Source organism: Oreochromis aureus, linkage group 10 (assembly GCF_013358895.1).
Source record: "Oreochromis aureus strain Israel breed Guangdong linkage group 10, ZZ_aureus, whole genome shotgun sequence".
NCBI classification, from domain to species: domain Eukaryota; kingdom Metazoa; phylum Chordata; class Actinopteri; order Cichliformes; family Cichlidae; genus Oreochromis; species Oreochromis aureus.
The window spans coordinates 22,700,475-22,844,653 of record NC_052951.1 but is presented as its reverse complement, the minus strand read 5'-3'; the positions used below and the strand labels follow the sequence as shown (position 1 = coordinate 22,844,653).

The 144,179-nt window shown below is 37.3% G+C and overlaps 2 protein-coding genes across 2 annotated transcripts; one reads left to right on the top strand and one right to left on the bottom strand.

The window, feature by feature from the left end:
- Positions 1 to 39,400: 39,400 nt before the first annotated feature.
- LOC116309365 (gamma-aminobutyric acid receptor subunit beta-2) lies at positions 39,401 to 100,303 on the bottom strand. Its single transcript, XM_039617936.1, has 10 exons — positions 100,039 to 100,303; positions 99,804 to 99,901; positions 99,195 to 99,262; positions 69,883 to 70,103; positions 58,463 to 58,545; positions 48,823 to 48,960; positions 47,351 to 47,503; positions 45,172 to 45,416; positions 43,841 to 43,981; positions 39,401 to 43,712 (listed from the first exon to the last, which is right to left on the bottom strand). The coding sequence occupies exons 1-10, from the start codon at positions 100,119 to 100,121 to the stop codon at positions 43,365 to 43,367; spliced, it is 1,578 nt and encodes a 525-aa protein (XP_039473870.1). The 5' UTR covers positions 100,122 to 100,303; the 3' UTR covers positions 39,401 to 43,364.
- A 12,746-nt stretch (positions 100,304 to 113,049) lies between these two features.
- gabra6b (gamma-aminobutyric acid type A receptor subunit alpha6b) lies at positions 113,050 to 143,726 on the top strand. The gene is made up of 10 exons (XM_031725958.2): positions 113,050 to 113,181; positions 113,333 to 113,457; positions 113,850 to 113,917; positions 114,910 to 115,130; positions 116,591 to 116,673; positions 116,871 to 117,014; positions 117,318 to 117,470; positions 121,995 to 122,272; positions 129,586 to 129,842; positions 139,214 to 143,726. The coding sequence occupies exons 1-10, from the start codon at positions 113,096 to 113,098 to the stop codon at positions 139,224 to 139,226; spliced, it is 1,428 nt and encodes a 475-aa protein (XP_031581818.2). The 5' UTR covers positions 113,050 to 113,095; the 3' UTR covers positions 139,227 to 143,726.
- Positions 143,727 to 144,179: the final 453 nt, after the last annotated feature.

Genomic DNA, 144,179 nt, shown 5'->3' with positions numbered 1-144,179 from the left:
AACTAGTATATCTGGAGAAAGATGAATATGCTACCAATTAAAAGGTTGTATGCTCCGTTAGCCAAGAAGCTAAGATATGCTAAGCCAGTTGGGAAAACAGCATTAGAGAGATAAGAGCTGGTGTCTGACCTGACTTTTCAACAGCAGTAGTTCTCTAGGTCATTGTGGCTGCAGGCGCTGTGACAGTACTGTTCCCCAATGCCTTGCTGTAGGATCATCTCCATCTGGTCCTTAAAAGTGAGCTCTGCAACCTCATTTACACCCCCCCCCCGTGCTGATGCTGCCCTGTCTGGAAACCTGATGGGGCAGTTCAGGGCAAAAGTCATCATGCTGGTTTAAATATAGCACACACAAAGCTTGAAGGGATTGAATAGAGGCCAGGGTCAGGGGATAAACCCCTCTAAAATATGGTAGTCTGAAGTGTTCCTTAGTTCATGGTAATGTGGGTTTTAGAGAGAATTTAAGCTTAAGTGTAATGTCATGCTGTAAGTGTTAAGTGGGCTTCTGCAGCCTGTCTCATGCAGCACAGCATCATCAGTTCCTGGGGATGTAGTGAAAACTCTTTTTCCTCACAGGCAAGAGAAAGGGGAACACCCGGTAAGAGTCATACAGGTGCTGTGAGACAATTGCCATGCCATACTAGGATTACGACACACTTATATTCAAGACAGGTAATTGGACACATAAAATGCTATCCAAAAGTCTTAAAACACCCAACATTTTTAACAAAAATATTTTGCTAAGAAAACTGGAAATCGATGCTTTGATTTATTGAAGCTTGCAAACATAAATGGAAAATACAGTAAATAAGGCAACATCAAAGTTGTGCAATTCTAACAAGTTTGGAAGCCTGAACTCTCTTTACCAAGCTTTCGTGTCTTTCTTCAGGAATAGTTCTTCAGGCTTCTTAAAGGAAATTCAAAGCTCCTCTTTGGCTGCCTTCTCTTCTCTTCTCTGTCAAGATGATCCCACAATGCTTCAATAATGTGGAGGTCTGGGCTCTCAAGAGGGCAATTCGTGACTGATAGGGTCCCATTGGGTGTTTTTTGATCCAGGTATGCTTTTACTATACTGGCACTGTGTTTGGGACCACTGCCAATCAAACACTTTGCAGATTGTAGTGGATCAGAATCTGACTGTACTTTTCTGTGTTCATAATTCCATCGATTTTGATCCCTAAAACCACTGGTTGAAATGCAGCTTCAAACCATGACAGTCTCACCCTGTTTTACAAATTGTTGTAGACTGTTGTTGCTCTCTCCTGAACTCCTCCAAATACACTCATGATGATTTGAACCCTAAATTTTAAACTTGTATTCATCACCCAATAACACCTGTTGCCACTGTTTGCCTCCCTTAAATACAGCTTCTTAACAGCTACCCTTCCACTTTGACCATTTCTGACCAAGATAACTGTAACTGATATTACATGGTAAGGTTGATGCTGGGAGTACAAGTATTATTTTATGGGCTGTTTTTTCTTTCTTTCTTGGGCCCTGTTGTTAGCAAATTTTAACACCTTTTTAAAGGTTAAAAGAAAGTATGGTTAGATATATTGAAGAGAACACCAATCAACCAAAATATAAAAGTCAGTAATACCAGTAATCAATTTATCACTTTGACAAATTGAATGATTATCAGTGTATCTATGGGATGTAATGGGATAGTTCTAATATACCCAGACCTCACTCTGTAATCCATAATCCATGAGACCTAAAGGCAGTGTCACTTTCAGTGTCTTGGTAACAGACACAGCTCAACTCACCCAGAGGTCCTGTGTCCAAGCTCCAAAGTACAAGACCTGTTGGTTTTAATGTTGTGGCTGACGGATTTTTATAGGCTCAAGGTAATCCTATAAATAACTCTTGATCTAATAATGACTGATGTAACTATGAGAGATTAGGATAGAGGCGATGCAAATACCTACAGGAGGTGAGTTTTATGTCTGACCTAGACACTGAAACACTCCATTAACATGCGATTATAGACAGTACCTATGGGCACATGAAATGAAGGTCAATTGCAGAATGGCTGCATGGTTTGAGGGCAGACTGCTACAGCTCAGGCAAAGATTCTTCATGCAGGTTTAGCTAATGGCATATAGTTTGATGGTTCCCTTGAGCTCTCATATTACTGGTGAAATCAACTGTTAGGTTACATGCTCAGGTATGAACATCTTGGTATGCCCATCTAAACCGTTCTGAGTTTAGGAAAAACAAACAAACAAACAAACAAAACAACAACAACAACAAAAACAAAACTGTATGCTGCTTATCAGCCTGTCAAGACATTGGCAAAGTAAGTAATGACAAGATGAAAATGATGAAATGACAGTCCAGCTTTTACCCCCTGGCTCTATAAATTGGATAACAATTTTCTTTTTTTTTCTTTTTTGTTTTTTTCACTCCTTGACTCAGTTATTTATGGGAATACGTTGAAGCAATATACACAAAGCCCACAAAGGCTTAACCTGCCTTACAGCATCCCTTCAGTGAAGGAAACAGAAGACAGTTTTTACTTTGCCACAGCATCCTTTTATTTGCGACATGCTTCTGTCCTCTGTTTTCCAATGATCTGTGGAATGATTTAGTAATATGAAAGATCAATATTTTCTTTACTATCCCCAAGCAATAATAGTATTACCTGAATCTTAAGCAATATTCAAAACACTGATGTCAATTAAGAAGATATAGTGTACATATTGTATGTGCTTCTTTTTAACCTCAGTGACTGCAACAGTAATAATTTTATTTTCATGTACACATAAAGATTTTACAGAAACTGGTGATTTACTGGGATTTTCTTGTTGATACCAGAGGTCAGTGGAGACTGGCCAGACTGCTGATTAAAAAGGCAACAGTAACTCAAATATAGCCACTTTTTTATAACCAAGGTATGCAAAAGAGCATCTCTGAATACAGAAAGCATGAAGCCTTGAAGCAGAGGGCTCCATGTGTATATCAGCAGATGACCACACCAGGTGCCACTACTCTCACCTGAGAACGGGAAACTGGGGCTACAATTTACACAGGCTCACCAAAATTAGACAATAGAAGATTGGAAAAAACTTTGATTATTTTAGCAAGTCTTGATTTCTCCTCAGGATTTGAGTGGTACAGGGTCAGGTTTGGCATAAACAACATCAAAGCATCCATCCTGTCTTGTATCAGTGGTTCAGGCTGCTGGTGATGGTGGTGGAACATTTTCTTGACACACTTTGGGGCACTTAGTACTAAAAGAGAATTATTTAAATTCCACAGGCTACCCGAATATTGTTGCTGACCATGTTGATCCCACTGAACCCATCTTCTGATGGCTGCTTCAAAGAGCATAACATGCAAATGAACATGAAAATGAGTTCACTATATTCAGTGGCCTCCATGGTCACCATATTTCAGTCCAATAGAGCACCATAGGATGTGGTGGAATTGCAATTTGCATCATTATTTTGCAATCTTGAAATCCGCAGAAACTGCAATGCTATCATATCAATATGAATAAAAATCTCAAAACGTTTCCAGCACCTTGTTCAAACTATGTGAACAAGAATTACAGCAGTTCTGAAGGCAAAATGGGGGTCCTGCCCAGCATCAGCAAGGTTTACCTAATAAAGTGGCTGCAGAGTGTATGTTCAGGATTTGTCATAGCTGGCAAGATATGTTGTAATGGCTGAATCAAACAGTACATTCAGATGCAATCAATGTCCAATGGTCAACGCTTGGGTCAAACACAGGTAGATAGTTCAGTAAGCAAACAGTTAACTAAAGGGACACAATCTGAAAACAATTTCAACAAGCAAAACTGACAGAGTGGTCAAAAAATGTCAGGGGTCACAAATGAGAGGCATGAAAATACTGGAAAACACGACAAACTCCTGAGATAATCTGACAGTAAATAAAGGGAAACATTCACTATCTATGCTGAGTGAATGATTTGCTGTTGGGAAACAGGTATGGCAGACCTGTGTCTGAAAAACAGAAACAAGTGGAGGGAGCAGAACTAGCAATTAAAAAACGGAGTGGGCTGTTACGGACATTATATTTATAGCTATGAATAACTTTGCTAAGGGCATTTTTGCAGTCATCGACTAGGTTCTATAGCAGTAATGCAAATTTGGCTCAGGGAGGCTGCCCTGAAGTGTTGGGATAATGAAACCCTCTTTGGAACCTCCATGTCAGTGTCAGCACATTCAGTAGCTAAAGTGGTAATAAACTGCTCTGGCATACAGGCTCCCAGCCTTCATGGGTACAGCTCACACAGTATTGGCTAATGATCAGGATCGTGTTTTTTATGTTTGGACTATGTATGTCCCTATAGACAGAAAATGTTTCCGAAGTCCTGAATAACTCTTTTTTATGTTATTTATGTATTTTGCATTGTATTCTCAATTTTATTGTTGAGACTAAGATGGATTAATCATCTGTAATGTGCAATTTCCTACAGCTTCTTTTGGAATGGTATGCCATACCATTATGACTTAAATATTGGCTGCACTGGCTCTTAGTTCATACAGGTTTATAGTCTATGACATTTTATTTCATCTAAGGGAAGCTTTTACTGCCTTTGCATTTGGAAGGCTGGATAGCATAAACGTTTAAAACCCACAAGAACATAAATGGGAAAGAAGGTCAAAGCACATTGAGTGTGCTATTAATAGGAGTTATTTTCTGGGATGATATTTAAAGCGCATTTCTAAACCTTTCTGAAGGTACACTGTTTTTATACCATCTTTCTTTTTGTCTTCTTTTCTATATTTTGTTTTCCTTTTAACCCAACAAATGAATTCTCTTTGAACTTGTAAGGACTTTTGATGCTCAATAAATGAAACTGAACTCATTTGGAATGTAGCGAATACTTCTGTGAGTTAGAACTTTATGTCCACACTGAAAATGTAAGCGGTTTAAAACTTAGCACTCAAAGTGAGGTTTTATAGTTTTATTCTGTTACAGTAATTATTGTAAAGACCCTATGCACAGAATATACATTCTGAATCATTTTAATATTGCTCTCAACATGACACAAAGGGCATTTCAGTTTCATTAGCTGTAGTCACTCATTTTATATGAGCCACTTAAAGCTCTGTTGTCAGTCTGCATCTTGTGAATTCTCGAGTTAGTAAAACTGAGACAATATTTTTCAAATGAAGACTGAAATAGACTTACTAATATACATGACATTTAGCAATTAGCTGACATTTGTCCAAAGCAATGAGTGAGCTAGCAGCAGGGATTCACTGATTTCCTCTTGATGATGGTGAAATTAGCTGCAGCTCAGATTGAGAGAGCCTCTGATTACAGAGTAATGACTTTGGGTTTATTCTGGTAATCTTAGTATCTGCTTTGTAAATGATACAGCCTGTAAGTTCTCGTTGTTATGTTAATACCAATCGTCTTCTCAAAAACCAAATGAATAAATTAATTAATATCAGGCGATGACTGTGTTGCTTGGTTTGGGAAGATGCAGGGAAATCTAGAAAGCTGTTCTCATTCAGCCCACAATCTTTATTTCATTATGAAGTGTTCAATGGCACTGCTGCAAAGTAATTTTGAATCCAAGTGGAAACCATGCAGCAATGCTCTATTCAGGAACAACAATGTTTTTTTTTTCTCTATCATGTGAGGTTTTTGTAAAGCTGCTCAAACACGAACAACCATTTAAACTCCCTCAACAGACTCAGACACTCCACACGTACACCTGCAAACAAATGTCAAAACCAATTGCACATCTACTGCAAAACCAAGTGGTACCTCCAAAAGAGACTGAAAATGGTTGCAGCTATGAATAATGCACAGGCCTGCAAATAGGTTAGGATTGATTTAAATGTATTACTTGTTGCAAAGTGATTTGATACCATCATTTATTCTCTGAATCGCTCAAATGCACAAGAGCACATGGGGCATGCAGGAAAGCCTCTGAATAATTATGTGGCATTAGATGGAAATGGAAACTGCAAGCAAAAAACGTAATTCACTAAAGGTGTATTGTCATGCATATATATGTAATGTAATTCTGTCCTTCTGAGTGCATTTTAATTGACCTGAAAAGGGAAATGAATCTTAAATATAATGTGTAGAAAAAGAACCCTCAAATACATATGATCTGTGAGCCTACTCAGTGCTAGTATGCCAAAGAACCTGCTTACCAGTTGATTTCAGCTCACTTTTGGAACAATACTAAACATAAGGCTTAGCTAATAACAGCGGACAACAAGTGAATGACCTCTACTTACAAAAGACAAAGATAGTTGCACCTTGTCCATAGCTACTGTATATTTAATTCTGACACCGCTTTTCTGTAGCCCAAACAGTCACAATGAGAGCTGAAGCACACACAGCTGATAGTCACATACCCACAGTCTGGATAAGGAGTTTCTTTTAACCATAACAATTCCATATGTTTAATGAAACAAATATCCTAACAGCTAGCAAACCATGGTTTTGTATTTTGCAATGATATTTATTTTAACTAGAACATATAAATTTACATGCAGTTATCAGTGTTTATAACATTTCACATCACATCTTTCATGCATTGTTCCTTTTGTTTCTATTAGCAAGTGAAGTACATTAAAGATAGACCTGTAGAAATCTACAAGGATAGAAGAAAACCGTATCTATATAAAAAAGATATTAATTTTGAAATTAATTAGATTAAATGAAGTTAAATTCATGTGAAGAGCAAAACATGCCATGTGAGGTGCCAGAGGGAAGTGGTAATAACACAGTCTTTTATTTAAGCAACTCTAGTTGAGGTACTCTAGTTTGATTCCCAAACAGTTACTACTGCTAAAGGCTGTAAAACCTGTGAAAATACAGTTAAAAGACCAAAATCTATGCCCTCCTTCATATAATTCCATTGAAGTCTTTGTCGGGCTGATTCTGACCCCCGGGCCTTATGTTTGACACTCCTGGTCCAGACCTCCACTACTTGCCTCTGCAGTTCCCTCCCACCAGACATCTGTGACACTGACACTCTCTCTCCACTTTCTTTTTAACCTGGCTGCTGACTTGATAGGTATTTTTTTTTATTCTTATTGCTTTTAACATTCTGTGTAATGTGACCTTGAGTGTTTTGAAATGTACCTAAAATAAAATGATCACTCATCATTTATTTTTGTTTTTGAAGTCATCTTCTGTCAGCAAAAAAACTACTTAACTACTTGCTAAAAACTCAGCATTAGCCTTTTCTTTATAAGTCTTTTCTCAGTTGTTTGTGTGAAGTCAGAGTTCTGAATACTTGATGATGTCACACAAGATTTTTTAGTTAGTTACCGAACATGTTTTATCAAACATGCTTAATGATGTGTTCTTCTTAGTTCATGTGATTAGCAGGTTAGAAGTTTATTTCTCCTAAAATATTTATTAACTTATTATAAGGTATTCTCATCGTTATCTGTACTTTGTGGATTTCAGCTTATTTAAAAAATATGACTGTAGGCAGAAACTAGATTTAGTAGAGCCCCCAACTCCCAAGTAAACTATAATAGACTAATCCTCATCTAGCATTATTATACCAGGTACTTTTGTATAATAGTTGACGTCTGTAAATGTAGTTTCACTCACAGCTTTGTGTTTCATGCTAATGTTTGAAGTGGGTAACACATGAGACCATAGTCCTGTTTAGCAGTCTTTTTAATTCTTCACCTTCCACTCTTTATATCGTCTTACTCTGGCTGCTATGTGCTTGCAACATGACTGGCTGGAACAATTAATTCCAGCAGTGTCCTGTCTGTTGTAATAAAAGTTCAGTTCAGTGATGTGCACGGTTTAAAATTTAATTATCCTTAGATGTAGTAAGATGTGAACAGAGCATGACTGTGCTTCTGTGTGTCTGTGTGTTTGCTTGAGAAAGAGAAAGAGGTCAGGAGGTGGGAGAAAAGAACTGGTAGCTTTCCCCCTGTCAGCATTCGGAGACACTTTGGATCTCAGTTTATGATACATTTAATAGAAGAAGATTTATAGTACACATGAACAGCCTGTAGATTTCCAGAGTACAGAATAATTTTAGACTTTAAAAAAAAAAACAGGGTTCATGAATTAAATTGTTTATGTATTGCAGAGCACTGAAGATTGCAATCTCAGATTCAAGTGTATTACAATCCTATACTGATACAAGGAGCATAAAGCTGTCTCTTAAAATCATTGTAGAGAGCCATAGTGGCAAACGGCAATGAGGTCGCTAGAGAAGCATAACATTGCCATGAACTGCTGTGTATGCTGGTGCATAAACCATGAAGTAAAAATCTATAAATCACTTGCAGAACTTGACAGAAGAATACCAGATGCAAAAAATGTTGTTTAAGCAAAGTGCTGTTGTAAATTCTTTTCAGTTTATCATCCATAGTATTTGTTATCATTTTTTTCAACATTTGTGGGCATCCCAGATGTATTAAATAAAGTAAAGGGAATTCAGGGTTATATTGTATCACTGCTCACAGTTGGATTATGTTACTTTACATTCATTTACAAGCAGTTAAAAGTTTGTACGTGTTGTTTTCATGTCTATTAAGCTGTAAACCCCATTAATCAATTTGTCTTTTTACGTCTCTGAGCCTGTGGCACAGGAACTTTGTTTCCAGTCACCGTAATTGTCATGAAATGGGACAACTTTAGTGGACTGGCATAGAGAAGGATAGACAGGAGAAGCCACTCTAGAAGTGTGAAGGAAGAACTAAACTCAGGACTAATCAGTACAAAGCTTGAACGTAAATAATTTCTTAAAGCAAAAGAAAAAAATCAGGAGTCTACAACAAAACTCTAAATGCTGGATTGAAGACCGAGGACCATGATAGAATGATCTGAGACCTGCCCAAAGTGTTAAAAAAATACAACAGTCTTTTATTGCAGAGTACACCTCATATGATATGATGTGTTAGTCATGCACTTTGACTGTGCTGAGAGTAGAAAAGTTGTTTTGCATGTCTGTCACATGAAAGATCATAGATATGAAAGAGTATGGCATCTTAATAAAATACTACTGTCATGGTGTGTGTGGGTGGGTGTGCGCATCTGTAAACATGCACATGTATCTGTGTGCTTGTAAGTGTGTATGTGTGTCTGTTTTCTTGAAAGAGACCAGCTGCTCACAGAAGCACCATTGCTGGCTGCAGGGATGTAATTCCTCATATCAGCAATTCTTATGGATGAGAAATACAAATGTAAAAAGGCAATGTATGATGCATATCATCACCCACATGTGTTGTATGAATGTATGCATAAGTCTTTTTCTTCTTCTATTTTATTCTTATATAATTTGGTCGCTCACAAACGTGCATGTGAGGAATAATCAAAGCTTGACAAAACTTGCTTTCCTCCACGTGTAAAATGCACACATCAAACAGTTTGGGTGTTTCATTTGGGTGACTCTGAACCTTTATGACACCAGGTGTACTTGTCGATGTTAGGAATGTTTAAACTTGTGCTCAGTCATTCTCCAATGCTATAGTATGACATGGGCATTAAATGTACAGCTTACTTCTTATATTTAAAGGCTACATAAATGTTCCAATGGTGCCACTTTGAGCAACCTGCTTGTAGAGTGTCAGTGCAGCTGACAGTGATATACGGAGGTAGACTACAGTGAAAATGAGCTAAAGAAAATTTGTTTGCAGTCACTTAAAAATGACTCCTAGAATTTTCGGCGTCTTTTAGAAGATGTCTGTTGATGTGCGCTGTCCTTTGCTTTTGGGGCTCAAAATTATAAGTGCAGTAACACAAAACAACAAAATTACTAGTAAGCAAAACAGCTGCCTTGCAACAATGGTAAGATTAAGTAAAATTATGCATCCTTTTAAATGATTTAAAATGACCTTATTTGTATTCTGCAGCTTCCAAAGATGATTCTTAGCATTAAAATGCATTAAAGACTTTCTGATCCATATCAACACTCACACAAATAACAATTACGCAAGGACAATTTAACTGATCATTTGGATCACACAGTTCATCACAATTATGATGATAAAAATTAAGTATAAACTATGGAAATTATCATCCACTGCATTATTCATGCACTGCCTAAAGCAGACAGAAAAGGAAAAAAACACTACTTTGTTAAGTCAGTTTTGCAATTTGAAAGGATTTAAGTAATTAATAGTATCTTTGTTATGTTTTACTCTGCTCCTTTACTACATACTGTACATAGAAGGAAGTCAGCACTAAACATACAGTTCAGGTCAGTAGGTCATGGTTATTACAAGGTAGTGGTCATTACAGTTTAATAATAACAGACCACTCCACTTTTTTTTTTTTTTTTTATAAAAAAGGGGTTGGTTTGGTGGGTAGAATTGTCTCAGCATTTCATAAAAGCTTTTTTTCTTAATTATTTTCATAGTGTGAAAACAATACTATTGACTAAATATTGTGAGTAAATATGAATCTTGTAGGCTCAGTTTTATCCATTCTCAGTGGAACCCTGTTTGATTCATTTAAAGCTGAAATGTGGATGTGATTTAACTCATATACAATGAGTTAGCATAAACAGGTACATCCTTTAGGGCATTAATACAAAGACCCAGAAGAGAATTTAACTAAAAGCAAGAGAAACAGGAGAGCAGTGATGGTAAAGCATTAAGTCTATATGACAGAGCAGGACATGTTTAGTCTTTGGCCCATTTTGTCATGTTGTTTTGATGTCATGTTAGACAATTTCACCTCTCATGCAGTACAACTGACAACCATTCAAAAAGGGCTAAAATGTGTGGGCATTTCCTTTCAGCTAGCCACAAAGTGAAAACTCCTGTGTCTAGAAAAGGAAACTGGGCATGACATTGACTGTGACACAATCAATCTGATTCAAGCGTGAGACTGTGCCATAGAGCAGCTTTTTCTAAAGACGATGGCTCAAAGTATCACTGCCACCTGTTTGACACAAACAGATGTCTTTTACTTATGCCTTGGCAGCTGAGAAAATAGGTTTTGAATTTCCGGTCCTATTTTGTGTAGCTGTGATGAAAACGGATCTTTTAGTACATCGAAGGGTTTCTCGAGTCGTTCATATTAATAACCTGCCAACCTTATGTGCGTGTACTGAAGGAACAAAACCACAAAAAGAGGATGACAATCAATGAAACTGGATTGTTATTGCCAGCCACATATAGATCAAAAAAGCAATTGGAATTCTGTTGCCCTGTGTATTTTAAAGTGCTTGAACAGTCAGCCCCATTTAAAAGCCAGTACAGCTGATTGCAGGGCCACCTGCACAAAGTGTGGGGACGACTACTTACCAACGTCAGGTTCTATTTGCTGCATTTGCAGCGTTGGTAGGTTACGAGGACAGCTGACCTCAATAGACAAATGCAGGGTGCAGTGAGAATGCCTGCTTGTTGGCTCCAGTTCAGATCACTACAAGTGTGGGTGAGCGCACACTGTTAGATAAACACACAGGAAGACGATTGCAGTCACAGATAAATGCACACAGAGAAGAGTGCACCAACAGCCCTGTTCGTGCAAATATTTGAAGGTGCCAACCGACGGCTGCTGCCGAATGTTAAAATGTGCAAAATCTTTTTTTCTTTTTTTGCCGCTCTCTTTTGCCAGTTTCATGTGTTACTCAGTTATAGAACAACACAAACACCACACAATCACACACAGAGCAATAACCAGGGCAAACATACAAAAGGTCTCCATTTCTTTGTCCTTGACAAATATACATATGCAAACACCAATATTTAATACAACATGTGGCCTAATGAGTGCTTGCTCAATTCAAGACTATGAAAATGATTCTGCCATATAAAGAGGCAATTACAGAAAACGGCTACATCCACCTACAACAAAGCTTTGAATAGGTTAGTGTCTCTCTAAATATGCAGTATCTATAACTATAACCAGAACTAAATTTCTAATCCTAAACTGGTGACTGAGCTTCACTGTTGGTGTCTCTTAGTTGTGTAACTCACAAGTTGGTTTTCAAGAACAATTTTTAAAAATTTGTCTGTGGCAGTAGTTTTTCTTTCTTAACCCACTTCGGAAGCTGAAAAGTTCATGGCCCAGACATCGCAATTTTTAATCAATGAGTAACAATAACAATGATTCAAGTTGGGGATGAGCTCATGGATGAACCTGAGTGCAAAAAGAAATGTATTATCTCTATTCAGTGGTAAAGTCCCACTTTTTCAGTGATACAATTTATCAAGCAGCAGAGCTGTGCAGCCCACAGGCATGAGGAAGTATGATTAATACTTACCAAAGGGACAAATAGTTCCCTTAGTCTTTTCAATAGTAATTACAGCAAGATAATAGGTCTCTGGAGACTCATAAAAATTGCTAGCCTGCACAGGCAGTTTTATCAAAGTAATCATCTACTATGTATTATTATTTATACCATTGCTAAACAAACTCCTGAAAGCCACATAGCATATAATTCAGAGAATTCTCACATAGCACAAAAATGAGTGGTGAAGTTTGAAGTAGATGATGTTGCACTGGAAGTAAGTCTTTTATTTTGAAAAAAAAAAAAGCAAAAATAAACCAACTGTTATAATTAATTGTATATCATATTTATACATGTATGCAAGTATGGAAATGGACTAATAGGCCTAATTATACTTGCTGATCAAACTAAGCCCAGTACAGCAATGTTGACTGGGGGGATCTTCATGGTCCATATGAACAATGAAAAAACCTGTCCGTTTCAAGTATAAAGTGGAAAATTCTCAAATATCTAATTTCTCAAACATCTAACTCAAACATTTAATTTCAAACCAATTAAACATGTATTCATTTGCCTGAGATGGATCTAAATGCATAAAGATCTGGGTATAATTGCTGAAAAGGCCTGACAAAGTGTTAAAGGAGTAGCTTCAGCTTGATGATTAACATGGTATAATGGATCCTTTTAACAAGGCTGTTCTGCATTAGGAACATTAGAAGTAATATATTTGGCATGATTTGGCAAAAAAAATCCATAGCAACCTTTCAGCGTACTGTAATTCAAGTATCCTGGGAGAAAACTAGACTTGGGCCTCCTTTTAACTTTGGTTTCATGATTTAGAAAACAGTTGATGACATATTCGATCACAGGTTCAGGCTGTGGAGATAAAGCCATATCAAGAGCAATAAATTCTCCAGTGAGAGTGAGATTTAGTGGCTTAATGGCGTAGGATCATGAATTTCAATCACATGAGTTTTCCTCCACTATGAAGCCACACATTTTATTTATTTATTTTTTGCCTAACTATTTCCCTCTATATATTCATGTATGAAGCAACTACTATAGCCACTGAGGCTATATTTTCAAATCTGGAATTTTTTTCCCCTTTTAAATGTAATTTGTAGTTATGCATCCTGTAAGTATAGTTCATAAAGCATTTACCCACATACAATGCAAGTTCTATCATGCATTACTGCTAAAGTAAATCACTTCAGCATACATTTGTATCAGAAAAAGAGATCAATAAATAAATTTCATTTATGTGTTGTTGCACTCACAAAAATGTAGGTCATGCAAGTATAGTAAACAGTTGCATTACTGACTGTTCCTCCAGGTGTTGTTGTTGGTGGGTGATGCACTTATTCAGATCTTTGAAGTAATCAATGATTTTGTAGCTTGCCATGAATTCTCTTTGTGCTATAATAGCAGTTCAAGATAAAAGTCACTGCGGCATCATGGCTCAGCTGCTTGTTGTTGCTATTGAAATTTTTATTGTCCCTTCCAGTATATTTCCTTCTGGCTGGTTAGTCTTTATGCTGCTGATTATATTTACACTTGCAAAAAGCATCATATTTATTTTCCTTTAGTTTTTTCCTGTGTCTTGGGCAGTTTATTGAGGCTTTTTATTGTCTTTTATCTAATTTTAGAGACTGAAGCCTTCTCATTGAACTATTAAAACAACATAATAATGTGTTTCCCCCAGTAATGCGTCATTTGGGGAAGTTCTGACTTTAATTGTTCATCCATTCATTTGTCCACTTTGCTTAAGCCTGAGAAAGGTAGTAAAAATGGCTCAGTATAAAAATGGCCGTTTTACTTTCTTACTTTGAGTACGTTTCACATTTCATTCCTGCAGTAATTTTTACTCGCCATCCACATACATCCATGTGCTCATACATCTCTCCCTTTCTTGTTTATCCTCCTGTCCTTCCTAACCTGGTGGGATTTGCTCCTCTTGGATAGGCTCAGAACCAGATGGTGCTCAAAGGCTTAAAGGTTCTGACTGGCACTGTTTCTGATTTATGTTTATCTGGCTGTGAGCTGCCTCGCGTGCTGCTGAAAACATCCGGGCCAGTGGTTCATGTCTGTTTATGCATAGTGCAGCTGACCTTTGGGATTTCAGTCTTACAGTTTTCTGGGGACAATCTGCCCAATGAAGCAAGGCACTTGATGCTTCATAAAACCTTGACACCACAGGCGTACACGTGTGTGGGTTTAAGTGTGTATCCATGTACTTGAGACATGCTGAAAAAAAAAAATAAAAACACAAATTTACGTAATTATCAGGTCCATGGTGGGCTTAACTTCAGAAATCACGTACACTGTCTCACAGAGTCACACAACTGTGAAAAACAGCAAACCACTGAAAAGGGCAATTTAATATCATGGTCTGAAACTCTGAACAGTATCTTTCCTTATCAGCCTTGTCATGCAAACAGCAGTTGGTGTTCATACTGCATGTGCTTCTGAAGAGGTGAGCGATAAGGAAAGGGAGGAGGACAACTTAAAAAAAATAAGGACGTGACTGAGATACTAAAATGAATCTGTTGGTCTGCTCCAAAAGACAAACACCATGGCAACCACATGATAACACCAAAAAGAAAAAAAAAGAAAAGATTTTCTAGGTCTCAAATTCTTGAAAAAAATTGAATTCAAAAATAACCCACATCCTGAGTTGATTGGTTCAAACATTCAAATGTGCAAATCTTGCATTCACAACCTTGTGAATCCAAGTAAGGATTAATGCATGATGGGATTTTCTATGACTGTTGTAGAAAAAAACACTAAAGTGTTTTATAAAACCTTTTTAGAAATACTGTTATTAAAACACACAAACTATCCTAATGACCATTATATTAACACCTATCCAAATTGTCAGAATTTGTTTATGACGAAATAGAAATGTCAAGGCTTTAATGTGACACTTCCACTATTTCCGGTTTATGATCCCGGGTCATAAATCTGGCTGCAAAGGCTTTAAAGATATATCTAATTTAACAGCTAAAATGACCAAAGTGAGTCAGTCCAGCAATGGGCATTGTCGTGTATCAATTACTCACCACGCACTGTTTTTAATAAATTGAGAGTAAACCACCAGGTGACACTGTTCTCTGTTTATAGATCTTTGACTTTAGAGTATGACTTGCAGGGTGTTTTGCCTCTAATATGTTCTCTGAATAGAAAGGCAATGACAGAGGAGCACAGTGACAAAGAGGGACGGAGTAACAAATAAAGAAAAGTGCGTGATTGATTCTGTTTAAGAAATATAACTCTTTACTAAGGACAATGCCAGCCAACTGACTGTAAAAATAAAGCCACGTTTGTATCTCTGAGAAAAGGTGTGTGTGTTTGTGTATATGTGTGTGCGTGCTTGCATATGTGTGTGTGCACTTTTGCCTGTGCTGCAGTTACCTAGATTTGATTTTGTCCTAGTTTGCTCAGGTCCGTAATGCTCGTGTACCAGCCATACTCAAAAACAATCGAAAATGATAAGCACAACCCATCTCCTCTGATTGGAGGATGAAAATTAGTCAACTTTACGTGCCCTTCAGAAACATGACTCATTAAATTGGTGGACATGTAATCAGAAATGGATTTGTGTTTCAAAGGGATGCAGAGAATAGTGCGTGTGTTCAATGAATGGTACTGACGCACGAGAGAGTCACATCTTGTTCTTTGTGTACTTGTGGAGAAAACAAACAAACATGTGATTGCTACCTAGAGAGGTTAGGCAGGATACAGAGTGCATTATGTATGCTTTTCCATTTAAATATAGGTGTAATTGTATTTTTTTTACATCCAGAAAGAAATGATAGGGTGGAAAGGGTTTTTTCTTGGGGACTGTTTATCATCATATTATCTCAGGCCTCAGGTGCCTTACTCTTATACCTTGAGCTCTCTCTCTCTCTCTCTCTCTCTCTCTCTCTCTCTCTCTCTCTCTCTCACACACACACACACACACACACACACACACACACACACACACACACACACACACACACACACACACACACACACACACACACACACACACTTTAGCTCCTCTGTGCCCTCATCATGGGCAACATTTTTCCCATTCCCTTTCCATTAGCAACTGAAGGTCATCTTAATGGGGCCACTGGCAGACCAGTGGAATTGCAATTTAAGACAAAGGCAATTAGACATTGATAGGACAGCCCACCCCCACCTCTGACACATCAAACCCACATGTCTATGTATGCACCCATACAAATCATTCAACTCCTCTCACAAATCCTTGGCTTCGTTGCCATCATTCTCCCACTCTCAGTCATTCCATCTGCCATTCTCTCACTCAGTCACTCCATCTGTCCCTTTCAAGTCTCATTGACCATTTTGCTCATTAGCTTCTTACTCACAGTTGCCCACACGTGGAGAATGCCAGTGCTTACAGCTTCAGAAAATTGCTTATTTGCAGCTGGAGAAAACTGATTCAAATATACAAAGAGAAACAATGAAAACTGTGTACACAGATGCTACATTTAAAGCATTTGACTCTATATATCATGTGCTAAATGGTAAAAGAAATGTTTCAATGAAATTCATCACACTGTGTCTGATTATCAGGCAACAAAAGCACTTTGGCTGCTTTGCAGAGTTGTATATAAACATAACATATACACAAATGTGTAACTTTTGACAGGCCAGCTGGATCACTGAAACAGGGCTGAGAAGGAAGGAGGTACCCAGCTATATATTTCATATATTTAAGCCATGGTTTTAAACCAAAGCCTATGAATATATAAATAATAAAAAAATATATATTAAAATTTGTCCACCAACCTGTTGACCTCAACTATGCAAACAAGTGTCTTATAGAGCAGTTCATTAGCACAGTGACCATAAATAAAGCTTAACATGCCAAAGCAACAAAAAGTGGTGCTTAACACAGGGTGGAGAGAAGCAAACAGGATGACTTCTGTCCGACCATGGTTACAAACATTATTATATGTTTGTACTGATCATTTTCCCCCACGCACCAGGTATAGTGGAATTGGCTCGGTTTGTCCCCAGTATACTTTTTTTGCTTTCTTCTGACCACTACTCATGCTAGGCCCTTCATCTGGGTCGCAATTTTCTCCAGGACCAGGTCAGATTGAATACATTTTCTTTTCAAATATTTATCTATTGCCATTAGGTGCTGCTGCTTCTCACAGCATGACTATTATGTAATTTCTTCTTCTCTTCCTCTTCTTCTGTTTTACTGGCAGTTGGCAACCCATTTAATTAGAGCAGGTAGTTGTACTGCCCTCTAGTGGAAGAGAATATAATTGTTCTGCCCGTTACGCCGGTGGCTTAGCGTACCAGTCAGGTGTAACCAAATCTTCCACGGCACACCTGATCATTTCTCGCTGCACAGTGGTTGGGAAACACTGGCTTATAACATAAGCTGAAATAATAGTGTCCATTCCCAAATGCTGCATTTGCTGTCTATGGTGCTGATCACAAACTAGAATGATGTTATTGATATGATTATTTATTTTTGCACTTTCAGTATGTGTGAGAGAGAGACAGACAGAGAGTGAGAGAATGTGAGACAGTATGTTTGCTCAGGTACAATGTGGCGGCAAGAATCTAAAAAAATGCCTGCCCAGGGGCCTGTCATAGAGATGACATACATAGCAGTCAGGGCTGCTGAACCATGTATTTTATTTTAACAACTGTATTGTGAAATTATTTTGACGGAAAGTGAGTGTAAAGAAATCATGATTGGTATTACAAGGAAAACTTTCAGGAGGACCTATAGTCAAAGATATCATAGCAGGATTGATTTGGTTGGTTAAATATTTTGCTTAAGATACATTGAAATGCCAGTTAAGTGTCTGTACTTGCCTAGTTTGTAAGGATGAGTAGCACTACAAGTAGGAATAGCCACAGTAAGGTTTTAAATATATCTCTTCCTCAGACTCATTTATGATAGCTACTGCATACTACAGATATAATACAATCTTACATGCCAGACAAACTTTAAGATAATAATAGTGATGATACTAATGATAATCACAATTCGTAAGTCTCTTTCAAATTTGAAAGATGGAAATGACTACACCTAAATAGATCATTTAGTCAGCAAGAGAATTCACTCTTATCCAAAACAATTGCTATTGCAGGGCTCATTTAACACAATTGTGACAGCGTCTTTTTTTATGTTTTGTTTTGTTTTTTGATGGAAACTGTACCGTACATACCATAATGATAAAATGGAAGCAATGGGGAAGGGAAGATAAATGCTGAGATATCTAAATAGATTATACCTTCTGTCTTCTATCTAGCCAGTAAGATAAATCCCCCTAGGGTATGACTCATCTCAGGAAGTCAAAGCAGTGGAATCTAGTGTTTTCCGGTAATGCATACAACAACAAGTCACGACTGCTTTAATTTGGAGGGCTGTCGTGTTGAGTCAAGGGAGGCTAGGAAGAACAGCACACTTAGATTTTGTACATGTTTGTACGTGTATGTGGGTGTGTGTGTGTGTGCGTGCGCATGGCTGGTTGCATGGGTGCACCTAACACAATCCCAGTTGATGAATAGTTTAGCTGAGTTTCATTCCATCTCATTAAAGGCGTTACATGTCTCTGTGGTTCTGGATTCTTTCTAATCTCATTAAAGCTGTCAAAAAAAGAAAACCGAACCAGCAGGCTGAGATAAAGTTGCTGTCATAGCCCTTTATTGGATAAAAAGGGTGACGGTGTTTGGTCAAGTTAAATTATATGTCCCTGTGTGCGTGCGTGTGTGTGTGTACATGTACGTTAGCGAGTGAGTGACAGAGATAAAGTGAGAGAGACAGACACAGAGACAGCGAAGAACATTTGTCTCTACACAACAATTTGCATAGGCTAGACTTACATCACAGATTGCCAGGAATGATAAATTGAATGGACAGGGAACAGTCTCACCATCATCAGACTATCACTTTCTCCTTCGCTCCATTAAGATATTACCTAGATGTGGCTTATTAAAGTAATTTAGATAGAACTTTCTTGATATCACAGGTAATGAAACAAGGTCTAAAAGGATTATGTCGGTTTTTTTTTTAAATAAACAGGATAGCTCATATGCTATCCTGTTTGACTCCTGAATGATGATAGGGTTATATTCAATAATAATGTCTCATAGGTACAAGTAATATCATACAGTACAGTGTGATTTCATGTGTTAAGCTACATAATAACTATCTTCACCACTAGGACATACATGAAAACCCCTACACACCAGTTATGCATTTAAAATCTATAAAGCTAGGCACAAACACGCAAATGAATGCATGCCTGTAGAGCATTATACTCCTCTATGGTTTAACTAATTCATGCATATAATAATTAAAGGTAAAAACAGTAATAAGCTTCGCATCTTTGTTAAGTCTGTAATCTTACAAAATCAACATTATACACAATGAAAACCAATATGGCAACAAAATATTTAAGACAACCTGCTATTACCGGAGCCAAGCGTGGCATGTAATTATAACTGTCAAATCATTAAAATCACTTTTCCAACTTCTTTTCTTCTTCAGAGAACATGCTAGGAAAACAGAATTATGCTGTGATTGCCTTGTAGTCCAGGCTAATGATTCACTTTCAAACAAATGAGTGATGAGTAAGTGATGAGTGACATTTTTTTTTGCACACACACAAACACACACACTGGTTTTGACTATCTTAACTACTATTCCACGTGTGTGTCAATATTCCTGCCAGAAGACAAGTTCACTTGACATTAATACATGTCAGTAAGTGAATGAGTCTCCACCAGTCCTGAGTTGAAACAGGTGCACCAGCTGGCAATGCTTGAGAGAAGCAAGTCCCATCTCTACTTCCAGCTGGTCCTCCAAACATACTCACCCATTCCATAAACAAATGTCCTCACAGCTTGCATCTTCACCACTTCCTTCTTCTAACTTTTTCCTTTAAAGCATTCCCTCTCATGTCTAACCTCTTTAATAATCCATGACTTCTTCACTTGCTAGATACATTTCCCTGTCTTTTTTATGCTTTTATTTTCCAGGTAGCGTTGTGATGGAAATACTAATTTTGCTCCAAGGGTACTTAACTCAACACCAAACTCTGCTTTAGTGTTTCTTTCAAGTGTAGCTGTGGTGGCATGAAAGAGCAGTGCATGTGTCTCAAACTCACTTACATACAGTATGCTGTTTAGGTTAGGTCAGAACAGTCAACAACAACTCCCGTACAGTTGTTTATTTGTATTAAGTATGTAAGTGTAAAGAAATGTAGTGATGCAAGTGCACACTAAACCACTAATACCTTCTCAAGTACCAGTAACTCAGTAAGTGAAAGGTTGACAATGAAGTGCAATGGCAGAGAATGTGAAGAGAGGAGGAGGTCCCAAATGCAGACATTTACAAGCGAGTGAAGTTGAACAGAAAGCGAGCTGTTGAGAGACTGAGACTTGACTAACTAAACTGGGCAACCTGAAGCTAAGCTAAAACATAAGGAAACCAGAACATGAGACATGAACGAGGGAACTGAACCATGATGCAAGAAACACAGAGAGCCAATCAAAGGACAGCGGAAAACAGTCACAATATAATTAGACAAGGGTAATTAGGGAAACTGGAAACACACGGGGAACACAACTGGAAGGAGTTGACCTAACAACACAGAGGAAGCAAAACTAAACACACTGAAGAGAGGATGCGACACTGTCAAAGTAAAACAGGAAACACTAAGACGCAAGAAAACAAGGATCATAAGACTAACTAAACTTAGAACCTAACCAAGACTAAACTCCATACCAACTGTAAACACTAGAACTTGAACATTTCCCCAAACAGCAAAAAGGAGTCAAAAATATGAAAGACATTCAAAATGCTGCATCAATGACCCAGCACCCTGACAGGTTTAGAGCAGCAAAGTACAGCGCCACGAAGAAGTTTGAACTTTTTATTCTAATTTCTCAGCTTTTTTATTTAATATTTAAGATCAACAAACAAATTAAAATTTTAGACAAAGATTGATGATTAAATAAAAAATTCAGTTTTAAATGATTATCTCATTTATTAAGGGAAATGAGATATCCAAACATCTTTCGCTTTATGTGAAAAATAACTTGTTGTACCACCCTTGGCATCATGAACAGCCATCAAGCTTTTGTTATAACTGTAATGAGTAATTTATTGTGGAGGAATGTTATTTACTTTTATTTATTTAAGGTTATACCAAAGCATTTTGGACACAGACTTTGACTAGGCAACTCTACAACTGTCATTTTGTTTTTCTTGAGCAATTCAGACAATGACTTGCCAGTGTGTTTCAGATCAAAGTTTAAATTGTTAAACAATCTTACTGCCTGTAACAAGTTCAAATATCATGGATATCATATTGCAGATCAAATGTAAGACAATGATGACATTTATAGCCAGTGTAGGATAACATATTTACAATTGAGTATCCTCTTATATAAATTAATTTTCAGGCTGAACACTTTGAGAAGGAGACAGATAAAAGGTTTAGGACCACAAGTTATCGGTTCATTGTGGAGACACTGGTGTTGTTATGTCTTTGTGGGAAGGTGATTTGGGTGTAGCTTTTATTTGCTTTTTTTTTTGTTTTGTTTTTTTGTTATGTGATTTGTTTTGTTTTGAATTGCGGACTTTAAGTCTGGAATAAATAAAGATTATTGCTGAATCATGAACACTAACTTTAACAGACAAGTAAGCCTTGCAGTTCTTTAGATTATCTGGGTTTTTTTATGGCCTTCTGAATAAGCTCTCAATCACTCTTGGAATAAAGTTGCCCACTCCTGGGAAGGTTCACCATACTTCCAGGTATCTTTTTTCCATCTGTGGATAATGGTTCTCATCTCATCCAAAAGCCTTAGAAATCATATTATGGCCCTTTCCAGACTGATAGATGTCAATAATTTTGTTTCTCAGCTGTTTCTTTAGATCATGTTTCATGTTTCTCTTTAGATTAGAGCATTATGTACTGGATTTTGAGGTATTTCAGCCTAATTCACTTTGTAAGACAGCCTCTATCAAGTGATGGAATCAATTTTTCACATAAGGCAAGGTAGGTTTGGAAAGCTTTTTTTCCCCCTTAATAGATGAAATAATCAAGAAAAAAAGTATTTTGTGTTTACTCAGGTTATCTTTGTCTGATATTATATTTGTGATGATTTGAAACATTTAAATGTGACAAATATGCAAATCAGGAAGGTTGGTTACATTTTAATGGGACTGATAGTGAGTTGTTGTTGGCATTCACCATCTGAAAGCAAATTTATTGTTTGGCTAGGGAGTGTTATTGATTACAGCCTCCTGGTAAAATGAACTAGTGTCATGACAGCTGGGAAAGAAGTAATTAAATGCTATTTAGGGACCACAGACGAGCAGTTTAAATGAGTCCTAATGTTTTGGGTTTTTTTTTTTTTCAAAATAAAGCACATTGTTAAAAAAACACATTTTTAAATATTCTGTATTTATGTATTTAATAATTACAAAATATAACATACTGTACACAAATTTATGTTTGTGTACACTTGCATGATAACATATATCAGTATTCTCAGTGGATGCATTAGATTATTTTTATTTATTTTTTTAAATTGGTGTTAATAAATACAGCATTGATCCTTGTTTCACTTCCATCACTATACTCAGTCTGGTGGAAATAAAAGATGAAATTTTAGACACTGTTTACTATTTTTAGAATGCCCAAGGTTCCACAGTATAGCATATTATTATGGTGGTTTATATTATTGAAAGCATCCCAATGCACCACAGCAGTTTGTTAGAGTGTGCATACTTCTAAGTAAAGTAGCAAACATTTCCCTATTGGAAAAGGCTAACAATCTAATTACTCTAAAAGGTAAAACCTCACTAATTAATCACAGTAACATGTTTGGGTTTCTGTAAGAGATTGATGAATTTCCCATCACATGTACCTTAATTAAACCGTGCCCAGGACATGTTTCCCACCCTCTTTTTTTTTTTCTTAAGGTTGCATTGTCTATTGGATATCCCTTCACCACTCAGCATAAAATAGTGGGTTACATGTTATAATTAGCTTCCAGACTAGCTTTTTACTCATTGGCTAATTTGTCCCCCGATGATGAATTCAAGCCTTGCCAGTCCATGATCCTTTGAAATATGTATACATAAAAATAAGTGGATTTATGTTATGGAACAACGTAAACACTTCAAGTTTTTGCTGGATAAGCACTAAAGAAAATAGATGAATGTGTTTTTATTTTTTATTTTGCTGTACTAACTAGTAATATATCATCACCCTCTCTTCAGCAAGATGGTTAAATCAAATTAAAAAAAACAAAAGGGCTACAAAGTCACACCAAGACATTCAGTGGCTTTAACAGCAGTACAATTGCTTATTAACAATGTGATTATCTCTCAAGAGAACAGTTGCAAAAAAGGCAAAATTCCATCTCAAATTGGATTTCTCAACTACAAGAAATCACATAAAACATGCCAATGAAGAGGAAGGACTGCAGGGCAAGTCTCATTAGGGCTAGAATATTTTAAAATCACCTTCTTTTGAGATGCAAGGACAACAACAGTGACTTTAATTTGTTTCAGATTACTTTGGTGACCTCTGTAACTCTACAAATAATTAAGGTTGCTCTGTATCTTATTGTCAGTCTTTTATTTGACTGAAAGGACTAAGCCTGTTTATCGGAATTGATGCTCCGTGGCCATCCAATGATCAGTTGGAGAAGTTTACACAATTAAAGTGTGAGGAGCTACGTGTCCTTTTTGTTTCATCAAGACTTCTGGCAATTAGGCCACAGAAAAGGCCTGAGGTTATTTAAATCTAAAGCCATTTCCTTCTCATTTATGTTGAGAAAGAATCACACAAAGTCCCATGAGTTAAATGGTTTTTTCACATTATAAAGAATTCATTTCAATGCTATTTTTTAGATGTTTTTGCTCATCTACTTTTTTTTCCTGAAGCAGGAAGGGTTACATCTAACTGTTGTAAAAGTCTTAACAGTAAAATAGATTTGTTTCATACAAAGGAACCAAAGAACCAAAAGCAGGAATTAGTCAATTACTTCACAAACGTTATGACATCTTATGCCTTTCTTTCAAAGTCAGTTCTTGAGAGGGTGAGAATAATAGCATCATGTAACTCTGAAAAAGCATTAAATGAACGTTGTATGAATGAAACAGATTGATACAATATAAAGGTGTGATGTCAAGGATGTTATTTTATTATCTGCTATTAACTGGAGTTAATAAGCTCTTATTAATCATAGTTATTATTTTTTTTAAATAAAAAAGCCTATTTTCATTGCTAAAACATCAACATCAAAGCATCATTCTTTTATATAAAAATACTGGAAGCTGGCAGTGCTACCCGTCAGGCTCCTAGTAGATGCACCTATGGTATTCGTTCAGGTCACCAGGATTTGAACTCAACCCAGAGTTTTAGTACATGCATCTATGGTATTAACTTGAAAATCTTATGTCGACTCATTTATTGTATTCACTTACACAACTCAATTATCCACGCTTCCCGCCCGGCCAATGGGGTAACGACAATGCCCCATCAGCGTTTTACAGCTTTGGAGTAAAACTGACATGGTACCATAAACAACAGATACTTACAGGAAGCACAGGAGTGAATAAGGCTGATATTGTTTACATACTATAGCCAATCTGGGATGTATGTTGACAGATCCCATTAAAACCCAAAGATCCCTTAAGTAGTTCTCTACCTCGGCCCTCTGACAACTGCAGCAATGTCCCTTTTGCATTTTAAATCCTACTAGAAATGCACAGCGCTTTAGAAATTTTTCAGTAATGCTAACACATCAATATGGGCTCTGATTCAATTTTCTGACAATCCACACAAGGGGTTTACTCCATGTAAGACTCCTTGTTGAAAGACTTTCTCCCGACTTCTCGTTTCAGATTCCCATGACACCCCAAGGAACAAATACAATATTGCCAATACAGTGTTACAATTCAAGCAAGACGCTAAAATTGGAGAATGAGTCAAGGACAGAGGGATTGTTTTTTTGTTTTTTTTTCATTATTCCTCATGTTTTGGGACACATGAAAGAATTCACGGTAGTTCTTCAATTTCCTTTATTGTTTATCCATCTGCATTTGTCACAGCACATGCTGTGTAAGCTTCTCTAGAAAATGTTAAGCTGCTATTGTGAATAAAGCAACAGCAGTCCTGTTACAGAGATTAAAGCTTTGAGTATTGATAATTTACAGCTCCTGCTGCTGTACTGTTTCGTAACATTTAAACAGGTCACTGACATCAGAAAATGCACAAAAAACAATACACTGATCTATAAATATTAGAATATAGACAGATTTGATTTCATGCCATGACTATGGGCAATTGTGACATTTCATGGTATTTTATGTTATTAATTTGTTACTATTACTACTTTTCTTTTGTTATTTCTTTCTACTATTGTTGCATTGCGATACACTAGTTATTGCTTGCAGCTGATGGTTTTTAAGTGGATTCCTCCCTCAATCTTTAATAATTTTTGTGTCTCATATCCTAAGGGAGAGGAGCATTTAATTTCTCTTAAGGACAGGTTTGGGTTTACTTCTTGTTGCAAACCAACTCTTTACTGAATTTTGCTGAAAATTGCTTTAATCTAATTGAGTTTCAAGGCTCTGCTGTCTCAAGACAATTTACCAATCTCTTGTTAGTCTCAAAAGAGTGAGACAACTTGAAAACTAAAAGGATTACTTTACTTACTTACAAAGTACTAGGAAACCATTGCTAGAATCATTGCTGTGAGAGCCTGATTTTGCTCTTTTGTTTCCTCTGAACAGAGCTTCACTGACAACTTTGTGTTTTAGTGTTTACTGTTTAACATATTTCTTGCAGGGCCTTTGAGGTATTAAAGTATGAAATTAGCTCCCTACCAAGTTGAAGTCATTAGTATATTTTAATGTTTTTTCCTTTTGCAAAAAGGAAAACTTGTCAACATTGTTCAATTTCAGATGGTACCTTTTCATTGTCTTCATCTTTGCATTTTGTTCATTGGGGTGTTGGTATTTTATAGCTTATTTACTTTGTGTACCTATCCAATGAATTCAGATGGAAATATGCTAGTGGCTAAAATTTGCTTTTATGAGAGCAGCGGGCTTCATTCATTTATATTCACCCATTAACTAGAAAATACATGTGCATGAAAAAATACCACTGGGTTCATGAACCACCGTATTTTATTCTTACTATTGTGCATATGTCAGTCAGAATCAATCTAACCCAACAGACTTGTACAATCTGTATACTATCTGCATACTGCCAGACCCCCATATCTCTATGTAAGGTGAAGTTGAAAAAGCATTTGTGTAGTAAGAGAGAATCCTGCATCGCTGGGGCAAAATAGCAGGAGAAAGTCCAACTGAAGAAACTGAAACAATATTGTCTGAAGAGCACTGAATGAGGACCAGAAATGGTTTGAAACTGAAACTGAAAATTATTGAAAACTGACACTTCCAAAGTAAAAACTGGTGTTTTTTTACTTACCCTTTATTTATACAGGTAGTATAAACAGGTATTTTAAACATTGAGACCCAATGTTTCATTTGCAAGAGAAACCTGTTCCAGACAAAAATATTAAAATGTCATATTAAAATTAAATAATTATTAATTTAAAAACAAAAAAAGCAAAACAAAAACTAATGTACATAGTCATATTAAAAACAAAAACAACTTCCCAGAGACGATTTCACAAAAACATTTGTATGTATTTTGAAGTCTGCAAGGGAAATCAATTGAAAGCTTCAAATCCTTCTGCAACATATTCCATGAAGATGGGGCAGAAAAGGAGAATGCCTTATTCCAAGCTCTGTACGAACTGATGGAATGATGAATGTAGGTGTTTGTGGACAATGGCGCTTAAGTGTTTACCAAGAAGCTCTAGAATTTACAGTTCTTAAGTCAGCCTCTTATTTTGCATGCTTTTTGTATTGTGTTGCAACTTACCTCTTGTTGTGCCCACCTACCCTTAGTCTCCAACTCTTTAGTTTACCACAAATGTCTTTTGTGAAGTAGACATTTTTAAGGTTTTAGGTTTAAAACCTTTTGTGTACACTTGGACCAAATGTGGGCCTCATCACAGTTTACATTTAGTTAATTTCTCTTCACAGCACCTATTCATGGTGGAAAACCTGAGATGGTATGTAGATATATACCTATATAGACATTTTTTTTTAAATAAACAAAATAATAACGTAAATATGCAAAGAAAATTATGTTTTATGGAATCTGTGGCTTCACAAAAAAGACTGTTTCTATTTGCCAAAAAATATGAGTTTTAATCATATCTTTGGTCTCTGTTCTTTTGCAGCCCTAATTATTTCCTCTGTGTTTTTCTATAACGCTGCAAATAGGGATAGCCTTATTAAATCAACTCTGGTGTGTTGCCATTTGTTAGCACATCAATTAACACAACAGGCCAGTGTCAGCACCCTACATCTACTTTTCAAAATTGATTTGGGGATTGTAATATTGACACAGGAGCAGAAAGCTTGATTGAAGCTACAGGGAAAAAAAACTCCCAGCAAAATTCATTAACACACTCCTTGTTAGCTTGTAAACAATAAACAAAACTAGTTGTGTGGTATTAGTTATAAGCTCTTGAGAAACATAATATTACCATAGTTTAATTAATAAATTAATTTATTTGACTTCGATGCAGGTACAAACACATGTTCACTGAATTTTGCAACCTCTCCAGCTGAGGCCCTTTTCTCCATATAGATAGGCAATAACCAATAATGCTTGGTTATTGCTTGCAGACATGCTGAGAATCAGCAAAGAAGCAATGCCAACATGAGACTGCTGCCAATAATGAGCTAAGAGCAGGTACTCACCAGGCACCGTCTGTGCTGTGGTGCCATTTCAGCACTGGGCAGTTTAAATGGCCACACATCTACTAACCAAATGGCCTTCAGGAGGAGCCAAGAGGGGCTGGCTAACTGAGCAAGTGAATGACTCATTGTGCACAGCCACATGGTTTCAGTAAAACAACACACAAAAATAAGGCTAGATGCTTTAGGTGAAGCACATTAGCATTCACATACAGTGGCTTGCAAAAGTATTCGGCCCCCTTGAACTTTTCCACATTTTGTCACATTACAGCCACAAACATGAATCAATTTTATTGGAATTCCACGTGAAAGACCAATACAAAGTGGTGTACACGTGAGAAGTGGAACGAAAATCATACATGATTCCAAACATTTTTTACAAATAAATAACTGAAAAGTGGGGTGTGCGTAATTATTCAGCCCCCTGCGTCAATACTTTGTAGAACCACCTTTTGCTGCAGTTACAGCTGCCAGTCTTTTAGGGTATGTCTCTACCAGCTTTGCACATCTAGAGACTGAAATTCTTGCCCATTCTTCTTTGCAAAACAGCTCCACAACTGCCCTGTGACGGCCTCAGAGGTTGTCTCAGAGAATATTGGGAGCAACAACACCATGAAGTCCAAAGAACACACCAGACAGGACAGGGATAAAGTTATTGAGAAATTTAAAGCAGGCTTAGGCTACAAAAAGATTTCCCAAGCCTTGAACATCCCACAGAGCAGTGTTCAAGCCATCATTCAGAAATGGAAGGAGTATGGCACAACTGTAAACCTACCAAGACAAGGCCGTCCACCTAAACTCACAGGCCGAACAAGGAGAGCGCTGATCAGAAATGCAGCCAAGAGGCCCATGGTGACTCTGGACAAGCTGCAGAGATCTACAGCTCAGGTGGGGGAATCTGTCCATAGGACAACTATTAGTTGTGCACTGCACAAAGTTGGCCTTTATTGAAGAGTGGCAAGAAGAAAGCCATTGTTAACAGAAAACCATAAGAAGTCCCGTTTGCAGTTTACCACAAGCCATGTGGGGGACACAGCAAACATGTGGAAGAAGGTGCTCTGGTCAGATGAGACCAAAATGGAAATTTTTGGCCAAAATGCAAAACGCTATGTGTGGCGGAAAACTAACACTGCACATCACTCTGAACACACCATCCCCACTGTCAAATATGGTGGTGGCAGCATCATGCTCTGGGGGTGCTTCTCTTCAGCAGGGACAGGGAAGCTGGTCAGAGTTGATGGGAAGATGGATGGAGCCAAATACAGGGCAACCTTGGAAGAAAACCTCTTGGAGTCGGTAAAAGACTTGAGACTGGGGTGGAGGTTCACCTTCCAGCAGGACAACGACCCTAAACATAAAGCCAGGGCAACAATGGGATGGTTTAAAACAAAACATATCCATGTGTTAGAATGGCCCAGTCAAAGTCCAGATCTAAATCCAATCGAGAATCTGTGGCAAGATCTGAAAACTGCTGTTCAAATGCTGTCCATCTAATCTGACTGAGCTGGAGCTGTTTTGCAAAGAAGAACGGGCAAGAATTTCAGTCTCTAGATGTGCAAAGCTGGTAGAGACATACCCTAAAAGACTGGCAGCTGTAACTGCAGCAAAAGGTGGTTCTACAAAGTATTGACTCAGGGGGCTGAATAATTACGCACACCCCACTTTTCAGTTATTTATTTGTAAAAAATGTTTGGAATCATGTATGATTTTTGTTCCACTTCTCAAGTGTACACCACTTTGTATTGGTCTTTCATGTGGAATTCCAATAAAATTGACTCATGTTTGTGGCTGTAATGTGACAAAATGTGGAAAAGTTCAAGGGGGCCGAATACTTTTGCAAGCCACTGTACAGTATCACATGCATTCAGACTCCTAGAACAGATACAACTTAACAATACTGAAGCTTGGTAACTGTATGAAAACTATAGTGTAAGAATTGGCAACATAGTTTTACAGTTTGGGGTCATCAGTAAAGGTTATGCTTTATTTTGAAATTGTTCAATTTTCCCACCTCCAATATATATGATTTATATGCAACACTTCAATTAATTACTTTTAAACTTCTATTTAGCAACAAAATGGGAACTTTTTAGGGGTACGTTGTATCAGCTGTTAGAAATCCATCCATCCTTCCATTCTCTTCCGCTTATCCTTTTCAGGGTCTTGGGGTGCTGGAGCCTATCCCAGCTACTATAGGGTGAGAGGCAGGGTACACTCTGGACAGGTAACTCAATTCCCCTTCTTTGCAAGCCAGTGTGGCAGAGAGCACATTAATGTTGGTGGTCTATTGAGTACGCATTATTCTTCAAATAAAAAACTGTGGTCTTATATTTTTATTATTTATTCATGAATTCAATTATGCTAACAAGTAGCATAGCTTCCAAATAATATTCTGCATGAAGTTTGAAAATCAAAATGCACTCAACTGCTCAATGTAGGCACTGAATGGGTTTGTTGAGAATAACTAAAATAGTCTAGTGCATTTTAATGCTAAGAAGATATTTAATCCCTTGTGCAAGTAACCCTATGGTAGCAGGGTAACATGTTTTTGAAACCAGAACTTCTATAATCCCTTAAATTCCTAATGTTAGCCACACTGTTCAGGTCACAATTTCAATTTCAAATGGTAAATGGCCTGTATTTGTATAGCGCTTTTCTGGTCCCTAAGGACCCCAAAGCGCTTTACACATCCAGTCATCCACCCATTCATGCACACATTCACACACTGGTGATGGCAAGCTACATGTAGCCACAGCCACCCTGGGGCGCACTGACAGAGGCGAGGCTGCCGAACACTGGCGCCACCGGGCCCTCTGGCCACCACCAGTAGGCAACGGGTGAAATGTCTTGCCCAAGGACACAACGACCGAGACTGTCCAAGCCGGGGCTCGAACCGGCAACCTTCCGATTACATTTCAAGATGCTAGCAAGGTCTTCACATTAGTCAAAGGTGCTTTTTGTAGCCTATATGCAGTAGATGTGTTTGAATATGTTAGTATGATAACACAATTGAGTTGGAATTGTCACATCAGGCACTAGGTGAGTGGACCTACAGGCAGATCTCACAAAGGCAGTTCAAAGTGTTTATTTATAGATAGACGATTCTCGTGAAACACACAGACTGGTGAGGGAACATTCAGGAAGGGGTAAGGGTCCAAGGGGGCTCGAGGTGATCCAGACAGGAGGGAATCCAACTCGTAAACCAAACCAGCAGCCACTCCACTCAATCCAACCTCACTCACTTGACTTGGGGGGTAAAACTCTCTCTCTCACTCTCCAGACACGATGACAAGGGGAAGCCACAACCTGCACACAGGGAAGACGAGGATCACTGCAGAGATGCCACAGAAAACACTTGAGGAGATGACAGAGATGTAGGAAACAGGATTTTGCTACCAAAGTAGATCAGCATTCCAGTGATGACTGGAAGTTTACCCACGCCTTAAGTAAGAGAGAGAGAAACAGGATCCACTGGAGAGTCCAGGTCCTGACAGGAATGGTGATTATGGATGGCTGAGTAATCAGTTTTTGTTACAGGATCCTAACTGAGTAAAGTGACCTGAATGTACTGAACTACCACTTAAAGAAATGGTTGTGTTCTCTAAATACCAAGGAAAAATGCATTAGTGGTTCATTCATGATCTTCTTAGTACATGCCAACCCAGTAGCAAAATGTATAATAGACACATCACACACCAGTTCACCATGTCTGTTTCACGCTTTGCCTCTCCAAAATGTGAAATGGACACATGCAGAAGTTGCCTTACTGGATGCAGAAGTTGCATTACGGGATGCAGAAGTTTCATTACCAGTAGGGGGGAGATACAGTAATATATTTAAAGCCACGAAGTCGGTAGTGAGCAAAAACATAAAAACAGTTCAGGGTCTTAATCACCAGAAACTATTAAGATTGGCGGCTAGTATGTATTTACATGTAAATGTGTTAACAATGCATGTTTAAGCATTTTCCTGTGATTATTTTCATGTTGGCTTGAAATAAAATAGCTCCCCGCTGCTGCTACTGCAACTTACTGCAGCATTTTGGAGAGCTAAAGTGTGAAATGGACACAGTGAACCTGTATGTCTGTCACACGCTCTGCCTTGATATTGGGTTGTACATGCGTACATGATATCCTGGATCATCTTTTTTGAAAGACAATTAGTTAGTTAATTAGACAATTAGTAGCATTACTGTATGCAGTGGTCTTAATTCTAAAGTCAGAACTCTATGTCGAGATGAACTTGTGTTCTGTTGATTCCTTTTCAATTAGAACCTGAGAAAAATTCAGAAAAATCTATATCCAGTTACTTTGGTTTGTTTACCTTTGTTTATTTGTTTATGTTTTTTTCACTAAGAAAACTGAGAGCTGAATTCTCAAATTTAAGTGTTAAAATGTTTAAACGTTGTGTTACGACTGCTGTTGTAATGTTGTGTAATATGCAAATCTCAGTGTGCAGGTGCCTTTCCGTGATTGGTGGCTCCAGAGGACGGCTCATACTGATTGGCTAGCTACCTGGAGACAGCTTATATGATAACACCGCCATGGATGGCCAGTCATTCATCCTCGGCTCATCCCAACCAGCAGATCTTTTGTTACTTGCCCATTGCTGTTCGCTGTATACAGGAGTAAGTAGGGGTGGACTGCCTTTTTGTTGATTATAGTTTTCTCATGTTTTTCTTAGTTAAGGAGGCAAGTTGCTGTCATTTGGTCTGTTTCTTTTGAGAAGGTAAATTTGTCAAATCCTCGAGATAGGCTCCTTTTGTTTGTTGTTTTGGCGTTAGTTCCTTTTGTGTTGAATAACCTAACGAATCAACATATTGTAAATAAACCACTATCAAACTTTACCAGTTGTGTGATGTGGCTGTTTGGGGTCTGGCGAGGATGGATCACCCTTATGTTGTGAACCAATACCAAACAAAATTAGTATATAGTGTGTTTACTGTAGTGTATAATTTTATCCAGTTCATTCTGTGGTAGCAGTTTATTGTTATTATTATTAGCAGTAGTATTAGTATGCAGGTAGTGTACAATTTATTTTATTACAATAAAACTGTGATGAAAGAGAGAGTGAAGCAGGGTAATGTAGTGCATTGCAAATTAAAATGACACATCTGTCAGTTTTAATTTCTCTAAACGTCCTACTCTAGTTCTTATTTGTTGTTTTCAGTTACACTTTTGTCCTTCACATTTTCTGACTTTTATTCTCTATATATCCCTTTTCTCCCATTATATAAATTAAGGTCATTGATGCAAACATGGATTATATGCAGCCCATCCTAATACAACTGATACTGGGATTTATCTTGTAACACAGGTTGGGTGGACAAATTGTTTATTCAGTGTTATGCAATTAATCTGCTTTGCCATTTAGAATTTCTTTATTGTTAAAAATACAATGGGTAAGCTCTATGTATTTGCATATGGATTAGTAGAATGGCGTCAAAATCCTTATGGAAATACACTTGGACATTTTTCAGTTCTAAGAAAACAGAAGTACCATTTTTTCAATTTTTCACCATCACATTAGTATAAATTCTGAGCTTATTCAGTACTTTGTCTATTGGAATAGATTTTTTTGGCTTCAGAAATTTTTCATAGACATAGCCAATAAAAATGAATGCAACACATGAAACTGGAAATTATATTGAAAATAATTTGCCCATGAAAGCAATATACTTTTTGTATTATGCTTTCACGTTTTTAATCCCTGCTAATGTAAAGAGATTGTGGGTCTGTTCTCCCACGCAACCATTTCTGTTCCATAGCTTTTTTATTCCTCTGGATCTTTTCACAATGAAATTAATTAAAGACACAGGGAATAACGTATTGAAATAATATTCCTGGCAGAGTAAAGTGATTTTATAAATACAATTGCCAGTCCTTTTAATAGCATCAAGTGCTTTGGAAGATTAGGGACAAACAAGGATTCATGCATTATGTCTTCATTTGCAGATTATCCTATTCAAGTGGATTTGTTCATTAAACTCGCTAACCACAAGGAATCAAAACATTCTTGTTCAAGGGTGGCGCAGAGAAACTTCTGTCTGAATTTTTATTTTTTCAATTTAAATGATGTTGCTAAACTGGCCTTATTTAATGCTACTAATGTTGTGTAACAGAAAGGATGTTAGTGCTTTTAAGTGGAAGTGGAGCTATTTCAGATATATTCAGCCATGTAATTTAGGGCTAATGTAGCATAATGTACCATTTGCTTGGCACTGACAGACAGCCCAGTCTTTAAGGTTCAGCTTCTTCCTCCACTCGTCTTTCCTATCCACATGGGCAAATTAACACATACCCACATTTCTGCACAGCTAGGGCACCCTGTGGGTTCCACCTGGTGTAAGCATCTCATGGTGTGGTATTCACAGAGCCTCTCTTCCTCTTCTCATGCTACTCCCAGGAAGTAGAGGCCATGTTCAAAGAAATTAAGTCATTTTCTAAGTGTTCACTAGGCTTTTATACTGTACACAAGTTATGACATCACTAATCTTGATTTTAGAAAATGGCAGGACAGGAATGGAGCGAGGAGAGTCTGGATAATATATCATTTTCAGTCTGGTCTATTTTTGGTCACCTTTGGATCTTTACCAAGAACCATTTCCTGGGGGCCATCATTGTCTAATTTACGTTGTCATATAGACCGTACATGATGTGCTGAATACCCCTGTAAAGAAATTTACAGGGCACGGAAACGTAAAATACATACACAAAAAGGAGATTGTGAAACACCTCAAAATATTTACAGTATTTGTGTTACTACAATATCCCATTTGTCTTACATATTGCTCGTACCCTTCTTACTTCCTGCTACCCCCTTTGCTATACCTCTGAGGGCAGCTGGTATTGTCAGAGGTAGAAGTAGCCAAGGGTATAAAGCCTGCTCTTTCGGTCCATTTTCTCTCCCTCTAGGGAGCTCCATCTTCCTCATGATTTTCTTGCTGTTAGTTTTTTCTTTTCTTGCAGCCTTATTCAATGCACATTTCAATCAGCCATCCATATACTCCATAGGTAAATTTCATCTGTAGGTTTTCAGGCATGCAGGTCATGGTAGACTTTGGAGCTTGAAAAAGAAGGTGACTAGACTTCTTTAAACTTAAGCAGCCCCAAAATTGACTTTCATCTCAGAGAGTTCATAACAACATTAAGGACAATGTTTAAAGAAGTCCAGTCGTCTTCTTTTTCAAGCACCCAGCAATTGCACATGTAGCAATACATTTGTAAGAGCCTTTGCTGTATCTTGATGCATGTTGATCAACCAAGAGACTAAATGAGACATTCAGTTTTTTAAAAGCATTAAAAATGTCTAACATCAAACAAAAGTGAGAACATAAATAATATTCATAACCAAATATGGATGACCAAGACAATAAAGAGTCATGTATATTTGGTTTGTAAATGTGTTTGTATGTGGATGCATATTTCTATGTACTGTATCTATCTAATCCTTCTGGGTCTTTGCTGGTATGTGATATTCATTTATAATAGAACATACTAAATGCCTACATTCATCATTTGGCCTCTCAGTTGGCTTTATATGACATTTGAATCAGGAAAATATACCAGATGAGAACTGATATTGATATTAAGGTGTAGAAAAAGCAGTTTTCCTCACTGGAGATTTTTCGGTGAGCGTGAAGTGAGAAGTGACGCTCTTAAAAAGCACAAGACGGTAGCTTTGCTATAAACTGAGGATTTCTAATGGCTTTGACAGCCACCTAGTGACAGTCAGTATGACCTTAACTCCATATCCTGAGCACAGTTAAAAAGAAACCGAACTGCAGTTGTTTGTGTCTATGCTATGTGAACATGTTGCCTCGTTAGAAGGTGTAAAATGATTACAGAATTTACACTGGGAATGTCTGAAAATTGTTTCTTGTTGAAAATCTTGAAAAACTGTGCACACTCGTATACAGCATATTTGCTTTTTGAATCTTGAGCTTTGTGACATCAACGTGACATTTTTATCTACACTCACCTTGTATTTTGCTCACTTAATGAATGCTGTATCAAGATTTCTTTAATTATCTATAGATTCCTGATGTAGATGCGTAGCAAAATTGCTTTTGCTATATATGTGTTTATCGAAACTATATTAAACATATTTCTAAATAGAGTGCACAAAAGAGAATAATTAATTAAAGAGCTTAATGTATTCATCTAAGAAAACAAAAGACATTACTACACAAAGTTGGAATATATGCATTTTGTTGATTAGCTGCCAGTACATTTTTTTAAATCACTGTGAAATGGAACGATAACTATAGCTAGAACATTTTGTTCAATTTGTGGGAAAATCTGTCTTTTAGCCCAGAATTTTAAAACAGTTTCTTCCAATAGATTATGCTCATTCTAAGATCAAAGCAATGCATTAAGAAAATGTGCTTTCTACTCCCAGACTAGAGAAATTATTGCAGTTCTAAATGTCCCACAAATGGACATCAGTGGTTGTAGCAGATCCATACATTTGTTTTTCTTCATCCAACAACCTGTTTGTACATAAGGAGAAAAGAGTGTGCTTTCATGATGATACCTAATGACACCACCTTATTATCTGATGTGTAATTCTTCTAATTCAACCATGTGTTTCTCACATTAGTACACATCAAAGTCTTCTAATGCATGCACTCTATCAATAAATGATTAAGATCAGACCTTTTTAGGTCACTGCTATCCCTTAATGTATTGCTAATATTTTTCTAGATTGTTTAGAGCATTTTTTGTCATTTCTACTTTAAAGTCCGTAAGTTTTTGCACAGTTGCATTTAAAAAAAATAATAATTTTGCCTCTGTTTCCAGCCACAGTGGACTTCAAATTAAAAAGATGTTCAGATTTAATTCAAGAGGTTTAGTAAAAATTTTGCATGAACTGTTTGAGAAGTAATGTTTTTTATGCCCACATTTTCAGAGGCTAAAAATCATTTGAATAAAATAACAATTTTAAATATAAGGATTGGTTTTAAGTCATTGCACTTAATGACTGTCTGAAGCGTAGAAGCCATGGACTTGACCAAATGATTTCTTTCCTTTAGGTCTGACAGGCCTGTACTGCAGCCACCTGTAATTGCTGCTTGTTTGCGGGCATGCGCGCCTTCAGTCTTGTTGCCAGTAACTGAAAAATATGTTCTGTTGAGTTAAGATCATATGGCTGACTTGGCCATTGAAATTTATCACACTTCTTTGTCTTGAGAAATTCTTGCTAATGCAGTATGGGTTGCTGACTAAACTAAAATTCTTCCACTAAATACCACTGGCTTTCTATGGTTTCTGGTCACAAGATTTCTGTGAACTGCTTGCTGTTTAGATAACTGATACTGATGACCTGTAGACAATGAAGTGAAAGTGGAAAAAATACCTGAAGTAAGTGCTTTTAAATACAGGTTTATTTCATATTTGATATTACTTTTTGGTCTCTTACCACACACACTTGACACACACACTAGTCCAATATCTTCCTGACTTAAATTTTGCCTGTTGTCTGCTGTCTGAGAGAAATAATCAAATGGGATATTTTCATGAAGAAGTCACCATAAGAGCTAAGAATTAGTTTCATTTTCTAACCATAGAAGAAGTGCATGTTAGAGTTGGGGTGATTTCCTCAACAAGTAAACCAGAGGCAAGTCACACATATAAGCACACATAATCACAAGGGCACACACAGTGGGACTGGCTGACAGTATCTTCAGTCTAATCAGAATCTTAATTAGTCTGCTAGCAGCGTCCCATTAACATATATTCCTCCTAATTAACTAGGGACACACACATACAGAAGAAGAGAAGCAGAGGCAGAGAAATTAAAGATGTTTCATGAAGTTACATAATATGAGAAAATAAATTAACAAAGTAGAATAACAAAAGTAAAGCTTGAATCCACCAACCTTATTCTGCCTTACTCATAGGAAAAGGTCATCTCAATAGATACGGTGGGAAAAGAGCTTTTCAAGCAAAGTCAACAAACACATTTAACCATTACTGTACTCTAGATAATGAAAAGGAAGGTGAAAATAATTGGTCGGTTATCTCACAGGTTAGTGTCAGACAACATCTGAATAAACACAGATTTAATACATAAAGTATATAAAAGGAAAGTTGAGTGGAAGAGAAAGATGTGTTAGGAACAGGGGTATGAGGAACACGGATGACCACAGGCTTCAGAAGGTTGTCAAGAATCATCATTTCAAGGGTAGGTACATCAAGTGCCACCATGCACAGATTTGTACAGGAAATGGGCTACAACTGTTGCATTCCTAATATCAAGAAATTCCTAAACCAATGTCAGAATAATCCTACCTGGGCTAAGCAGAAAAAGAACTGGAACAGATTCTGTAGATGATTGATAGAGTTGAGTCTTGGATTATCAAAAATCGAATCACATAAGCATTTGTATAAAAATGGAAGGTGGGCTTTTATATTAGAATACACTGAAACACACACACAAACACGCGCACATATACTTCCGGTGTCTATATTTATCCAGATGCTCTATCATAAAGCCATACTTTTATATTACAATTATCCTTCAACACTGAGTCACCATTTAAAAAAAAATGCTGGTATGATATATTGGCTGAACAGTCACTGCTTCCCTTTGTAAGTTTAATCTTAAACTGAAGACTGTGGGTGATGACCAAAAAAGGTGTTGTGGGTGAAAGATAAAAAGACACATTTCACACTCATTCTAATGTCTTTGTTGCGATGCCAAGCTTGCCTACCGCTCTGTGTCATGAGTCATGTACTCCTATTCAGAGCCACAAGAGCACTATTTCTACACCGCGGTGGCTCTGTTTCAAATCTCAGCATAACACTCTGCTTGTGTGGAATGGAAAAGGTTATGCATAGTTACATACAATTTTGTTGCTATCACATGCAAGTTCTTTTGATTTATCTGGCTTAGGCTGGACTACAGTCATGTTAAAACATAGGTGTGTGTGTTTCATTATAATGGGAAGAGTGTTTAGAGAAAACTCTGCTCCAGTGAAAATGGGCTCTTTCAATTTTTCATTCAACACAATTCTTCAGTGGGAAATGTACAGGTGCAGAATCATCTTCTTATGGCAGTTTTACTAATTTTACGGATTTGTGTACAATATTCCAAAGTTCATACACATGCGAATGACTCATTAACCTTCTGAAGTGTTGGTATGTGCTTTCCAGAAGATGAATCATAAAAAGATGCCATCATGTCAGAAAATGACTAGTTTTAGCTATTTTGTACTGCAAAAGCATTAACTGCATTATATGTTGCAGTCGGTCATAATTCAAGTACATTTGTCTACATTTTGTTAATTTTACACAACTGGGAATACTTGCCATGCATTGAGATCACTCTGCTTTTTTCCCTTATTTGAAATAAGTGCAAAACAGGCATTCTCTGAACTGTATATAATATTTATTATCAGGGAAATAATTTCACTTCCCAAGTAAAGACATAATTTTTACAGAGCTTGTCTTTCAAAAATGTGCAGCTATGTTCTTATGAATGACATATACAAGGGTTTTCCAAGGTGGAGGGTGTTGAGAGTAAGTAGGATTGATGCTGCTTGGAAAGAGGTCCAGGGCAGCAGGAGGCTAAGGCTTCTTCTGTGACTGTGTGCAGACATACTCAGCCAGAAAGATGTGTCATTTAGGCTTTTAAGATGTCATTCGTTCCAGATTCTCCTAAATAGAATCTAGAATTTTCAAAAACCTTAACTTTTCAGGAATTAAGAAAAAAAAACATTTTCAAACCATTTACAACCATGTATTTTATATGAATTAAATTTTAAACAAGGTATCTTGACAGGATTTCATTATCATACAAATCATTACATTTTCACTATCCCTAAGGGACAATGCAACCAATAAGCATTGTATAAATATGAAAAATGCTCAAACTTGTTTTACAAGGTTTAGAGAAAAATGGGTTTTGCCATTTTTACATTGGAATATAGAAGTATAAAAATATATGAAACAAAAAAGTGCTGTGAAGTACAAACACACATCCAAACTGTGCTTTGGAAATGCATTGCTATCTGGCCAACATGCACCCACTTCCCACACTCATACTCAGATACATCATGTGTTACAGCACTATTATTTAGATTTGTTTTTAAAATCTGAGTTATCTTTACACATGTCTACAGCTGATGTGGATAGAATAACTTTGTTTATTATTGTATTTTTTTTAATATTAGCCATGTCTAGATTGTGGTTATGGTCAAATACTGTACCATACTTTTAATATAGTTACTGTGTACTGTACTGTATCATGAGACTTATATTAAACAGGAGAAGAGAAATAAATTACAGGGAGAACAGATAAAACAAATGCACCAAGCCACTTTTTTTTTTTTAAGTACAAGTATATTGTAGTCTGTGTTGTTAATAGTGTGAACTGTGCTGACCTGAGATGTTTGACTTTTGGTCTGATACAAGGCATTATTAGCCTCTTAATCACATGACCTTTTGTATTTGTGTGTTTTTGTGTTAGTGGTGGTGTGGACTAAGCTGTGTTTAGCTAATTATTGGTACAAAAATCTCTTATACATTTGCTGAAACATTATAGCAAAAACACCCTGCAAAGGAACATCAACTACATTCATCAAGACATGTTTACATTTTGGCAAAAACAAATACTTATTCTCCGATTAATAGCATAAGATCAAAGTGATCAAGTGACATTGTTGAATAGATTATTTACATTACATCTGCTTTTGCATTCTCTCTTTCCATGTTACAATATAAATGCTATTGAAAATCTTTTTTTTTTTTTTACGTTGTGTAGAAAGTTCTTAAGTATTTATTAATATGTATTAATATGTTTCAATTTCTGATTAATAATATATATGTTTGCTATATACATATATAAATATGCTTTTGGAACATGTTCCCAAATTTTTTGTTGAACTCCTCAGAGATTTACACCAACAATCATGTTCTAGTAGATCTCTCTAAAAGTGACCCAAAAAGAGAGCAAGAGAGAGAGAGAGAGATAGAAAGATATATTAAAACAACACAGACGACAAATTTTGTGACATAATCACCATAACCATTGAACAAAAATACAATATTTCACTTACAATGCACAGTTTTCAATCTTAAGAAAGCAGTGTGAAATTGACTATTTTGATAATTAACATATAAATACCAGAGCTGAAAGCTCACTTGAATCTGCACTTTATTGATAATTAAAAGTGTGTCTAACTTGTTTGTGAGTTGTTGGAGAGTGACTATAATGGTTAAGTAAATTATTTCTAGAAAAGAAAATTGTATTTTTAATAACACCACAATTAAGTATTAAGACATTTTTTTAATAAATCTGTAAACATTATGTATATGTATTTGTGAAATGAATTAAACACAAAAACTGAGTGAACATTTGGGTAATTAGAACAAAAATCAAGGATTTACTTCTACACAGAGCATGCAGTGGGTCATAACTGTACTTGGCCACACTTTGATTAAACATTAACAGAATAAAGCTTAGAGTATTCACTCATGCCTTAAGACTCAAAATGAATATCACTTCAGAGGACTTCAATATGCGCAAGATTGTGTTTTAGGTAAATATCTGAAGTCAGCTTCCCCCCCTTCCACTATATTTAACAATGTTTATGTAGGTACAATTTCACATGTGAGGCTTTGCTACTGTTTTTTACCTTTAGTTTTGTTTTTGTTTTTTAACAGCGCAATTCAATGATCTAGATACTATAGAGCTACAGGAAAGGGACTTTGAAACTGGTGTATCTCTGCCCTAGGTTTGTTTTAAATTGAAATTGAAATATATAGTGTAAAAAGATCAATAAGGTTTCTCTTAAAACCACTCCCATGAGCACCAGATGTTAGAAGAACTATTGAGCCTCTATGGCTTATAACAACTTTTGTGCATAATCAGTTGTTCCACATAAATTCCACCTTCTGGACAGTACTGTTAGCAAGTATTTTGTCATTGTTCTAAATTCATTGTGTATTGACAGCTATATATTTTGTGATTGTCAACATTTTTCAATGTAAAACAATACATGATCATTTTACACCCATATATAGTATACAAGTCTGGCTTGGGATTAAGATGAATAAATAAACACATTTGAGTCAAACACGGAAAACAGAAAAGTCAAAATAAATATACAAATCGTGGTGTCAGTTGCTACTATAATGACATAATGCTTGTATATTTATGAATTCTATTCTCTTCATTGAACACAGGCACCCTTTTAATTTCACTGACTGTTTTTTTGTACAAAACAAGAAACAAAGAAACAATCATTATATCATCAAGCAATTTAAAGCAAACCCATGTATTAAGAATAACAATGATAAACAGATAAGAAACAAATTAAAGGAAAAACAATGAAATCATTGATCACTGAAGTGGGGAGAACCGGTGGCTTTGTTTTGCTGATAGTGGCATTTTGTGGGAAGGTGGTCCGAAAACCTACCAACCAATAAACCAAACAGAGATTTTGGTTATTAGATTAGAATACAACTAAGAGAATATGTTTTGGATTAATTGTCCATCTCTTCAGCAGAGTTCCACAAAATTGGGGAATGAATGTGAAAATGTACTGAATTGATTTTTGTGACACATGGTGGCCCAGCACCATCTTAATAGATTTTATGTTGGATTATCCTTTAATTTGTCATGCATCTGTTAAAATAAATCTCATTTATGTGAATAACAGGAATATTATTGTTTGTTCACTTAGCTGTCTGACACACTGGATAGCACCCAACAATCATAATAAACTCACTGTATTTCCTTTTAACATGCAAACTTACTCAATCAATCTGGAATGTTTTGGTAATTTCCCCATTTTAAAATGATTTTTCAAATAACAAAATCCTAAAAAAAACCCCAAATAATATGAATTTCAGGCCCGTGTGTCCCATATAAACATGACATTTTGATATAATTGAGACAGAAAGCCCTATTAACCTGAAACTTGCTTCAAGCACTTTGAATTAGTATTGGTAAAAGTAAATGGTCATTATAAAGTGTCAGCTTATCCATTCATATCTCATTTATATAACAGTTTGGCAATTACTGTTTAGTGTAAATCTAAAGTAATAAAAACATAAGAAATGCAAACATTTTAAATAACGGAAAGATGCACACATCCCATAATACATAAAATGTTAAACAAATACTCAGGAACAGGCACCTTATGTTTGTAATCTCTAGTGTAAGGTTTTCACGTGTAAGCCAGCAAATGTTCTATTCCCAGTTATGACAGATCCAGTCCGTAATTTACCGATTCAGTCTAGCAATTACAAGATCACATGAATAGAAAACAAACGAGATACAAAGACAAAATTAGCAACATATTTGCTGTTTGGTCTTGCCCTCATGAATGTCCTTTTGTTTAAACATTTGTTTTATCCTAATTAACGTAATAAAGCCAGTAAACAACATTAAAGAAAGAAAAAACAGTTGGAAAGATCATCCGTGACCATTTGTCAATAGAGTTTACATCAGACAAGTCAGGGATGGTGATTTTTAGCTGTGAAGCGCGCCTCCGTAGTCTGCTTTTCTTTTGAGTCATGTGACGCTCCAGTGCATTTCGGCCAAAATTGTGCCTGGCCAGCCCTGCTTTGCGATACTGTAGAGCTGAGCTGTCATATGTCAACATGGTATTCCGTGGGTCATTGAGACCCAGAGCCAGCTCTGAAACACCCATATCGTTCTTAATATCCAGGGTGCCCAAAAGGATGTTTTCATGTGGGTCCATCTGCCCAAGTAAAAGAGTAAAGTTTGTTAGATTCAGGTTTATGTAGTGTTGGGTTTATTTTTTGAGACATTGGCATTGACATTAGCACAAAACTCATTTGAAATCACCTGCACATCATTTTCAGATACCTTATTTTTTTGATCACCAAGTCCAATTGCTGCATCATCCACAAAGATTGGTTCCCACAATGACTCATGGCCATCCATATCACGTTGCTTCATTCTTGCATACAGCGTGTCATCTCTGCCAACTACATTCCCCACCAGCCACTGCAAGCACATTCAAACAAAACAATATTGCTGTGGTTCTGTTGATGGACTGGATTAAAAAAAATGTGTTATTGTTACATTTTACAATTTATGACATAATTATCTTCTAGTGTTTCCATTTCAAATTCCATGTCGACATAACCTAAATGGTTAACAGAACAGAATTCCTAAATTGCTATATAGACTGTGCACTCTTTGAAATAGGTCACAGGATATAAATGCAGTTATTTTTCTATTTGGTTTTCTTTGGCATTTTGCCTTGAGTATTTCAGCATTCCAGGTGCAGCCATGTTATGGTGACCATTTGCATTTTGTCAAGGCAAAGAGCCATCTGTCTCTGAGACCCTCTTTCTCTTTTTCACGAGTCATTTTGGCTTCCAAACACGGGCTACAACAATCCTACTAAGCTGCTTTAACAGTGAAGAGAGGGAACATTGGGTCAATTCTTTATTTGAAGAGTTTTTTTCTTTGTTAATTATTATTCTGAACTCTTTAGACAATCTGAATAATCCATTTTCACTGTAAATGTGATTTCATGCATTTTCATGCATGTAGAAGTAAAACATCAGCTGTGGTTTGCCTGTGTATTCAAATATATGTTTCTAGTTTTTAATTGTTTATGTAAACATTTTTCTGAAAACCATACTAATTCTGAAAGAGGGCCCCACTACACCTGTCCTCTTGTGGTGGCGGAGCAGCATTATACAACAAAGTTGACGTCAATTTGACACCAAGTTGCAATAGTTCTGTTGCAAGCCACCCTGTTGCCAATTGTGTAACCCGGGACATTGTAGTACTGCTGCCAATGCTGGGTTGAAGACACAAGGATATCATGCATCACATGGGTTCTTATCACCATTTTATTGATGAAGGCCAGAGATTCGCAGACTATACAAAGTGAGATGTTGCAGCAGTTTGAAAAGATGAGACTTTGTGGGAAAAAAAACCTTTTCGACTTCCAGTTGTGGTTTCTTATTATCTGAGTGCCAAGACCTATCGTTCAGGAGAATACTGCAGTGGGTACCTTACCTCAGGCGAGCATAAATGGATGTGGCTGTGTAAAGATGTCAACTATGTTGTGCAAAGTGACCAATGCGGTGAGTATACTGGACTCAACAAGTCCTTTCTAAATGCTGGTAGGCAGGTAGGTGACCAAACTACAGGGACAAGCTAAGCTATTAGATAGTTACCTTGTTTGGATCCATTCTCATCTTTTCATTGTTGGCCGTAGCAGTCTTCTCCGCTGCTTTTTTCTGACGCTGAGGGCCCCGGCCAAAGAAGATGTAGTTGACCAGGGCATACTCAAGCAAAGCCAGGAAAACAAAGACGAAGCAGCCCATGAGGTACATATCTATGGCCTTGACATATGGGATTTTGGGGAGGGTTTCTCTCAGGTGAGTGTTAATGGTAGTCATGGTCAGCACAGTGGTAATACCTTAACCACAGAAAAACACAAAAAAAGAAATTGAGAAATTCAATAGTGAGATTTAAAACTGCAAGTTTGTGCTTTCACCTCAAGATCAAGGTCAGAGGTCCAGTTTTCAGAAAACCTTGTCAATCTGATAACTCAAGAAAGAAGTCATACCATAGAGAAATCTACGACAAATCTTGGACAAGTTTGAATCCCGGTGACTGTGAGTCTAAGGTCAAGGTCAGAGGTCTACTTCTCTGAAAATTTTATCAATGCAATAACTCATGAATGTGGTGATGTAGGATTTTCAAATTGATACCATAGGTGCATCAACTAATAATCTCAATTGAGTTCAAATCTAAGTGACCTTGAACCTCAATGACAAAGTCAGAGGTCAAGTTTTCTAAAAACCTTGTGAGTAAAAAAACTCAAGAAGGAAGGAATAATAATAACGTTGTGAAAGTATCACATGCTTATAGTGAAGGCCTTACTGTATATTATTGGGAAGTGTAAAATTTTCTTAATAACAGTGACCAAATAAAAGGAAATAAAAATGAAAAAAGACTGAGATTGTGGAAAATAGATTTCTTTCAAATAGCAGAGCAAATCAATAATATGTACTAAAAAATGTCAGTAAGAGGGACAAATATAGAAATGTGTGAGAAAGCTTATGTTCTGACAGTTGTGTTCACCTGTCACAAAAAGGAAAGCTGTTGTAGAGTTTTATTGAGAAAACAAAGAATGATTTCCAGAAGTGTCCTTTGTTTCAGCAGGGTTGAATAAGTCCGTGGGAGAATGAGCACTGCTGGTTTTGTGTGGAATGGAGCTGGTGTGATGGGTTGTCCAAGACGGACAACGGTTTGTTCAGTGACTTGCTGTGCACCATTGGCTCAAATGCCTCCAAATGCTCGCTACTGATTCGATTGATTAGGTGACCTTGATCAGTGAAAGTAAAGGGTTTGCCCCATGATTTTAAAATTCAAAATGGGCAACATTATCAACTCATTTTACTTCTTTTTATATATTCAATTTGATTTTTATTGCATTTAAATTGTGCGAGTCATTGCATCCAGGCTTTAAGAAACATTTAAGAAACATTTTGCAGAGCATCCCAATAGAGTTGTAGTAAATTAATATAAATTAATACTGGTCAAAATAGGATTCAGACAATTTTCCTAAGCTGTTGTGATAAGAGCTTAACAATAACAACAAAGGATTTTTGCACATAGTGATTATGTGATATAGCCCTTACAAGTCCATTTTAATGCCTGAAAGGAGGTCAGGATAAAGTGGATCCTGAATCTAGTATGGCGAAGGAGGTGACCAAACATTTCCCGACTCTGACCTGCCTCTATTATAAAGCATTAACTTTTTTCATTAAATCCCATGCATGCCTTCCCCTGGACCACTAAATATAGCCCAGTCGTCAATCAGCAAAATTGCCTTGTTGACAAAAGGGAGGGGTTGGATAGAAATATAGATGAAGCTGAGTGAATGGAATTCGGTAAAAAGAAGACAGTGAACCACTGATAAACACAGAGTAGCTCGTTACAAATCTCCCAGGCAACATGGGATTTACATAATCAAGGATGACTGGAGGAAATTGCGGCTGCCCAAAAAAGAACAGACGGTTTCTGGTTTCAAAGTAGAAACAAATCAGCCTAGTCAACCATCATTATAGTTCTATGATTTAACCCTATACTTGATTAATATTTGACCCACTAACACCCACAATACTTGCAAAAGATACAGTAACAGTGTGGTTTATGTGTAGAGTTCAAAAAGTTCACAAAATGGAGGAAATAAGCAACTAGAGATAAAATGAGAAAAGACGAACAAGAGAATGTAACATGCATGCTCTTCATTTTTGTATTTAGTACAGCCAGCACACAGGTTGGGCAAGCTTCCAACCACATATTCCCCTTTTATCAGCATATTTATTGTTTTATTAACCTTACCTAGAGCCACTCTGGCAGCAGAGGCATCGTAGTTGATCCAGAAGGAGACCCAGGAAAGGATAGTGATGAGAATAGAAGGCATATATGTCTGTAGGATGAAGTAACCAATGTTTCTCTTCAGCTTAAAGCTCAGAGACAGACGCGGGTAAGAACCTTTGGATAAAGGAGAATAATAATAATAATTAAAAATATCCATTCGCTTCTGCTTATTTTTAATTAACTTAATAACTTAATTTTTAAAAAAGAGAAAAGATGTGAAATGCCGAAGATATCAGGTGTGTGGCAAAAAATATGAACACAATCATCAGTAATCAGGATCAGTTTGAACCAAGTAATTTAAATTTGTTCTTTCCAATATCACTGACTGATGAGCAACTGTTTTTTACTGCCTTCCTTAAAAAAGGTCATGGCAGACACTAAAAATAAAGCTTAAAAATCTGAAGGCTGAAACATGCGTCCTCTCATTAGGAAAACAGGGGTTTGTGACCATGTTGATCATGTGGTTCTGTCAATGACAGCGGTGTTCTGTCAGGCCAGATGGAAAATCTCTGCAACTCTTGCCTAAAATTTGTTTTGTGGTATCCAGAGGATAAAGTCTAACTTTCGTGATCTTGTGACTCTTGTTCTATGAAGATGAATGAGGACAAATCCAGGTTATTCCTGTATAGCCTGTTATTTGATATGTCAACATATATGTGATAGAAACAAATACAAATTTGGTATACAATAAAGTCTTACTACAATTGTCCAACTACAACACATTTCTTTGAGGGTTTTTTCAATTACTGAGTTTTTCAAATTAGCACTATAATTATGACAGCTTTATAACCAAGCTGTAGCCAGTGAATGTTTGACACCAGGGGAATTCCCCATTTCTGTAGGAGGTAATAAAATCCAGCACACTTCAGGTAGACACTTGGGTAAAGTTTCTTGCATACTAATAGTATACCAATACACAACAACACACATACATACACGCACAAGCAGTGTGTGCAGACAAAACAAGCTTTCATTGGTGCAGCTGCAACATTCATATTGAATTTACGTTATGCTCTCATTCAGCACAGCAGCTATCACTAATTATAAAAAAAAAAATCACTGTCCTGCTCACAAATGCTTGTTTGCATGACAAAATCATGAATATGAAAAACTTGAACATATGAATATTTCATTATATCAGGCAGTGTTCTTTTTTGTTTGTTGTTAAAATGTCATGGTATCATCTGCCTCCGAAGACAATGATTCATTTAAAGATCTGTATGCCTGTTTGTCTTCATGATGTTTAGGATTTCTGGAAATTATTTTTTCATATATATAAGTTGAAACAGTGAAAGAAGTCAGTACTGATAAAGTATGAAACATCCAAACTATTTTATGAATATACAGGGACATGGGGAGATATAATAATAAAGTAAGATTACTAGTAATAATAGTAACAATGATAATGAATCATGATTTTTATGATGCGTTACCTGTGGAGAAGACAACATTCTTGGAAATGAGCTTATGATCCACAATGGAGAACTGGGGAAGTTCGATCTTGTCTACTCCTGTCACAGCATTATCTCCTCCTCGCCAGTAGAATTCAATGTCATCTGTAGTGTAACCATCTGCGAGACAGTACAAGGAACAAGAATCACTGATTGACAATAAGGTCTACACACTATATCAGTTCACAATCTATCCCATGTCGTTCTTGTATATTTAATTAGTAATGATAATTTTTGCATTTGTTACCAGTTTACAGTCTTTTGACTTTAGATGCAGTCACTGGGCTTTGGTTTACTGATGAAAAATTCATGCCAGTCCGCAAGGAAAAACTCTTTTATTCATTTGAATGTTTTTTTTTGTAAAAGCATGTGCATTTTAAATATGCACATATTGTACATTTGCTTCCTTCTCCTCACAAGGCCTGCATAGTGTGTATATGCTTTGAAATGTTTTTAAGTTGTGGGTTTGTTTACCTGTTATTATTTTCTAATCAAAACAATCGACTTTTGTGCTCTTAGCACTCCTTGAGACACACATTTAACAGTTCGCCATACTGCAACCTTGGAAGAACGAATGCTGGTTATTAATTTTTGTGTAACTAACACATTCAATCTGTTAGTTACACAAGTAAAGCTCAGTAGTGCAATTACTGTGTGTTAAAATCTTATTCAAAGCCATTTCAACATGAAGATACCCTTAGAATTTAGATCTCTCACTACTATGCACTTCGCAATAACTGCAATGTGGTAAAAGCATGAAAGCATTAAATTATAGAAAGAAATGAAGCATATAACATCCACTAACATACATGAGTGAAACCCATATTTGGCTTAATATATTTGAGCTATATCATGTTTTGTCTCTTGAGCAACTATATGTTTAATAGCAAGAACAAACATAAAACCTGGCATCTATTCTATCATCAAATCTACTTTTGCCAAAAACATTTATATGTGAACTAACGGTGGTGAGTGTGAGAGGAGCTGACCTGAGAGATAGATAGGATCATAGCTAAAATGAAAATCTGGACCTTCTGTGGCCAATTACCAAGACTACGTGAAGTACCTTCTTAAGGTCTACTAGAAGATGGACAATCCCTACTGCGACACCACAGCAACAGTGATCACTGAGATGCTTGGCTACAAGATAAACAGCCACAAAGGGCAGTGCCCTCCATCAAGATAAAGGCAGCATGGAGGAAGATTAGCCAACTTTTGGTGCTGCTAAATGAACAAATGGATGCATAAGTACAGCAAGCCGCCCATACCTGAAGCCTTAGAAATTGTCAAGCAAAGACTCACAGCTATCGCCAGCTGCTTGAAGAGGTATACCTGAGAGACTGAAACCAGGTGGCAACAAAGAGAGGGAAAGTAGTCAGAACTGAGGGGATTGTACCACTAGAAGGCAACACTACAAACAACGAGGACAGCTATAAGTACCTGGGAATTCCACAGGCAAATGGGAACCATGAAGAGTCCGCTAAGAAATCTGCAATTATCAATTTCCTGCACAGAGTAAGGAAAATCCTGAGAAGAACAACATCTAGGCAATCAACACCTACATCCTGCTGGTTGATAATAAGCTGGCCAAAAGAGGAGATAGAAGCCACTGACAGCAAGAAAAGAAACTTCCCTATCATGCAGGGATGGTTTCACCCCAAATCCAGCACCTCGAGACTGTACACTAAGTGTAAGGAAGGTGGGCGAGGACTAGTGAGTGTCAGAACCAATATCAAGGATGGGACACCCAAAATCCAAGAAGATGGCCACAACTGACCGTGTGCTTAGTGAATACCTCAGGCAGCAGAAACCCAAGAAAGAAGAGGAGCAAGAGGAGGAAATATCATGGAAGGACAGGCCCCTGCACTGCATGCACCACTGGCAGGTAGAAGAAGTGGCTGATATTGAGAAAACCTACCAATGGCTAGATAAAGGTGGACTGAAAGAAAGCTCACAGGCACTAATGATGGCAGCACAGGAACAAGTTCTAAGCAGAAGATCGATGGAGGCTTCTCCGTCTGCTTTTTATTTTTATTTATTTATTTAATGTAATTTTTTTTGTTAATGTGTATGTGACTTTTGGTCATTCTTCTTTAAAAAAGTTTCCAAAGAAGGAATGTTAAAATGACCTCCTCAATACAGGTGCCAGAAAAGAAAAAAATAATTCCCCATGGAGTGAAGAGTACAAGGAAATTACATTAGTTGGGATGAATGAAATGAAGTCAGGACTGGTCAGGGGCAGACAGAAATAATTTAAGTTTGGATGCATCTTTTAAGTGACAAAAAAATCCAATTGAAAAACCTCTACTTAGGTTCGAATTATACAGTAAATCGATGAATCCATGAGTCCATGAATCCAGTTCCATTGGATCATCTGCAAAGACTTAGTGACTGAAAACATTATCATTTAATAGTGTTTCATGACATGACAGGAGACATGAAAATTATTCTTACTTTTAAGGATGTTTCTACTGGATGAGTAAAAGTATAGGTGGATATTACATTGTAGGCCTAATTACAACCAGTGTGTGTGTTTGTGTGGTTTTTTAATCAAACAATGATCACAGTTCAGAACTCTGTGTTCACAACAACACCCTGGCTTAAAACCCCAGTATTATTGTAAAGCCTCTGTGTTTTTCTTCCGTTTCAGCCTGTTGTTGATGTGGACAGTAACGAAATCCAATTACTTTTTTCAAGTAACGAGTAAAGTAAGGGATTACTATAGCAAAAAAGTAATTAGATTACTGTTACTTTCCCGTAAGCACGCTGCATTACTGCGTTACTAAACCGTGATTTTATTTGCGAGAGTGTCTCGTGATAATGATTTACGAGCGTGCGACGACCGTGGCAGCAACAGATTTGTGTAGATCAACATTGCATAATATGGATTGTGAAAGAGAGTACGACCGTGCAGCGTTTAAAGCTTGGATGTACTGACTTTACTTTGAGTTTGATTCTGTAAAAAGTGACATAAACATTAACGTCCGCTGTACACCGCATGGGAAGAAAACTTCTTTCTACAGCAAAAAATTAAACTTCAAATCTGAGCAAGCACCTAGCAAGCCGTCACGGGAATGTGAAATTCACAGAGAAACCCCCAGGTCCCCCCACTGACATGACCGCTGCGGCACTGGGGAAACCTCCACATGCACCACTCCTGCTAAACAGGTGAAAATAGATTTAAGAACGACAGGACTTAGTGCTGCTGAATCTTTGATTTTATTCATTTTTTGCTCTGTTTTACTTGCATATATTTGAAAGAGTGGGTGTAAACACAAAAAATAATTTTATTTTATATGCTGGAATATGCAGAAAATAGGTTTAAATGTTAAACAAGACTGTCGCATATCATTTAATTTTTGCTTGATGCATAAAGTTAAAAGATTAAAACTGATAAAACAAATTTTAAAACAAGACTTTTTCATTTGATTACAATTTATATGATGGATTATGCAGAAAAAATAGAATTGGGCTGAAAGGTCTATTGCTTTATTAAGTATTCAGGTTGTGTATCATGTTTTTAAAAAGTAACTAATTACTTTTGAAAAGAAGTAATCTGCAAAGTAACTGGATTACTTTCTTGGAGAAGTAATCAGTAATTATTAACTAATTACTATTTTCAAGTAACTTGACCAACACTGATGACAGCCAATGAGAGCGAAGGATATCTTTGACTTGTAGAAGACCTGGTAGTAAATACATGAGATTGTTGCCTAGACAACAAGAGTCTGTGCAGATACAACTTTCTGAGCCATGTGCATATGGTGAATTGACAGTATGAGGTTATAGCATTAATTATCAATCTGTGTTGTGGACACACTCAGGGGGGAACAGAGCTACTGCATGACTGAAGTGGATGACTGAATGGGGGCATGTTAGGAAAAACTGTCAACACACAAGGACTACACACATCTCTGTAATGTAATAGTATAGATGAGCAGAAGTTTGACCCAGTGCTCTTATGTCTTAGTTTTTAGTTACCTATTCAACTGGTTGTTGCTTTAACTCCTAGACTGACTTTGCAATTTTATTTTACTTTCATACTGAAGTTATTGTGTCAAAGTGTTTAGCACATTCAGATTGTCTTGATTCCCATCCTGTATGAAATTAACTGCAAGGAATATAGTAAGAGACACAAAATAAATAATTAGTTGAGAGTATATCTATTAATTACAAAATGGTGAAATAAGAAACTTAGCTTTGTAACTATTAACACGCACAAGATTACAGAACTTAGATAAAAACAACAATAAGTTTTAAATAATAAAAAAAAACACAGGGTGACGATATCTATTTTACACTAGCACAAAACCTTCTCTTATGGATTCCAATGTCAGAGCGCACCGCCAGACCAAAAATAAATGAAATTGTTCACGATAACATCAGAGGAGATAGCAATACAATACTAAAGCTATTTAACTGGGACTCTGGCATATCTCCCTGACCAAATCTGACTCCAGGCATTTTTATCAAGCTTATGAAATAATGTCTCAGTTGATTTGTTTTAATGGGCAAAGAAGGATTTTGGAAGGAGATAAAACGCTGGCTTTGATATTGCTATGGGCAGGACTTAATCAGGGATAATAAAAAAAAGTTTTTTTTAATTCTTTTATGTACTTATTATAAAAGAATACCAAGTTCTAATACATATAATAAATACCACTGGCATGCAAGGTCATGATAAAGCATTAAGAATCAAAACAATCATGTTATTCTTCACATCTATACTTTTTTTCTAAATATATTTTAAATAAAACTTGTATACACATTTGGCATTTGCAAACATTTGAAATAAGAATACTTTGAAAGATGCTGTGAATCCTTAAAATGTTGACTCTTATTGAAAATTATAAGACTTAAAGTCACCAAGCAAGTCCTTTGGAAGAAGCGTCCGGCATACCCTGCCAAATCTGCCAAGACCTTTTTGATGGGTTGAAAACACTGCATGGGGTTGGCTCAAGTCCCTCAACATAGTGTCCCAAGTGACAGCCAGATGTTTTTTGAGCCATCACATATGGAGAACCCAGCGAATAGCTTGAAGGCCTTTCCGAAACACTTCGCCAGGTCATGGCGACAGGTATGCTGGTTAGCCAGAGGTGCAGGGTTGAATGTTTGTGTCGTACACAATGTGTCACACTGCAGGTCATCTGGACCCGAAAGATTGTCAACAGGTGGCATCTCAAAATTAGTTGACCTCCGACATTCAAAGTGTCCACATACACATTCACAAACATCACCATCACTCTCACACAAAAATCGACACTTGAAATCCACCCCCCCTCGACAAATGCCTGCTTCACGCATAGCCCAGTGAAGCTGAGAAGGATACTCCACTCTAAATATGTCTGCAACTAACTTTGATTTTACAAAGTTCAAAGTGACTTTAATGTTATTCCTAGTAATTAAAAAATATCTTTAAAGTTTTGCAGTATACAGCAAGCTGCGGCTCACTGGATGCCTGGACAGGGGCGGAACATCTAAAGATAAGATAAATAAATAAGCCATGCAAGCCCACGTGTGGAAACCATTCACACCCAAGAGAATGTCTGCAGTTTCTAAAATGGGCTCTGATAAGCAGTGATGGCAACAGAGAGATAGAGTGGAAGTGGCTGTCCATATGATGGGGATCGCTGGTGCAGAAAATATAACTATAACCTGGCAGAGATGCTGTAATGAAATGATAGTTTCATTGTGAGCACACATCGAATGAAACATCAAATGTAATGTGCCTTTTACTTTCCCCTCAGTATATGTAAAAGTTATGTAATACATACATAGCTGTCTTAATTAGTTTGTTTCATTTTATGGCTTTTAAAACAGCTTCGCTAAAAAGACCAATTTTGTCGTCTTGTGTAGAGCCATACATTTTGTAAAGTCAAAGCTGCTTCACGAGGGCCAAAAAATGCTTTTTGGCTAGTGTTCAATGTTTAACGGCTGACTGATCCTAATCTTGGTATGATTTATTGAAAAGGTTCACAGCTACTGTTGTTATGAAGTCAGTGTTGTATCTTTTGATCAAATCAGTTTCCTTTTGAAGGTAGGGCTATACAGCAGCATATAGACTGTATATTACTGTAACAGCGACACTGAGCATTATAAATAATGTGGGAATGGCATTTTCAAATGCAAGAAAATCCTTCAATAATAGTCTATGTGTGAAATTTTGTATACTAATACAAACTTTTGTACCATAGGATCTGAGTTGATCTGAATTGAAGCATGATTAATACTTTGAGATTTGTGTGCACGGTAACAGATTAAGTAACTTTAGCAGTTTTACCTCTCGCTATACTGATAAAGTGTCCACTGTTCCAAAACCTTATTTACTTGTTATGGAACACTTTTGCCATAGCATGAATAAAAGCTGGTAAATCAGTGGTTTTACATTTGCCTCTAAGTCACACAAAGTTCGACTTGAAAATAGAATGGATAATGGAACGATACATACAGAATAAGAAAGAAACACTTGTGGTGGAACTTTGAGAAAGGAAAAAAACACTGATGAATTTATAAAGGAGATAGATGGATGGAAACCAGTAGTCTACCCTTTTATATTAGCACTGGGAGTCCTTTAAACCTTTCAAGTGTGCATGTGTGTGTGTTTTCAGAAGTTTTGTCTATTGGGTATTTTGGGCATGTTTTAGTGGCTATGATAATTACACATACACAACCATATCTATATGATGGATGCTCACAGCCACAGTTAGTAATATCCAGCTAGTTTCTTAAGAGAAAGAAAACACTCCAACCACATTAAAAGAGAAGGATGTGTGCTTGTGGTACTGATGACTAGACATATTGTGAGGTGAGCTCATATGTACACCACTAATGCTCCACTCCTCTCCATCTTCCTCTCAGTTGTTTACCATCATTCTCTGAACTCAGATAATTTGTTCAAGTGGACACTACAAAGCAGGGGCTTACATTTGCAGTAAAAGTATACACGATGTTCCCATTTAGATTTTATTATAGTATTTTTTCTTGTCTCTCCCTGTGGCATGACAAACTATATATAGATGATATGTGGCAGTTGTGTGCATTTGTGTATGCAAACAGCAACAAGGACCTGCCATGATCCACTTATATTCGAAGATCACATGAGTGACTAACAATACTCAGACTGGCTATACCCACAAAGGTCTAATTCGTATAAATACCAGTTAACAAACTGGTAGATAAACTTCTTCTCCATAACATGGAAGCTCCACACATATGAGTAAAGCTCAAAAGGGTATTGGAACAACAAAATGTCGAAGGACCAGGAACTGGCGGGTAAAGCAGCAAATAGATAATAGACAGTGAGACAATATACAATATGAAGCCTCTTAACAATATAGAGCACCTTGAAGCAACTGTTATTGTAATTTGGTGCTATATAAATAAAGCTCAATTGAATGAACAAGTGGTGATGAGCCCTTTCCATTGTAGGAATAAGACCCATATCATCAATGCTTTCAATGTCAAAATAGATATTGGCTTAAATAATAAAATGGCCACAAGGGTTGGTATGCCAGTAACATCAATACAAACAAACTTCTGAGGGCACTGATGGTTGCATCTAAAGTCCAGCACCATGAGACTCCACCAGCCATGAAAAGAAGGATGGCGAGGATTAGTGAGTGTCAGTGCCAAGATCCAGTTGCGAGAGCCAATACATCTTCCTGATGTATTCAGAACATTTCTGAATACATTAGGAAGATGGGTATTGGGGATGAACTACTATGAGAGTGCCTTAGGCAGCAGAAGATATATAGTAATGAAGAGGAGGAGTAAAATCTATGGGATGCAAGCCCCTCCATGCAATGTATGCATCATCAGCAGATAAAGGAAGTGACTGAGATCAAGAAATCCTATCATTGGCCACAGAAGGCAGTCCTGATGAACAGCTTGAGAGCAGGCCCTTAACATTAGATCCATAAAGGTAGGATTCTACCAGAGAAGAGATATGAAAAGGTGCCTTGGAGACTGTTAAGCATATAATAGCAGTGTTAAGGATGCAAGCTGGAAAAACATACACTGAAAGGCATAACAAAGTACTGAAGATATAGCACATGTCGTACATATATGTGCCACATATGAATTCAAAGTATTTATGGAAGAGCCTTCCAAAAGTTTTGAAACAACAGAGCTTCAAACTAACCAACCAGACATGGTGGTGGCTGACACAGGGCTAATTATAACTGTGAGATCTAGCAATTCTACGGTAACACAGGAAAGATGGAGTATGAGAACACTGAGAACTATCAGAGGCTGCTGGACCAGCTGGAGTAGAAATTGAAAGTAAAGCTGCCCAGAAGTAAAATGAGTGTTGGGGGTTTAACTCAAAACTATGAGAGTGGCCCCAGCACATTTTCAAGGAACAGAGTCCAATGAATACTATGAATACTGTTTATAATAAAATATTTAAAAAAATAACAATGGTCTTTTCACTGTGTCTTTTTATGGAAGTGAATATGACATGGATTACTCATCCCCATGAGTCAAGAGTCGGGGATACATGCAGCAATTACTTTATTTTCTAAGCGATAACTAAAGACAATAATGACAAAAACTGACAAAACATGCATGATACATTTAAAATGTTTTCTTCCATTCTACTTCCCTTTATTACCCCTTTCCTCAAATAAATCACCCCATTTATTTATTTACTTACAAATGTGTGTATGTATTTATTTATTTATTTTTATTTATACAGTTTCCACTTCAGAATATGCCTTGATGTATTTTGTAACTATTTAACTGAATACAGAAAGCTTGATTTTAATTATTTTCTTATTGGTATTTATTCTGTCAATTTATTTTTTGTTCTATAAATGTCTTTCAGAATGGATATAGAATATATAATAGATATAGAATTTAATGCCATCTGAAATGCAGTTATGGAGCTTTGAACCAAGCAAACACTGTGGTATGGACAATGTGGTTTGTGTATAATAATCATGAATTACTACAACAATACTCTCACAGACACTTTTGTAGCAGGCTGCTAGATGACAAATAGTGTGTTTCATTTGAACAGTTTGTAAAGCAGCTGTGAAGCTGCATGAACCCTTAGCCATGAGTACAGAAAGTAAAGTTCCAGTCAAAATAAAATCATTTGAGATGACAGTCATCGTAAAACTATGATAATAGCAATCTTAATAACAGATAACTGTTGCAACAAGCATATTTGCATTACTGTTTCATGTTAATATCCATGTATTGTGTGATCATGATGTCCTTTAAACCTTCATGCTATAATTCCCTTCATACATTAACACCAGATTTACGCCTTTCAGTGTGTAATGCACTTAAGCTGCATTGCAGGCATTCAGATGTATTTATCATTATTTGCCATTAGTTCTTACTAAAGTTAAATTTCAACCATTTTTGTTTGGAGGTAAATTAAATTTCTTTGTGAATGAGTAGCACAGTCACTCATTTCACTTGAACTTTACTTTACTACTTTACTATTAAAGTACAAAGGAAGAACAGGGGCTATAAGGGACAAATTTAAATTGCTAGACATAAACTTAGAATTTTAAACTGTTAAACTGAGTCGACATATTAATTCAGCTCTGATAAGAAAACACATTAATCAAAAAAACAACACATTATGGTAATTAATGAATCAATTACTTACAACTTTCTATCTCAAGTGTGCAGTTTTGCTCATCCAGTGGATACCTTCTCAGGTCCATCATACAAGCAGCAGTGGTAGTTATCCTGAAAAGACATCACATCAAAATAAGACAGCAAACTCTATTTTTCAACAGGGTAACTACAACAGGGGGTAGACAAAGATATATAATATAGATGCTGTTAGTTATGAGAATCAACTTTTTGTTTTGTTTTTTTTTCTTTTTATTGCCTCATTTTATTTACTTTTAATTTCTTTTTTCAAAAATTTTGATGACCATTTGCTAGCTGCATGGCACCGAGTAACTGAACAAAATCCAAATCTTGCAAAAATAAAATAATACATAAATAAATAACCCCAAATAATTATATATATATTTTTTAAAGACTGGAACGGTGGTAGTGGTGGGAACTCCACTGAGCATTATAGGTCAATAGCTAATCCTTATGTCCCAATTCTAGCTTTGTTTGGATAATCCTGTGGGTTCTCTGTTAGGTTTCACCTGGGATATGAATCACTGTGGGGTTTATACTCTGTGGGACAGTGGTGACAGCAACAGAAGAGAGAGATATACTGTAAAAATCAATTGAATGTAATAATGCCATAAAATATATGGGATAAAATTAACTTTATTGAAAACTTTGACTTTGTAGGTCAGTATTATTGTGTGAATAAAATGATGATGTTAGTGTAACTGGAATCAGCACAATAAATGAAAAATTTCAGACTGAAAGATCAATATTATAATTTCATTTGTTTACTTATAGCAGTTACAAAAAATGTCATATAACGTAAATAAGTATGAAGTTACATTAGTGTCAGAGTTTTATTTAAGTGTGCACCTGTCTTGTCAGACAGTTTTTTCATGAACCTTACTGTTTATTGCGAGATGCTGCACAGACAAACAAAAATGAAATAAATTGTAAAAAGCTATTCTTTTAAAAATTAAAAGAAGAATCTAAGTTCCTTTGAATATTAAACAAGGAAATAGCTTTATTATAGCATTATTACAGCATGGTACTGATGGGTTAAAGCTCCTAACATACAGCTATATAAAAACCTCAAATATCCAAGTTGTTCAGTTAATACATTCCATTAAAAAAGTACTTTAAATGACATTTTCACATAATTTCCTGTTTCCAAGCTTAAATGGGACTTGGCTTTCAAATGTAGCACCTGATGTGCCACAAATGAACACTTCATGACTCCATGGAGCATGCGAACATCAATAAAATGATAGATTATTATCTTCATGGGAAATGGTAAAGATAGATAAAACAGCTTGGAGGGAAAAGAGAAATGTTAGATTACTGCCCCCCAAGGCTTAACTTATCCTTTCCCTTTAGCATAATAATTCAAATGTGAAAATATGTCATGATTTCAAGTGAGGGATGAGAGGCAATCTAAATAGAATCTTGGTGGTTTTTTTCTTTTTTCCTTTGTTTGTTTTGTTTAACATTTTTTATTAGATGGTATTCCTATGTGTCATGTTTTAGTAAAAAGACACTCGAGGAATTGATCTCAGCAATATGTCAAGACCCTCTTTGATCACATACCTCTGATTCTTTTGATGTGAACCACAGTCAGGAGCATAATCTTTATAGTTCTACTACACATACTATTCTGATTTCTGACTTGCTGTTTTTTATTGCTATTAATAATATTTAATGCTTTAGTTTGATATAGTGGCTCCACAGTGTCGCATTCACATAACACATGAAAGCTTTGAGACCAGGAGGAAACACAAATTTCTTTGGGGTTGCATCAGGAGAGACATTTAGTGTAAAAAAAAAGGAAAACAAAAAGAAAAAGTAGAGTTAGCTAAATCGAGCATGTGAAACCAACCACTGTGTTAACCCTTTGTGAATAACGGAGCAACCTAAAGCAGTTTCTATCTTAATTTCTTGTCACGGATTATGAAAAATTTACCAGAGAAATGTGCTGCTGTGGTAAATGTGCTTATAGGTGTAAACAACCCTGGTCAAAGAACCAGAGCTTACTGTTTTACTGTTTCTATCCTATCATATTTTGTGGATATCTATCACCATAAAGGCATTCAGCCTTTCAGTCAATATCAAAACAAATAGGCAGCAAGGGATAATAAGGGATAATAACAGAAGGCAACCATGAGTCAATAGATAAGGTTATGTTGTCCATCAGACTTTGTGAAAGGAACATAAGGATGAGGCTGTGAGTAATAGGCTGCCATTCTTTCCTTGACTCTGGTCTTGTGTGAGAACTTCACTCCCACTGAGGGAGTTGCCACAGAGCAGCACAGCATGGTGGGTAATCGTCTAGGCACACCTGACAACATAGATAAATTTGTGCCAGAGGAGAGGCTCATCTTGAGTCCAATCCTCTGTTACACAGCAGAGATAACCATGCTTGTGTGCCTCTGTGCCTCTTTCGCTTTCTTTGTTCTGTCTCTCTTTTACTATGCCATTATTCAAACAGCCACTATAATGCCAATACATTTATATTCATAAATTACAAACATCTACTATACAAACACAGAAAGATTAATGGACATTCAAATTAAGGATATAATCAACATTACGTGATATTATTTGTAAGCAAAGATTTGGAAACAATTATGCACCGGCGTTACAAGACTTAGTAACACCTAGCAGGCATCCCATAGTCTGCGCCTATGGCAAATATATTAAAAAATCCAACAACTGACAACATGTCTGCAAAGAAGCTAACATCGGAATTGGAGACAATATTCTCCTTTTATGCTCCACTTGCTGGATTATGGGATGTTTTAAAAAGGAAGACCTGAAAGATTATTTTTATTATTAAAGAACTTATCCCTGCTACCACTTAAACTGAGCATCCATCACATCAGTTATTCTTCTCTGGCCCACTTCCTACCATGGAGAGGGGAATAGGATCTCTTAGGAGACTACTTAGTTCAAACACCTTGTTAACTTCAGCATGTCTCACCTATTGGATAAAGTTTATTGACAACTTCAGTTTATTCTGGAACTGTAAAGATCAATCCAAGATACTTGCTGCCAATCTATGTCGTGCTCTTGGAACATCTGATACTAATTAAACTCTGTGAATAATTCAATTCAGTTGTATTTATATGGCACCAAATCACAAAAACAGTCGCCTCAAGGTGCAAAAAGGACAGAATACATAGGCAGGACACCATACATAGACAGAATATGCTCCTTCCTCCTTAACTAACTCCATCCACCCTATTATCCAACGCTTCCAGAGGATGTCCCTGTAACAACCTGCAGCCAAGCCACCTGGCTGTGACAGGTGGCTGGGCCTGAACTCACTCACTGGTCAACGTTCCACACTGAAGCTGAGCCAAATTGAAGATATATTACGCAGCAGTGGTCACACACATCACCAATGAGATGCTCATCATAGATGAGACAGACTCCATGCCACTTGTCTAAACAGTGATCCTATGTGGCAAGATCAAAAGGATTAACCAAGTGTACTCAGAGTGCACAGCTAATGCATTTAATTTATAAAGTAATATTATTACAAAAAATGATCTTGATTTTATGTTTTTAACCCAAGCCTGGTTAAACAAACACAACAGTGCTATGATTACTTTTCAAAAATCTCCTCTGCGCTTCCATTTCATAGTTTCGACTATAAAAGGCAAAAACAGGAGTGCGAATGGGCATTGTGTACAATGCCAGTGACAAGCAGCTTTCATAAAGAAGATGAATTTAGAAGCTTTCCTGCTTCTAAAATCAGGTAAAACTGAGGTATTTGTACAAAAAAACAGTGGTAATGGTAAAAAACCGTGATAGAAAACAAGGTGATGCTTACCAGTGTAAGTGTCTAACCAGACACTTGTTGCTCTCCTTTCGTGCAGTATCTCTCAAATTACAAAAACATCCTGTCTCAAAGTGATGCTGAAAAACTAGTTCATCCATTTATTGCTTCTAGGATATCTATTATCATGTTGTTCTAAAAGCTCCCTGCATTGCTTAAGTTACTCCAGAATGCTGCAGTACTGTCAGGGACTATAAAGACCATTGTGACATTGTACTTATATCAGAGTACCCATCCCAATAGATATTTTTTCTCAGACTGCAGGCCTACTTGTGACTCCTAGGGTATTTAAATGTAAAATGTGAGGCAGAACCTTCAGCTTTCACGCCCCTATTCAGTAGAACCAGCTCCAAGTTCAGATTCAGGAGACTGTTTTAAAGATCTGTCTTAAAACTTATAGTTAGAGCTGGATCAGATGAACCTGAACCATCCATCCATTATGCAGCAGTAGGACTAGTCTGCTGGGGCTTCCCATGCTGCACTGAGCACTTCTTCTTCACTCTCTGTGTTTATAAATCACTTTGTATTTAATCATTAGTTATTATTAAACTCTGGCTCTCTTCCACATTGTGTCTTTTGTCCTCTCTCTTTCTCTCCCCTCACCACCAACAGATTGTGGAGAATGGGTGCCCTTTCTGAGCCGGGTTCTTCCAGAGGCTTTTTTTTCCTATCAAAAGGAAGTTTTTCCTTCCCAGTGTTGCCAAGTGCTTGTTCGTAGGGATTGTGTGATTGCTTGTCTTTCTGATATTGCAGGGTTTTTACCTTACATTATAAAGAATCTTGAGGTGACTGCTTTTGTGTTTATGGTAACGTATACATAAAATTAAACTGAACTGAACAGTACTGAATCTGAACAAACAACACTTAAATGTGGAGTTCCTCAAGGGTCCATTCTTGGACCTCACCCATTTAACATACAGTATGCATATTCCCTGTTGCTCAGATTACATAATATTATATTTCCTATCATTGTTAGTGTGGAATTAAAGAAATTATTTTACTGCTATGATATAATCTACAGCATTAACATTGCATTAACAATATAACTTACAGCTTTAAGACGGCATTAAGATGTTTAAACATACTGGCACCATATTAACCTCTATTACAGGTGCGGTCATAATCATTATATACACACATTGCATTTTGTGCTCATTAAAGAGTTGAAGCTCAGTCAATTAATTAAAGGTCGTAAGCTTCGTTCGGCGCTATGTCCGGACGATCTATTTTGTAAGTGACTTGGAGCTGTAGAAGGATTGCATACATGCTTACAAAACACATATAGTACATATAATCTAGAAACAGGCCTGAGCAAAGGCCTGAATCTATTCAACAACCTGCTGCGTTTGAGTTTGCTTGGTAACAGGTGACAGAAGAAGAGGACGAGTCCATGGGGACCTCAAAGGCCTGGAACCATCGCCTTATTTGGAAGAAGATGCTAGAGAGGGGACTTCTGTGTCTGCATTTAGCTCTTAAAATTGATCATTGTCTGTAAAAGATGCATATAATGTTCTTAAGATGCAAATTATGTTCTTTTAACGCGAGAAGGGGCGTCCAACCCTGATGTTATAAAAACAATTGTTTGTGTATTTTTGGGTGGAGATCCATGCTGATTGTGTGCAGTAATTATCTCCCCGCGCGTGTGTTCAATAAAATCATTGTTTGGCCAAACCTTTCTGGACCATTGTTGTTTTGTACTCATCCTCAATATTTTTGAGCACGGGACATTAGCCAGAATATACACAAAGAAAAAAAAGTCTCTGCCAATAGAAAGTGTGACACTTAAATCTTGAAATCTTGGAGTCATTCGTTCACCTAATTTTCACAGCCACATAACGACAATTACAGTCTCAGGCTTTTCCCATCAATTTAAAGCAAATACAAAAAAACAAAAGAACATTTTTTTAGGAGATTAGACTGTTACTTATAATTTCAATATTTATATTACGCATTACTATTACTTTACAGGTACAGTAAAATAAGATCAGACAGCTCTTATGATAAACTTAAGCATTACTTTTTAAATATTTTTGCTAAGAAAAATAAATGTTGTAATTTACTTAGTTATTCAAAAAAAGGAGGTACAATATTAAAAAGAAAGCCATAGAAAGAATATTTTAGGACAGAGGATGTGAAGACAGACAGTGAGCAGTCTATCATAACATTTCCTTCTAATGCCAGTAAAGAAGTTCAAAGGGAAGAGTTCTAATATTAACATGCTGTTTCATATTACACACCTCAGGGATTACCACCCCACAGAGTGTGACGGTAAGGTTGTTTGAGCCTAAGAGGTTTAGATAGATTCTCCTTTTCTTTCTCTCTTGTCCCCTGTCTTTGTCAGCATTTATTTCACACTGATGGATTTACTGCTGGTGATGGGGCTCTGTGGCTTCCATGTGTTTAACCAAGGAGTAAATTGCCGGTTACTTTTCGGCAACTTTCTGATCTCTGTGTCAAGTCGGAGTCACCGGTGTAGAACTCAGAGCACAAGCCTCTGGCAGGGCTTTTTGAAAAGATAAAGGTTATGCATGTTTGTATGAGGTAATGTGTGAGCATGTTACGTAGCTGTTACACCGTAGAAGTGAGCATCAGATTGCCTATGTTTACTGCTGTCTTGCTCTCCATTTCCCCTCACATTTCCCCCAGGTGTTCCATCCATTAAATGATGCAAACCCACATTTTTCAGTCTGCTTACGCTCCCTGGTTGCTAAAAAAAAAAACTACTCCCTGAAAAAGCTGCCAATCACACTAAGTCCCATATGTTGCATCACCTGCAGTGACCCTCCATATTTTTCAAGCTGTGCTCAGAGATTGTCTTGCTGGATTGATCTAACTTGTGAGGTCAAATCAGGGCCAAGTAGCTTTAAGGGAAGAGACTGGATTTCAGGCCAAAGAAATGTGCGGGCTGTTGGTCACAATCACAATAAAGGTATTCAGGGTGATAAATACAAGTGATTAATGCGTTGCAATGATTTACTTTTGTTTTTTACTTAAATATTCTCAGTCACTTATTTGTACTCAATTTATGCTGGTCTTAGTTTATAGTAGATGCAACAGAAACATTTTAACTTTTACAGACAAAAACATAACAAATTATAATTTAGTACAGTTAAATTATAAATACATAATTAAACAGTAACACTCTGAGAGAAGTAGGTCCCTTTTATTTGGGGTTATCAGTGAAAAATATCGTAAATGTTCCTTGCACTGTACTTGGAAAGGAGTACCCCTGCATAATTGTGGTCTAGCCATTTTCTGTGATTATAAACAAAATACTCCACTCTCATTGCTCGCACAGCTCAGAGCTCATTGAAACAGTGAAACAGAATGTGCTGTGCACCAGAGCTGCATTATTTGATATTTAAGATAATGACAGCATTTAGAGAGTCATCATCCCCCATAGCCAGCTGCTTCCCACCCACTGATGTCCATGAAAATATAGTAAGTAGGATGCTCTAGGTAAATCATTAACATTTAATCTTAATATTCAAAAACATTTTTTTTTGTTAATTCTCAATCAGGCATTAGTTGTGTATGCTAAGAGCTCTCCTAAAGCTGGGTTTAAAGGTGGGTATTTTTCAGTGATAAACACCCTATCTACCAACAAATACTCCCTATATATAACAAAAACAAAACACCAACTCTTGTTTTGGTTTCTCAGCCCCAAAATGCTTGAAGTCTTATTATTTTATATTTGCTTTTGCACAGGTAATATTTGCCCTAGAGTCAATTTTAGCTTTTTGCTTTTCTTGAAAGCTGCAACAATTGTGGGTTTAGGTCTAAAACATCTGCAGATGCTACATTTAATTATATTTTCAAAACATTTTTCTTTTTGACAGTACATCTTCCCCAAACACCACAGGTCACTGAACATGGTTGTAGGGATATTTATTTTGGCCATCCTGTAACTTCATATGCCAAAACTGCAGAAGTCCCTGCACCTGGCTTGTTTTCATCTAGAAATAAATCTTTTAAAAGCCTTTATAAAGCCTGAAATTGCTGTTTTATCTTTATGTGCCTATAATAACAAAATAGCCCAAATTTATTAATCTGTCACGGGTTTTGTTAGATGTATAATGGACTTAGTTCAGACTGCTTCCAGTCTAACCTAAATCTAATCTTTTGAATTGCATCCACCTATCCATTTTTCTAAACCATTTATCCAAATAGAGCTGTAGAGATACGGGGCACATTCTAGAGAAGCTGATAGTCCATCGTGTCACTATGTTTTGATTTTATTATGCATTATTGTTACATGTTTTCACTCATATATTTTTAATTGATGTCAGACTACAAGAATTTCCATTTGCATGAATTTCATTTTAATGCATGCTTGTGTCTACACATTTTTTTGTAGTCTAATTGAATTTATTAACATAATAAATTAAATAACTGCACAGCTTTAGTAGGTCTTCAGTGGGCATTAACGTGCTGTATCTGCATGTGCTGTGTGGATTTATGAGCACTCACTGACCTGCACAAGATTCCATGACCCAATTTAGGATTTGCAAAAATCTGGTCATCCTACTTACATGATATTGAGTGTCAAAGGTGATGGATTTCTTCTCCCAATTTCAGTCTAATCCTACTCCATCCAAAGTAATATTTGCACTCTGTCAAGTTCTTCAGTGGATGGGAAACATTCAAACCCATATTCCATGTGATTGTGGGTTTTTTTTTTTCATTTGCATATCACATCAGTGTGTTGATAGCTGTTCATTTTTTAACTTGGATGACCTGACACAAGAATGATTTGTACTATTTGAGTTCTATTTCAGTATAATCTGACCTTCACAATCTGTTACTGGCTTGAGCTTTCTTCTGTTGGGTTTTGTTCACTTTAGACATTCTAGACATGAAGCACTTTGGCTTTGAAGCAACAGAGACTTTTTGGCTGTTGCTCGATCCATCAAAGTTTAAATCTGGTAGGTGTCCATTATATGAAACGTTTATTGAACTGTGTGCAAGATAAGACAGTATAAATGAGAAATATATCAGTCCAAAACTGATAAATACAAATGAATTAAAAAACAAACAAAAGAAAACATTTCCTCCCAATTATAAAGGAAAAGTTTGTCAATTAAAATATTTTTTATTATTCTTACACTACACTTTTAAAGATTACTAGTGATATATTTTGCAAATATAGCTTGCTCTGCATAATTAATCAAGCAATTGATACTATGTGATGGGCAAACAAAACAACAATAACCTAAGGAGTGTAGCTAAGTGAACCCTACTATTAGGCCTTTGAAATTTGCTGATGATACAGTGCTCATCATTATCACTTCATCTGCTAAAACAAGGAGGAGAAGTGAATTATCTGGTGGTGCAGCTCTAACAACCTGCAGTTAAACATGCTTGGAGACACTGGGCTGCAATCCGTGCTGACCACTCAAGCACACAAAAATAAATGAATAAATAATTAAAAAATTAAAAAAAAAACCTACCAGCAGAAACTCAAAGCATTTTAAAATGAAATTGAGTTTATTCTTGGCTCTTTGATCAATTTGCCATTTAGTTCTTCAACCATGATTCAAAAGATCTGAAAAGGAGAATTCTCTCCACCCTTTGTGCATCTTCAGGGTCAGGGAACATACAGGTAAAATCATCCTGACCCCGAACATCTCTAGACAACCTTTTTGAGCTACCTCCCTATGAAAGGGACAAATGACCATATGCCAGTTTTCAGTGAGACATTATTATCACATGATATCTGCATGAGGGCATACTCTGTGTTTATGTGTGGTGTGTGGACAATCACACACTTTTACATTTATGAATCTTGTTTCATGATTGGCCACATGATTGGATTGTTAAAGTGGAGGTCCTCTATAATGCAATGTGGCACAACGTGTGAAAAAATCTTATAAAATTTAGAGTATTTATAGACAAATTCACAAATATAACAATACATCTCTTTGTTTGTCCTTTTTTATCCCATTTTCTTTCATTTTCCCTTTTTTGCATAAGAGCTTTGGATTTCTTCCATGAAAATTGACTGTTGATTATTCTGATTTTAGCACAAGACAATGTATTATTTAGAATTTTCCACATAGTGCTTTCTTCTTCCATTTCTTCATATCAGAAAAAATGTCTTATTCTTCCTTCTCCATCCACTTTATCCAACAACAGCAATGAAGAATATCACAGAAAAATATAATAGCAAGATTCAATTTTAATCCTCTTCTTAACATATCTCTCATCCTTTGTCTTGTGCTCTCTCAATCTCTATTAAATTTCACTGTCCCAGAGCAGATCCGGTTCATCGTCATGGTAGCCATTAAAGTGTTATGATTTTCAATAACATTTTATAGACTTTGGGCATAAGAGGCCTATTTACAAAATGAAATGATGAGACATCAGTGAGGAGTAAGAAACGCATGGTCATCATGTTAACTTCGAGAGGTTGAAACTCAGTGGAATGGTCAATCAATTTATATAGTGCAACTAGGATTTCTGCTTCGGGTCTCTGGGAAAGAGCTAGGTTATGTCATATTATCATATCAAATACCTGCATGGAGAAAAACCATTGAGATATTTAAAGTAGTTGCCCTCCTAAAAGTTTGTTTTAAAAAACGTTGCAAAAGTTGTGGTGTTTTTTAGGTAGAGAAGTATCTTGCTGAATGCGTACAGCATCGTTGTCAGCAAAAATTACCAATCATACTTCACAATTTGTCACCTAATGCTCTTTGATTTTCAGTAGGTTAAATAAATTTAATGGCTTAAATATTCAATCATCTCACAGTGTTAGTCAACCCCATCAAAATTACTTTGATCATGAAAACTAATCTAACATCATTTGTACAAATCTAGTTGATTGATATGTAGTAACATCGGGGTAATAGGAAAAAAACACCAATGTGCTCAGAAAGGTGTAGCTGGCAAGGCAACAACAGAAACGGTTTTATTAGCAGTGGTACTGAAGAACAAGATCTAAACTAACTGAAATGACATTTACAGAGTTCAGTGTGCTGCAGCTGACTATCTAATCAGCCTTCAAATGAGCAATGTTAGTACTGAACGTCCCTGGTGGATCTCGAAAGAAACAAAAAAGTAATTTAATTTCAGATGAACTTTCAAGGCTTTACACCTACAGCTATTCTAAGTACATCTGCTTTTTATACTTGGTGGTGAGGTAAATTATGCAGAGAGCGTGCAAAAGACTTGAATTTAGTGTTACACAAGCCTTTAGTGAGGCTTGGCTTGGTGATGTGCAGACGTCTTTTAAATGAGGACACAAGTAGGTCACTTCCTCAACATTATCATTTTTGCTTAGGGGGAATGTTGCACCTCCCATCAGTAGTTTTCTTCATCTGGCTCTAATGAGCTAATTACTGACTTGGTCCAGTGCAGCAATGGTTGACTCACTGTTACCTCACCTGCAAGATTTTCTTTTTTCCAGGATGTTTTTAAGATGTTTAAAATAGAAAGTATGCTGACAAGGATTAAGTGTGAATTGTTTGACAACATGAAGTAAAAGAGAACACAATTCTTGTGCAACATGTTTGTCATTATTTGTTACCAAGCTCATGCAGCATTTGTGCATATAACATTTTTAGTTGTTGTTCTTGTTGTGTTGACAAAAATGTTATTTTAAGAGATTAAAATCTCACCTTAGACCATATAATACGGTACCATCTGGGTGCAGTCGGATCATTCTGTTTTTTACTGTGACACCATGGACAAACGATTTCTTGTCGTTGAGGAAATAGGTGTCAGGCACCCAGAGCTGGTCAGCGACCCGGTTATCTAAGGTCAGGTTGAGGGGGATGTCAGAGTAGGACAGCCGCTTGTCTCGCCATGCCTGCTGGAAGTACATTGTCAATGTGTAGTCCTGCAAGTGCACAAAGAGGGGCAAGAGCAAGAAAATAGAGGGTAAAGATAAAATGGGAGGAAAGGAGTTGGGGAAGCATGGAGGAAAGATGAATAAAACAGAGAGATGGAGAAAAACAACAGAAGAGGTGGTTACTTCCCCCAAAAAACAAGCATTTTACACAGCTGGTCTGTAAGACTTTTCTTATGTAAACTCCTAGATTAGACCAGACTAGACAGGGTTCAATATTGGATGAAGTTCACTTTAAAGCAAATGGAATAGTAGCACTACAGGCCAAAAAACGCTCAGTACAAAGCAACTGGGAATTCCTTCTGTTCATAGAAACATGAGGTTAAGACAGATAGTGTGAAAGAGTGTGTATGTGTCAGAGAGAGGAAGAGAGCGAGGGAGAAAGATGGCTCGGGTTTGGTGTGTAAGTGTGTGTATGTTTTTGGCAGTATGGCTCTGGAGTATAGCATATGTCGGTGGCATGTCCAGTTGGTTTAATGCGAGTGCTTGTGTGTTTTTGACTCATGTGACTCATACATAGAAGAGAGAGAGAAAAACAAAGCAAGAGAGACTGCATATTTGAGAAAAATCAAAATAACCTCCAAGCAACCTCAAAACATAAGTTTTACCAAGTATTTCCTACATGCTCTATTTGCTTTGACAGTGGCTTTCTTTCTGGGATTAAGAACTGTTTGGGTTATGGGTTTGCTGTGTTGTGCTTGCATAACATATTCACCCATCTACTGTTTGCTCAGCCCAAAAGTGGAACGCTAGATATCTCAGTCAAGTCAAATGAAGAAATGTATAGAAAGTGCACTCTCTCACAGAATGTATTCAAATTGCAGAAATCACTAACAGGAAAGGATTTTGGCTTTTGCTTAATGTTCTCCTAAGACTTGGAAATCTAGAAACAACAGGATCTGTTGGTAATGAGACAGAGAGCTTACCTGCCTATCACACAACTAAGGACTCAGCTTATCCAAGGAAAGCTGAGCTCTTCTTTATTTCGAAATTTGTTAAAACCCTTAATAAATTCTACAAATTTTGATCATTGTAGAAATGTGTGACCTGAATGAAGCTGAATGGTATTCATGTATTTTTTTTCTGTCACCGGCTTTTGGATTTGGACAGTAGTTCTGCTGTGAAGCAATATTTTGATAAGAGAGTTCCTGTTACAAGCATTCAAGGTTGAGGGTGCATGGAGTGCAATGCAAATTACTGCTGACTGTTTATTTCACTTTTGCAATTAGTGGGGTAATGTGCCAGGAAATGTACCACTGCAAAAACAACTACATTAGCAAACCTTAAAAAAAAAAAAGATGATCAAATAAATCCCTCAAATCTACTATGTGAGCCAGCATGTTGACTGTAATCTTAGCATTTAAATTCAAAGAACAACAACAAGCACTGGCTGTGATTTTTGTCACAGCTATTTTAGGTTTGCTATCACCTTGCTCTGTGTGTAAAATGTCATGACGATAATACAATATTACAGTAAATACTGACACCAACATTACATCACACAGAACATGCAACTTGTAGGATGTTACTGAAAAAAAAGAGAAGTGGTGATATGAGCTGCAGTTTTGGAAGCACAGTTTGCTCAATTTGTTTATTTATGAATGCAATCGTTTATCATGAAGTTTGTAGACAACACTGCACAGCATTGTTCACAGCGTAGTCTATTGAACTATTTATTTGTATCATTTAAGCTTATATTTTTATATAGCTAACATTGCAGCTTCCTTCCACTTATGTTGTATTAAAGCCGACCTTGTGGCCTAGCAGGTGAATAAATGATCAAACTCTGTATACTAGCAAAACTGAACATGAGGATTTGTCTGTAAAAAACTGGTTTTGTCAAAATAAACCCATAAGTCATAGAGGTAGATGTGAAAAACACCATTGTAATAATACAGTATCATTCTATATTGTACTTTACAGTATAAAGCAGTAGTACAGTACTTTTTTGGTATAAACTATGCTGCCAGTTACCTACAATGAATATATGAATAAATATACAAGGAAATCTGATCTACAGTGCACACATCACCTGAAACTCATAGAGCAGCTTAATAATTTATTTTAAAAAAACACAAGAAGTGTGATAAATTGCAAGAAAATTCCCTGTTGGTAAATCTGGGGCACGTTAAAAACAGTCAAGCCAGCAGTCAGATGCTCATGTAGCTTACTGCAGTAAGAAGCCTACCAATCATCCATGAAAAACTAAGTTAAACAAACTTGCTGTCTCAGGGAACTTTTTGTCATGACTGGCACATCCACTTCCTGGCAAAGAGGCTGAACATGCATTTTTGAGTATGCCTGTTGGCTACAGATCTGACATCCAACAGCACCTTGGGAACTAGAGGCTTGGATATCGACTGTATGGAGTCAGGAAAATGGGAGCAGCTTTTCAGAGTAAAACCGCTGTTTGACTTAAATCGGTTTTGTCATGTTGTTGTTGTTTGTACCTTATTTGGCTTGGGTGCTGACAACCATGAGTCTGGGAACTGGGTTTTTCAAGACATAAACAGTAGAGTGGCAGTACTAGCATCCAATACTATAATTAGACTTGGAATAGGAACAGAGTGACACTGGTAAATTTAGGGTCACACACAGTTTGGGATTGTGTAAACACCCATTTCATATAATTTCATTATAGTCTTTGTGCCATTTACATGGATTCATCCACATAATACCTTACTGGCAATAAATCAAGAATTTACATTATTTACTTAATTTATGATAAAAATAATGGGAAACCTTACTTCTGCATCTCCATTTAAAAGTTCATTAGGAGGCTTAATAACATGTTGGACGACTTTTGGAAACAAGAGATGCTAAAATCCAACGTTAAAGAGACATTAAAATTAAAACAAATGTTTTATTGTTTCTTATCAGTAAATAACTATAGTGATCTAATTTCTGGGTAGCCTCAGTCTTGCGTCAACACATCCTTTACTGCACGTGCTGCCTTTGCAACATTTCTGTCCCGGATTGGAGGTTACGTAACAGCTCACACTCTGCTCTTTCTGGCATGCTATGCACCACAGCACGTGTGGCTGAAGAGATGCTTGTTGAAATGTTCCCCTCCTATACTATCTCCGATGCCCTTATTAGACATAGCATCACACAAAAGCATTCATGTGATACATGAAACATTAGGAATGCTTTTGTACCTCTTCCTCACAAACACACAGATGTTTTTGTCTGGACACTGAAAATGACATTTTAATTATGTGTTCCACCATTTTATAAATATTCCTTGTAAAACTACAGTTTGTACACAAGGGTCTGTTAATGTGCTGTAAATGTGTATGCTCTTCTTGTGGCATTACAGTCTTGACTAATAAAGGAATATAAGAAAAGAACAGTGATTTTTACCTACAACTCTTTACAGGTTTTCCATTGTTAAAGAATTCTTTGCACTACATAATAACTTTTTTGATCTTATGTTGCACTCACAGTTAGGTCCATATCCATTTGCACAATGACAATATTGTGGACGACACACAGAGACGACACTGATGATACTTGCATCGCGATTTCTTTCACGCTCAAATTCAGAGCTCCAATGAACAGACGTTTCATCTGCATAGTCTGATCATTTAAGTTTGAGCCTCTGAAATGTTGGGATTATGTGTAAATTCGATTATAATTTGTAAACAGTTAATTGAGTGCTTTTGATTTCAAGGTTAAAATTGTATCTTTTTGATTAAATATCCACGCCAATGGTGCACAGAGGCAACATTACAAAAAAAACAAAAACAAAACAAAACTGTGCCACTGCCCAAAAACTTCATTTAAAGCCACAATTCCCACACGACAAAGTCCACTTTCTGAATCTGAAATACTCTTTAGAAATTGTGTAAAAAAATAAAAAAACAAAGGACAGCCTTGGTGGAAAAAGAAGGGTGTTAAATGGCCTGCGGTTTGGTTATTAAACTGAGTGAATGTTTCAGTTGTCATCCCTGAGAGCCTATTATCGCACACCGATCTGCTTGAGGAGGCTGTGGTTTGCTGAGCAGGACAGGCCCTGTGGAGGTGCCACTGTGGCTAGTTTACAGTGAACATAAAGCTCCCCTCAAAAACAGTTATAGTGCATCTCTCTTGTGGAGGAAGGAGGTTGTAAATCACCAGAATAACTGCAGCGGGTGTGTGCATGTAAGTGCAAGGGAGGCTGTCATAACAACAGTCATAATGAGCATCGGTATATAAACTATGCTGGAGAGAGATAGAAAGATGGAGAGAAATGAAAAAGGAGACAGAATGAAGCAGGAAGAATGATATTGAATTTACGAGTGCACAATATGCTGTGCTCCCACACTGTCAAAGAGGGGACAATGCGAAGTGATCATTAAATTTTCACACACAACGCTATGACATGATCCATTATATCTAATAACCAATATCCAATTCAGCAGGATGCTTTACACTGTGTAATGAATGTTTCTTTTTGGAAGGTTAAATAAATTATTAGATTTTTTTGGAACAACTAAAAAAAGAAATTATATAATCTATAAAACAGTTGGTCAAACTGCTTTTGATTGCTTCTCTATAACATGTTGTTAGTAAGTCTGTTAAAATACTGTAGAAATTTTCTTTTATAGAAATTACAACTCCATATATAGACACTGGAAATATATAGTACTCTTCTGAAAAAGCAGTAAAGTCAATCATGTCATGGGTGCACTCCACTCTATATCCTGCTGTAAGATTGTTTCTATATGCTGATTCTGCTCACTAAGCTTGCCATCAGCATTCATCACTATAGAGGTACTGTCATTGTAAGTCTTAAGTTGCAGCTATCTCAGTGAAATGCAAATGGGAAAGGCAACAATTATTTCCCAGAGCATATTCAAGTAAGTCCTTTAAACTGCTTATAATCTTGAGCTATCTTACTCCTAGCTATGGATGATGACCCTCAATTATTCGTAATGACCAGGATTTCTTCTAAAATAAAACAAATCTGTGTTTAATCCGAGCACGTATCTTATATAAAAACAGTACACGGGAGAGTTAAGAATCATAAACAACACAGAAGAGCACATGGAAAGCACCTCCATCCACTTAGGAAAGTGATTCACTTCCAGACAGTTTAGGTCAGGTCATTATGTTGAAAGAGTGACAAAAAAGATACTCACAGTCACGCAGTAAATTAAGTGATAATCAGTAGCTCTATATAGCATAAACTACTTCATGCCCATGTATGTATGAGTGAGCAGGTAATCTGCAACAAACTTAAACATATTGTGATAGGCCATGCAGATGGTTTGTTCCTAAAATGCTCAAACCATTATTTCTGTCATAAATTGTCCTTGAATTTCTCTTCTCCAGTACACTAGAAAAAAATAAAACTACAGCTCCTTCTGCATCTTTTTCAAATACATTGGTGAAGACCAGTTTTGTGAACTTACGAAGAAGAAAAACTACTGAAAACCCCAAAATAAAGGTGCTCCAGCTACCCAGTCTGACCTCGTCAACCCCACTCACCCTTCAAGCCGCCCTGTCTACTAACCCTTCACATCTCATCCTCATCGCTGCACGGCATTAAAGCTTTTTCTTCAGGTCTTTCTGTCTTATTCTTTTTTGTCTTGTGTTGTAAGCCCTTGTGTAAACTCTGCTTTGTGTATCTGACGATTATTTTTTCTTCTTGTTTTTGGAAAAATAAGTAAAACAAAAAACAAAAACAACACTGTATAGTAGCATACTTTTTTTTATCAGCATCTTACCAAGATGACACAAAAATATATACAAGCATCCATTTGTAATGTACATATTTGTTTTTGAGTACAGGTTTTACATCGAATGCTCTTCCTGATACAATTATCTCAATTTATCCTAGTGAATGATAAAATATTTACTTCATATTTAGGGGAGACAAAAAAGACGGTATGTTTTTGCATTCAACTTCAACCAATTATCCAGTATCAAGTCTGGGTCACAGGGGGCTCAGTCTAAGCAGAGGCACCCAGACATCCCTCTCCCTAGGTAACTTTTCCAGTATATTGCCTTTAGCATGTCCTAGGACTCCTTCGGAGCTTCCAGCAGGACAAAACACCTGACTTAGGTGGCTCCAAAGAGACATCCTAGTTAGATGTCAAATTAACTCACTACACCTTTCTCCCTTTCCCCTCGCTTTTAAACAAAACAGTAACATTAGAACGCCACATTAGAACTTGGGGCAGCAACTTATTCCAACCTGGAGTGTCCATCTTTTTCCAGTCTGAAGCCACGACCCTCTCATAGCTTCAGACTTGGAGGTGCTATTTCTCATCCCAACCACTTCACGCTCAACTACAAACCACTCTAGTGTAAGCTGGAGTTTATGGCTTGGTAAAGTCAAAAGCACAACATCAGCAAAAGGCAGAGACAACATCCTGAAATCACCAAACCTGATAACCTAAACCTCTTGGCTGTGTCCTGGCTGAGTGGCTGACCCTAAGTCTGAGTTATTGCTACTAATGCAAAACAAGCTCACACTATGGTAGCACATGGACTGGACTCAGTAGCTTGCAACAACTGGACTGATATCCGACGCTCTGAAGAACTCTAAGGACACCCTGAAGGATGTGATTCAATACCTTGACCAAGTCCACAAAACATATTGATTGGGCAAACTCCCACTGACCTTTAAATGTCCTTGGGAGGATAATGAACTGGTCCAGTATTTAGTAACCAGGATGCAAACCAAATTGTTGCTATTGAATATGGGGTTTGACAAATGGAGGGACGCTCTTCTTCAGTACCCTGGGACAGACCTTCCCAGGGAGGCTTAAGAGTATTGGAACACACCCTCCAGCCAATCTTGAGGTACCAGTCCATGTAATGTTGCAGAGGTGTGTCAGCTAACCTAGGTCAGGCCCACAATATCCGGGACATTAAAGAACTCAATGTGAACTTCATTTGACCCAACTTCTTAGTAGCAGGGTTGTTTAATTATCTACCCCAGTGATTGGCACATTATTTGCCTAGTCCGGAGACTTCTCCCAATATGGGAATTGGATTGAGGAAATGCAGTAGCATCCCATTATCACTGTATACTGTGTGAGCGGAGCAGCGCTTTCCCCTGCTCAGCAGGCTTACTCACTCATTCACACACATTCATACAAGCATATTTTTTTAGTGTCTACATGCTTTCTATCTAAACTTCACAAACACATTCACACTCTGATGAATGCATCGGGAGCAACTCAGAATTCAGTATCTTGCCCAAAAATACTTTGGCAGACTGGAGCAGCCAGTGATCAAACCACTGACCTTCAAACTACAACCTACTCCACCTTCTGAGACACAAACACCCCAACAGTTTGGAAATATCAGTTTAAGACCAACATGGCTGCCAAAGCTGCAGTCCACTTGCCAACCACACTTGAAAAGGTCTCTTTAGCTTGATGGCCCCTTGTTCACCTTCAGTTTATGGGTTGCCACCACAAGTATAGGCCCCAACTGCCTTAATGCCACAGCTCCTTACAGACATTTTAGCAATGCAGGTGTGGAACATGGTACACTGCCACCTTATTGAATGGTACACCAGGACGGTCCACCAGCTGATCCAGGTTACTACCAAGCTGTGTTCAGCTGATTGCTCAGCTCACACTCTATTTAGTGTTTATAATATATATCCAATTTTAAGGCTTAAGGAGTGTATATAGCTATATATTCTAAGGCATAATGTAACTTTGAATGTTACATTACAAAGAATGTGAACCAAATACACAAAGCAGAAAAATAAATAGCAGAAGTCATGGAAAGTGATTTGTTTTGATTGTAAGTGGACAAGGCTGGACTAGAGTTGGAATACAAAGTCTACATCAAAAGAGAAAAGGTGGGGTCCAGAATAAGGATTACTAAATAGTATATATCTCCTTCTTCTAACAAACCTTGAAGAAAGTTTTCCAATTGAGAGATGTGGAATGGTGTGGTTAGTTTGCAGAAAGGAATAGTATGTGTGTATGGGGTGGAGTGGAGAGGTATGGGGGCAAATGAAAGGCACTGGAAAGCTCAGTGGAACGGTAATGCAAATTGCTTTTATTCTCACTGCTCTTCATTTCCAGTCAGCACCAGCTATGACCTCCCTCTGCTACATTGTCTCCCCTCCATTTTTATTTCCTCATCTCCTCCAACTATTTATTTTTTTCTTATTTCATGCTATTTTTTTTCCATTTAAGCTCAGATTTTCCCCACTCCTTTGATGAATATCCTTCCATCTGATTTCCCCTGGAGCTTTTCCTCTCTCCCTAGATTCTTCTCTCCATCCTTCTTAATCTCAGAGGACTTCTTGTTGCATTTACTGCATGTGGTTTGGGAAAAAAATAGGTGGGAATTCATCAACGAGGAATTTTAATAGCTGGTATCATGATCACTAAGCAGATGGAAGCCATCTTGAGCACATGACAGCTGGTCTATCAGCCTCTAAGGTGCTATATGAGTTCTGTAGAACTCCATTAAGGATTCTGATTTAAATATCTCCTCTCCAGTTTATTCCCCCAAACTGTATATCCTTCATTCAGGTAGAATCAACCAAATTTTGACTGAAAAAAACAAACAAACAAAAAACAATGATTTTCATATTTAACACATAATTTAATATTTAACTAATTTTGCTTAAAATTTTTTCTGAAGTGCACTGACCTTGAATAGTGGGGTTGAACACTAAAGCATCCTGACTGTAAGGTCTCTATCACTCTTTCTGCTTCATTTTCTCTGCTCTTCCTCTATTTTGCAATATCTTTAGCGAGGACGAAAAGTGATCACTTCACCACTCACGCATATGCCCATACTGTAGTACACCAGTACTTCAGTTCCTCCAAAAAGCCCTCCGACAACAAGTGGCTTTCAATTTCCTGTCTCACATGGCCCTCACGCCATCATCGACAGGGTACGGGAAACCTGGAATAGGGCACAGCATTTCTAAAGAAGTTTAATAATAAACATCCATCCCTCCAGAGCAGAGTGACATATATTTCCCAGTCTGGGGTGATCTGTCTATGGAGTCCTTAGGATTCAGAGCTGTATCTAGAACAGCTTGCACACTGCATGGAGTAAATAGGCAACAGGAAAGCACACAAGGGCTGCTGCGGGGGGTTTTATTTGGCCTGTTTGCTCCAGAATTAATAACACTAGTATTTGTTTAGAAATGGTCAAGCTGAGAGAATATCCATAAAATGTAAAAAATATATCAAACAGATGCAAAAAAATAAATGAGTTTTTTTAAACTATATTTTTCAGTGATTAAACCTCATAGTCACAAATTTAATGGATGCTTGTAAAATTTCCCCAAATTATTAGCACCAGTATTATTAGTGTTCTCTTGATTAATATATGAGATTGGAGTGATAAGAGTAGTAAATGTTAGTCTGTTAGACAGAGTATGATCAATTTTGTTTGTTGCTCAGGTCTTGAGATTTAATTTCCATGAGGATATTTATCTGACCAAAGCTCTTTATACTCTTTTTATACTTAAAATACATCATCTGGTCAAAAACTAGACGATGTATTTTAATAACTGCCAAATTCTTGTTTGTTTACTTTGTTTAATCTTTCTTTCCGTCATGTAGCTCCTGTCTCTCTATTTTGTCTCTTTCTGTGTGCCACCCATTTTCCCCCTCTATACTTTTCATCATTTACTTTGGCCTGGACATAGCTTTCAAAAGCGATCGCTGAAGGTGAATTGAATTTAGAGGAACCTTTATTTCCCAGAGTTCTCCCAAAGCAGAGGTTAAAATCTTTGCCAGTTGGCAGCTGTGTAGCGTAACTGACTACATACAATTTATTAGAGACGATTGGAGCATCTGCAGGCCCTTTTGCATCCCCGGAGAGTAGTAGAGTGGAGTGGCAATTCAGAGAGGGGGTCAGTGGGGGGTGATGGGGAAGAGAAGAGAGGACAGAGTAGGACGCAGATTATTAGGGTGCTTTTGAATTTCACTGAAAGACAGGGTGTAGCTGATGGAGCTTTCAATCTCATTCACATCAGAAGGCTAGCTAGCCAAAGAGATGAAGGGGAAAAAAAAATGAGTCTCTCTCAGTGCACGTTATTTGTTCCACTTACTGCTTCTGCTTTAAAAGATTGCATGTGTGGGTTTTGGGTGGGGGTATGTGTGTGTGGGCAGGTATATGTGTGTGAGCTGCATGTCTCATGAAGCTAAATGTGTATACTGCATGCATATACTCATTTGAAAACTTGTCAAATATCTACCTTTCTGATGCTGCTAAGGCACTCTACAACTATCCTTTTACTACAGCACATATACAATGCACATAGAAATGCGCTGATGTACTGGACTCCTGCATCTCATGCATTATGGACATTTGGGGAACTGAGGAAAAACCTGTTTGCTATTCAAGCTGTGTAACAAGAAGTACACAGCACACATACACATTGTCAACAGTGAGCTAATGCGATATATAGACATCTGCAGATCGATGGCAAATATACAACCACAGTGAGCATAAAAAAATTGGTTATAAAGATATGTATGACCCGCAAATACAGTTTATTCCAGTTTACCTATGTAGCTCGGAGCAAATGTCTCTTTCTTTTTTCATGCACATAGTTTTGTGACTTCAGATTTGATGGTCTGAATACAGTATCTCCTTGAGCTAGGATACCCTTGAAGAAGCAATATTTCCTCACAGCTGGACTGACCTACAATACACACAGGGGTGCTTTAGGGGTGTCAGTGCCAAAATGTATGTATGTGTATGTGGGGCAATGACATACAAGGATAACACTAGAAATATATTATTGTGGACCATAATTCTATCCATCTTGACAACACTACCAAAAACATATAAAATATCAGTGATGTGAAGGGCATAAAGTGGAATGATAACTGCAAAGCCATTTTAAGTACAAGCAAATGATGATTTGAAACAGATGGCCTGCATACTTGAACTTGCATTGCTTTCACTGAAACTGGCTAAATGTAATAGGTTGCAAGTGTAACTCTTTATGGCGATCCTGAGCAAATAGGTCAGTTTGAATTGTTTTGAGAACTATATTTGCCATCATGAATGTATACCATTAATAATCTCATATTAGCATAAAGAAGCCTTAATGCTCAAAGTGCTCTACAAACAACAAAGTGCTGTAACAAACAAGCATATTCATCTGTGTCAGAACTTATCACCCCTGTGCTTCTTTGCTCCCTAACCACTCTCACTGACCTCATCAACTAAGATCAAGATTGCAAAATTTTTTTCATTACCCAATGGGAAAAAATACAATTCAAAATTTGTTCATATTTCGCCTTCCATTTAAAAAAAATTTAAGTATCTATTTCAAAAAGTACAAAAAAGACAGTAACAGTAAGTAAACACTGAACGCTGATATTTTATTAATAATACAATCTCCTTGGCAACATTAACTTAATCATTAATTTATAATCTGAAACTTCAGTCATGCATACTATTCAAGATGACTATAGGACAATCCGTTTTCACAGAGCTGTGCTAGTGCAGCCATATTCTTTGAATGTCCAATGTGAATGAGTCCCTTGAGAGCATGTCTGTCTGGTTAAAAGGCTGATTATCTTTGTTTGGTTTGATCTGTCTAATGGGGAACCCTCTTCTTCATGCAAATCAACAATTCTGGATCCTATTTATTTCAAATGTATTTATATTTATATCAGCTTGTTGTCTGTGAAGGTTCTCAGTCATCCAGGTCATCGTAATCTAAGGAGCTTGGAAAGAAAAGCGTCTGGACTTCTTTAAGTTGCTTGAAGACGTTTCACCTCTCATCCGAGAAGCTTCTTCAGTTCTAAGGGTCAATGGTGGAGAGTCCCAGATTTAAACCCAGTGGGAGTTTCCCCCCAAAAGAGGGACAAAAGGACCCCCCGATGATCCTCTACCTAATCACATGAGCCAAGGTGTGAAAATGGGTGTGGGTCACAATCGTAGTGCTTCCCATTTTTGAAAAGGGGGACCGAAGGGTATGCTCCAACTAGAGGTGGATCACACTCCTCAGCCTCTATGCCAGGGTGCTGGAAAAGAATGTCTGTCAGTTAGTCAAACCTCAAATACAGGAGGAACAATGCGGTTTTCGTCATGGTCATGGAATACTGGAACACCTCCTTACCCCCACAATGATACTTTAGAGTACATGAGAGTTTGCCCAAGTGGTCTACATGTCTTTTGTGGACTTGGAGAAGGCATTCGACTGTTTCCCTTGAGTGTTCTGTGAGAGATGCTTTGGGAGTATGTGGTATCTGTCCTGCTGCTAGGAGCCATTCGATCTTTATACAACTGTTTGAAGAGAATTCTTTTGTTTATCTACAATTGTAACTTCGACAGGGATGTCACAAATTCCCAAAGGTCTGATGAACTTTTTAAACCATTGCAATGTGCAGAAACCACACCTCATTTCATATGTGGGAGTGACAAAAACTACAGTACTTTCTTCTGGCTATCAAGTTGTACCACCATTTATCAATCAAGAAACTGTTAGTATTGCAATATAAAATGTATTTGTTTTGTCCCTTCTCTCTAAGCTTTTCTTTTTTTTCCCTCTTTCTCATGATCTCCCAACTGGTCATGGCAGAATGCTGCCCCTCCCTGATAGCAGTTCTTCCAGAGGTTTCTTCTTTTCCTTCTCATTGTCACCTAGTGCCTGCTCATAGGTGTTTGCTCAACTGATTGTTGGGGTTTTTCCCTGTAATAGTTTATTTGCCATGTAATATAAATTACCTGTTGTTGTTAATGGAACTGAACTTAGGAAATTAAGTTATTATAGTATACATACATAAACACAAATCACAGTTAGAGAGAGAAGTACGAGAGGGAGAATCTGCAACAGTAAAAGGTAAAGCCCTTTAAAAGACTTCATACTTTATCACAGCTGTCTATACAAGGTTGAATAAGATGGAAATTGTTTCATGATTCATATTCAACACAGGTGCTGGACATAAAACTCCCTTTAATGGCACAACAGGCAACCACAGAACTTGTTCTATCTTGCTGGAAACAAATACGAGAGGGAAAATCAAACAAGCCCATACCCAAGACTATGATCAATAAGCTTGTAATTGATGTGTTTTGGGGTTTTTTGGACTGAAAATAAATTTAAACTAAACTTCTAACTTGTATAAAAGTAACAATGCTAAAATGTCTTCCCATAAGACAGAAGTGAGAGCAAACATATCCTTTAGGCCAAGTGCTACTGCTGCATTATGCCACTCAACGCTATCCCATTATCAACTCCTCGTCATGTTCAACTGCTGTGAAAACCAATCCACACCCCCTGGTTCTCCTGCCAAGCCATTATCAACTTCTCGTATTTTGACAAGCTGTGATAAAGCAGAATATAGTCCTGTGCTCCATTGACAGCTAGTATCATGAGTTTTCACACACTGTAAAATCTATGTTATTGCCAGACATGAAGCAAATCATGTGACCAACAGTCAGATTTATAGCAAAGATAAACAGCCACAACCACGTTAATAAATCTGTTTCATCAGAGAAGGAAGAAAATATATACACACAGCATATACACAAAGAAAAAAATTACTGTAACTTTGTAATTGCTGGCCTCATGTAAGGTTTATTAAATGATTAGCGTCAAGAAGCTTCCAAATAGCTTTCTCATTTGGCTTTTTATACATTACAGCTATTGCAACTGACAAAATTCTCAGTTGGTTGGTAAAATGAAATAAATCTAATGAAATAGTGATTCGATTTAGACTCCTAATGTAGCACCCCAGTAAGTATTACTGTTGTATTTAAACAGGTATCACTGATTGGATCATTATTCTCTGATAATAGGAACAAAAAAACAGCGTTATTAAGAATTTTTGAGACAGCTGTACTACAAAGCAAGTTTAGCATACCCAGGATAACTTTTCCTTATCTGGGCTCAGTTATCTTAATACTAGCAATCAGCAATGTGGTCACACTATGGTTGTTATCAAATGTAGACTCAGCTTGCCTATAAATTTGGATTAAAAGTCAGCAAATACAAATAGTTATCCTGTTTTAGGATTAAACCCCTGTATCTCTTAGTGGCCACAGTTTTGTACACACTGTATTTTAATGTATGTGAATAACATCTACACTAACAATAAACTGAGACTAAGAAAAAAAGACGTGTCATTTTCCTTGTCTTTATGTGATTCAACTCAAATGTTTTGGCTGCTGTGGTAAGGGTAGCCTGTCAAATCATATTTACCTCAAATGTCAACATTTCAGGTGTGAAGTCCATGTCTATGTATTATAATTAACACTTTTCAATTGTGTTTTGGTCAAGGTGTTTACAATGTCCATCTTACAAGTCATTATATATTGCTAATCAGAGAGAAAAAACAAGAACAACACCTTTAACACTTAAAAAAACTTTAGTCCATATTACTGTTCTATCACTGGGAGACAAGGGGTCTTCCATATATGGTTATGTTATTTTCCTGAGCATTGATTGGTCAGTAGAAGGTGATTTTGTAACTGCTAATCCTTTATTTCAAACATTACCTGCTGTAGTGCAGGTTAAGTCTGCTGCATGAGTTACACAGAGTAGATTGACCAGCCATGCTTAACTGGCTTTAATTCATCAGTCATTACAGAATTATGAAAAACAAAGGAAAACAAAAACAAACAAACAACTGTATATTGCATATTATTAGTGTCTTATTTGCTTAGTTCTGATGACTATAAATGTCATCTGACTTTTATAACCTGTAACCTTCACGTCACTCTAAAATGTTGCCCTACTGACATGTTTACCTTTGTACACATGCTGTACCAAATGTGAGGGTAAAACATATTTTTACCCTTCCCTCTTGTCCGATTTTTGGGATGCATTTAAACAGAACAAACATATACAAATAAAGAGAAGCAAATCTCTGTAAATGTGTCTGGCACCCTTTGCATCTGGAACATACTGTACAGAGTTATTTTGTTGTTTGACAACAGGCACTAAAGCACAGACTTGCATCTGCACTCTCACACACGTCATTTTGACCTCTGGTAGGTCACTGCGGTGGGATGAGCCAAAATGAAGCAATCTCCCTGCACTCACACTTCATGGGATATCATACTGAGTGTGTCAGTCAGAACATGTTACTTGATTAACAACCTAAAAATAGATCCCACGCAGTGATGAGTGTTATCCCTGGTACACAACACTCAACAGCAATGCTTACACACTAACACTCATATTTTGAACACGCAGAGTCGACCGTGATTCAACTCGTGCCCTTCCTATTAAGAAAAAGGGCAGGACAAACGGAAAGTGCACCCAAATGTAGCTGTTTTTCTGAACAACAGAGAATGTTGACTGTGAGTATTATATGCATCTGTCTTTGCTTTTCTGTAACACAACTTCAGTGACACAACATACTGTGCAGCTCTCAGCTTTGAAGATAAATGTGTGCACAGTAAACTGTGAGTGTCAGAGAGATATCATACCATCTTTAATGCATAAATAGTCACCTGGCATCCAGCCATGACAGCATATGGCCAAAAAAATGTTTCAATCAAAGGCAAATAGCTGCCACTAAACATTTATCACTGATTAACACTGGGAATTAAGTGATTATATAGACACAACGTCTTTGGCAAAAATAACACTAGCTTTGAGGAATCTGAGATTAGACATGTTTGTGTCCTAGTCCAGTCCATTCCACACTGTGCTGACTGTCTCACTTTCAGCAACTAACAGGATTTTAAGAATATTCATCAGTATGTGGGGTTGAATAAAAAGGTTCTACAACTAAGCACATGCTACATTTTCTCCTTGGAAGTCCAGGACTGAACTTGCAAATGCTGATTTGTGATTTAAACATGTGTGAGCTCTGAATGTGACCCAATCTTCATGTGCAGGATAATGCCTGGCTTGGAGAGTTTTCTGCTGCAAACAAAAAATCAAACAGCAGTCTCCAAAAAAAGAGTCCACAATGTCCAGACCTGAAGGCAGTGAAGGAGGGCAGGAGAATCACCAGAACCATGCTCATCAACTGACTTTGTATGCAATCACACAGGCCATCTTGGATTTATTTCCTGAAAGCGGATGGTTGATTGTACTGTCACTCCTAATTTGTCTCTCTACAGGTGAGTCCATAAAAAGTTCAAAAGAAATAGGTTGTGATATCTTTTGCTTGTTTTTTTTTTAACGAACAAACTAAAAAAAAAACAAACTTTGAGCAGGCGTGCGCAAACACTACAGTAACACACAAACAAATAGAGTAGTGGGACCACTGAACTGAGAGATGCCTGCAAAAATGGTAGGCTAGCCGATTAACCCACTTTGATTTGTAACTCTGTCTAATCCCCCCCTGCAGCAGGGCCTCAGCCTTGTGTCATTATCAAATAGGCAGAGAAAAATGAAAATGAGAGACACACTTTGGAGAGGGAGAGAGAGAGAAGGAGAGAGACAGACGGGAAAATGTAACAGAGCAACATAATATAGGGGTAGAAATTATTACCTTGCAATACTCAATAGAACAGTGGCAATATGCTGTTAAATCGCCCTGCTCTGCCCACCGACACGAAAACAAGATGATGTTAGACCTACTGCTGCAGGGAATGGGCTGTTGTCTGAACATCCAACCCATCATTCTCTGTCACAAGCAGCAGTGAATCAGATGCCTAACTAGTGAGCTTGTTTAACCTGAGGGAATTGATTACACGCCTTCCTTCCCTTGACATTTAGAGCTATGGTACTAATTGTACAATATGCAATGTCTGTAATATTAATAGCAATCTAAGAAGTACATTTCTGGTTCGTGTGTGGATACAGTGATGGGTGTATGAAACTCAGCTGATTATATTTAGGGCTGAACGATATATCGCATTTGCGATAATATCGCGACATGATCAAGTGCAATTTTCTAACCGCAAAGGCTGCGATTATACTCTGTTTACGTGACATGCGCGAGTAAAACATGTGATATGATCAAACGGGATTAGCTGTGTCCCAAAACGTGGGCTGCATCCTCCATTGTCTAACCACAGAGGCTGCACTCTGGTCACGTGACACGGGGAGCAAAGTTTTGAAACAGTCTACCGAGAGTGAACCAGCAAGCAAAGCTGTAGCCTACACAATGGCCTCAGGTTCAACAGAACCAGAGCCTGCGGGGATGCTAGTACCAAAGAGGAACTGCACATCAGCCGTGTGGGAATATTTTGGGTTTAAAAGAGATGATGTCGCACAGAGTCAGGTACTGTGTAAAACCTGTCTTGGTAGAGTTTCTACATCTCGGGGAAACACTACGAATTTGTACCAGCACCTTAAGACTCACCACAAAACAGAGTATGATAGATGTATGGCTAAAAAATCTAGTAGTGTGCAGAATAAACCTAGTAACGTTACTCGGCAAGGATCACTGACCGAACTGTTTGAAGGTGTTACGCCATATGAACGCACTTCAAAACGGCACGTGGAAATCACCAAAGCAGTAACCCACTGCATCGCGAAAGACATGATGCCCGTCAATACGGTGACCAAGCCTGGATTCAATAATTTGGTAACTACACTGGATAAGAGGTACAGAATGCCCTCCCGCACGTATTTCAGTCAGACTGCAATACCCGAGCTACATATGCAATGTAGGCGGAGGGTTGCAGCGGAGTTAAAGGCTGTTGAGTTTTTTGCGGCGACAACAGACATGTGGTCAAGCCGTACAGCAGAGCCCTATCAAAGTCTGACGGTGCATTACATTACCGAAGACCTCCACCTCGAAGCTCGCAGCCTACAAACGGCCTACTTCCCCGAAGACCACACAGGGAAACATTGCTGCTGGCCTGAGAGAGGGGCTTGCGTGTTGGGATCTCCCTGAAGACAACCTTGTCTGCATAACGACGGACAACGCGTCAAATATGGTGAAAGCAGCACAGCTGAACGAATGGACCAGGCTCCAGTGTTTCGGACACAGATTACATCTTGCTATTGGTAAGTTACTGCCGTGAGAGAGAGAGAGAGAGAGAGAGAGAGAGAGAGAGAGAGAGAGTGTGTGCAGCGCATGCGCGCGAGCCTGTGTATCACTCTCTCCCACAAACACACCACACTATTTTTTATCTTGTTCTTTACTGCTGTTAATTCTAGATATGTTATGTCAACCCCACACTGATGTACCCACCTCTTCTTATGTATTTTCTTTTTTGTTTTTGTCTTATGGTCTTATGTTCTTGTATGTCATGATGTATGTAACAATAGCTTTGGCAACACTGTTCCCATAGTCATACTAATAAAGCAACTTTGAATTTGAGAGAGAGAGAGAAATGGTGAAACCTTGCATCATAACTGCAATTGTATGTCTAACACTAATTTTACTTTTTACTTTTTTTTTCCCTCCAGAAAATGCAATCAAAGATGATAGAGTATCAAGAGCAATTGGGCTGTGCAAGAAGTTGGTGGGGCACTTCTCACACAGTTGGAAGAAAAAGGCAGCACTCACTGAGGCACAGAAGGAGCTTAAGCTTCCTGAGCACTCTCTCATTACTGAGTGCCCTACAAGATGGGGGTCCAAAGAGAAAATGATTGCCAGAGTGCTGGAACAGATGAAAGCCATATCGCAGGTATTGACAGGTGACCGACATGCACGCTCCCTCATCCCAACCTGGCAGGATGCTGAAGTGTTGGAGTCCATTCATAAGGCACTGCATCCTCTCTCCGAATTTACTGATGCTCTTTCTGGAGAAGAGTATGTGAGCATCTCCTACCTCAAGCCAGTTCTCCATCTTCTGGCAACATCAGTCTTGGCTGAAGATGCTGAGGACACTGATCTGACTAGATCAATTAAAACCAAGGTCCTGGCATACCTCAACGACAAGTATAGTGACCTCAACACCCAGGAGCTTTTGGATGTTGCGTCGTTCATGGACCCTAGGTTCAAAACGCAATACATCAGCGCAGACAACCTTCCTGCCATTAAGGCCCGACTGAAGACAGAAATGGTGGAATCGGCTAGACGTACACATAATCAGGTAAATCCTTGAAAATTATATTTCCACAAACACATAATATTTATATATAAGCTAACTGCAAAACTAATGTCTCTCTTCCCATCTGGCAGGAGAAGAGGTCTCGCACTGAAACTGCTCAAAATTCTCCAAGTGCACAGGCCTCTGGGGAAAGGCAAAGAAGACTCTTGGTAGTCTTTTAAAACCAGTGCGGCCTCTTCAGCTTTGCCTCTGCCACTTGAAGATGTTGTGGAGGCAGAGTTGAATAGTTACCTGTTGACCCCTGTCATTGACGGAGAGGATGATCCCTTAGCCTGGTGGAAGGTGCACAACATTCACTTTCCACGACTGTGCAAGATGGCCCGCAAATATCTGTGTGTGCCAGCCACAAGTGCCCCCTCAGAGCGTCTGTTCAGCACTGGAGGGAATATAGTGACCTGCACTCGCTCATCCTTAAAGCCAGCAAAAGTAGATATGCTGGTCTTCCTAGCAAAAACCTGTGAGCTAGGATGATTATGGCTAGCTGAGCCATACTCATTGTGCACTTTAGTTTGTGCTGTGTTGCTGTTACTTACTGCAGATAATCAAGATGTTCAGCCAGTTTTAATTTAAAGGCGTGTTTGTGTGTGTGTTTATACAATTGCTATTATGTTTGCACTTTATGTGTAATGTTACTGACTGCAGAGATCAGTAAGATGTGTGTATTTTTTATTTATTAGTTTTATTTATTTAATATTATTTTTTAATTTAATGACTGTCTAGTAGTTCACAGATGTCGAAAAACTGAGTGTGGTAAAGCCACTGATTTTTTTTATGTATATTTCTGCAATCTGCACATTGTACTGACTTTCATTTTAATGTTTACACCAGGGTTCCTTGTCAGCACTTTATGCTCAGATGTTTGTAAGCTAAAAATAAACTATTGTGTATGTTCAAATATACTGTTGTGATTGAAGAAGTTAAATAAAAATGTCAGTCATCAATTCATGCATCACCTCATGTCATCATTTCACAGAGGTCTGTCTTCCAGGAAAGAACAGTTTAAAATTAATGTAATATAGTATTGGCCATACTATATGATGTATTGCTTGTCTTTGTTTAATAATACAGAAGACAAAGACCTTAAAAAATAATCGCATATCGCATCGCAATCGCAATATTGGGGCAAAAAATCGCAATTAGATTATTTTCCATAATCGTTCAGCCCTAATTATATTTCAAAGATAACCAGATTTGGGTTATATCAAGAGATGAAAATGCAGTGGCCAAACACTTAAAGGATTCCTCCATGCACAATTAAGTGTACCCATGGAGTTTATAGTATAGTTAAGACACCCACCTTTTAATATTTTGAAAAGTTTTTGTGTGTTTGTTTTTTGCATTTGCAAAAGTGTTAATCTCCATATGTTCCTTTCTTTGTTCTGCCTATCCAGTTTCCTTAACAGGAAAGAGTGCAGAGAGGCAAAGTGCAGTAAGAAAATGGTATTCTGGAAGTAAATATATCCATCTTTGCTGTTTAGCTTGCATTCAACCCAGCACAGAAACCTTTTAACAGCATAAGGTTCAAAAGTTTTAACCTTATGATGGAACAGGATGAAAAGTGAGAGGCTAAGTATAGCAAGGCTGTGAACTGTGCCTAAACTTTGAGCCTAATTAAATACCAGCCATCCATCCATTCATACATTTTCTTCCACCTATCTGGGTCACGGGGCAGGAGCCTAAGCGGATAACCACCACCTCCAGTTTGTCCGTGGGAACACGAAGGTGTACTCAGGCCAGCCGAGCGATATAATCTCTCCAGCGTGTCCTGGGTCTGCCCCATGGCCTCCTGCCGGTGGGACATGCCCGGAACACCTCACCCAGTAGGCGCCCATGAGGCATCCTCATCAGATGCCCGAATCACCTCAACTGGCTCCTTTCGATTTGTAGGAGTAGTACTCTGAGCCCCTCCCGGATGGCCAAACTCTTCACCCTATCTCTAAGGGAAAAGCTAGGCTTCCTTCGGCGAAAGCTCATTTCCGCTGCTTGTATCTGTGAACTTTTTCTTTCAGTCGCTACCCAAAGCTTGTGACCATTGGTGAGGGTAGGGACATAGATTGACCATTAAATCGAGGGCTTGGCTTTTATATTCAGCTCTCTCTTTAAAATGACGAACTGATGGACATACCGGCATTATTGCAGTCACTGCTCGGTTGATCTCCCGCTCCCTTCACTTGTGAACAAGACCCCGAGATACTTAAACTCCTTCTTTCAGTAACTCATCCTTGACCTGGAGTGGGCACTCCACCTATTTCCAGCTGAGGACCATGGCCTTAGACTTGGAGGCCACCACCTAATGAAGCCAACAGAACCACATCATCTGCAAAAAGGGATTGTGAGACTGCCCAAGTGAAAGCCTTCCAACACTTGGCTACACCTAATTAAATACACTGATCGAAAAACTACTTTTGAATCGTAACTCGGGGCTGGGGACAGGTTTTGTAAAGACGAGTTGTGTGATTTTAAAAAGATACCTGCAGTGAGATGAGAAATAATGGCGAGCTAACTCCTTAGTCACTATTTAGTCAGACATCTTTGTACACACGGCTTAAGAGATTTCGACTGCACAAAAACCTGTGGTAATCTTGTCATGGGGACAGCTGCTCCATCTTTCTCTCCTCCCTCCTCTGCCTCTGACTATTTCCTGTGCTCTCGGTAATATAATATCACTTTCAGCTGTGTCATTCTTTCTTCATGCCCACCAGCCACTGCTCTTGAATTTTCCTGTTGCTTCTTGACACTGATCACAATGACTTCTCTTTCTACCTTATATGAAATTAATAGCACATAGAAAGCATTTTCCAGGTTGCCTAAGTTGTCTTATTCCCGTGTTGCTGCAGCCTTCACTGTGTTCCACTTGTCTGTACCTGCTTATATGATCATCAGCCTCCTTTTTGATTTACTGCCTACCCACGGCATTTTAAATGTGTTTGCTACATCTGATTGACTTTGGTTCCAACTGTTAGCTTGCTTATTGAGCAACTAAATACTCAATCTTCTCTACAGTTTCAGGCTACACACAGCAATCCAGATTTGGGATCCTTCAGCACTCTCTTTATAACAGTTGTTGCTAGGCATTTGTGTCATGGCACTCAGTTTGGCACTACTTTAGTTGCTTTTAATTGCTATTAGACACTGTGTGAATGTTAAGTGGTCTAGTTAAGAAATATGTTAATTTGTTAAATTTGCAATTTTTTTAAAAGATAACACGAGTGGAAATCTTTGTTTTTATTACTCTAAAACATTTTAGGATAACATTTAATAAAATTGCATTACAAGTGCTTTTTGATGCCCATGTCCTGTCTCTAAAACAATCAATACTTAAAATAAAGAAGTTTAGTAATGAATAATTCCAGCTAGTTTCCAAAATATGTGAACACTGATGGAACGTCTATTACTTGCTTTGTATGTATTAAAGAATTTCAATTTAGTTTACATACTGTACTCATAAAGCCAATAAATAGAGTCTTAAGGCTCTGACACGTGTGTTTTTTACACTAAACTTATTGGTATTTTATTGGTGAGGCACATCCTCGGTGGTCACGTTATCGTGTACAGTCCTCATCAAAGGAGGAAATTCCTCATTTATGTTTATTCTAATCAAGTTTTACATTCATTTTCTTAATCTCCCTAATGAAGAGGATCATTTCGAACCTTATTTCTGTTTACCTGCTTTATTATATCATGGCCTTATCGCAGAAACACAATTACTAGCTTCAGTCTCATTTATATTCTGCTAATAGCTTCGGCTAACACCTACCTGTATATTATGTGTTTTTAATGTCGACATAAAAAAGTAATCCTACACAAACACCCACATAAATTATGCCTTTTTTTTTTAAACAAGATTCAAGTGGCCCATGACTTAACTGTAAATAAATTACTAAAACTCTATAGGCTGGCATCCATCCATCCGTTTTCATAACCATGTATCCAATTCAGGATGATAGGCAGAGCTGGAGCCTATCACACATAGGAAAGAGGTGGGGGACACCCAAGACAGGTTGCTAGCCTACCACACAGAGACAGAGACACAGGTATAGGTGCGAATGTGAGCAGTCACAACTATACAGCCAAATTAGAATCACTAATTAACCTAATACACATGTCTTTGGACTTGTGAAAAATGTTGGTGCACTAGGAGGATACCCACACATGCAGAGGGAGAATGTACTAACTCCACACAGAAATGCCCCAGAACCTATAATCTTTCTCCAGTGAGGAACAGGGCCTAACCATTTCATTACTAAAACACAATTTCATCTCCAACATCCTCTGCACAATGTCATATTTACTTGTTGTTTTCTATCCAAAGTGTAGAATTTCCATTTCCGTTTTATGTTTTTCCTCTTTATGCTGATTAGACAGCAGAAAGTCATGGCCAAATTTTCCAGGTGGAAAAGGGTATCACAATGAAAACTGCCATGAACGAAAATATTAAGAGAGTGAGAGGGTGGAGAATATTCTGTGACACAAGGGTTTCCGTTTGAAGAACAAACTACACCAAGGAAACAGGTTACACCTGGAACCAGTGGGAGAGACAAGTGAATGTCAGTGGAACTTATTAGACGAGTACAGTTCAAAATGCATCACAGCTTAATAATGAGGGAGTTGAAAATGTTCCCTGTGAATATAAATGTACGAGTAAACACATTTCACTAAAATACTCACTGTGTAAATATTTTTATTTGGACTGACCTTCATATCAGCCTTTTTTCCCCTTTTAAACTCTTTGCTACAATAAGAGTAAATAAACCTGAAAGTATTCACCAATAAATTATAAGCCTTTCCTACCAAATAACATGGTAGCATCAATATACAATGAAGGAGGTCTTTTACTTCCAAATGTGTTCTTCTATTCAAATATCAAGGTTGTTCACAAACAACATAACAATTTCCATAACAATTTCCAGTGCTTTCATAATCGACTGATTAAATACTACAAATTAAAGAATGCTTCAGATGTTGTAGGTTTTGGAAGCAAAAGTTACTGTGGCAGACCGCAATGCACAATGCAAACCTTTATGAATGCATCTGTCCATACTCTCTTTTAGCTTATAAAGTAGTTCTATGGCCCGCAACAATACAATTTTTGTGCTCAGCTTGTTTTCTTAAATAAATAAATAAAAACCCTGCATGTGACCATGGGTGCATTTGTCTGGACTCTGTCTCTTGCATTATTCCAACAACTTCACTGAGGGTCTGTTAACACACCAGTTTATGAAATGAGACATGACTAAGGACCAGCGGGGGCTTTGGATTTGTCAATGTATGCATGTGCATGGGAGACACTGTACTTCTCATTAAAGATACTCTAAATTTTAAGTATGTCCATGTCTGTTCACAGTCTGTTCACAGACTGAGGATAAGAAAGAGCCACTTCACTACACGAGGCACTTCGATGAGCTTTTAGCAAGTGTAACTTTTAATGAAGACGTTTTGACTAGTTATAGCCTTCCCAAAGTTAGAGGCATAGTAATAACTGTTACACTGAAAAAAGAAGAATTTTTTTGGTCATTTTAAGTATGTCATCAAGTTGCAAAATTTCCAACTCAAATAAATATTACCAATATTTTCTAAATTGCTTGTTTCAAATTTATGTACAAGCAAAGATGATTTAATAGTTTCACATTTAATTTGACACTTTACACACCAAAAAACATTGGTGTGTCTTCATAAATTCACACATTTTGATTGAGTTTTAGCACATTTCTTTTTATTTCCTTCCACGAATGAAAGGTGTTTCACTTTGTGAATCTTCACACATTGCTTCTTCGCTCCCATTAGTTACTATGCAACAACCATGGAGCAGGAGTATGGAGATAATTGGAGTACTGACAAAGCCTGCAGCAATCAACCTGTGTATAGCTTTGGTGAAACCCTGCCAAAGTGTGTGGGCTTTGACAAAAAAAAAGACAATAGAGCCGATGTATTCTTTAATGAAAATAGATTTAGTGGCGCTCATTATTTTCTAAGATTACATGACACCCATCAATTGGTTTAACCTTATTATGATCTGATTAAGCAGATGTTTTCTTCCCCACTGACATTTTACACTAAGTGTTATTCAGTGTTCAAACCCATGTCATGGAAACCTATTTAAACTAATACTGACACGGCTGAACATTCCTCCATACGTCATCTGCTCATTGGTATACAGCTCTATCCAGATTACTGAAGGTGGCTGTGACATAGATTTAGACATATCTATAGAAGCAGGCTTAATATCATTTTAAAGCTCTTAGGTCTGGGATGAGATATTGTGCAATACCACATAAGTGCTATCACAATCTTTCTTCCTTTTTAATATCATGTGGTAAGCAATAATCTCTTGCCTTTCAGCCAACATCCATTATAATGTATCTTTATGATATATAGTATAAGCGGTAGAGTTTTTAGTACAGTCTTCATGCATTTACACCAGACGTGCTGAGAGGTGGTACCAGAATTGAAGGGGGTCTGAAGTTTGCAGTCCCTCTCCAACAATCAATAAGCTCCTTTCGACCTTTATGTGCATCAATAATGGTATTTCTGCCTTTTGGAAGGGGATAAGAACTTTTCTTCATCCTCAGACAGGAATATTTCTCTCCTGTGAAAACTGCTGGCTTAAACTTCAAGTGCTCAGGAGCTAAACCAAAAGCAAATATTGAGACTTGAGCAGCAGAGAAGCAGAAGACAATTACTGAGAGGATTGAAGGGAGACGAAATCTACTAATGCCTCTATATTCCCACTTAATTTCCACTATTTTTTCTATTTTTTATTTTGACCACGACATGAATCAAGGCTTGCAAGCCACTTGCCTTAGGTTGAATGTCTAACATGTCATTGGTATTCCGAGTGTGCGTCCCTCTCTGTATGTCCACCTCTGAGTCACGCAGAATGAACCCTCTGCAGCACTAGGTACATGACCTTCCCTCCAACACCAGCACCGCTGCTGGCTCTCCACATGGTAGCTTGTTAATGTCAGAGCTCTTTCTCCTATCTATCTCTGTCACTCTCTCTCTCTGTCCCTTTATGTCACATAGTGAAAAGTGAAAAATGTGACCCCTAGGTCTTAGACAATCATATCCAAAGTCCCAAGCCAAAGATTGTGACACTGGGTCCAAAACACAGGAACAAGTGACCTTTCACTAGCCACATCCTCCTCATTGTCAAGCCGCAATCCTAAAAAAAAAACCATGCAATATAGTTTTCTACATGGCACAATAATAAGTGAAGATATGCATGTACAGTTTTAATATTAAAACCCTTCATAAATCACATTTAAATGTGTTTCTTGTGGCAGTTTGATTTTCACAGTCAGCTGTTAAAAGGCGGGTTAGAGTTTTACAATAAGGCCCTACACCAAGCTTAAATCCAACTTGTGCATTTAAACATAAAACTTGCTTATGTGATAAATACCAGAGACGGCAACTCATGCTTAAAGGCTCATTTAGTTTGAGAACTCATCTAAAGTGAGTTTGATGCAAATGGATCTATGACACTGAAGACAAATGCTGCAAAAGATGTATTTATTTTAAAAGGTCTTTTGCAAAATGTCAACAAAATCGTATGTCATCACCTGGTGTCTCTGCTTCAGATGTGAGGCCTCCAACATAGAGTAATGCCAGTCTAGCAGATTCAATTGACATATACATACCAAAACATGGATGTTCTATTCTACCATAAAGATAAATGCAGCTCTGCTGGATGCATTCCTCTGTGACATCTCTCCATTATCCTCGACCCTCAACCCTTTTCCGTTCAATAAAGAAAGTACACAGGGAGGTTCTATCCCTGCACTGAAATAAGTGGCAGACAGAGAGCCAGATGGGGTAGAGGAAATGGAAGAAAGGAAAGTGCTTCTACACCAGCTGCTATCCTGAAAAGTGGCTACATTTAGAGGAAGACAAGAGATCAAAGATGCTGAGACCATTACACACACATGTGGCCTCTTCTTTTTATGAGACTCCAGTGGGTCAGGTGGTAATGACTCTGCTTTCACATTAGAGGGTGTTTAGTAGGCCAAACCTAACAAAGGCTTCACATGATCAAAAGAAGCAGCTTTTTTGTGTTTAGATGGAGAGTGGGATTTTTTTTGTTGTTTGTCCATGTGGGGGTGCATGAATATAAATCCCAGCCATGGTGTGCTTGTAGGCAAGAATAATGATGTTAGGTTAGGTCAGTTTTTTTTTTCTCTAAATGTTGTTGGGAGTTGAAAGTATTAGCAAAAACAGTTTTGGCACACCATGGTATCTAGCTCATAATCTATTACAGTTTCCTGATTCACTTTTGCTTCCCGCACTGCTCCATGCTGTCTAAATAACATAAATATCATTATTTACTTTCTAGCATTATTGTCATTTAATAATAAGTCCATGCTGTTGTGCATTTTCTGAGAAAATATACAGATAGGCCACAAATTAAATGAAAAACCATGATGCTCGACCCCTACTGTATAATGAGGTGATGTAATGACCTGTTATGCTGTGGGAACCTGAACCCTGCCATTTGGGTAGACTTGATCAAAATAGGAGAAAAGTATAAAGTTGTTCTAATAATAACTTTTATGCTACGATGAAACATTTCTATCGTGTCATCCTTGATGACAATTTCCCCATCCATAGGGCATGAGGGTCCCAACACGGTTTGATGAGTTTGAAAATAATGTGAATCACATGTGATGGCCCCCCACGGCACCCAGGTGAATACCTATGTGATATTTATATCAAATGTGTTTTCCCCCACCAACATCAGAACACCAACTGTTTTTGGGAATATTGGTGTGCCAGTCTCCAACAGAGTTTTAGAGAATTGTAGAATTAATGCTAAGGTCCAATGAAGCTGATACTCAGAGCCCATAGACAGCATAACGTAACACATGGTATGCTGTTCTTTTTTCCTAACCAGCCTGCATCCATAAATTGCATAAACATGTTCGCATGCTTAGTTATTCTATAATTAATCTGGATGGGGATGGAAAGAACATCATGAATGCATTTGATACTTGAAAATACATCTTATTTTAGCACTTACAGTACAGTACTGAACCTACACTCTTTTTAACAAGTACATATACATGAACAACCTCTATGTAAGGCAGCTTTCAACATTCTTCACACGGAGTGCTAGGCTCCGAAGACTGGCATTGTGTATGCACGTGTGTGCGTACCTGTGTATGTGTGTGTATGTGTGTGACTGATTGTGCAAGTCCTCAAATACATGCAAATAGACATATTATCATCTGTTTTCTCACTCTTGCAAATCAACAGAGGCACAAAGATAACAACACAAGCAACAGTGTTTGAGTGCTGCAGCCCACAATTTCCTAGAGTGAAACATATGCAACATATCACAGATAGCAACACCAAAACAACTGCTGCAGCAGGACACAGCTACACATTTCATGTAAAAGTTGTAAATACTAATGTGCCAGCTCCCACTGATGAAGTAAAACATTAAAAGAAAAGAAGTTTTTAAAAAAATGTAGGCGTGACAATGCACCTATCAAAAGCTAATGCATAACATCATAAATATCATTTTTGCTCCCCTTTGCTTGGTGTATTATAAGTGTCAAGCTGACCTTCCAGTATGATAAAATACATGCCTCTGTTTCTCTCAAAACCGAGGTGATGTTCTGTAATATCGTCACTAGGAGGCGCACTTGTATGAAACTTAATCACCTCTCATAGCTACAGCTGCTGAAGTTCCTCCACTGTCACTATTACTAGGAAAATCCCAGCATTGACAGACTCGTCAAAAACGATGTTTCACAAAATCTTGTCAGCGTTGAGACTTTTGTTAATATCAAAACTTCCCTCAAGATAGATGGAAGTACACTGCAGGTGCGTGCCATGTATGCAGATTGAACTTTATTCCCTAAAACAATTGATTGTGTTAGGTTAGTGATGCTTGGCTGTGCAGCCTCTTTGCTCAGAAAATGAGGCTGCAATCAGCTTAAAAGACCAAAAACCAATCGTCCATCTATTCCAGTCAATTTAAAAGCTCCAGAGAGGTTTAATTCGTGTCATGACACACAATAATCAGTGGCTTTGAAGTCTCAGACTCACAAGGCATTGATCTGGCACGTTCACACAGCCTATGGTGGGCATCTCCCACCATAGGCTTAAGCATAACAGTTATCACTAGTACAAGATCGTCACACACTGTCCCAAAAGTAGAGGTGGCCTACTTACCATGTTGACTTCTGATACCATGTCTATGCTGGCTATATCTATATTCATTCCCACTCCAACCGGAGGACCTGGGCAGATGAAAACAAGCACACACAAAAAAGAAGACACTGCACATCAGATGTAGCCCGAGTGATTCGCTGACATATCGGTTAATAATGAGTACGTGACTAGGAAGCACACAGTTGTGAATTTAGCTTTTGTCAGCTGAATAATAGTTTACAGTGTTCATTTCGGGTGGGATTAGATGCGTTGGCCAGCAGTGAAAGTATTGGTATTACCTCTAAAAGTTGCTGACTTTAGCTCAGATAGTTCTAACGTATTTCCGTGACAATAAACGCCCGAGTTGGACGTTGATATTAAGAAAAATGGGCAGATACTGTTTTTTCCCCAACTCTGGTGACTCGTCATTCAAATAAATGTGCTGGTGCAATTTATCATCCACATGTGTTCTGGCGTTAGTCGTATTTTATCTACACCATACTGTCATTCTAAAGCTGATATCTTTCCCCTGTCCTTACTTGCTTAAAACTGCCCAGTTGACACATTAACTGTAATATTTCACAGGCTGACAACGCGCTGCCTAGTATCGGAAAATAGAAGTACATTTACCTCCGAAATCTGGCCTCAATCGTATATCATAACCTTTTAACAGTCTGTCCACCGTTTCTTTGACCAAAGACATATTGCTAGGGTCACTGACACTGGCACTATGGACGAAGAAAACACAGAAAGAGACAAAATCAGATTTAAACAGGATGTATTCTTAAAACAGAAGTGCCTAAGTATTTTCCATGCCGTCTGTAATACACTTAGTAAAACGAGTAGAGCATCCTCCGTCCCTTACCTTTGAGCGCACACCATGGCCACAATGACGGGGAGCAAGCAGACGATAAAACACATCATTCTTCGTCTTCTGAACACTACCATATTTAAACTCTGTGTTTTTTCGCTCTTTTAGGAAAGACGAGGTCTAACTTATTCTTGCCAGCGCAGTAATTCCAATGCCGGGCGCATGCGTACTCCCGACCATAACACCGAGAGGCAGCACCGCTGCCGCTGATGGTACTGGCAAATCTAGGAGAAAATTTAAAGGAGAATCAAGACTTTAGGTTGCTCAGGGGCATATGGGGGTCTCCCCGTTTCTTTCCTTTTTTTGTTTTGTTTTGTTTTGGATATGCGTGAGAGAGAGAGAATGCTTGGGCGTGTGTTTTGATTTTTTACACGTTGAGCGGTTGTTTAAAAAGCGACAACTATGATAGAAAAAGCGATAGTTCGACACTCCTGAGGTTACTGAAAATTGTGGGTGTGGTTGTGTCTTTCCACTAGCTTTTTTTCTGGACATCAGTTAGCCAACTCGTCAGTCCCCGAGCAAGCCACTGAAGGCACTAAATCTCTTTGCTCCTGCAGAGTAACTCGGCAGCTCTCAGTTGAAGTCTGCACGGCACAGTTCATATTCTAAATTTAGCATCTTTGTTTGTGAAACAGCAGCACTGTGGTGAAGCATTTAACTAAAATCTAGGTTTATAGATTCTGGAATTGGTCACAGACCTAAGCGTTGGCCCAGTAAAGAGGAAAGGATATGCATGATACGTCCTTAAAACAAAGATAATTGACATAGGCAAATATTATCAGATATGAGTATACATCAGTGACATTGTTTGTCCAAACCAGGAGACAAAACTTTTCCTGCAGCTGGGGTACACAACAGGTCCGCCGTTTGCTCAACGCCCAGAGAAAGAGAGAAAAAAAGCCTCTCTGTCCATGATGCTTAAACCAGTGAATTCAGTCAGCCGCTCCCCTTGACATTGTCCATGGAGCTCTCACTCTCTCTCTCTCTCTCTCTCTCTCTCTCTCTCCTCTATATCGTGTCTAAACCAGCAGTTGCTCACACATCGACCTCAACGCACTGAGGCCTCTGACAAAAACAGCAGCTTGGCTTTACATTCTGGGAAGCGCCTTGCCAGCGCAGTGCCTCGAGGTTGGAAGCGGGTTTCATGGAGGAGAGCACTATGCGCTGAAGCTTGCACTCTGCGCGTCTCACACAGCCGTGCACGCTGGTGGCTCCACGCACCGGTAAGCAGGATGTGCGCCGCTGTGTAAACTCGGACACGAAGCGTCATGGATATGGTGGGATCAGAGGCGGATGTAAAAGGCAGTGAGCCCCGTGTAGGAGTCCAGTAGCGATTCACAGCTGTGTGTGTGTGTGTGGGGGGGGGGGGATCCTGCCAGGAAGCTGCTGAATTTTCTCTTCAATTCAAAGCACACCTAAAACTCTCTTCATATTGAGACTTCTATTCATTACTGTGATTTATTCACATAAATCAATAGAATCCCTGTATTATCAAGACAACAAGTGGAATTTTTGCACCTTATTCGACCTGATGGCGTTTCTGTAACCAAAAACTGTGCAAAAATCTGAAAACAAAACCCAAAGTACATTTAACTTAAAGTCTAAGTAAACCGAATAATAATCAGGATATATTTGAAGCCCCATTGCACACATTGAAACTTTATCTACAGGGGGCTGATATGACACGTTAAGAGACAAACATTAGGTTGGCAGATTTATTATTTATTTTTCGTTAATTTTATACAACCCTATACATCAAAACCAAACATTTTTTATAGCTGTAAGTTATGAAGTATCTTGCGTTTCACTACAGGGAGGTACAATCATTTCAAAAGTCTTTAATGAACACTGGCCATTCGCAAATGATCTTTTGCACACAAATGCACAAATCCTATCTTTAAAAAAAGCCTGAACAAGTTTGAAGTTTTGCACATCAGCATGATGGGCTTTTGGCCTGTTTTACTAATAAGTCTTTGTACAGTTTTACACTGAAACACATGCACAGATGCTTTGGTCCTCATAAAGCCTTGAAAACTCATATATCACTCCTCTTAGGTAGTTAACAGTTGACATTCCACTTTAAATGCTCACCTGTAAGAATGTTTACCACCATGATTTTGGCTGAATTCATTCAAACTCAAATTATTTTTATGGTGCTTTAATGACTTTGTCCCGATTTTTGCCAACTGGAAGCCACAGTAGATAAGTTTAATTGTGCTTCAAATCTGCTATAGTTGTAAGGTATTTATTTGGTCTTGTTAAAATTATTTCTGGCACAAAGCCCAGCTATAACTATAGACAAAAAAGGACGAAATTTAGGGACTTGGAAACTCAAGATGAACACATGGAAATACAGTTTTAGTTTAATGAGCTATCCTTTCAATACTGTGACATGCAAAAGTATTGAGCCACCCCACATATCTTTATATTTTGTTGGGAAAATAGGAAATAGGTGAAGAAATTTATCGAAACATGCAGACATACATGGAAAAAGAGTTTATAAAGCAAAGAGTTTTTACGCATTTAACAAGCTTGAAAGTCAGTGTTTGGTATGGCAATCTGAACTCTTTATCTCTTAAGGAACCTTTATTGTCATTTCTTCATCTAGTTTTCAGGAATTGTTCTCCAGACTTCCTGAAGGAGACTCAAATAATGTCTTTAGATGTAGGGTACCTTTTCTTCATTTCTCTCTCAAGATGATCCCACAGTTCTTCAGTAATTTTGATGTCTAGACTCTGTGGTGCTCATTCAATGACTGATAGTGTTCCATTGTGTGTGTGTTTTGTTTTGCCATCCAGGTATGCTTTTACTGCATTGGCAGTACTAATTGGATGCATTCCAGATGGTGTTGCATGACAGGTCAAAATTTGACTGTACTTTTCTGCATTCATAAACACATTAATCAAGATCCCCAAGACTACTTGTTGAATTACAGCATCAGAAAGTCTGTCTCCTTGGAAACAAAATCTAAAGAAATGGGTCAAGACTTTTGTGAAATGTTATACTTGGTCACTTGCTGATAAAAATCCAAATGAACAAGAGCACAAATCATATGCTTTTCGTTGACTATATTAGTTGGTATTTTTGTGCATTCAGAAATGGGCTTCTGCATACGTTGGGTGTAACAAATGGTTACTTGAGTTACTGTTGCCTTCCTGTCAGCTCAAAGCAGTCGGACCATTCTCTTCTTATCTCAGGCATTAACAAAGCAATTTTATAAAGAGAACTGGCACTTACTGAATGTTTTGCCTTTTTTGGGCTATTCTCTGCAGATCCTACAGATGGTTTTGTGGGAAAATCCCAGTATATCAGCAGCTTCTGAATTACAGGCCTGGCCAAGTACATTTGGCATTAATAGCCATCAGTGTCACTTAAATCACGTTTCTTCCTCATTCTCTTACATGATTTCCTGTAAATCATGATGTATTTCCAAAGTTAGTCGGGCTTTAACGTGAATATTGCGTGCTTGTGTCTACTTATTTAATTTAATCCTGCCAGCATGTCTTATATGAAAGTAGCAGTAGCTCACATAATTAATCACACTTGGTTGTATAAACAAAACAGTTTATAAAAGTATGTTGGTTTGAAGACTATGACATATCTTTGACTCACCAATACTCATTCGAAGATAAACAGATGGAGGAATTATACAATTCTACACAAGTTATAATACTGTGTGTATAAAAACATCATGCTGTATTCTAGCCCTTAAATCTCAGTGTGTAGATTCAGACATTACCTTGAATCTGCCACTGAGGAAAGCAATTAAATATTTTGACCTGCTATGCTGTTCTTAATGCCTGGTTTGGCCAATTGTTAAACATCCTCAAATGGGCTCTCATGCTTCCACTTACTCTCTCTGTCTTTCTGCATCTTTGCACTAAGAGGAATGTAATGACTGCCTTTCTGAGCGTCCCAGTAAAACACTTCTTCCAAAGCTATACTCGGGCTGCCCTGTGCTGAGGAATAAAAAAAGGATGTCCGCAATGTTTTCAAAGAAGCATTTGTGTTGTTTCATGTCAGTAAACATGGGTTTGTTTGCTGGGATCTTGGCAATATGATGGAAGTATTCAGGGAAGAGGCTTGTGATCTCGCTCTGTGTGTGTGCGTGCGTGTGTGTGTGTGTGTGTGTGTGTGTGTGTGAGAGAGAGAGAGCATTCTGTGCCTGAGCACACAGATAGCAGATCTCAGTTAATCATCTGCCATAACGTTGACTTAGTTTTTGAACATGACGGAAAACTCAAATAATGGCAGAGGATGTCAAACACTGACTGTTTAGATGGGCACTACATTCAGTATTCTAATAGTTTGATCTTCACACATATACAAACATATTTAACTGAAGGGTGATCAGCTTTTTGGCCACAAATTGAAAGTGACACATTGTGACTATAGATAGGAAACATATTTTCCACATATGTCACAGATACGTAAATGTAATGTTCAAAGATACTGGATCTTTTTAAAAAAAATGTCATTTATCGATACTTTTAACTTCATAGCAAATTCATTACGATGCGGAGCTCGTCTGTGTTAACTGTTGTACCTATAGTGTCATCTCAACTCACCATTTATCTTATTAATGAATTGTCACACATTAAAATTTTGTCAAAGCTTTTATAAAACCTAAACAAATATTAACAAAACAATCAAACCAAAGCAGTTTACTTGTATTTATTTATCACGCATATGCTGTGGGAAGGTGGTAAGAGAAGAAGATTGATTACTGTGCAGTACCTAATAAACCTCTACTGGTTGTTGTCTTACTGTGGAGTTTGCACCTGGTATGTACTCAGCAGGTAAGGCTTCCCATGGAGTGACTGTCTGATATCCATCCAGATGGACAGAGATGGACCAGCAGCATGCCAAAGCTCATGGCCAAAATAAAGTGCTGTCATTTCATCCTCTCTCTCTCTCTGTCTCTCTCTCTCTCTCTCTCTCTCACCATGTCCCTGTGTCATAAAGTTGGATTGACTGTCGGATCTAAAATTACCAAACAACATAGGACCCAACAGTTAACGTACATCACATTTATAATATAATCAAACACAATTTGTCAGGCAGGGGGAAATTGCACTCTGCCTTTCCCTGTAATTAAAACACCTCTCTGTATTTCGCTTTTATGCGAACTGCAATTACAGCATTGACACCGCTGATTAGAGCTCCTTAACTCAGCAGGAGAGCTCCATTACAGGACTTGGGAAGGCACTGTTAAATTATGTCAATGCGAGACTGTCCTTGCGTAAAGTACAACCCAATAGGTTGTTTGTGCAAGCAGCTTATATGTTTTTAAAATTGAACGACCTCTAGTGGTAAATGCATGTAAAATATGCGCTGGCTGTGTCGCTGTTATATGGGGCAAAACTCATCACCCTGGTAACCCAGAAAATGGAGCTTTCTAACATGTGTTTATCCTTGTAAAAGGTTCTGTTTTATCCCAAACTATAATCTGGTCCTAATCCTGACAAGTAGCCTAGTTTTAATGGCTAAATCTGGGCAAACAGCAAATGAAAATGAAAGTAAACATCGATTGACTCTAAATGTAAAAAAATGACTCAAAAAATGACTCTAAAGCTCAGCCTCTCAGTTGAAAGTTGTGCATGTTGCTAAGTACCCAGAAACCCTTCTTTACTATTTCAGTAATTATTTTATTTTATTTCATTTTTTGAGGCATGGTGCAAACAACCATTGATTGTTTATATGGAGGGCTTTTTGAAAATATTATTTGTATTTTTTATTTATTTTAGTGTTTGGGTCAATTTAATTGTAAAAAGGGTATTTGAGATGTACTTGAGGTAATGCAATTTTTTAAAATATTCTCAATCAGCTTTCTGCTGTGGTGACAGTGGTATATTTTTCCATCATCTTTAAATTATAGAAGTTATTTAAATATTTAAGTTTATTTAAGTTATGGCTCACTTATTGTGTGTTGTGTGTAACCTGAATCTGTTGTGTTGATCTGACTTGTTAACTTAAGTTCAATTTAAAATAAAATAATTAAAACTTAAAAAAAAAAAAAAACTTCATAAAAAGACGATCACCAGTGTGTAGTGTAAGCATAGTTGACCCAGATAAAGTTATTGATAGCTAGACATTGGGGAAAAAAAAGCTTACGTGGTGCAGTAGTGAAGGAAATAGTCAGATTCTCTGTCTAAGCAACAGCTGCTTCTCAGGCAAAACAAAGCTTACGAGGTAAAAATTCTCTCTCGCAAGTGAAAGTTTTGCAGAGAGGACATTCACCTCCAGGCTGCAAAGTGTTATTTAGTGGCCTTTAAAATGAAAACAAAAGGTATAAATTAGCATAAAGTAGCAGTGCAGTACTTAAATCTGCCTCCATTAACAACCTCTTCATACTTAAAGGTTCTGAAATGAGTTCCCACACATTGAAACTCTCCCAGGTGAATCCTAAAAAGTCAATATATACTACAGACAAAGAGGTGGAGACCATTTACAACCTTCTACTGACGATGTCCCAAACACTTCCTAAACAGAGGAAGAAAGGTACTATTTTAAAACAAATCAATAATAATAAAGGGTTTATTAATCTGTAATCTAACTTTTGTAAATGGTTACTTCCAAGTTAGAAAAATGTTTTGTTTACTAATCATCAGTCATGCTATTGATGTAAGTAGCTTGTGTAATATAAAGCACATTATTGCATCCATTCAAAGCAATGGACAGTGGACAAGAAAGGTGAAGAAGAGAGTACCGGCAGGGTGAAGTAGATGGAGACAACTGTCACCGGTGATTGGTGACAGAAGGATAGCAAGCAGCAAAATTAAAGATGCTCTGATTTTCAGTGTGACTGACCAGGAGGTGGACTATAGAGGTTGAGTGGTTTAGAGACAAAGTTAAGAGAGACAAGACTGAGATCATTTGGACTTGTGCAAAGGAAGGATAGTGGACTAGAGTGATGAGTGCTTCTTAATATATATTAGATCAAAACTTTTTTTAACTTCCTGCATTCATTTAGGATTCCATGATTTGACAACTAAAGAAAAAGAAAAGAAACAATTCCTGTTCTAATGTACAAGACATTTTGTATTTTCTTTCAATTGCATATTCTTTAAATGGCATATTGAGGATTTTGCATCAGGAATGAATGAAATAGAAACACACTTATTGATCCTCTGAATAATGAATACATGAAAATATGACGGTCCTCTCTTGCACTTCACCAACATTTATGTTCATGAATGTTTCACCAGATCTAATAGATTCAAAATCCTATATTGGCTGCACTCCATCCATTACAGTTAAAAACTGCCCATCAGCACTGCTTTGAGCTCTCCTGCGTCCTGAACAGGGCTACTACTGACAATGCACTTGCACCAAACAAATTGTGAGGATGGTGGTATCGACTTTTACCATGTAGATGGAAATAAATAAATAAATGAATAAATAAAATGAAGTCCATCACCCAACCTTTATGCTTCATTAGCTTGCCTTAACTAGCTTCACTACCAGAGGAAGCACCACCTGCTACATTTTCAAGGTTATGGTGTCCTTACCTGCCTGGCTAACACCAAAACACCAGATAGTTGGCCAATTCCATTTTCACCTCCACACTTTCTTTCTCTTCATTTCTGTCTCAGTATTTAACTCTGGCCCCAACAGACGTCGGTCATTGCTGCCAGAACTGCAGACAGGAGTCCAGGGTGAGTGTCAGCTTTAGCCACAGTTGGATGGGTGGAAAGATGAAGGGAGTGATGGAAGGAGGGAAGGGTAGGAGGATTATTTGGAGGCCTCTGCCAGAAACCTCACGTTTGGTGTCTTGGCATCAAAAGTGATGATTTAGACTGCGACACAGGATGATAGCGATGTAGTTGGCTTCTTGTGTCGCCGTTCCACCATGCCACCTGCAGATTACAAAGATCAAGAGCTACGGTTACACAGTGAGGCTTATACTTGATGCACTTTAAAGGGGCACTTTACTTTTAACATGTGATCTCAGCTACAAAAATAAGGGAGCCTTACTTTTGTATAGCAAATTATATGTTGATGGCACAAAACTAAATCTAATCCCAAATCTTTTTAAAACATATATATATATATATATATATATATATATATATATATATATATAAAAAAAGTTGGACTCATTTTTTTTTCAATTTCAAGGACAAACTTAACAAGCAGTCCAGTGATAAAAAAAAGTATGAGAAAGATTCTCAATACACCATCAAAATGCCATCATTTGTATTTTGTCTGCATTTTTTCTTCAAATAATTTTGATTCAATCAAGTTTAATCAACTCAGTTTGCAGATTTAGGAAGGCACTGCCTCTGCAGGCACACTGACTTTAACTTGACATTGACTGTTTTTTCTTCCCATGGAGACTGAATATCAACTCTTTATTCTTGCATATGCTAAAGAAGGAATACCATACGCATGACAAGATTTCGGAATGTCAGCAATCAAATAATTTCTGTTTCATAATCAAACCAGCATCTACAGAGCAAAACATTTAACTTTCACATCATATATATATAAATATTATTATTTTCTATTATGTATTCTGTGGCTTTCTGTTTTGTTGCACCACTTTTATTTCCACTCTCCTTACAGCAGGAAGTTGGCAGCCATCCAGCATAGTTCATTGTGAATCTTTTGGCTGTAGTCAGGCAAGAGGTCAACTGAGGCAGCGAGGACAACTGTTTTCTCCAAATCAACATTTTATCATACTATGATATGGTTTGGTCTCCATGGAAACTGCAATGGAAATTTCTTCCTAATGTTGAAAACCGCGGGAACTGGTGCAGCACATCATGTGTAAGGAGCAGAGATTTTAAAGAACTACTGCTTTGTGTGCGCTGTTATGGATGTGTGACTATGGGGGATGACGGGAAAAAAAAGATATAACCAGGCCGAGTCCCAAAGATTTCAAAGACTGAATTTAATGTAGGTGTTATGCAACGGCATTATTGATGGAGGAACACTCGCAAGCACTAACTGTATATTTCTAGCCATTAACCTACAGACGAGCGGAAAAACAAAATTCAGATACACAAAATGATTTTATAACCTCTAACAATAGTCCCCCTACAACAACCCAATCTTAAACTCTAAATAGCACTTTGAAATACAAATTCCAACTCCTATATACCACCATGTACTGAAACATATCAGTCACTTAACAAAACTTGATCCTGACGTTAACCCTAAAGTCATCCAAAAATTACTTTTAGAAGCACTGACCTAAAATTGTTCACCGTTCTTAAGCACATTTAGTTCATGCCATCTCCAAACACGCATCCACATTACACCACACATGCTGAGTTTCTTCTACTGTAAGTGGTTACCATAGATACTGCATTGTGAGGCACATGAAGTACAGTGGGTCCATCTCACGTGGGAGAAATCATGTATTTATAGAAGCACTGTGATGCGGCCAGAAACGAGTTTAGACAATGCACTTTTTTTTTGACTAATCACAGGCACCGTAAGAGGGGCTGTGGAGTATGGTGTGCAAGTTTGTCAGCAGTGACTTTGAATTCTTATTGTGTTTTTCTTTGGCAAAATAGAACCAAGTCAGATGTCAGCGCTGTCCATGGTGCTGAAGGACAGATGCACAAGAGAGGATATCTTCAAATCTTCTCTCATCTGTTTTTCTTTCTGTTTATCTACAGCGTAGTGTGCTTCCTTACACCAATCTCAGTCTCTTTAAAAAGAATTTTATTGAACATACAGCTTAACACACACATACACACTCCAGTTCTACCATCTGAAAGTTCCTCCTCCCTCAAAAAGGTCAGCAAGTTGTGAAAAGTTTCTTGCAATAATCTTCTAGCTCTGCATCTTGCTCCTTGAGAGGCTGCTATATGTGTTCAAGTACAGAGTGCATATCATGACATGTTTAATTAAATCCTGTTTTGTTGAATAATGAACTAATTAACAAACTCCTTCTGAAGGCTTTTTCCCCCTTCATCAAAACACATTGGATTTTGAAGTATGTCCCGTTATCTTCCCGAAGTAATTGTACTTCCTAAATTGACATAATTGAATTGCTATTCATCCTGGCATACGAGGTGTATTGTTCTCATGGAACGAAGCATACCTAATTGCAATCCATCAGAATCACTGTGCCTTTTTCATCTCAGTTCAGAACTTAAGACTAATGAATGGTTTAGTGATTATATTTTATGGAAATATGCTCTGTTAGATATAATGACCTCTCATTAATTGCAATTGTTCTCTTGACATGGGCTTTAGAATGTAGTGACCGGTTACAAAGAAATTATAAATTGGGAAGACAGAATTGCGACTAAAATGTCAGATCATGATCACTATGGCAGGACAATCAATAAAACTGATGTAAGGAGTTGCCATAGCTGAATTTTATCTCTGCTGACTTTCAGGCTGTTCATATAACAATATGGATTTAGACGGCTCCCAATTTAGCCAGCCTAACCATCTGTTTCTCTACTCGCTGCACCACTGATTGTGGATGTTTGGTTGGAGGACTGACAGAGTGCACTTCTAGATGTAGTCTCCAGGCAGGCAATGATCCAGTCAGCATTTTAATATCTGTCTATAAGTCAGTCAGTCATTATGCTATTTAGGCAAAACGTCAAACTAGCAAGCACATCATTCTATCAATCAGCTATCCAGTCAGGTAATTATCCAGGCAGCAACTTGTCTGTCAAGGAAAAAAATGCTATGATGGAAGGAAATTAGGTGAGCAAACAGGCAGACAAGTCACAGATGTATTCAAAAGTGCATGTCAGTCTCTGGTTTGGGCCAAGCCAATCTTCTCCCACACAAACAACATCATGTAGCTTCAGATCCTTCTCTTTTCAGAAGTGCTAATTTTTGTAAATGTTAAATATTCTTATAAGTGGTGACATGCTTAAAAAAACCAGTGATCTACTAAATGTGTGGTGCGTTCAGTGCTACTTAAAGCTACCAAATTACAGAGGTGGCTTAAATAGTGATGGCCCTTGTCTGCATCACAAGTATTAGTGCGTACACTTGGGACTGTTTTCCTGTGATATCAGAAGCTTTACAAAGCATGTTTAGCACATTCACAGCAGGGAGGAATAGAATATGTTCACTTTTGCTCTGGCTCATCCAAAATCTCAGCTAGTGCCAGCAATGTAAATCAGGTCAGAAGCCTTTCATGGTCAGTGCACTGTGGTTGGTCAGATGAGTTGACCTCATGCTTTAAAAGATCAAGTTGATCACGGCATTAGGGTCAGATAACATTATGTACCAGCAAGCCAACAGAGAAACTGAAACTGCCACTGCAACTGCTTCTAATACAGTACTACCTCAGTATATGCCTGGTCTGTATTTCCTACTATTGCCACTATTGCCACTGTTGCAATTGTACCCACCACTTCTAGGATGGCCACTGCTCTCACCACAATACTCGTGTTGTATAAAGTAGTGTTAAAGCTTTCACTTCTGCTCCCATAACTGTAACAAATACTGTTCTATTTTGAAATATCAAATCTGTTTTATCACCCAGTATGCAAAGTGAAATTATGCCCTGCATGTACTTCTAATAATGCAGCATACAGGATATTTCTTTAAAGAATTATAAATGTTCACCAAACTCTTTCTTAAACTTTCGATTTTTATTTTGATGATATGTCTACAAATACAAGATTGGGGTTTAAAGAGAAAACCAAGAGAATAACTTCAATTTATCAGACAAATTACAGCAATATCCAGTTTTCTTTTAAAAGAATTAAATCTGAATATGCTTGAACTAAAAGTGATCGTTTCCATATGATTTAAACAACATTTTGAGATCATTATATAACTTCAGCTTTGAAACAGACCACAGTTGCATAATCAGTCTTCACAATTTAATGCCTTTAGAAGAATTTCCTATATTTTTATCCCTCATATGAATTATTAATGGAATCACTATGATATCACTTATGATATACCTCTAATGAAAAAGTAATGATGCACTGGAAGAAAGTATTGTAGTTCATTGATCACTGAGCATATAACCCTACAAAGGCTTGCTGGCATTCGTCAGTGAATATTAGCTCTTACTTTTTTTTTTCTTAAAGTTGTTCTGTTTTCAAGAAAAAAAAATGAGTTTATGATTATTGCATGAGTTATAATTAGCGTTTTTCCACATAGTGGTGGTACAGTAACTATTCCTCCCACACAATACTGTCTTTGACTTGTTTTTTGTGTGTGTTTTTTTTGCACCAACCTAGATGAATAATAAATAAATAAATAAAGTGATAAATTTCGCTTTTGCACTTCATTTGCAGGGTTTACTTTTCCGATTTTTTTCTTTTTTTCCACACATCTTGCACAAAATGTGCTACTGGAAACTCAACTGTATTGTGCAGCAGGGTGCAATTTCTTGAAGTGCGCTTTCGCAACAGAAATAAATTCATGTGAACTCAGTTCTGACTTTTACAGTATGGTGTTTCCCCCCCCTTGTTCTGGGTCTGTGGAGTTTGAAGGTGCACTAAATGTACCTACCGCCCACTCCACTCAACCACCTAACTACTATATGAATCATGCTTTCGCTCTACTTGCAGTTTTCGGGTTTTGCATGAACAAAGTCCCGCGATTACACACACACACACACATACACACAGAAAAAAATGAATTTGAAATCATTCTGAACTCAAAAAGGTCCCTTGCTATACTGTCCATTGATATAACAGTATTGTATTTGGGCAAGCTCTCTTCCTCTACTTCTCCCTCCTCCCCTTCTGTATCTCTCTTCGCTTTTTTCTTTTTCATCGTCTTTAAAAACACAAATAAATAAATAAATAAAGGACGACATTCTTCGTCATTTAACCTTCAAAACGATCTAAATAGCAAAGTTGCCGTCGAGACCGGTGTATTCCCTGCAAATTGCTTTGTCCCGTTAACGTTAAAGCTCGCGTCGTTCTTCCTCTTCACTCTCTTAAAAACTCTTCAGGTTTTTCCAGCTGAGCGATTCAGGCTGAGGCGGGCGCAACCGCACTAGAGGGGAAGTCAAGTCGTGCCGGACTGGCGCGGTATCCTCGCACGGTTTACAAGTAAAGCAAGACCGGACTCGCGTTTAATAATGCTTTGAAAATGATGGAATATGCTGATTTTAAAAGTTGACCTGGGATTTCTAGTTGTCAGGTGTCGAGGCATGGCTTTCCTTGTAACTTGCTTATTTTTGTCTTGGTGAGTATGGCAACTCTTTTCTCTGCATGTTCTCGGACTTTTACGCATCTTAACCACAGACTGTGGATGCTTGTGCCTTTGAGAAACTCAGTATATTCAACTGATTTTCTGTCTGTTGAAATGAGCTTTGAGCAGTGCATATGTACTTTAGTTACAGTGCTAGCAGTGTTTGGGGAAATCAGCACAGTGAGACCAGTATATATTTGGATAACATCACGCGTATATTGGATAGATTACTGGATGGCTATGACAACAGACTGCGACCTGGATTTGGAGGTATGCTAATGGACGTATTATATTGTATTTTGTATAATATTGCCTCATGATGATTAGATCCATATCCTTCCTTAAAGGATAAAGTTTTACTCAACTAGTTGTGTGTATCTCATCTAGTTTACGTTATCTCTTATCCGTTTTCCCCCTCTTACATTATAATAAAATCACAAGTTTACTATTAGAAACTGTTCATAAAATTATCATATCTAAAGCATACTGTTTTGTTGTGTGTTAAATACGTTTGATCTGATGTGGTTATTTTAAGTCTATAAATGGCACATTTTATACATATAACTTTATTCCTTAACCTCTTTATATTTTAAGAAATTAACAAATAATCTTGTCCAAAATTTTTGTCTGCATCAAAGCAACCACTTATCTTTCTGCTGTAGGTCCAGTTACAGAGGTCAAAACTGACATCTTTGTCACCAGCTTTGGACCTGTTTCGGATGTTGAGATGGTATGTCAACTATGTCGACCACTGAAGTACTGATATAGGATACACAAGGAAAAATATGTGGATGTTATTCACATACATGTGTTTGGTTGATTGTAAACAAAGAGCATGTGAAAACAAGATTTCACTGCAATGTATATGGTCTCTCAACCTCAACTCATGTTACTCCCAGCATTCATTATTCCAACATTTGGGCAGGATGTCATTAGTGCAGCTTAGGATTTTAATCTGGTTCACAATCCCCCCCCTCCTCACTCCACCATAGCGATGTGGCTGATGTTAGGATGGAATAGGCGGGCTACTTCTGCCACGGGATAGGCTGAGTGATGTATGTCTGTTGTACTCTACTCTCTTTGGTCTTAAGCTTTAGATACTGCTACACAGCCTCTAAAGCCTACTAGAACTGCCATGTGATATGCTAGGGGCAGTTCTATAGAGGGGTATGTAAAGCTTTTAAAGGGAAGCAAGGCCATCCATGTGATCTAAAAGCTGGATGGACTCATAATACTGACTTACTGCTGACTCTACAGATGAAATAAACTGTGTCTATTTTAACTGTGTATTAATAATGAATTACTCAATCAGTTCACTTAACTTTCAGAGCTGGTAGGGAATAAAACATGGAAAACAGAAAAGGTAAATTTGCAACAATTGAAGAAAAATTGTATATATATATATATAAAGGTGACCAAAGTGTACGTTATGCTATGTCTTGAGGGTTTTCATCATAAACAAGGTTTTAGTTTTGGCAGTATTGGCATTAATAACAGAATCCTCCAGAAAGAAAAAGAGAGTGAGAGAGAGAAAACAATTCATCACATTGCCAATACTCTATCCAGCAGGTTCCTTCGAAACCATGGCTCACAAACCCATCTGCCATTCTCTCCGGGGGAAGCAGATAATAATGGCAGGAGATAGTAGATGCAGCACCAGCAGTAGGAGTGGTCATAGTAGTAGTAAATAAATTCGTAACCCACGCTCTCACCTCCATCCAGGAATACACCATGGATGTGTTCTTTCGCCAGACGTGGATTGACGAACGACTAAAATTTGAGGGCCCCATTGAGATCCTGCGGCTCAACAACTTGATGGTCAGCAAGATCTGGACACCGGACACATTTTTCCGCAATGGCAAGAGGTCGATCTCTCACAACATGACTACCCCCAACAAGCTGTTCCGCATCATGCAGAACGGAACTATCCTCTACACCATGAGGTAACAGTGCTGGACAGTGAGATTCAAACCTAGCCAAGACCGGAATAGAGCACAGACCTGGATAGCAAATTAGATGAACAGGCATCCAAGAATATGCACAGACATGAAAAGAAACAGCATGCCATTCCAAAAACAAGATATGTGCCATCTGATACTGAAAACAGCCCTGGAAAGCGATTCAAACAAACATGATTCCAGCTTTGTTCCAAAAGGAGATATGTGGAATGGAAAAAAAAGCCCCTAGAGTCAATAATGGCACAAAAACAGATTTTTTTGTTTTTAATAATTAGATTATCTAAGTGGATGAACTCTAAAACATTTAAAAGTAAATAAAAAAAGGCTTTATCTAAGCAAATTTGTAAACTATAATACAATAAAGGGATGGCACCTTTATATCTACATTACAGATTTTAAGAGGGTGGGGTGGGGGGCTGTAGACAAGATGGCAGAAACAAACCAACTTGTTTGTTTTTTTTATTGTTTTTTTACACATATGAAGTAGTGCTACATTTATTGGTTCACTGGCTGAAAAGAAGACACATTTGAAGACTGACAGAGGCAATAGATGTTTAAATAACAAATAAGCTAACTGTAGTTTTGTGAGTACAATGATGCCGTTTCTATAATCTTAGCTTGAATTTTGTCCTCGTGTTAGCTTTAGGTAAAAGATCTTGTACCTGAACTTTTGTGAATTACTTCATCTTAAAGTTTTTAAAATAAAGTAGTTTAACTTGAATCATTTCATTTGGGATCAGTTTCCCTCCTCCGTCTGTGAGCCTGAGAAATTTCCTCAAAGCTCTGATCTGCTTATTAGCTGTGAATTCTTGTATAAACTGTCAATCTGGTAAACAAAAATATTATAACAATACTGTCAGTAGAACTGAATAACCTAAGTCATTTATTACATTAACAATAAAACCAATATAACGTCATTGGAAATGTTTTAACACCTAAGGATATTATTAAGATGTTGTGTTCTGTGAATTTTATAACTTGAATAATTCCAGAGAATCAAATGTGTTTTACAAGTAAAGAAACAAATAAATAAAATAAAATTAATAAAAATAGAAAATAACTTTAAGTTATTATTAAAAATAAAGTTATGAAAATATGTAAGTATATGTTTTACTTACGAGCAGACAACAAACACGGGATTCTTCCTCTGCCATTAAAAAAAATAAAAAAAATAAAAAATAAATAAATAAATAAATAAAAACATCCTTTATGAAATGTATTATCCACTGTTGTCCTTCACCAAGTTGTGTGCTCACCACAGTCAAATGGTCTTGCAGGTTTTAGGTCCTCTATGTTACCAAAAATATTGAATAAGCCTATATTCTGTACTTTTATTTATTTTTTGCTATAATGCTGAATGGCACCACACTTGAAAGAACAGTGTTTATAAAGCTAGTATGAAATATAAATCATACACTTAATTAAACTGTTTTCTATTCCTACAGATTAACTATAAATGCAGAGTGCCCCATGCGTCTGATGAACTTCCCCATGGATGGCCATGCCTGCCCACTTAAGTTTGGGAGTTGTGAGTTAGTTTTTTTTCAGTCTTACTCACCGGACAGATGGTGTCACTTTCAATCACTGATCACTCTGTCACTGAGCAAATGACTGACAAGATATCGTCAAAGATCTTAATTTGAAATGCCATACATATGTGTGTATGTGTGTGTGAATTTTTGAAAGTTTTAATTTTTAATCTCCCTTTTTATCCATGCTGTCTAGATGCTTACCCTATCAGTGAAATTGTGTACACATGGAAGAAAGGTCCTCTGTCATCTGTTGAAGTGCCACAGGAATCATCCAGTTTGCTGCAGTATGACCTTATTGGTCAGACAGTGTCCAGCGAGAGACTAAAATCCAATACAGGTGAGCAGATGTTTAACATCACCTGTCATAACGAGTGCGCAGTGGTCACTGTGTTAAAACTAAAACCTGCTAAGGACACTTTTTGAGTGGATTTGCAAAACCTTTATTAAGGATTTGCTTGAGCAATATATAGAGTTATGTCATGCATGAACTTGCATTCTTTTTAAAATGAATGCAATTTCATCATAAATAGAACAATACTTTTCACCAGTTGGTATTAATAGACTGGTGTATTCATCAGATGGCAACCGTGTCAAATAAATTCTCAGCACTGACAAATCTCTTTGGTATTTACTCTTCCAGGTGAATATGTCATTATGACCGTTCATTTTCACCTGCAAAGGAAAATGGGCTTCTTCTTGATTCAGACTTACATTCCCTGTATCATGACTGTCATCCTGGCCCAAGTCTCATTCTGGATTAATAAGGAATCAGTTCCAGCTCGGACTGTGTTCGGTAAGAGCTCCTTAAATTCACATACTCATTTAGTGTATAAACTTCAATGTGAGTTTCAAGATTAGAAAAAAATATCAGAAAAAGGGATTTTGATGTAGACTATAGAGCTAACACATTTCACACAGCCATTTACTACTTGGATTGAAATATTTGGAACGCTGAAGAACATTTTCAGTTCGTCTTCCAAAAATAACTCTGGCAAATTTTTGTAAATATTTTTTTTCTAAGTCAGGTTTTCTCAGTTCTAATTTTGCACGATTGCAGTTATATAATAGTTTCAGATTATGACAGAAAGTGAGTGCACATTAATTAGCTGAACAAAATAGCCAAGGATACATTATCCATTATTTTGTAGTGGCTTACTTATTTTTAGTAAAGTACCAAAGTATCAAAAAGCCAAATAATAAACTGTCTGGATTTATTGACTTGGACAACCCACTGGTTGACCCCACGACTCCTGATTCTCACTTTACAAACTTTAAGCAAGTATATTTTCTCTGTTTGTTGCACCCTAAATTAAACTGCAATGAGCTGTCTTTAAAATGAAACCTCCTGCAATAGAACAAAGACCACCACAGTCATCACAGTCAGTTTTTACCTTCATTATCTCTATTCCTCCTCCACTGTGGTGGAGCTGAATTAATTGGGAATAGATATCCTTTTTGAAATTGGTCATGCAAGGGCCGAGAGGGGGAGGATGTTTACTTGGCCCTTTTCCGAGCACTCACAGGTTCCGCTTGCTCACATTACATTACGCTACAGTTGCTACCAAGCTCTAGCCTCAGGAGCAGCAAGGGTGAGATACACTGAACAAAAACAGAGATAGACTAAGAGGAATGACAGCAACAGAAAGACAGAAAAAGCACAGATGCAAAAAGTGAGGATAATGTGCAAAAGTGCACAGATTTTGCTATCATTTTTAACTGAATTTCCCATTATTTGTAAAACTCAAGATGCAGCTGTGCACAGAAGCAGTGCTAGCCCTTGTCTTTGGAAATGAGCCAGCGCTCCAACAAGCCTCCATCTCCTTCAGAGAATAGATCCCCGTCATTAATGTTTGCATGGAAGTTGAAGCCTCATGTAGAAAGCACATCTGTGGCAACTCATTAGCCTCACTCATCCTGCTGTTCTCAATTCACTCAATACTGGCTGGAATGAAAAGATACAGACAAGCAAAAAAAACCAAAAACCCCAAAACCTGCTCATTCTCAATCTAGGACAGAGGACACAAGAGATTTTGTACAAAACAAGTTGCATTGCAAGTGATGGCCAAAAAGCCACTGCTTGAATAAATTGAATTAACACACAAGTTTTGGGTTGTGGCTAAAAGATAGACAGTTTAGTTAAGTTTGAGAAGAACAGAGAAGTTATAGGTGACCTATAGGTGTAAGAATATTAAACATACCAAGAGTGCAAAACAAACAATTATTGTGTCTATAAATTCATAATTCATTTATGAACTTTAAACACTTCTTTGACTTCACAAGACATACATTTGCTACAACAATAGAAAACAGTGAATAGTTGTGTGTATTAATCGGATAATCATTTTTTGGCAGGTAACCAGAGCTAGTGCACTCTCATTCTTTTCAGACGCACCCTAGGTTGTTTTGTTCTGGAGACAGGCCCGACACTGACAGTGCATTAAACCATACCATGTTGCGTGCTGAGTTGTCAACAACCTAAAAGCTGAAAGTCCCTTGAGCACAAGTCTTACAGACTTAATTGAGTGTGGCCTAATTTGTACCTTGCTTTTTTCCTATAAAAGCCCATAAATGCCCCAAGCATTTCATTTCTATCCTGTCTTTATACTTCATCCCTCTCCCTCCCACACTCTTTCTTTCTTTTTCTTTTGCCTCTCCCTCCTACCCTGACAGGCTTTCTTTCCATGTTCCTCCTCCCTTTTGCAATCATTTAACTTGTGCTTCAGATTGAAACAGTCAGACTGGTTGACTGTTGGAGGAGGTTGCATCTTTTACCATCAAAGTGCTGTGTAGAAAATGTTTTTGAGACATTATTAGGTGCATTAAAACCCCCATAAGTTCCTACAATGCTAATGAAAAGTGCACAGCTACAGTGCACATTTGGTAAAGCATGGGAACAGTGTTCAATGGCCCTTTATCCCTGCTTGCTTTAGCTTGATGAAAGTGAATTAGATATGTACTTTGGTAATGGGCTATTAAAAGAGATGTTCATTGTCAGCATCTTTATCTGACTTAATAAGGAAGGAATCTGGGTGGGAAAAGGGAAATCTTATCCAGTGATTAAGAACTACGGATCATTTCTATTTATGAATTAAGTCATTTTAGGGGCTATGTTTTAAACGTTATATCTAAAATGCACGTGTAATGGAGCTTTTGTGTGATAAACTACTCTTCTCCCAAATGAAAATTACTTAAAAAAAAAAAAAAAAAAAAAAAATATATATATATATATATATATATATATATATATACTCAAAGGAAATCTGTTAGTCTTAGTCTAAGCTTCAAGTTCCCACATGTTCATTCTTGCTTCTGATCATCTCTCTCCATCATCTTGTCCGTAGCTCATATTAGACAAGCAAACAAATATTAGCAAATACTATACAGCCTGGATGGCTTTCTCCAGAATGTTTATAGATATTCGGTCTCTTTTTACCGACGTGCCAATGTGGGGGCAGGGGTTAGTCTGCTTATGGACAGATTAGCATTCCCTCAAGTGACTTTTTGGCAACACTTCCTGATTTGAAATGCCACATTCTAGTTATATGCCATAAAACAGGACTGCTGCCACATGTTAAAAATATTCCATGGGAAAAAATATGCTCTGCTTGGCTCTGTTATTTTCTTGTTACATCATATACACATATATTTAATCAAAGATTTATGCCATCAACGTCTTAACTAGTGTTACACAGTATCTTTTGTTGTATGATGTGCAATGTGCCTTTTTTTAAAAGTATATCTTTCTCTGTAATATTTATAACACGATGCTAAGATTTCCATTGGGACCTGGAGGTGCAGGATTAGAAATGAACAGCTGAAATGAACAGAAAAGAACAGCTCAGGTTCAGTAATTTCAAGGGAACGTAAGAGAAAAGGATGACATGGTATGAACATGAGAAGAGGATGGACAGGGGGTATATTGGAGAAAAGATGTTAAAGATGGAGCTGCTAAGCAAAAGGAAAAAAGGAAGACCACAGAGAATGTTCATATATGTAGTAAAGGAGGACATGCAGAGGGTAGGGATGATAGAATTGAATATAAGTGATGAGGTGAAATTGAGGCAGATGATCCACTGTGGCAACCCCTAAAGGAAGCAGCTGAAGAAGAAGATGTATAAAAGTGTCAAGTTAGCTTATTATGATATTTATCAGTAACAAGTATGAGTCCATCATGATGGTTTGTTTGCAGTTTCATCATGGATACTGCTGATACTATTGATATTTTGATGAAAGTATAAAGTTGAAATCTCAAATTTAGCAACTGTATGAAGAAACTGTAAGATTTTTCCCAATATCTAGGTTAACAGTCACTGGACTGAATTAATGGTGATTTAGTTTTATGTCACACACAAAATAAAATATCTGTACATCTGCATAATATGAACTATAATATAATCAGGTTTTCAAAACAATGCCTAAGACCAGATAAAGATGGTCAGATATTTTACAAAAATGTCACACTTGATCATTTCCTTCTTTAGGAAAATGTCCCAGTATTGCATATTTGTGTGTGGATTGTTACTGTCAGTGTCTTTTTTTTTTTTTTCACTTTTTTTTACTTTTTGTGAAGCAATGAACACCTAAACATCCAGTTTTCTCAAATCAATGTTTACAGAAGTGCTTCAACTTTGCGTTGTTAGTGGGCTTCCTCATGAACTGCTTGTCCAGATCCTTCCACATCATTTCTGCTGGATTTGTCAGAACCTATACCTGATAATTCCAAAAAATAATCTTTCTTTTACTGCAAAAACATTTTGGTAGAACGACCGATCAGTGTTTGTTTACTGGTTGTCTTTTTCTTTAATGTTTTCTCTGGTAAAATTAAGAATTTATTGTTCCATCACTGATGGCAAGCTACCCTGGACCAGATGCACCAAAACATGCCCAAACTACAATACTCCCACCACCATGTTTCACAGATGGGATAAGGTTCCTTTGCTGGAATGCAGTGTTCTCCTTTCTCCAAACATAAACTTCTCATTTCAACAAGAAAGCTCAATTTTTGACTCATATACATCAATAAAATGTGTTCAGACAGCCCTTTGGCTGGTAATCTTTAGCAAACTGCAGGTTTACAGTGATGATCTGTTTGAACAGCAGTGCTTTCTCTTTAAAATCCTGACATGCGTAAAATAGTTTTTTCTTTTCTTTGGTGTTAAACACCATCGTAATAAGTGGTGTGAAGATTTGGGTAAAATGATAAATGATTTCTAAGATTTGATCTACAGATTTTGAGAAAAAAAAGCTCAATTTAAACAGGCAGGCTCAGCATCCTTATTTAACAATATATCTACTGCTGTCTCCTTCCCATATGCAGGTATCACCACTGTCTTGACGATGACAACACTCAGCATCAGTGCCCGCCACTCACTCCCTAAAGTCTCCTATGCCACAGCCATGGATTGGTTCATTGCTGTTTGCTTTGCCTTTGTCTTCTCCGCCCTGATTGAGTTTGCAGCCGTCAACTACTTCTCCACCTTACAGGCCAACAGGGAACACCGGAAAGCAGCGGCCATGAAGGCAGCAGCTCAGGAGGCAGCCGCTGCAGCCGCAGCTCCCGCTGTGGCCGCAGGGAATGACGTAGAGGTGTCCTCAGTAAGTCTAGCTCACCTTTTCAAACTTCTGTTCACATGTGTCAATAAATATTCTGATAATCAACTAATTGAAGATGACCAGCCTGCTGTTGTTGCTTTCAGATAAAACATCTTAATATCACTTAATATTACAAAAGTAAAGAAATACCACCTTTACTTTTTTGCTTTTCTTTACTTAAACCAATAAAGGACATGCAGAGAGTGATGGTGTAGTATTAGCTCCAGCTTTAAACATTAGAAATTGGTTAATCCCAGCAAATGAATGAAGCATGGCATTTAAAAAATGTGGCTCAGTAGCATCTGGCTAATACTAAGCAAAGTGTATTTATTTATTGTTTTTGCACTAATTGCTCTATGAAATGGCTTGCACATATTGATATATGCTCCTGTTTGAATTACACAAATTCTAGAAATTTACTTATTAGTTTTGGTGTTTCTGAATTATAACTCACGGAAGGTGGGAAGCAGTTTTTTTGCGAAGTATGAGCCATTTGTTTGGGAAGGGCTAAAAACGCTAAAATGAGGTGGCCAAAAGTGCTTCTGGTTCTAAGGTTGAGGTATATAACATGTGCATTATGACATCATCTCTATATATTGTATATCAGGCTCTTCTCCCCACTCGTTGTGTTTATTTAGATCTGAGGTTTGACTTGACTTTTGGTATCTTGCTAAGCTTCTGTATTTTTTTTCATCCTGTCTGGCTTGTGTTTGTCTCTCTCTAGCTGACGAAATCCATTCTTTGCTCTGTGCTATTATATAACAATTCAGTGTTTCATTCTTTTCTCAGTTTATGTTGGCTCTGTCAGCATGACATAAGCACACCTGTGTGGCAAACGGAGAGCAGTAGATAAAAAAAAAATAGTAATTGTGTTTAAAAAGGCGAGTACTACAATATGCAACCTTTTGTTTAACCTACTTTGAATATAATTCTTGAATTCTGAGTTGTCTAATCCTGAGTTAGAAAAGAGTTTGCTGAAAAAGACCTGAATTACCTGAACACCTGAATTTTTTTTAGTTAACTCTGACTATAGACAAGTAAGTGTGTGACGAAGTTGTATGTATAATGAAAAAAGCCATTGTTAACTGAGCTCTGATACAATGATTCATGATGGCAGTGATATAAAGAGCAGAGCTGTCATTTTATTCCAATGAAATTTGAGCAATTAATTTATTCTTACATCTAACTTGAAAAACAGCAATGAATCACACAACTTGAAATTTAATTATTCAAATTTAGTTCAATTCATTTCTGATATTTACAATAGGAGTTATCTTAGAGCACTCTACACTGTAAATAAAGCCACACTGTAGGAAAAATATAGGTACTACTCCCTACGAAAACCCATGTGGGGAGAAAACACATATTCAAACTATATTCTGTCCATAGTATAAAATTATTTAAACCACATTTACTTCAGTTTTATGATCCTATAGTTGTTTCTGCTTCATGCCAGCGATGACAAAAATATTTCATCACTATGACCGATATCTCCATGACAAATGATTGTTCATTGATCAATGTTTAAAGCTTAGTCTGTACTTATTGCGTCAACACAGTGTGCATCAAAAGCCATGTCACTACTGGAGCCACACACTTTGATGTCTTTTTTTGACTAGTTCTACAACTCCTGTTATTTGTGCCATTTTTTAGAGAATGCTCCATGGACACACAAATGCAAAAAGAGTTAGCTGGAGGTTTTGAGTCTATATCCATACTGGACCATGTAGGAGTCTTCTTCATATAGCAGAAGACTCCTACATGGTCCATTATTTATTGGAGGGATACAATTACAGAAAGCATCAGACTTTCTACAGAGCAATGTGATGGATCACACAATTGTGCTTGTGTCCAAAAACTGCTTTATTAAATCTTAAAGGCCGCTTTGAAGGAGAAAGAGCAGGTAATCTACTAATTGGAAATTTGGTTGTTTGATCTCTGGTTGCTCCAGTCTGCATGCCAAATATCCTTGGTCAAAGATACTGACCCTGAGTTGCTCTCCAATGCATCCATAAGAGTAAGAATTTTTGTGAATTTTAGATAAAAACACTTACCAAAAAGAAAAAAAATCATAGGAAAATGTACTTGAATGAATGGGGGTGAATGAGGCAAGTTTTATAAAGCACTTTAAGAAAAGCGGTATATAGTCCATAATGGTAGTAATGCTAGTCCATTAACCAACCTCTTTTATTTTCATATTTGTTGTTTATCCTCTGTTTAGTGAAGATTTAGTTTGCATTCCAATTTATTAATATTAGAAATGTTCCCATTTTAGTGTTACGGCAGATGTTCGTGTTTTTGTTCCCTCTATTTTTTACAGAAAATTCTTTAAGCTGCCTTATAATTTAAAGAACTTTGTTTTGCTACATAAGTATTGTCTTCAGTCGAATATCTAATAAAAACAACTATAACAATATTTTAAAAAAATGTTTAACAGCAAAGCCTTTCAGAAAAGACATTTAACAAATAAAATAAAAAAAAAAACATAAGAGAAATACCAAATTACCTGAAAAAAATCTTTAATTTTTGTTTGTATGTAAATGAGAAAGGCAGGCTTTAACAAGTGCAGACCATGCCAAGTCCCTGCTGCATACATGAAGCAATCATATCAATGCAGTGTTTGTGATATATTGTGAAATTCTGCAAAGAAAATTAAAGGTTGTTCTGTGAGCAATGGGAGACCTTACCCCTGCTTTAGCATGTCGGTCCTGCTTGACAAGAATGGATTTGATTCTACTTTTAACCTTTTTTCCTTAAATTCTTTCTGTTGTATTTGTTCTTCATTGCCTTCTCATTTGCCACATCTACAATGTAAACAGAACACAATACATGAAAAACCAGAAAATCATGCTTTTGTTTGTAACTTATCCATGCTTCCATCTCACCCTTTTTATCATTTAAACGTTACAATATTGCTTTTCCCTGCTTCCTCTCTCTGCTCCATGCTTTGCTACTATTGTAAGACCTCTATTGTCTATTTCATGCACACACACGTACACACATACACACACACACACACACAAACACACACACACAGATCTCCCTTCTGCGTCTCTCCTGCTACTTTTGCTTGAATGTGCTGTCCACACACAAACAGTGAAACATAACAACCTTCACTTTTTCCAGTTTTGCACTCACATAACTCACATGCAGATATAATCTGCAACACACACCTAACCAACCCATGTATATACATCATCTGCAACAAACTATGTCCCCTGCATCCATATAGTTCACTCATCGCTTTCAACAATGTCTTATCTATCCATCTAGCTACAGTATATCATCCATCCAGCCCTTTCTCCCAGTCCTTTATTCATCCCTGTAACTGTGTGATAACCACAGAGAGTGACACGGGGAGACAGCCAGTGGCTCAGTGAATGATGTTGCTGCCGATTATGTAAGAGCCATAGATTAAGGGAATATCCAGCATATCACTGCACGCTCACAAGAAGGAGGGCAACCACCACCACAATAAAGCAGAGAGGGGGCTGAGAAAGCAGGCACAGTCCATTTAAAAAAAATAAATAAATAAATAGTTTTTTTTATATGGAGCAAGATGGAGAGATGGATGATGGGCCAGTGTGGTTTGTTTTTTGTGTTTTGTGTGAGTGTGCATTCGTGTGTGTGTGTGTGTGTGTATGCATTAAAGTTACACTGAGAGGAGAAAGGGAGTGGGAGGGATGCATCATGGAAAATGACTGCTTTCACCAAATATGTAGGAGGAAAGACTCTTTATTACATAGAAAAAAAAAACACAACAATGGTGTATCACTGGGAATAGAAATAGCCATCTACCAGTCACGATTTAAAAGACCATGACCTGTTATGACTGTCAAGTAAAACACAGCAGGCATGGAAACCTTACAAAAGCAAATTGGTTCATTTAATGAATCAAATATACAACTGTAAACATAATGGAGAATAGGAGTGTTTATCAGTGTGAGTAACGGATGCTGAATGCATTTCCAGTGGTGAGTAGGTGGTGCAGTATGTAGTGCTGGAAATGAAGAAAATATTTTTTTCATATTAAGAGAAAAAAATAAGGTGAGAGATAGAAAGATGTGATCTTTATGCAGAGGTTGAGCCACGGGTGCTTGCAATCACAGAGTTTGAAAAGACTGCTTGGACGATGAGACACTGATTAAATCAGGAGAAGTTTTTGGAAATTCTTTTGCTGTCCTGTCGGCTTAATAACTAGACTGAAAGGATTTTCCGGTTCGGGGATCAACACTAACTAAAAAGTAGCATCATGGATTGTGCCTAACATTAGTTTAGTAAGTATATCGTTATGAAGTAACACTTGTTGAATGCATTGATTACAGCTATTTATTTAGAAACTTCTATTTCTACATCATCTAGCAGTCTTCAATCCACCCCCCACACACACACACATATTTTTTGCACTCTATGATAATTCTGTATGTGAAACATGACCATAAATATCCACCTTTATCAACGGTATTATTAAATGATAATTTAGTCATGGTAATTCGATGGACATCCAATTTTTGGAGAAAATTCTGCTGTGAAAAACAGTGAAAAACTGTTATCTTTCAGTCAACATGAAACAAGAAATAATCAAACCATCAGGAACCAGCGCTACATGAAGCTTACATCTCTAGCCTATTCATTATTTAGTCAGCACAGTTAAAGTTTCCAGGCCTAAAATGACTGCCTGCCAGGCTTAATCATTGGGAAATTTTGTATTTTTAAGAACTTTTTAGACACAAGCTACAACCATTAAGCCAGTTAATGTATGTCATTAGCCTACTTTCACTTCCCATAATGGCAGAAGTGTAGGAAAGTTAAGTAACTTTCCCACACAGTATGTAGAACTGCATGCCTCCCACTGTTTCCCACCAACTCTTTATTGAAATTTTCAGAAGTCATACTAGTAGCAGTTTTGCAATGTAATTTAGTCATGTAAGTTAATTTAGACATATAAACTGTGCAACTGTGCCTTAAACTGTGCAATCACCTTGAGCAACCATGCTATGATTCAAAGAAGTCATCTGAATTCGCTTCGCCCAGGGCAAGATCTCTGTGTTACTGAATTTGCGAGGTTAAAAGAGCTATGTTGTCACCAGTGTTTTTGAAGGCTTTGATATATGTGTGAACAATGTGTTTTTTATCCTTTCTCTGCCAGTAATCTCTTGGCATGGTACATAAAAGTAAAAAAAAAAAACCAGTTTTGTGAACCCTTTGTGAGATTTATATGATCTAAATGTGCAAAATGACAATGATCAGGAAGTTTTTGTCTTTTCATTCATTTATCTGTATCCTTCGGTGGTTCATCTTATTGGATCATAACTGTTGTGTGTGACTGTGCGTGTAATGTCCATGGCTTTTAATTTGTAATAATTATTTACATATATACACCCACTAACATCCAAACACCCACAGAGATGAGGCTCCTTAGTGGACAGAAAGTGAAATCTTGCTGTCATTTACTCCCTCGCACACTATGAAACATAAACACACTCATGTGTAGCTCTTAACCTGCTCTACTCATGGATACCCACATCCAAACATGATCCATATATCCATCAGTCAGCACCCAACCTCTCTGTGAGTCTGTTGAAAACTAGAGCAGTGAATAAGGGACAAGGACTTGATCTCCCATGAGATTTAAGAGGAAGCCAAGAGATCCTGTTGTCATCATGAGCAATAGCTTGTCATTTGGCTCAACTGCAGACATGTGCAGTACACCATGCAGAAGTAATGCATGCAGTGTGTGTACTCACTGCATGGTCTTACCTAAAAGGGAAACAGAAACAGGTAGCTGACATTTGAAGCTACAGCCTGGTGTTGTGAAGCATACAGTACCCCACTCACAGATAAGAGGATACACTATTATTCAGTGAAGAGTGAACTTAACCTCGAAAATGACTGGTGGTAATGGTGGTTAGATCATCGGGACCTGCTCTCTCTCTCTCACACCTTCCCCAGTGTTGCTATAGAATTTTACAGAGCTTGATATATTGATCAATCCCATAATAATACAGCTTAAAGAGAATAGAAAGGTTTAAAATGTTGCTCAAACATTTGCTTTTTTCTCTTTGTCCAACACCTCCATATCAAATGTTTGTGACTTGCACTCCTGTGAACTGCCTCAAATGATAAACACATTTAAAGCCCCAGACTTATAATATATTAAGATTTTGCAGCATGATTGCACTACTCAGCATAGCTGCCATGGAATGACTGACAAATATTTTACATTCAATTTGATTCAGTATTAATGTTGTTAATAACTCTGACTTAACTGCTAATGTATTTTTAGACTGGCCACCATGGGTTTTTTGGAATGCTTCCCCTAAGCCTTAGGATTGTAACAGTTTAATAGTTTCTTAACCTGTAGAGGAGCATGTAATCCTGTAGCCTCACAAATCCTGCCTAAATCTCACAAGTTCAGTTTTTGTTCCAAGACTGCCAAAAATATCCACACTGAAGTGAGAAACACTGGATGCTTTAGTAAACTACTAGGAGTTTTTCCCCCAAAATAAAATGTAAAGAACTGTTCAAACTCTGCTCTGCAGTAAATATTGTTCTAGAAAATTGCAAATTTAACAAGGAATATATTTGAAATTTCCATGTAAACAAAAAGTACCCTATAAAGCATAAATAGGGCACAAAACAGCATATATATAATAAATATAAAATTATATTTTTATAAAGTTCAGTGCTTGCTCAGTGAAACTGCTGATCAATAAAAGGCCATCAAGGAATGACTGTATTTTTTTTTACGCTGAAATTTGTTCCTTTAAAAGGGAACGTGCTCTTCAGCCGTGTTCTTTCTCTCTTACTCTACCTAGAGGCAACACATTGTTACTTGACCCATTTTCCAGATGTACACTCCCCTTACTTTCTGTACACATACTGTATATGATTTACAACTATTGGAGCAGGGAGCATGTGCTGCAATCACACTAGTTTACTGAAAGTTGATGAGGCATGAGAAACCCATGCGTCAATATATTGAGCTTCTTTTGTTTAATATGGTTTGTTTGCCTCCCACAACTACACCAGCCTTGACAGAATGGGCTGAAGTTTCAATCAAAATCAAAACATCATTGATTTTCTTTGCTGGGTGTAATTACTGTGATACTCATACTCATTTTAGATATAGATCTGAAAAAAACATATGGACTTACAGGAGTTTAAATACGCCACTATCATCAGAATGGATTTTTCCTTTTTTCCTTATTTCCTCCCTTAACACTAACTAGCACTGATGTTATAAGATACTGACATTATATCCTTTTGGTTTTCCCTGGTCTTTACTTTGTATCGTTCTTATTTTCCTCTCCAAGGTGGATGCCAGTAGTGTGCTTAAGAAGAGGATGAACTCCACCCCGATGTTTGAGCGTCCTGCCAAGACATTTCCCAACCCACCGGTCAATGCCCAAGCATTCCTCCAGCAAGGTTCGGCTGTACCGGCCAACAATGTTCTGACTGGCACCAGCATCATCGACAAATACTCACGCATCCTTTTCCCCCTTTCGTTTGGCGCCTTCAACCTGGTCTACTGGATTGTCTATCTCACCAAGGACACAATGGAGATGTCCAGGTGAACAGATGGCATGTTGTTACAAATGATTCCAGCATTTGTTTTTATGTGTATGTAGAGAGACAACAGAGAGAGATTTTAGGATGACTACTGCCTTACTGAATATAACCGAATGGGTTTCTTTCCCCCACTCGGCCATGAAAGCCCGATGGGATATTGTCGTCAACCTGCTGGGTGGGTGGGCGGGCAGGCGTGGACACCCAAATTTGTGAATGCAATAACTTGAGAACAACGCGACATAGCAGTATCAAATTAACACCATTGGTACACCTACTAAAATCTCACACAAGTTTGAATCTCACAGATCTCAGCCTCAAGGTCAAGGTCAGAGGTCAAGCATTTCTGAAAATTTTGACTGCGATAACTCAAGAAGGAAGTCACCTAGGATTTTAAGATTGACATTGTAGGTGCATCTACTAATAATATTGCATAAGTTTGAATCTCGATGATCTTGACCTCGAGGACAGAGGTCAAGATTTCTGAAAATCTACTAGGAGGCTGTAGGGTAAAACTGACCGCCTCCAGTATTTTTTTTTTTAGTTTAAATCTGGCACAACCTTAACCTGACTACTGCTAAATATATGCAGAGGTTCTGTACTTATAAAAGATATAATGATATATGGAATGTTCATCAAATGATTGACATATGAGCAAGAAAATTATTTGCACTTTACATTACTGCTTGGTAACAGTGTGGTAATAAAAGAGTAATAAGGTGGAAATGACAAGGTAATAATATGGAAATAGGAATTTACTATGACTTAAATACAAATTAATATCAAAGTAATAACTTAGGTAAAGCCACTGATTATGCAATATTGCTGAGTAATAGAGTAATAGAAATAGCTGAGTAATAATAATATTGGGTGACAAGGTGGGTGGGAAGGTGGAGTCTGAAGGCGGAGCAGTGAGGACATTGGATGGGAACTGCAGGTTTGGTGATCAGAGGGAAATATAGACAAGATGATAAACTTTGACAATTTTACTTTTACAATAACTATTTAAAATGGCTTCTTACAATTTGTAGCTAGTGATCGCTCTGTTTTTATACCATCTTTATTCTAGAGCTGTTTTGTCATAATAATATTTTTTTGATGTATTAACTGTTATATTTTTTGTTGTACACTTTGTGTAGTTATTTATTTTAATGTTCACTTTACTCTGTAATTAAATTAATTTTGATCAAAGTAATAAAACCCCTAAAAATTACTTGAAATCAGAAAAATTAGATGAAAATTACCAACTTAACTTCTTTAAGAAATGAGGTCTTTGCCTTTAGTGCTGTTGGCGGTTGTAGTGTTAAAGTCAGTATATAAGATCCAGATTTGTTACTACTTTATTGTTAGCAGGTTATCATATTGTTACCAGTTTGTATCTGAACCATTACCCCCCAGTATCTGGCCCCTTATCACCCAGTTACATAAAATACAGCATAATATTACACAGCTCAATTCACTGACAATACAAAACATTACTTAGTTATAACTTGCCTATTAGTTTGGTAATTAATTTATAATAATTTGGTACTTTCATATTATTACATTATTACCGCATTATTACCAAACTGTAATAGAAAGTGCTCGTCACTAAAAAACCTAGTCTTTTCTTTTCTCTGTCATGTTTGCATGCTTCCACAATATGACTGTGTAATCCAGTCCCCATTAAATAATACAATACACAAACATACATACACATTTCTCACAATCAAGAAAAATGTGAGAGTTTTGCCCCGTGTGGTTGTGTTAAACATGCCAGCTGAAGGATGAAAAGAAAGGCAGCATGCTGATTATGTGGACAGGTGGTTCTGGAAGTTTACATTTTGCTAAGTCTCCAAGTGTGTGAGAAATAGTTTATATTGTCTTCCTTATTGGTGGATTTTGTTGCACTTAGGGACTTTGGGCTATTGAGCAAAATATAACTGAAAATATACCCATCTGTGTTCTAAAGTTTGTCTGCTGTGTGTGTGTGTGTACTTGTGTGTTTGTATATCAATGGGTCTCTGTGTGTAAGAGATAAAGAAAGTTAGAGACAGAGAGAGAAAAGAGAATATGGGAATGTGAAGTATTCATTATACATATTGTTTTACATTTTTTTCTCTCTTCATTGTGCGTTTGCTATTCTGGAAGGGCATATATTATTCATCAAATACACAAAGATCTTTCGACTTACAGAGAATTTTTCCAATATGACTTTTTCCAAACGTGTTGGAGACTGGTCACAGGATACTGAACGGACTGCATTACTTAAAGTTTTTATGAGTATGTACTTTCAATACATAATGTACTCTATACATAATGAAATAGGATGAACATGCAATTATCTTCTGTTTCTCTTAGTAACATTACTAAAAATATATTTCCTTGCCATGCATAGATTGCACTTGTAAACAGGCATAATAGCTGTGTGCAAAGCTTTAATGAGCCATGCCTGTCCAAGCCAGAGAAAATAAAGACAAAATAATTAATGTATAATTGCTTGACCTCTTTATAAAGTCATCATTCTCTTATATTTGGGCTAATGTGGTACAAAACTGTGCAATATCTGTAATGGCCAGCAGGGGTTGGCTCTCCTATCTTAAAACAAGTCAAAGTGTAGAGAAGACTAGGATAAAATTAGCCTAGTTCACGCACAATTTATTGTCTCAGTCAACATTTCACTAATGACTTAATGGTCTCATTTGGGAATTTCAAGTCATATTGAATGCAAAATTAACTTTATGTTGAATCTGCAGTCACATTAAGTGAAATATATGGTAAAAAGGGACCGCTTGCTTTCTTTATAATTGGCAACTTCATTAATCTACCAGAAAACAACCCTTCTACTCACTTGATCTGTGACCTCAGTAAACACTTTCCTGATAGGTTTATTATCTCAACTGCTAATTTAATGTCTTATTAAAACTTTAATTTATAGTCTAATGAAAATTTAAAGTTTGTTATTGAATAACACATCATGCTAACTTTTTTAGTCAATCCACTTTTTAAATAGTCATTGATCAGACACACACTCTGTATGATGATCTTTTCTTCACTGTTTGCTAAGCTCCCACTAATATTTTGTTTTTCCAAATTTTTGTTCAAATTTTCATACAAAATGTGATCTCAAAGAAATCCTTTAGCTTTTTTGTCAAACATCAGGATTTCTACATATTGGATTCAGCGAAGGAGACAGCTTTCAAACAATACACCTAAAGCTTACACTAAATCAGTTTAGTAAACACCATCAAATCATATATAGGATGTGACTTGAAACAGCAAATTGAGGGGCTAATACTCAAAGCAGACTATATTATGAATACTTACAGTACAGCATAGTAAACTTAATCTGAATCTATTTTTCTGTTTTTTCAGGTGCTGTCTTTTAAATTATATACTGCACATAACTTACAGTTATTGCTGATATAGACAGCAGTCATGCTGCTTCTTGGCTTTGTTATTGCTAAAGCACAAATAGCGCTACGGTTCTTTTTATGACATCAAGAGATGCATTGTGCTCTCTTATATTACATCTGTAGCTCCCGTATGACACTTTGACAGGATGCTGAGATTTATACTAGTTAGAGATAAAAGGGCTCACTTTATTGTGTATGTGTCCAACTTAGTGTGCTTGATTTGTCCCGGCCATATGCTCTAAACAAATGTGTCTGCCTGGTTGTGCGTTTATGTTCACACTATCGATATGCACACTATCAGTGTGCATCAACACTTCTGACTCTGGGGCTTTTCAACTGTGTGGGTTCAGCTCCTTTTATTCTCCTTTTATTCTCCTTTCTTGCTCTTTCTCTAAAAAGAGAAAAGCCCCCGGGCATGAGCTGAGACAAGTCAGATGACATGACAGTGTTGGAAGGCATCGGGATAGCTTTGTGTGACTAACCCGCTTAGTGACACTCTCCTAACTGTTTCTGTTAATTGATAGGGACTGCAAGCTTGAAAGGAGATCCTGACAAACGTCCTGTAGAAAAATTGCAGAGTGACAGCATTTCAGCTCTGGGAATCAGGAGCAATTAAAAATAAGAAAATGGCATATAATAAAGTATGCATGTGTTTCTTTTGGAATTCATGTGCATATGTCACAGAGGAATTTCTTCACATACAGCGCATTTAAGTGTGACTGAGAAAGTGCAGTGAGTGGGGAGGATTGATGAAAGGAAAGAAGGTGGTGATACAATACACAGAGCCCCAGGGCTAATAACTGAAACCCCCAGTGGTCTTAGAAGCAGCTAGTGCAAAGAACAAGTATAACCACAGATTGTCATTCTGATCGATAACGGCTACATGGCTGTAAGAGTTGCATTGTCTAACATCGACAAAAACTGCCACTAAACACGCTTGCTGCAGGTGGTGTTGTAGAGTTGGTTCTTATATTCATCCTTAGATAGATTAGAAGGTCTTCTCCAATACAGAACATCTCATGTCTGAAATCCTACGTGTAAACTTGGCAAGTCAGCAGACGACAACAACCGCAAACAGACCCTGTTTGGGGAAAATAATCTTATTGACAGTGATATGCTGTGAAGAGATGCACCCGTTAAAATGTTATTTTTTCAGCAGTAGATATTACATCTTTGGAACAAAATTACTTCTTTTCAAATCACAGTGGGTCTCAGAGGCAGCAATAAGTTACCATCGGGGTTGGCAAGGGAATAGAGTTACTGGCAGGATGATCAGAGGTTTTTGGTGTGCTCGTCATGTCAGGAGCTGGGCAGTTATCTGCTGAGATGACTTTGAAAAGTAACAGTACTGCACCGCAATCCATTCCATGAAAATAGACAAGTGCAGAGAAAAACTCACAACACTTTTGTTGACATAATGACGATTTCTAAAACACTAAAAACACTCATAAAACATTTCTTGGCCTGTATTTTGTTATTATGATATATATGTAGTTGCTTGATAATTCACTTTTGGCATCTTGCCAACAGACTCACCCAAATGATAACCTTTACAAGTAAAATCACACTGAAATTTGCTGCCAATCTTTATGCCACATGGAAGAATTCATGAATAAAGAGTTTATAAAGCTGCCAACAGTTCACCTTTCTCTATAAAATAAACTGTTTTGTATTGTAAAGTTCACCCTTTTCTCAATTAAACATGCTGATTATCAGCATGGAAGAAGGGAAACATATCAAGGTGGGTGAGTACCTGAATGGTGAATTGCATTTTTACCTAAATTGCTTGTTGTCTGGGATAATTGAGATATATTTGGCTGATATTTTGAGTTGTGGCTAAAGTTGTACAAACTCTGCCTATGATTATAAGTTAAATTACAGTTAAAATAGTGAGAGCGCTACAGATTACGACTGAAACACACTTCACACTTTCACAGTTAACACTTTACATTTCTTTGCTCTTGTGTGCAGCACCACCTACACTAGTGACCTCTTGATTCTCAGTAAGACCCGCATGAATCCAAATATTGTATCCGTTAAATGAAAGTGAGCAGCTCTTTTCATTTCAGAGAAATAAATATACAACTCCAGCGGCCCTAACTGAAAGCAGATAGCTGTGCAAGCAACAGACCCTTTTTCTCTCTTTGTGTCTTTGCTTTCATTATTGAAGGGCCTCCTGCAAAGATGAGGTGAACCAAAAGAAAAGATTTTCGTCTGGTGTGAGTGTATATGCAGGTGGATTTGTGTGCGAGTGTGTGTCTACTTCAGCGAGGATACAGGCATACAAGTGTATAAATGTGCCATGGCAGCAGTGCCTACTGACTGCAGGCTATTTTAATGAATAGCACCATTCAGGGCGAGACATGAAGGAAACAAATTTGCTGAAAACACTTCCTTCCGTGAAGGGCCCCAGCTGGTTGGTTGACTGGTTGCTGGCTGCCTAGCAGGCTAAATGGTGTATGTGTGTCAGAGTGGGTACAGCAGGCGATAAGCCTTGCTCCTCTTTATTGGCCATCAGAGTTCCAGGCTTGAAAAAACAACTTCCCTATTGTTGCTCATAAATCAAAACCACTAAATGCTCTTTCAAACTCAATTCCCATTTTCGACTGCAGGGCCATAGCCATAGCTTTGGTGTAATGATCATTCAATTACAGGCCACTCATACAGGGAGCAAAGAAGACCGATATAAACAGTGATCCCCTATCTATCATTTTTCTCTCCTGGGTCTTGTGAGAACTGTTTACATCTGCCTTTGTCTGTCAAACAGTTTGTGCGAGCTTGGCGTTTATCACACATCTACCTTTGTTTGCATGGAAGCCTGTGTGCACACTCATGCAGAAAAAAAAACACGAGCATTTACAAATCTTAATAGGATAATTTGTTATCAAACAAGAAATCTGTTCGCTTTTTTCTTTTTTTCGCATCGTCTATCACCCCTTGCTCCCATTTGCTTTTTCTATTTCTTACTCTATCTAGTGTCACTCTTTTAAACGCTTCCTTTCTCAGTCACCATCTCTCCACTATATTACCACATCTTCCACTCTGCCACGGTGCACAGTCTGCAGTCTGAATCTTCCTTGATAAAACGGGACAGCCTGACAGGCTAAGCAGAGTGCTGTCCCTCTACCTCATTTTCTCAGCATTAATCACCCAGGCTTTCAACTGCAAAGAAGAGACTTGTCTCTGTGGGACTCACCCAGTGCTTTGCTGATCAGTCCTCTTTAGCAACTGTACAGATGCAAATTTGTCATTTGGTTACTTGAACAAATGCAGTTAATAAGGAAAGGCAGCCTTGTCTTAAGATAAATGGTGCTGTTATCAAAAGGTCACAAGTTCACTTCCTTTAAGATCCTGTCTGCAGTTCCTTGACCTGTCAGTGCACCCTAGAACAAGACTGATGATTCATTTTAAGTCAGACTCTTTGAATCTTTTTCTTAAAGACATATGAATTGTTTTGATAGTAAAATATTGTGAGAATGGAATGACAAATGTCGTAGCAAATGCCACATATATAATTTCTGTCACCTGGACACATGCATATTGCAAATTGTTTTGTTTAATTTACGCAGTGTTCCCAGGGGTCGCCAAGTGGGTTTTGCCAAGTGGAGGTAGTGTAGGTAAGGGGGCAACAGGGGAAAAAGACTCATTTACAACTAAGTCTTACTATAATTTTGTAGGGTGTATTCATAGAAACGTTGCTCCTTCTTTAGGTTTTCCTTTGCTCTTTGTCGTACATGCTACACAGTATATGCAGGAGTTACGTGAGATATTGTATTATGGCTGCTTTCCAAAACCTAGCCTTTATAAACATGGAAATTGAGAAGAGTTGCTAAAGAAATTCAAATTCAACTCGACTTCATCTCAAAACAAGTCCTGTTACTTAGCAACGATAATGAATCAAATTTTGGGCAGTTATTTTAGTAATTATTTTGAAACATTATTAAAATTACCCTTCATTTCAATGGTCAGGGGACTATAAAAAATGCATGTACAAAATATCCAAATCCAATCGAATATACTTAAACATTTGTTGACTTTGCCCAAAAATAAGATTTTTTTCACTTTTTCCAGCATATTTGCTGTTATAAAATCTCCCATGAATTTCATTTTCAGAAATTGTTTGAATTTCATGTCTCTCTTTCTTATGATGCTACTGCTGCTACCTAAACCCTACAGTTGTGTAGCAAAGACCACAGTCTGCCTACTGTACAACATGCCCAATAGGTCTATTGCACACTGCCCAGTTTGGCCTGCACCTACTGTCCTCCATGACTTTAAATAAGATGAATTTCAATCATCATTTAATTTGTTGTCAAAGAGATTTCATCATATGAAATTGCCAACTTTAGCAACAAATCATATAGAGATCCATTGAGAGCTAATATGAATTAGTCCTAAGCCTTAAATTTCCAGCTTACCAAATGTCACATGCTGAGCAGCACTTACATTTGAAATTAATCTCTCAGTGTCCTCTCTTTGTTGCATTTTTCTCCACCTAAAGTGGGACGTTTTCAAACATCTTTGTCTTCCTGGAAAATACGTCAACTATGCACAACTAGCTAGCACACAGATTCTGTGCCAAACTGCACAGAGAACCTGTTTGTCAGTGGTGATGTTTGCTGAACTGCAAGAAAGGTTTCATTTGAGATTACCCATAAAAAAGTTATTTTGTTAATGTAGTGCTAGCTAGATGCTGAAGTACTGCTGGTGCAACATTATTGATATCTGCATACTTGTTATTAATCTCTGGTTATCTTCACCAGCATGTCTTTTATCCTGTCTTATTTCTCTCTCCCCAACTGGTCGTGGCAGATGGCCGCCCCTCCCTGAGCCTGGTTCTACTGGAGGTTTCTTCCTGTTAAAAGGGAGTTTTTCCTTCCCACTGTCGCCAAAGTGTTTGCCCATAGCGGGTCATTTCATTGTTGGGTTTCTCTTATTGTAATGTCTACCTTACAACATAAAACGCGACTGTTGTTGTGAGTTGAATTGAATTCAATTGAATGCATAACAGGAATGAATCAGTGGTGGAGAAGGGGGGTGCAGTAGGTAGGGTAGGGTCAAGTGGTGAATTAGCTGTAGCATCAGCTGGAAAGATGGAGTTAGTAAGTTAGGCAGTTTCATACAAAATACTAACTATCGGATTTATTTAGTCACTGATCAAAGATTCTGTTATGCTATTCTGGATCATTCCAGCCCACTTAAACCCCAGAGTGTACCAATATTACAAGGCAGTGACAATAAATTATAACAAATCAGTATACAATGCTACATTTGTTGTCATACTCCACTGTGTTTTACTTTTGACTGGAATGTCATGACACTACGGTCAAACACTTATGTCTACTGGATTTACAAATGCTAAATGCCTAATTTTAATCTGTCACAGCATATCACAGTTAGAGCTTGATGATATAAAGGATGAAGTCAAAAGACATAAAAAATATATTTGCATACTGAAACTATTAAAGATTTTGTTTTTATTTTTGTATTGAAGTGAACTCTAACTAAAAGCACACAGAAAACTTGCAACTTTTGCCAGCAGGCATGTAAAGTTCTCCGGCTAAAAATGGCTCTCAGTGCTGTCAAAAGTGTCACCTGCTTCAACACATCAGGCAGAGATGGTAAAGATGTAAACTACCTAGCTGAGTTTCCCAGATGGGTTTCATGAAGTCTTTCAGGACAACAGTTGCAGTGAGACACTGAATAATTTCAGTTTTATTTTACATTATATTCAGTCTGGAATGGTATTCAGGCAGATATGGACAGATGCAGATTTGAGTAGGTATGCATGTGTAGGTGTCTGTATGCATATATTAGTTTAGTTGAATGTGTTAAAATCCATTCTTCATGATCATGATGCTTTTTATTTTATTTTATTTTATTTTATTTTATTTTATTTTATTTTATTTTATTTTATTTTATTTTATTTTATTTTATTTTTACTAATTCAACATTTTCTTCTCTGCTTTTTGTCTTACAGGGATACCATCTAAGCCAGTGTTAGTTCTTCTGGATGGCACACACACACTTACATGCATACATTTACATTTATATTTATCAGCCACAACCTTAAAACCAGCGACCGCTGAAGTGAACAACATTGATCAGTTCATTTAAATGCAGCACTCTTCTGGGAAACCTTGGGCTCTGACATTCATATGGATATTACTTTGACTTGAACTGCTTACCTAACCTTTGTTCCAGACTAAGCACACCCCACCATTGCAACAACCCTCCCCAACAACAGCAACCTTCCCAAGCAGTATAATCTACCCCCATGATATAAAAAATCCTCAGGAATGGGTGAAGAACACGACAAAGACAAAAGTTCCCAGATACTTATCTGATGATGGATCAGTGGAATTCTCCAGAATGAGCCACAAATTCACAGGAGATACACTCTACAGAAGCCAGGCACCAGAGGACACCCAGCCTCAGACACCCCATGTCCATATCCATGTCCAGTGCTAGGCAATTAGATTTATTGTTATGGCTAATCTGATATATATTTATGAGGCAAAAACAAAAGGTTTCACTTCTTCATAAAAAAGCAAAACTAAACAAAACCCAGTTAAGTACGTTATTAAGTTCTTTTGATGTCTTGCACTACTTGCAATGCTCCTACTCTATTTATCATTCCAAGTAGCCAACTCAAGTAGGTAAGTAATACTGGTGGTAAGTGACAGTTGGATTGTTATGACTAAAAACTGCTATGCACACATTGCAACACAAGCCAGATTATTTGTGCCAAATGCTTTCCCTTAAACACTTCAGGATGTAAGCAAAAAGTCTGAACCTGGAGTTAGTACATGAAACAAAAGATAAGCATGACTCTGTTCATGCTCCTGACCTGATGTACCACCTATTTGGACATTATAGGCCCTTCTACTACTGACTGCTGCTTAGTCACTTGGCTCTATCTGACCCATCTCTAATCATTGTTATTTACATTTTGAATAGATCTAGTTCCTTAATCCAGAAAGAATACCACAGGAGATTCAGATATTAATTGTAGTATATACTATGTTTACCTGACTGGAGAACGAGGGCAGCCACACATCTATAAGTTATAAAAGTTCTAAGTTATTTTTGAACTTCCAAAAATATTATGCTCATCCATTTATTCAGATAAAATATTTTCTAATTTAATATCAGCTCACTGACTTTTATATGGCTGCAAATACAAGTAAACTTAGTATAGAAAGATGTCAGATAAAGGCTTCAAGGCTACCTGTAGAATCTATTCTTTATGTTACAAATCACAATCCCTAAGCTTAACCCATTGAACCCTTCCTAACAGCAAAGCAGATATAATCTAAACATCCGCCTATAATATTGAATAAGTTTGCCACTGAACTTCGTCTGTAAGTTACACGATAAAAGCAAAAATATATTTAAAAAAAAACAACAACAAAAAACAGGTTACCGGATTCTAGTGCTGGAGAAGATGGAACATTTATGGGGAGATTCACCATATTTAAATCAGTTATAGTCTTATTTCTTTTATGGGCAGGATATGCAGAACAATCTGATCACTTAATAAACTGGATTTTCACACAAAGAAAAAAAAACTTGCCAAGCTCTCTTTTTTGCCACCTCAGTGCATTGTATTCCATTTTATCTTGTTGCATGGAAAGCGAGTGCTTTGAGAGCAGATGTACCTGCTCCTTTTGCCAACTTGACCAGGCAACTCAAAGCCATATGAGCTCCAGAGTCCCATGCTCTGGTATAATTTAAAACAGAAACTACATCTCTCTACCATTCATTTCAAATCTCTGAGATATAACAAAAAAATTACCCATTAGGAATAGCTGGGGTAGGACCTACTTTGGGAGAGCAAGAGCTAAAGCATCCACACAGATCCACTTTGTTGTATGTATTGATTTTCTGTGTGCATGCAATTCACATGCAGTTCCAGACATCAGAATGATATTGCGTCTGTGGTTGAAATGACGCATTTCCTGCTTCAATATTTAGAACACACGTAAGTGTACTCGTCCTGATACTGCATCTATTGTGACTGAGTGCCTGAATTGCAGGAACTCTCTCACTGCCAGCTCTACTTTCCACTATTCATTTTTTCCCTTCCAACAATCTATTTTTTGGTTCATTGGCTTAATTTCCCTCTGCTGGAGTATAGAGGATGTGAAGAAAAATCTTCAAAGGGTTTAGATGGTGTGTTCCACAGATTCATTGGCTGCACTGGATATTTAGTGTCACATGCAGATGCAGATGGAAAATACGTGTGCATACAGTTACTAGAGCATTAAAACATCCACACATACCACTTATTTACACTTTGTTTGTTATGATTTGGGGTCAGATTATATATCCTAGAAGTATATATATATATATATATAAAATGAGAAAATTACACTTTGTTTGAGGCACATTTGTGGACTAAAATATTTACATTACTTGCAACCATTTAATACAGTGAGGCATGGCAATAACCCCCTTTTCACACAAAATATTTAAACCTTTATATGCAAATGTAAGCATTTTATTTTTCAATAGTTATTTTTTTTCTTCTTTTTTTCATAATTTTAATTGAAGTTAAATGATTCCTGCATTGGTTGCCAATAATTTGTCAAGATGACAGCCATTGCTCTAGTTTTTCATTAAAAAGCAGCAGAAATAGAAAATTAAACCTATCATCACCAATTATACAAAATGCCAAAACATATTCATTAATAATCCACTTATGTGGATTAGCATATGATTATGCAGTGTTTCCAATTAAGTAAAAAGGGTAACATGTTCAAGATATGTGGTGTCTACATCTTAACCAGTGTGTTTACTGCAGCACCAAAAGATTGTATGAAGTCTGAAGTCTGTGTCTGTTGAATGGCTGTTTGATATTTGATTTTGATAAAACATAAACAAACTTTATGGTGGAGAAGTTTTTCCCCATATTCACTTCGAAACAAGAAATAACATCATGTTTAGTAGTATTCAACTATTTTATGTAATTATTGTATCTTATATGAGCATTTGTGAAAACACAGATATAATCAGTAATGCAGAGGTCAAAGGAAGACAATATGCAATGCAACAAAAAATGCAATAATAAATCAGTTTGAACTCTAAGGTTCAGATCAATTTCATAGAAAATCTTGGTAGGTTGCAAATGTTTTCTTTTTTTTCTAAATTAGCATTTTAAATCTGTTAATAATAATAATAATAATAATAATAATAATAATAATAATAATAATAATAATAATAATAATAATAATACATTAATAGAAGGTTCTTTGAATATTGCCAAGGATTATACATAGCTGTTTTGTATGCCATCACTGCATGGTATGATCACAGTTGCATTAGGTTAGCCACTTTATTAGGGTTAAGCAAAGAAGTGTTCTGCTTGTTCTGTTTTAATAAGTTTGTAGATCTGTGAAAGATAGAATGTCTTGTATCCTACATGAAAAATCTGATGTTCTAGGTGAATTGTGCTTGAGATCCTTGTTCAGTTGACACTGAAACAAAGTGTATTGTGATCTATGATCTTTGTAAACTGATTTTCAAAGATTTGCTCATTTTAAAACCTGTTGTGCATTTTTTTTTTCACATGTAAATTAGAGGACTAAAGTAACAATAATGGCAGTCTCTAAAAACTGTCCTTGTATCTTCCTTCTTTCCCTACTTTATTCATCACCCTCTTCCCCTCTGTCTATGAGGCAGAGGCTGAAGAGATGGGACGTTGCAACCCTTAATGCCCTGTATGTCAGGCTGTGTTGTGGAACTGCCAGTGAAATCAGACTGCTAGAGAACTATTGGTGCAACCCCAATGGAGCCTCAGAGCACTGACTTTGTTCCACCTCTAGCAGTGACTGGGCATTTTTTCTGCAGAACAATATTCAGTCAAATAATCAGTTTAAACAGTGCTGAGAAACTTTTTTCTATACGACTGAACTTGTATGCATTTACCCAAAGCCTAGTTGCAAGAATCACATCTGCATGAACTCTGACCCTTTATGTGTATGTTAGGGTTGTTGAATGTAGAAGATAATGGACTCTATATAAAATAGAATTCTATTGCTTTGGTGACTTTGGCCACAAATTGGCCTTTGCAGTTTTTATTTTTATTTTTATTTTTATTTTTTGGTTGTTCCACAGACATGGGCTTATTGATTCTTTATCGAATAATGTTTTGTTCTTTTTTTCTTATTTGCCTAGAAATTTTTACCACACCTTAGAAGACAGTGAATGCCATATACTGTTATATTATGTGTATATTTTGTGAATATAATGAGATATTTCTGTATGTACTCCTATTGTATGACCCTGCTTGATGATCATCTCCACATCTGCACAGTATTAGCCATTTGTACCTGTTCGAATGACAACAGCTTTTTACATTTTAAGAATTTAGTTGATCCCTTTTTGCTCCTTTATACACTGTTAGCAAGTACGGCTGGTTTTGTTTATTTTTATTTATTTATTTATTTTCAAAAGATAATATTTGCATATTCAGGTCTCTCCTCCATGTTTTGTCAATAAATGACCCCTGCTCATTTTCCCATATATATATATATATTATATGTATATATGCATTCATATATACATTGAGTCATCGCTCAAAGTGCAGACTGGAAAAAGAAATCATAACAACAACCTGCTAACTGGTGATGTACATATTTGCACCATTTCTCCTTATAAAACCTTATCAAACTCTGAGCTAACGCTACAGCATCTCAGTTTGGTTGAGGTTAGGACTCATTTCAAACCTTTTTTCTTGTTTTCCAAACATTCTGCATTAATTTGCATCAGGTAATTTTAATATTACAACAACCAACCTTTAAATCATACACTATTACTCTGATTTTTTCCTGTAGCACTTCTTTAAAGAGTTTCAAATTCACTGTTCCGTCAGTGATTAGGGAATAACCAGGGCTTAAGGTAGGAAAACAGTCCCAAACTGCGATGCTCTATTTTGGTATTGG

Excerpts from the sequence above, each read along its gene's own strand:
- LOC116309365 (XM_039617936.1), bottom strand. The coding sequence starts at position 100,121 with ATGGTAGTGTTCAGAAGACGAAGAATGATGTGTTTTATCGTCTGCTTG. Across the intron at positions 99,902-100,038 it reads GCCATGGTGTGCGCTCAAAG|TGCCAGTGTCAGTGACCCTA; the intron begins GTAAGGGACGGA and ends CTTCGTCCATAG. Across the intron at positions 43,982-45,171 it reads TGAGAATGGATCCAAACAAG|TGGCTGGTGGGGAATGTAGT; the intron begins GTAACTATCTAA and ends ATGTGCTTGCAG.
- gabra6b (XM_031725958.2), top strand. The coding sequence starts at position 113,096 with ATGCTGATTTTAAAAGTTGACCTGGGATTTCTAGTTGTCAGGTGTCGA. Across the intron at positions 113,182-113,332 it reads ACTTGCTTATTTTTGTCTTG|TTACAGTGCTAGCAGTGTTT; the intron begins GTGAGTATGGCA and ends TATGTACTTTAG. Across the intron at positions 117,015-117,317 it reads GAGACTAAAATCCAATACAG|GTGAATATGTCATTATGACC; the intron begins GTGAGCAGATGT and ends TTACTCTTCCAG.